Genomic DNA, 115,152 nt, shown 5'->3' with positions numbered 1-115,152 from the left:
GTCATTAATATCACCATCATTATCAATTAAAATTCAAGCACACAGCAGCCTCCCTGCTGGATGGATTTGTACCCAGACATAGTCAAAGCCGAAACATCTTGAATTCATTTTGATCATTATGATCCTCAGTCTCCCATTCCGATAACGGTCCTGAAACTTCTCCCCCTTTTCGCTGTCTCTTTTCGCTCTTTCCGCCTCTTTGAATTCTCCGTCCTAATTACGCCCGCTTACGTCAAATGACTCTTAAGTGGCCGTGGCACACGTCCTCCACCATTACCTGCCGTGTATTTACAAATCTCTTCTCGTATCCAGGGGCAACCAACATTGCCAACACGCTCACGTTCAAAAATACGGCATTCCAACTCACGGGGTCCTTCCCGACCGGCCAAGCTGGGACTCCAAATTCTGCCTAGCTTGATTAAATGTAAATGATATATTATGCAAATGTCCCGGAGAATGTTTATGAGTTCGATTTTGATCATTCTCTATACTGTGCTTCATTGTCTTCGAAATCCTCAAAATAGTCGCCTGAAATTTTGCTGTGAGAGGTATTTTTTTTCTAATTTATATATGACCGTATGACGTACACTGATACTGCGGAGAAGAAAAGAGGGGTAATAGATGACATTTCTAGCCTCCATTGTGAATGTGATATATAGAGGACCTACAGTGGTATGGATTGTTTTTCAAGTGATTTTAGACGAAGGGCGTACCTTTGATTCTATGACCAACTAATAAATTGATTCACATCGGAATTCGGCAAAGGGCTATACTGCCTGTTGGCTTTTGTGCATATTTTAGGCTGCCATTGACTCGTTCAGTCATCCATTCAGTCATTTATTTCTGTAAGATGTCGATTCAGGAGATATACATTTCTGGCCAGGATGGGGAGGGAGACCTTTGCCTGAGTAAAATGTTTGTCAAAGTATACCGTTGATAAAATTGGGAAATTAAAAAAAGAGAATCTTTTGCTGATTTTTCACGTTATATCAAACATGATGTCATGAGAAACGTTCTCCTTGTTCATCTCTTATAGAGTGTTGGTAAATAACGGCTACCCCTGGTGACATTTCCTCAGACAATAGTAGAATCATGAACAGCAAGCATACCCTTAAGTGTTCAGATTTAATGGTGTCAAAGCATTGTTCACGCATAAATTGACTCTTACAGGTGGTGAATAAAGATGAGACCATGTTTTCTAATGCGTGGAAGGTTAAAATCTCAAAAGGATGTGGATTGAGAGCCACCTGATCTCAAAATAACCATTGTGTGAATAACTGGAAATTCTAGTTCACGGTTCGGAACACTCAAATCGGAGTTGAAATCGGGCTCTGAGTAAGCGTGAAGGTATATCATTTCAATGGATGGCCTATTTTTTGATATGCCATCAGCACTCACAGTGAGAATCCACGAATAAGCAGGAAGGAGAGAAAGTATTATTTTCATCCCTAAGCTAAGGTCTTAGGGGAGAAAAAAGATACAATGATTAATGAAATGTATCATTTTTTTTTATCTCTTTCGCTTGGCAAGGATTCACGTGAATTAAAGCTATAATACGCATGTTATTTTTCTGCTATCTAAGGGACACCTTGATACTGAATATTAAGAACTCATATTTTCTTTTCCCTCGTCTCCTGAAATAATCACGATGTGGTATTTAGTTTATGCAATACGCAGAATTTATATAAAATTAAAACGGTGTTTTCTTTCCATTTTATAGTATTAGACATTACCATAAGGTAATTAAAATATCCGAAACTTATCTCCGATCTACAATAAAAGAAACACACACACACACACACACGCAAGCGCACACACACAATATCAAACAACAGTCGGGTTGGAATATGTATTTGTAATTCCTGGTAAAGGGGGAGGGGAGTTATATTTAAGAATGATAAAGAGAATTATTTTACCTATAGACAGGGCTCGACACTAACGGTGGCCCGGTGGCCCGGGGCCACCAAAATTGAAAGTCGGGCCACCAAATATAAAAAAAGGGCGAATTTGGTAGCCCGCCTCGGGCCACCAAATTTTTTTGAAAAGTACGTCAATTAATTCGAAACTTTTTGCGCCGGAAATTAGCAGTTATATTTGTTTAAAGGATGGATGAAAAGGACTGAATGAGTGCCTGAGAGTGAGTGTTGCGAGTTTGTTGAGGTTTATTTATGAGTAGATGTATGTCCAACTTCCAATTCTTACTATGACTAAAACGTAGATATTTGACTCATTAAAAAAAAAAAACAGGACTTTTAATGTTTTTTATTGGTTTTTTTTCGGGGCCACCAAATTTTTCTCTCGGGCCACCAAAAATTTGAAATTGAGGATTTCGGTGGCCCCATCGGGCCACCAAACAAAAAAGTTAGTGTCGAGCCCTGCTATAGAGAATGTGTCCTATACAGCCTATATTCCAGCTGGAAAATCATTGTTGTAACGGCGCCTATTGTATACCTAAGTATGGTAAATGGCTGTATATTTAGCAGTAATAATTACAACCGTAATCGTAGCAATGATGACGATCAGACACTCCGAAACACTACGAAAGACGGACAAACATCTACACAAACACTCACTAAAAACAACAACAACAACGGTCTAAGTGCCCCCTTTCTCTCGTGTCAAGTTTCTTCTTCTTTGCCCGAATTCCATTTACTTGTGATGCTGCACTTTGGCAAAGACTTAAAAAAAAATGGGTTTAAGCAGAAAGGGAGGGGGGAGATGGCGAGAGACTTACAAACTTGACAAAACAAACTTGCCCCTAGAAATGCTTTAATTTGATACCGTGCTCCCAGTCTAGCTTTCCGCGGAGTCCCCGCAATTACTGTTTGAAGTATTGCTATATTAGGTATTAGATTTCAGGACAGTGCTCTGATTTCCATGGAAACGCCCTGAACTCACAGGAATCACCCTTACTTTGCAATCATTTTAATTATTCTTTGGGATTGCCCGATAGAGGTCATGAAAACATAATTTCTTCGAATTTGTGACTTGTTAATCTGTGATGGGGACTCTGCTGAAGAACAAATAAGTATAAACAACATAAGATATAACCATTGTGATGTAATACCGTGTTATAATCCCTCTCTGATAATAATGTTCCTTCAAGCCAATATGTGTGATAAGACTTAACGCGCACAATCTGCGTAAATACTAAATGCTGGGAGCAGTCACGTTCTATTTACTTACGATCATGAACAGAATGTCAAAATATTTCCATGGAAACCCTCAGAAATTGTGTCAGACTGTATATAGTCTTATCCAAGCTTTATCTTTAATGCTCTACTCAAATTGTAAAAAAAAAAAAACCAGTGAAAGTGAGAGCAAGCATGATTCGTATATTGCAGAAATGAAAGAGATAATGATAAAATATAATACAACGTAATACAATACAATATAATATAATATAATATAATATAATATAATATAATATAATATAATATAATATAATATAATATAATGTAATATAACATAATATAATATAATATAATATCATATCATATCATATCATATCATATCATATCATATCATATCATATCATATCATATAACATAATAGATATAATATAATATAGTATAATAACTATAATAAGCCAGTTGTATGTATAGTATGTGTACGTATATAGGCCTATTGTTTGTTGGTTTATTGTCTTGGTTTCTGTGATATTGTTGTAACCTGACACAATATGTACTCTGTTCTATAGCGCCTTCAGTATCTTTTTTAGGTAGAAATGTGTGCTTTATAAGAGTCTCACTATTATTATTATTATATTATTATTAGCTCGTAATTAGCTCATGTACACGTTAGTACAGATGACCTTTCTTCTTTTCTCAGTTGGTTAGGCACTTTACTCGTTTTTAAAGCGACATAGTGCATAAGCTTGCCCGACATAACAATTTATGGAATTCATATTCACACAAAGAATGAATTTGCGTTTAGACCAGGTGACCAGAATGGCCAATTGACATTATTCAGGAGGCACCCATTTCATTGTTTTGTATTGAATGCATGGACAACATTTTCTTTTGATATTGCCAAATACTATGCAGGCTTGCTGCAAGGTGGATGTGCTGGCAAGCACCATCTAGTCTATATCAATATAAGGATATAGTTATGAATAATCATCACATCACAGATGCTTATCTCAGTGAATTAACAAACCAAAATGCCTGTTGTCACAAATGACCTTTTTCTGCTCATGCGCAAAATGGAACTACGAACTGGTCTATTGATGGAATGAAATAATTGAATATAATACAAAAAAAAAATATATAATTCAATAAGCATGTACTGCAATAGAGTAGAATACTTAAGACTTTATGTTTACTTTCTAGAAAGGCGTCAACCGCTCTACCACTGTTTAAATGAGTGTTTAGATACGAACAATTTACCATGATTACTACTTGTCCATCCCCCTAGAGTTTTCTAAAATAATGCTATTAATGCAGCTGCTCTGAACGAATCACCAGCTATTCAGAGCCACTTTCTTGATTATATTGCGATTCCTCATTTGCGGCTGTACGCATTTCCGTTTGTATTTACTGTCATGCCATTTGTCACTGTGCTTTTGTGTGTATTTTTTTTTTGTCTTGTCTGTCCTTTAATGTCTATATCTTGTTTTAAATTACTTTACATTTTACATTTGTAGCTAAGAGAGTCTAAGTTTTTACGTTGATTGCTTGAGTTGTCCACAATTAACAATCACTGCTTTATAGTGGACCCCTCATTTTTTTCTCTCTCAGAGGATGGATAATGCACTCAATTTGCTTTGAAACCATGCATGCGTGCTTTCATTTGTTAATTGCCATCAATTTTCACAATTGCAGGCGTCTTGAAGCCAACCAATGCATAATCAAGATCATTCGCAATATTCTATATTATGTCCTGTGGAATAAAAAAAAAAAACTGAGAGATGAAAATAAATTGAATTGGATTGAACTGAACTGAATTAAATAGAAATGGCATAGCTGGGGTCAAGTCACAATCAATCTTGCCGGTAAACGCAGAGATGATGAATTTCAAGCATTATAGTTTGCGGACATCTTCCTCTCTGTTTAATGTAGAGCTAACGGTGAGGCTTCATGACAGCTCGGGAGAGTCCGATATATGCATTCTGAAACAGATACCCCATATAAGGTGACCCAACTGGGACAGAGGGCAAACCGAACTTCCCCCCGAACGCGCGCGCACACGCACAGAAGTCCAAACTTGACCGCATATATGTCATTTGCTCTCTGCATATATGTGGTTATCTTATTGACAGTGCATGTCTTCATATTGCTGGCTAGTATTCATCACTCATGAGCTAATTTCCAAGAAAAAATATAATATAATATAATATATATATAGATATATTATATATATATATATATATATATACATATATATATATATATATATATATATATATATATATATATATATAATAATAATTATTATTATTATTATTATAGACATGTCGGGTTTCAAGACAGTGATATGTACAATATAAAAGTACTTATCAGGAAGTATGTGCCAGTAATATCAGACAAATATACATATACAATATATACGATCTCCTCAACGTATACAGGTGTAAGGAATATTCCATGAAATTTGCGGATTTCTATTTGAAAATGATTCTTTTTCAAACACAATCCTAAGATTTATGTTGTATAGATACAACAATATTGTAGCGTGCCAACGGAGAGAATCGCGTAAACATTTCCACAGGAAGAAAGTCACAATCATTGTAAGACGCCATTATCATTTAATTGCTATCTCAACAACAAGAAGATTTTGAGAATCACGGCGCAGGACCAAGCCCGTAAATATTGAACCCTAAGAACAGCAATGGATTCTAAACAAAACACTTCTATGAAGTGATAGATTAACAAAACAATATATTCTCATTTAGATGTTAATGTTAAATTGCACTCGACAGAGTTGAATATTTTTCTTAAATCGTAGTATCTCGGGACTTGGAATCATCGTAAACATCTCGCGAGCAACGTGCGATACTGCGTGCGATTTTTTAAGCGTCAATTTAGTTCACTTCAATTGACACTTTATTTCCATTTCCAGTTTCCAATTTCTAACGCTCCAATTTCCAATTCTAATACGTGCACAGACAACTGGATTACGTATACGTTTGTATCTCGTGACTGGTATTCGTACAAGCCCGAGTCGAGGATCATCATCGCATGATGCTCGTACGATTATCCTGCGATTTTGTTCCGATTGCAGATCGTGGTTTTCATTTTATACACACCTAAAATGCACGTCATTTTCATGTGTATTTTTCCAGTGTCTTTATTTTTTTCTTCTTTCCTTTTTTTTTTTACTCAGTGTCAGCTACACTATGTAATACTTAGACCTACATCACACAAACATCGCAGAAACAAAATAATCTAAAAGTCTATAAAAGTGCGTGTCACTGAAACTATCCAGTCATCATTAGGCTGACAGAATTGCTTTGTACATCTTTTGTTTAAATGTGTATTTTTTTTTATATCTTTTTTTTTTACGTGATCGACTATGTGCGTATGTATGTATACTGTTCCTTGACGCCATATTGTCCTGGTACACAAATCTCAATGAACGTTGACTGTGCCGAAATATTCACATCCTATTCTTATTTGACATTATTTATATTAATGGGTTGGTGTTTTTTTTTTTCTGTAGAATTCAAGTGCTGTTAACAATATGCTTTTATCATGACAGCTAACAAATACTGTTGCTGAACATAGATACAGTTTTGATAAAAATTTTATTTACATTGTGTTTATCGAGTGATTCACGTCTTGCAATCATTTTAGTGCATCGCTCTTTCCCATCGCTTTATTTGTTTCTTAATGTCATTCTTGCAAGGTTTGCACCATTTCTATTATATCATACATTATTTCCTTCCATCTATTTGTATACCATACTTTATAACTTATATATATGATTCTATACTTCTTTACTTGCATACTTTGCATTATGTATCGCCTTATGTGCGATGGAAATTTGTATTATGTATCGCCTTTTGTCCGATGGAAAAAGTAGTGGACTTGAATTGAAGGTGTGACGTTCTCTGATAATTTGTCGTTGGTGGAATGAATGACGTCATAATCGTCTCCTGAAACATTTCTCGGTGTTGCTGTTATATGTTACGGAGTCAAATAAACCCATGAGATCATAGCCTTAGGAGAAATGACGAGAGATGAACCACTTGGGACCGAGTACAACATAGCACTGAGCAAATTTATGGGTTAACCCAGAAACAAGGGTCTGAGGTTCTGAAATTTCACCATGAGCAATTGCCAACAAAGCACATTAGCAGTGTGTGTCAAATACTGTTTAACCTGGTACCCCGATTTCTGTAGTCATTAATGTCTTAAATGTGCATGGAGTATGGAGATGGGTAATTGCAGCCATGTTTTTGTTCTTGTTTTTGTACTAAAGTCGGAGAAAAGTAACGGGTCCGAGGGATTAAGTCGTTGCACCTTAGCTATGAGGTGACCCCCACAAAGTTATTGCATGAAAGAACGAAATAAATAAGGTTTCCGTACGCAGTGGGTTAAGATCTAAAGTAGATGACAAGAGTACCGCGCTTTGTTTCCATTAAAAGACAACAAATGCAAACGTTGCTCTGCTTCTAGAGCCCTTGATGCCGCGTAGAGGAAATGTTATAAGATGTCGAGAGAATGGAAAACTTCCACTTTCCTCCGGGATGTTTGTCAATCACTATCTGTGCGACACTGAGTGAACTACACTCAAGCTTCAACTAGCATATTCCCACGGGGGCTTTTCACTGCCTCTCAACGATCGCTCGGGTGCGCCCAGTAACTCAGATCCTCTGCTGTGAGGTCAAGCGCAGGGGTTACACGCCGATTACATCTAATGTCTTCATTTGCGTGAAATGCAATGTTTTCTGCCCGTCCTCACCCCCCGACGCCATCCGAACGAGTGCCGAATGCGAACCGATCGCTGCCACCTATATCGGCTACACTCCATCCGCCAGGAGGCAGTAATGATCGCCTGTATCGGAACATCTATGTTCCCGCGTTCTTGCTCAGAGTGCCAAGCATAATACGACTCATCCCGCTGTGTCCATGATAGATGGGGCTCCTCATCGCCGTGACACATCGAGGCTCGAAAGGGAGTAGCAGAAAGCCCCAGAGAATGGACGAAATCGAACAGCTGAAACAGAACACCGGTGAAAGGCGGAGAGAGGCTAACCACCCTGACAAAGAAAGTAAATGCGAGATGAAAATGATGACATGGGCGTAATCGTGGCCTAAAATGGGAAGATCGTTGGCCTCACAGTGAAAGTGATTCTTCGAAATCTACAAAGTCGCTGGAGAACTTTTTTTTTCTTCAGGGTATAAGGGGGGGGGGATTGTCTCATCACAGGAACTGAAAAGAAATACTTAGGGTGTACGGGCAAAAACAGAATGTGATGCAAAAACGGTAACACTCCGTTAACCACTATTCAGACGTGCGATAACATTGATCAAGTTTGTATAAACTAGTGAGAATGTGTCAGATCTCTTGATTGCATTTATCAAGTTTCTCTTTAAAGCTCCGCAATAATCCGCAATCAACTTTTACAGCTTAGCCTATAATGATAATAATAATGATAATGATAATAATGATAATGATAATAATAATGATAATAATAATTATAATGATAATAATAATAATAATAATAATAATAATAATAATAATAATAATAATAATAATAATAGGGGTTCTAAAAATGCCCTTTACCACTCAGTCTTAATGCTCAGACTGCTTGAAAAATCTCACACATAGCACAAAAGTAAGAGATAGAAGAAAGAAAGAAAGAATTCAGGAATTGAAGCCCAGGATGAAAATGAAAAAAAGAGAAATCTATTTCTCCGTAAGGCGTAAACCTTCCCAAAAGTGAAATATGTCTTCGCAGTATTACTGATGAGTTTCCACATAGTCGATCAGATCAACATTCATGATCTCTCTTCTTTTTGGAGATAGTTACTTGTCTCTTTCATCGTAGAAAAGACTCAATTCCACCTCGAACGTCCTGTTGACTCAGATATATGATTGACTCAGATATTCAAGTAAATCAATATTACTTTTGAGTATGATATCAGCTCACATTAAAGACAAGAAGGATGTTTTTCAACTACTAGTATCAGACACTGATCTCCACGGCTACTCTCATCAGCTCTCATTCTTGGTCGGCAGTGGTTGGGCAGGGCAATTCGATACCTCCACGATCTGTTAATTTCGTCATGGGTATGATAAGCGGGAGACTGACTCCGGCTTTCTGGAATCCGATCCCAATTCATCTTCCGTCAACTCGAAATCGGATATCCGCTACGAGCGAGGCCCGAACGCGATTAAATGTTTCAATAAGCGCGCGAGCAGCGACGATCACGTCGATATCAATTTGCGAATCAAAACAAGACTGTGAAGTCGGCTGCGCCGGGAGACACCAACGTGACACCCGAAATAGCGGAAACACTTTCCCGCGCGCCTTGCAGGCAGGAATCGATACCAACTGGTGCAGGAAAAAAAAAAATCTACCGAGGATAATGAGTATGATTGGCAAATAATTTGATGACTTGTCTATTTATGAAACATGGCAGCATACCAGATGTGTAATGTTCAAAAACATACGTAAGGCCCAAGTTTGGCAATGCTTTTCCATCTTCACCTTTTTTCTTTCTACATTCCCTTCACCATGTTCCGCACATGGCACGTCATTTTGATCTCCAATGAGAGGGAATGCTAAGACTTACTCTCCCAGTCCCATGTATCCTGAAGAATAGTTGGTGCAGTGCCTATGTTTGACCACGAAAAAAAAAAATGATTTAGAGCTTTTCCAAAAATTTGTGTGAAACTAGAAATTGTTTGGGGAATTTATTCCGCCGACTGAGAAAGCGGTGAGCAAACGACTATCATGGAGCGAAATTCAATCTAACCAAATCGGGATGCCTTTTGGTCAAGGGCAACATCGTTATTTGACTCTGCTGAGCTCTTGTCTTCAAATGCAGCAAAGAGAGCGTACCCCAAAATACCCGGGATAATTACAGATCAGCGACATGGTACAGCTCACCAAAATGTACCTCGAAGACTAGACCTGAAGAGTTACTGAAGTATATCGTTGATTAACAGGCTGGACTTGGAGGTCTTTGGAAATTGTTTCGTTCTAAGTGTTGTTTTGTTTTGCTGTTTCTCCCGATTACAAATTCAAACGTGTCAACAATTTGATTGCCATTTCAAGGTATTTTGCTTTGTAAGAATCAATTATTACTTTCCGGGCAATTTGATATGACACTGAATGATATGTTTATTTATTCGGATTTTAGTTCGATTTAGCTTCAGTTGAGATTGTAATTTTCTCCTAGTACAATTGTAATACAGACTGATGTGCTTGTGATAATCATCATGCTGTGACGAAATTTATGATCGTTCTCCTGAAAATGACAAAATATAGCGAAATAAGTCGCATCCTTTCTCCAGTATGTACACTGAACAATATTCGATAAGAAAATAAACCTATCTGGTTTAGAAAGAGGATAGAAAACGATTCCTTTCTTTAGGGGATAAAAAGTTGAGGTGTATAATATTTTTAATATTGTATAGCAATCTCTGTTTTCTAAAATGTACATGAATGTTTGCGACTCTGTGTTTGTATGTGTGTATTTATAAATTCAATGCTGAGTATACGTCATAAATGTGAATTTGGGGTAATGTGATATGATGTTACATGAAATGTGGTCCGTTGTGATGTTATGTGAAGGGATGTTTTTGAATATTTCAATTCCAGGAAAAGTTAAGATACCACGCGCTTATCGATATACCCTGTGGACAGAGCATTTTGTTCTATATTTTACTTTGATTCTCATTTAAGTTGCCGTTTTCGGTTAATTCCATTCCTTTTTCTTTGGGGAAATCACGGGGATGTATATCGTCGCCGGAGAGGATCGCGTGCGGAAGAATATCGTAACACAGACAATCGGCTCTCACGAGCAACCGATGTATCCTGTCAAGTGGAAGACGAAAATCTCTCCAAAACCTTCTCCAGAGTGACGCTTTTTGTTATTCTGCCCTCAGCCCTGAATGGATAATGCAAAAGAGTTTTATTTATACTCTCGCAATGTTAGTTCTATCTTTGTTTAATGTGAAGCTCGAACGGAACTTATTTCGCGCGATTGAGATTGTTTCTGCAATGTTCCACTGTGTTTTTAAAGGCCACTCCCAAATCCCTCCCGCACATTTTTTTCCCCTCAATTTTGAGCGTGGTGGGGCAAAGTCGATGATTCGGAAAATATAGTACACACTGAGAAGTTCAGTAATGTATTCAAGTTTCATTTCTTGGTTTTCTAAACAAGTAAAGCACAAGAATTTGAAAGCTACCCTGCGTTTTTGTCACGCTCTTTTCTCTCACAAAGACATAATCATCCAGCGATTTTCGCGTATTTTGAACTCGTTACATGTCTCGCCGGATTCAGGTGCATGGCGTCATATTGCCACTATTATGCACGCATGCGCATGTCTCAAATGCGTCTCAAGCTGTGGATATAATACGGACATGAGCAGACGTCTGGAATCATCTGATTGAAGCGTGAAAGAAGACTTGGGTATTCGCTTTACATTTTTTTTTTTTTTGATAAGGAAAATAACTCAGAACAAAGCCTGCGGCATCTTGCTTTCATTGCAAAATTAAAGGTGATGTGTACTTGTATTATGTTGTGTTTCAGTCATTTCGGGTGGGTTGTATGTAAGCAGCTGTTTGCCTGTGTGTGTTTGTGTGTGTGTGTGGGTGTGTGTGTGTGTGTGTTGTGTGTGTGTTGTGTGTGTGTGTGTGTGTGTGTAGGTGTGTGTGTGTGTGTGTGTGTGTGTGCGTGTAGGTGTAGGTGTGTGTAGGTGTAGGTGTTGTGTTTTCATTCGTTTTGGCCAGAATCGCATGTGAAAATATACTTTCTGACAAGAACAGCCAACAAGGTGTTCCATTTCATAGACACGCTTTAGCACCTAGGACGCTACTACATCAAAATGTGTGTTAAATAGTGATAAAGGGTCATAGAGGGCTGAGAGTTGAGAATACAGACGCCGCTGCTTAGCGATAGAAGAAGATTTCCCTTATGTAGCGGGCTGTCCTAAATCGATAACTCCAACATGTCCAAGGCGTTTGAAAGCTTCTAGTAAATTACCATCGACAACACTTCGCTCCATTTAGTGACACGATTCGCTTGATGACAAACGCGAAAAATCCGCTCTATAATCCGTTTTCGTAAACAAAAGAAACAGTATTCTCTCTCTCTCTCTCTCTACCTTCAGAGAAAATCGGAAATCAAAGTATATCTTATGTCTGCGCTCGAAAGTTTGTCGTAAATCTTTGCTCTGATTCTGTCGCGGCATACAAAATGCTCTCACATGTCTTCTTTTGTTTGTTTGAAAGAGAAAAACTGCATCCGTTCTTTAAAAGTAAGTTCCTTTTGAAAGTGATTCTAAGTGACATTCAAAAAGATTTTCCAAGCGATTACTGTATTATAATTTTATCCGAAAATATAGGTTCCCTGCGAAGTCATGCCTTTTTTAGTCAGAAATTCTACTTCAATAATGACTCTTTTTTTATAGGTCGGACTGTGTGTGAAGTGATGGTGACGGAAATTTGTGTTTTGTGTGCGTGCATGCATGCGTATGAATGATTACGAATGATTACACTGGTCGCGTATCTTGAAATACTATAGGACCTATCCAGTCATTTCTATGATCTGAAAACAAGACCGAATGTGATGATGCTGTGAGGTAAGATTCGTACAATAACCTAAACCATTCAAATTCTAGATGTTTTGTTGTTGTTGTTACAACTGACTGACAAATTGTCCTACACCGACGTAATTAAGCACTGAAATGATCAGTGTTTAAGTTGTAGCCATGATAAAATGAATCATGGGCGTACGTACTCGAGCTGGGGCCCGTTGCATAAAACTCCAACCGGATTTTTTTCCGGTTGGAATCACAAAATTCCGGTTGGAAGCTGCCAACCAGAGTTTTTATGCAACGGATTTTACATTCTTAGGTTAGCAACCTTAAAAAATTCAGGTTGGGCAAATCCCAACCTCAATTTTTTAAGGTTGCTAAAAAAAGTTTTATGCAACGGGACCCAGGATTCGAACCTACTATACCTCCTGATCTCCGGACAGGCGTCATCTCCACTAGAAAACCGAGCTTTCGCCCGACAGAAAGTGTTGGTTCTAATCCTTATGACATGCAGCGGGTACTGCATAATTCATTCAAATTCATGAAATTCTTCACCGAAATTTTGTTGTTGCAACTGATTGACAAATTACCCCACATCGACGTAATTAAGCACTGAATTGATCAGTGTTTCAGAGGTAGCCATGATAAAAGAAATCATGGGCGTATGTACTCGAGCAGGATTCGAACCTAGGTAAGGCAGGCAGGTTTGAAGGTAGATAGGATGACATGAATCTGGCGTGTATAGTAGGTCATGTTTCATAATTCATTTTTCACTTGTTTTCCTTGTAAACCAAGCAACAACAACAACAAAAAAAAACAAAACAAAAAAACAGGATCACCACTGGATACTGCAAGATTTCATTACTGCGTATCCATAACGAGAGACACGCAAACTTAATGTTGTTAACAAACACTACCTATAAATTGGAAAACTAATGAACTGTATGCTTATACATACATACATACATACATACAAACATACATACATACATACACACATACATACATACATACACACTTACACATACATACATACATACATACATGCATACATGAAGAGAGATCATCTACAATTTCGTAGATCCGAATTTGGATAAAGTATACACCTTTAAAATCAATCATCCTGCTGTATTTCGATTTTGTTCCCCTGCTGTTATCATGACTATCTGTAATAACCACGATAACACATGCCTTTGCAGCTCACTCTTTCCGTGTCGCTTCACTAAGGAAATGATAATCTTTAACACACGCACACACACATACACACACACACACACACACCCCCACACACACACACACACAAGCTCATTCTACCTAAAATCATCTTTCTGTTGAAGGAAATATAAAGAAGGAATATAAAGGGTATCTATGAATATTTATAGTACACGTGGTATCATATGGGTCTGTGTTCACAAGACAAAAGATATCTCTGGAACCTTTTTTGTCGCATGAAATTTCGCTTCCTGCTTTTCATTTTAGCAAAGATGAAAGAATGATTTCAAAACCCCGTGATGAATTGATATTTGCATCGAATTACAAGGGACCTCACCTCATCTTCCGGCAGTAAATGTGAAAAGAAAAAATCAGCCGGAGAACATTATACTTAGGTTGTTTTTTTTTTTGTTGTTTGTTTTTTTTTTTTGGTCTCTCGCAGCAAAAAAAAAAAAAAAAAAATCTTTTATTGTCACCATCAACTTCACCCTCCAGTATTTCCTCCAAGTTCTGCATGTGGAAGAGATTTTCTGCTAGAAAGCGAAAAGAGGCTTAATGCTTTGTTCCAGTCAAGCTAAGGAAGAGTCAAGCATGAGCCTTCACTGTTCATTTTCTTCTCTTTTTGGGGGGCCATAATCGCTTTAGACAAATCCGACTATACCATCTCGTTCGTAACAAATTCAGATTATATCGTCAAGGACCGTATTTTATGATTATTTCTCCCCCCCCCCCCTCTCTCTGTCAACGCTTTCTTGTCGAAGTATACAATATCATACAAGACGTCCACAACACGCGGAAATGTGCTGAGTCGAAATGATCGATTTTATTATGAATGAATTATCAAGGTTTTCAGCATTCACAAAGGGTGATGCTTTGTCACCGTTTCGCACATGTTTACCAACAGGGTTTGCATGCAAAAATGATCCAGACTTTCTTACGTGTATTTTATTTATTTATTTTTTAGATTATGAACTATGCTGAGTACTATGTGAGACTGAAATCAAACTATATCTTTGTCTTACTTCAGCCGCACTTTTTTTTTGTCGCCGCTTTCTCCATTATTTTACAATATTTTCATCATTTCTTCATTACCCCGTAATTCCATGTTGACAGTATTTTCAGACACTTGTTCATATTTTTCCTCCAGCATTGAATCAAAAGTTGGAATGAAATTTCCTGCGATAAGTCTCACTCGCGGTTTTTTTTTTTCCTGAAGGAGTGGACATCGATAAACGAACAAAAAAAAAAAAACCCCAACGTCCCCTACACTAAAAGGAGTTCCCTACAGGCGCACATTTGAATCCATTGCACCGATTTGCTTACTCAATAGCGCAAGATGCAAAACATTTTAAAAGACATCGGAAAACTTTATTTACATTAGAATTCCTGAAGTTCAGTGGCTATTGCTGTGGTGGTTGCTATGCAGCTAGAGCCCAATGTGGTGATCTCGTAGAAGTACGTACGTTGTTTCCTATTATGATGAAATATGACACGCGCGCTATAGACAAGAACATATTGTTGCGTAACAATGGTTGCTATATGTGTAGGCCCCTACTTAGAGTTTCCAGGCACTACATACAATGTGGTTATGATAAACAACAAAGATATCAGCCATGCGATACCACTTACAGTAATCGAACGTTTATCTTTGACATTTTTATATTCCTATACTTACTTTTGTGGGATTATTTTTGATTCCAATACCCAAGATGCACCATCAAAGTTCAGAAAGTGGTAAGTTTATTTTCCCCGTTCTCTTGTTTGTAACGCTTTTGAAACGTAAAGGATCAGCGTACTTATGCTGTATAAGTGCATGTGTGACGATTGTGTTGGGTACGTGATGGCAAAGCAGTACTTTGAAATGTTGTTCCTACGCGTGATTTTATTCATTTACGTCTATACAAGTAGCTCTCAAATCTATCAACTTTACTGTAGGTTTACGGCACAGAGCAATATTTCGCTATAATTATTGCAAACTATCAAATATCGCCTACTACCTACATTTATTGTTACCGAAATTCGGTTCCAGAGCTGTTGATATTGTGCTAGTATATTTAGAGTTTCCGCCTTCAACATGTGAGTGCTTGATGTTGATGTAAGTAGCTATCGGCGTTAGATGTGAAGTAAGTTACCACTATTCCATCTCAGCAACAGGCAATTGAGTGTGTGCACCTGTTGGAAAGCTATAGACACAGAAATCATAATATCATAAATAATCATAAATCATCATAAATCATAAATAAATAGATAAATAAATGAGTAAATAAATGAATGGATGAATAGATAGATAGATAAATAAATAAATAAATAAATAAACAAATCCGCACGGTCATTAGGACACAGTTGCAAGACCATGCGTCTCAACAGGGGAGTGCGATACGTACTTTACTTCAACTAACAATTTAGTAACTGTAGCTTGAGATAAACATGATTGTAATCGTTGTGTTAAGTCATTCAAGAGTTGGCTTGCGTGCGTAAAGTCCATTTACCTGTACCTCATTGAAAACAGTCCGTAAAGACATTGAGATACATGAATACAGCAACCGTGCGGGTTTATCTATTTGAGCAAACGATGCACCGGAAATCCGCTCTTGATTGGCCGTATCAAAAAGTTGCATATTTCATGTAAAGATCTCCAGGATTGTAACATTAAACTCATGATGGGCCAAACTTTACTGATTATCATGTGATCATGATACCAACAGGCTCTGAAAGAACATTTTCCAATCATATACAGTCCGGTCTCTCCTGTCCGGACATGTCGGGACCTGTGCTAATCCGGATAAGGGCTTTGGCCGGATATGGGGGACTCAATGTTTAATATGCACGCAGGTGCCGAAGAATGATCGCCTGTACCATTCCCTGATCTAATCATAAGTTTTCTGTTTATGTTCTTGCGGTGATTTTGGGGTAGTGAAAGCCTGAATGCATGTAGTTTATATGAAAACTAAATGTGAGAGCATGTTAATTGTTTTAAGAATGATATGTAATTCATGTGAGTTTCTGTAGAATTTGGTTTGGGTTTGAAATCTTCCTTTTCCCCTTAATTATTACACTGGAAAAAAAAAATAACGCCGAAATCGCATCCGGATAATAGAGAGATCCGGACAGGAGAGGTCGGACTGTACTGAAATTCATTGTCTGCATATAGTAAATTTGTATTGTACTTTATCATGTGATTCAAACAAACGTTCTATCCAGACCTTCATAAAATCATTCCTAATGTTTGTATAACGACCTTCATAGTCATTTGCCACAACCCACAAAGAATCTGGTCTATCACGTCATGTTGATGGAACATAGCAAACACAAAGTTTGATATTACCCTTGAAGTGACCTAATAAATGGGTTGATGAATTAGGCTTCAGTTGAGATTGGATAAACGGGTATTGTGGCCATACATCAGTGAAAATGAATTTGTTGAGTGCCTTGACGAGGACTGAGCGACTAATTGAGATTAACATTGTCATCTGCATGATCTCGGTCCTAGGGGCTTTGCTGTGTCAATTTGTACGCAGCGACAAGGCATACATACGCAGGAAAGGAAATGAGTAGTTTTAAAGTTGTTTGCATAACTCATAATATGACACAAAATGAAGGAATTGGTGCGTTAAAATCCTCGGAACGCGGAGAAAACTCGGTCAAAAGAAAATTGAAATTCAAGAGGTCATTGTTCCCTGGATATCAAAGAAGAAGAAGAAGAAGAAGAAGAAGAAGAAGAAGAAGCAAAGGTCTGTGTGGAACAGAGTCTACCGGTTACGGCGGCGGATCCAGGTATTCCGTAAGGGGGGGGGGGGGGTGGCGCAAAAAAAAAAAAAAATCTGTTGCCACTTCCGAATTTTAATCAGCTGACGAGCAAAAAAAAAAAAAAAAAAAAAAAAAGGCTCCCGTGCATTTTTTTCATTTGCCCCCTTTATTTTTTCTTTCTATTCCTTTTATCTTAAGAAAATTAAGGGGGGGGGGGGGGGGCAAGCGCCAGCCCCCCCCCCCCCCATCCGCCACTGGGTTATTTCTTGTAAGTAATGCTGTTGGCATGAGATTCTCACGTGGCAAGCTTGCAGCTGAAGCAAATCGTGACGCAAAAATCCACTGAGTATTAGGATCATGGAAGATGGGTTTTGCGAGAAAAGCTCTGCAATGAGAGAGGATGATATAGGCATAATCCTGATCACATACGAACACCCGACTTTTGACGGCGGTACTGACAGTGTTACCAGGAAGAATGAAGGCTGAGGTCATTCAACTGCCTTCACCACGATCAGTGACCCTCAATTTTCAAACTTTGATCTTGTTATTATCAGTGGGCCAGTCAAGAGAGAGTTGATCTTCGTCTTTGATATCTGGGCGACTTTTTCTGATTCCATACAATTTACAATCCCTTGTGGAGCAAGGGAGAATTTGTCTATGATCTTTTTTTGTCAATTCAGTGGAAAATTATCTTACCGATCTGATAAACCAAGACGTGTACACTAAATTCCTGGCAAAAATGTGAGTAACTTAATTTACGGTTTTGTTTATATTCAACAGTGTATGTTTTCAAGACGTTAAATTCTTGATCAGCGTGAAGCCAGGGGTGCATTTAATACGCAAAGGTAATCTGAGCAAAACTGTAGAATCGCGGATGGGATTGTGTTACTTGATGCCAAAATACTTTGACAAAAGGAATATTTCTGATACCATTGGAATACTTTAATAATAGTCTTTTTATAGACATAAATAGACACAAATCGGTATTTAGATACGAGTATCAATACGTGTATTTGCGCTTGTGTCTTTGTGTGTAAATTCTCGTTTGTCTATGCACATAAAGCATGGCTCCTCGTCACAGACATATATGCACACAAACATTTCTCGGAATAAATCTCCTTGAATCAATAATTTCTTGCTCTTTGACAACTTTGATATCTTGCGTATATTATTTCGCCTGTTATTGGATGATAGGATACGCTTTGTGTGGTCCAAGTTGGTCAAACAAAAACAGCATTAATACACCGAGGGAAATCACAGGGATTGCGGAGAAAATAGCAACTGGACACCTTTTTAATGCAGGAATAGTAATCCTAGTACGTCAATGAGAGCTATTTTAAGGGCAGTCGTTGTATCTGGATTCTGTATTGAGCTCCTATTTCACTTCCACGATGTTCCTGTTCACACACTGCATCTAAGACTTGTATGGATGAATTACGTCATGAATTGTTCGTGTCTCGCTAATTCTTCCTCACTTGTTCACGTCACACTCCAGGGCCAATCGTATTATACCGTTAATGTTCTTCTTTTTTTTTGTTCATATGATAACCTCTTTCACAATTTTTACCATGCCATCGAGGGAAGAGAAAAAATATAAAATCGCCACTTTATGTCGCTGCCTGTTACCGTCTTCTCATAATATGTTACTCCGCCAGGCACGCGACGCAATCCAAAAAGATGAAAGGTCGAACAATAATGGCTACGTCAAGGCGGCGGGAAGGAGGGATGGGGGGGGGGGGCACGGAATAAAGCTTTGAAATTCTATTCTAGTTTCTCTCACTTGCGTTAGTGACTATAGCTATCGCGAGGAAGCGCTGGTGTAAAAGACGTCGCAATTGAATTCGTCGATTGACAATGACAGAAGAGAGAGAGACAGACAGACAGACAGACAGACGGATGAAGAGGGAAGGGATCCGAAAGAGAGAAGGAGAGAGGGAGCGATAGACCAACACAAACAGAGAGAGAGAGAGAGAGAGAGAGAGAGAAAGAAAAAATCTGAGGTAAATGAAGCTACCTCAAGGGGATATGGAATCACGACAATTCTATTTATGTAGGTATAGGGCCGAGATCATCAGCTCTAACCTATGGGCAATTACTTTATCGTGTGGATACATTGCACATCTTTGGCGTTAAAAAAAAAAAGAAATAGAAAAAAAGGGGGAGCGACGGAGGAAAGTATAGAAGGAAATAAATGCGATACACTCTTGAACACTGTTGAATGGAAAAACCTTTATACGGCACGCTGAAAAACCAGTTGCTATTGATACTGGCTACGTATTAAACGCTTATTTTTCGTGCTTTTACCAACGCATCCGTGACGCCACTTACTGAGATATTTAGACAAGAACCGTTTATCATAGGAAGATGCCGAAATTAGTACTCAATTCAAAGTATTTTGTTTCATGTTTTGTCTACGCTTTTGGGAACATGTATATAGCTTTATAGCATCGGAAATGCAAGCCTAAGCAATTTCTAGAAACTGGACTCTATCCATTTCCATCGCCAGCGTGATTTCTCGATTACGCTTGAATTAGCACATTGTTAGGATTGTTCCTCACCATGTTTTGGATGCAGGATGCAAAATTTGCATGTAACCGAAGAGAAAATATCAGTGAATATTTTTACTGAAAACTAAAACGTTCCGGGTCTGTGTGCAAATGTGATGATCTTTAAACAAGCACTGAGAGGAAGAACAGTTACTGTTGAAGGACTTTGAGGGGCCAATGTACCTTCTCACTGACTGGTATTTGATAGTGACCATTTATGTAAAATGTGTGTTGGTATTAAAACACTATATTCATTCTTTAAAGAATATTGACAGTAAGTAGAATGACAAACGAAATATTATCTTTCAGACCTTGACGAGTCAATGTTTTTGTTACCACCTGACGATGTTTTATTCATCGTTTGTCTACTATTAACTATCCACTATTCGGGAACCGCGGAACGTTTATGGGGGGGGGGGGGGGGGAAACACTGTAAAAGTTGTGAAAATGCAAGATTATATTAAGAATATTGACGACAAAATTAGCAACTTTATGTAATGTAGGTGTCGAGCAGCTCCCCATTCGGTTTGTACACATTTTTTTCCCCTCCCGATGGGAAAAAAATTTTTCAAACTTATTCCTCGTAATATGACAAGAGTTTTTGCGTGTCCTCCTCAGCGCATATAAGGTTCTGTCTGTACCCACAGAGAAAAGTAAAAAATTGTGTACGAACCAAATTTAAAGCAGCTCAACAGCTAGATCGCACAGAGATGACAATCTATCCTACTCTCAGAAATTTTACAATTCATTACTTCTTTCATGTTCCCTATTTATTCCAAATTTTCAGGTTTACTTCTCTGATATTTTTTTTTTGTCTGTTTTCACGCAACGCAACATAACAATATCATCAGGATCTGCTTTCCATTTAACATTCTTGTTGATTCTTTGTCTGTGTGCACTCCGTAGTGAACAGATAATGAAATTATCCTGGAGTTTATCGATGCGTAGCTGCTGATGAGCAGGAGAGAGTGTATCATATTGTCCCTTTAAACATTACTTTTGTAAGAGCATACATAATTATATCACTTGGGGTAGAATTCGATCATTTGCTATCCCTATACTATATATTGTGTAAAGGGTATCATCCTATTTCAAATGATGTGAATTTAATCTGTATTATCATCACCAAATATTTATTTTGCACTTTGCACACAGCATTGGCATTGTTTTGATATTACGATGTAAGCTAATGGGATATCCTTGATGTGTTACTTTGTGTATGTCGAATTGTTGTACACTTTGTTATTCTGTTGTAGGGCCCCCTAGAATAACAGTGTATAAACCACTGATGGGGCTACCCTGGGTAAAGAATACCGAATAAATGAATAGATAGATAAATAAACAAATAAATATACTACTCTTTACAAACTGTTTCACTCTTTTACAGAAACTGGTAATGAATTAACTACGTATGTTTTGACGCATTGATCGCTCCGGGTAAAGCATTTGTTTGTTTGTTTTGTTTTTTTTTGCTTGCTTGCTTGTCAGCTGAACAACACCCCGAAAGTAGAATCAGAAAGTTGTGCTGAAGGACCTTTTTGTTTTGTTCTGTTTTGTTTTGTTTTTGTTTTTGTTTTTTGCTTGTTGGCTGATGAAACCCGGAAGTGGTACCAGAAATATAAACTGAACCCCCCCCCCCTCCGGATCCCCCACTTTTAAAAACGTGGCGCCGGTTGCGGCTAGTATTTAAACTGTCTGCTTATATCTAAAGATTTTGTATTTGTAGAATTTATGCACATTTTAGGTGATTTAGTAAGTCTCTGTCAAAAAGCCAGTTCTATAGAACACACATTCCGCAAGACGGGCAAAATTTCCTTCCTTCGGAGTTTGCTTAAACCGCCACCTGACGCTTGAAGTGCAAAGGAAAAGGAGGGTGAATCATTATATAACATTCTTTTTCCCCCATTTTTGAGGGGGGGTAGATACACTTTGGATGTTCTTAGAATAGTGTAGAATGAAGTTTGACATCACATCATCAACTTAATATGCCACTTGGTGACGGCACAATTAAGCTTGATGTTATTTAGCACTTGCACTTCTGGTGTATTAATAAATTGATAATACTGCGTAATTACAAAGGTGTTGATCACAGAGAATGTAGATTGCGATATATGTTTCTATCAGAATTACGGAGAAGGACTTGAGGTAAACAAATTACGTTGTGGCAGACCCTTGCTTAATCTTCCAAACGATTTATTTGATTATGTTTGAATTTCTCTCTAATTTACAATGTATACATATGTAAATAAACAATTTCATGTTATCTTTGTTGTTTGAAATATGAATAAATGTTATTTGAAAGAAAAATAGCACTTGTAACATCCATTCCCTCAACGCATTTGCACAGTTTTCCGATGCTGCCGTTTACAAGGCATATATACCTCCCAAGTATAAAACCTAAACCCCTAACGTATAGTTTAACAAGGAATTGTAACATTAATGAGACAATTATGATTCCGCCTTATGTAACAGATTTTTTCCTCTCCATACAGTCTTTAACTGTAGTTACCGTCGATAATTAACAACATTTTATGCCACCACGATGCTCGCATCCACGAATACAGACCGGCGCTGATATGCACGAATGCTTATAAATTTGCATATTTTTTCTGACACTACCACAGACGCAAACACCGAACGCTTTTTTTTTTTTTTTTGGTCAGGGTTCCATTGTCAATATCACTCATTTCAGCAGGCATATTACTTTGATTTACGACACTTATGCATAATTATTCCCCGCATCTTTCTCTGACACTTCTACGAAGAAAATGTCTCGACAGAATGTCAGGCAGGGATCAAGCCATTCGCGAGAAAATTGAGCACTCGATTGAGAGCTCTTTGATAAAATTAACTCTTTACAAGCTCTTTCCCACGACGTCGTGGATAATTCGGTCATTCAAAAATCATCGGAAGAGTGTTTCCTCTCATGTCGACACACATCCATTCGAATGGCATCCTGATTGATAGCCGTTTGTCAAGTCGCCTTCATATTGATTGATTAATACGCCACGTTCCTCGGCGCGAGATTACGCCATGTTGCTTTTAATTTCCGCTGTGATTTGGCAAGGTAGCATAAAGTCGCATAAAATGAAAAACCCGAACAACAAAAGCAATTTCCTGACAAAATTCCATTTTATTTCTATAATAATGTAGCAGTTGTAAGGCACGGAATTTCTACGAAGCCGAGGTGTGATGCCGTGTTATTCTGATTCAGCGCGTGAGAGGCTGGGTTTATTGAGTATGGCTGTCAAAATCACTTTATGCTTTACAACAAACGTTGACAAGCATTTCAGTATTATGCACCGATAACATAAAAGCCAGTAATGATCCTGTGCACATACATTCACGTGGCATGTAGAATTGTTCTGAATCTGTCCACTGTCGGTATGTTTGCTCTTTCGATGGATAAATCGCATTATGTAATCATGCCCGGTTCATTTAGCAATTCAATGCCAACAACCGACTTCACATCAGTTTATTACAATCACCTAATCCCATCAAACAACCTCGTCCATTCATATCAATAAGGTTCGTTAGGTGCAGTTATGGTGCAGACAATTCCATTATGGTAGTAAATGTTATACCTTTAGAAACCCTAAAATCTACTCGTTGCCAACAGATATGTAATCCAGACGAGGAAGAACTGCTCACAATCGTCCTAATGCAACGAAAAGTCTTAGGTTGCTTCTTTAGTTAGTAATATTTCGAAAGTCTTGTCAATTTAAAAAAAAAAAAAAAATCATCGTTTCGCATCAACCAGTTTCGTCTTATTCTTTCGCTCCATTTCTGTTGAAAATTCGGCCTGACCCAGCCTGGTATTTGCTGAGAGAACAAACCGACCCATGGAGAAGAAACTGTATATAACGTTCATGTTTTTCCCTCGGTCTCCTTTTCCGTTAATCTTCGACTACACTGTTTGAGGAGTAACGGAACACCCTACTGGGCCTAAAACATCCGAGATGGTCTGCTTGTATTTTATTCCTTGCGATGCTTTGCATTTCAGCGAGAGTCAAGTCTGTGTGGTATTGGCTTTGGTTCGAATTTCTGACATCTCTGTGATTACCTACAGATAACGGAAATTACTTCGGGAGAAATAACCCGTATATCAATCTCGGTCCTCATCAACAGACTGAGGACAACTCGGCCACCACTGTCCCCGTTCTCTCTCCACGATGTTAGACGACATACGAATGAAGCTGACCAAAGCATGTCCCCAAGGTATTGCCATAGGGGTGAAATGATCATGCCTCTCATACAGATCTACATATCATAAAGTCCTCTGCGGAATAGAGTAGACTTTGCCTGGATGGTGAATATTCAAAATAATTATTCTTTCTATTAGGGTGTCAGGAGACTGTGTAATCATTCCCATAACTCTTGAATGTAGCCATATCTACGCTATTATGTGCTTACCATTAATGCAGTAATCATTCGCAACTGTTGAATACTGTACAACCATATCTACGCTATTATGTGCTTGCCATTCTATTGATATTTTGTCCTTTTATTTTTCTTGTATCACGAGGAGGGAACCACGGGACTGGAAATCTCGGAATAGTGGAGGCGAAAGCGAGTGATGTGCCCACCCAATGATTATCTTGGAAGTCTGTTCAAACTATTCCGAGATGGACAAACAATGATTGACTTGTCAAAACTTCATCGATTAAAGCGGGCCATTCGTGTTTTACATATGTCACCGAGGGGAGAGAGAGAGAGAGAAAAAAAAAAGAAATCATTCCAGCCTTCTCTTTATTGTTTCTGCCTCGCTCTTATGATTGTCGGACAGGCATCTGTCCAAACACGCTGTAACGCTGGTCTGTCTCCGAGCTCGAGACGCGTCTCATTAAAGGCAGACCGCGATATCTCGACAGAAAAAGCGAACAAAACCGGCTGATTCCTTTTGATGTTTTTCATTCGTGCCATGTCGTTTCGTGCAATGTATCCCTCTATTTCTTCCACATAAACGCCTTGATACAGTGTAATGCACGCTTTTTTAGCATGGAAATGTATTTAAAGGGGAAAATCCACCCTGAAGGTTACTTCATGTGAATGGAAGTAGAAAAATTTGAGTAACGACAGCCGAACAAGACAAAGTTTGAGCAAATTCTGATGAGAACTAAGAAATTATTAGTTTTTTGAAGTTGTGAGCGATCTAACACAAATTTGAAATCTGTAATGTAACACGCGAGCTCACCACCTATTTTTTTTTTTCTGTGCAATAGAATAAAAAATGTTCATTTTCTCATTAAATAAAATGTCTAATCGTACATGCCTCCGTAAAACAATGATTGCAAATATGTTTCTATACAATCTCTGCATGCAAAAGATATATATTCTGTTATCAATAACGAAAAATGAGACATTTAATGAAGTTTTATGCATAGGATAAATTTCTTATTTTACATCACAAAATGAACAGGGGATGAGCTCACGTGTGACATTATTGACTTACCAATTTGTGCTTGATTGATCAAAACTTTATTTCTAAATTGTAGCTTCTTTTTAGTTTTCATCATAAGTTGCTCTAACTTTCACTGCCTTGTTTTTCTCATGTTATTGCTTCAGAGTGGACTTTCCTTCAAGGAATAGACAAACATGGTAAACAGAGTCGGCATGATGAAGCTAGATAATTCCCCTCAGTGTTCTCCTCGTTAGCTATATGGCCCACTGATGTGAAGAAAACGCATAATCTACATGCGTACAAATCTCTCCCTTATGAATATACCTTAACCCACTGTCTCCTATATACGGTAGTCTTGATAGGTTTGATACATTGACACGTCCTCCTTTAAGGGAATAACAGGTTAAGTATAAGTATAATCTGATCTTTCTGTATCAACGTTGTCCCCAAAGAGCTCTTAAGCAGTGGATATAGACGGCGACTTGAAGTCACGTGCTAACGTGCTTCTCCATGCCATTATCAACTTCATGGAATCTCTCTGAGTGATTCCGAAACTCTCCTTATTTGCTGACCTTTTAAAGTCCCTCAGGTGACATCGGATCCTGTTGCAAACAGAAAACAACATTAATGTCGCTCTGGCAGACGATACTATACCAATATCGCAGTTATCATCTGTTCCGTGAAATGAGTGAATGTTCTTGTGATATATTCTCACAATTTCTTTTGACAGGCATATAGCGAGTACAAAACCAAATAGCATATTATTCAACTTGTTCAAGACGAGTTTGAAGCGTTGAACACTGAACTTCGATAATCCAATGACGCAGACGCGTCTCACACTTTCAACAAGGTAAACGATAATAAAGAAAGTGTGGACTTCCCTGTGCAATGATTATGGTTTAGAATTACATTCGACTCTCTGTCAACACGAATATAATTATTGTCTGCATAACCATGGGCTTACATGGATACTTAATCGTTAAACGAGAAAACAACGATTCGAGTGAGGGAGATATATCGTTTCCTAAATGCAATGGTGTGAATGGGAGTATACGTCTACTTGTGCATGTGTGTTCCTTGTGCATTGTGTGTTCATGTGTATTCATAACATTGATTTATCAAGGGTAGATGTGGATTCCCCGTGCAAGAATCAAAAAGTGTATTTGACGACCGTGAACTATAACGAAGTCAGTGAATGTCATGTGGTACTAATTCGACCAGTCACAAGTTTTACTATAAATACAAAATGCACTTTACAGGCTAATATATATATATATATATATATATATATATATATATATGACCGTGCATCACAAAACGAACAACAAGTCGCACCCCTTGATTTTACGTGAGGACTCAAAAAAAGGTCAAATGGGTCAACCAAGTCAATCTTGAGTTTTTCATATTTTCTGAAAGGGCTATCATTCTTCTACACTATTCTTTAGTTTGGGATCATATCGTGAATGGGAAAATGTGTTTTCAGCAGTTTTTCTACAACCCTTTTTTGGGGGGAGAGCAGAATGACCAGATATGTCTTAGAGGCCACTTTCCATTTCTTGAAATCCTTTGCACACTCTTCACTTTCAAGTCTGATAACTTTTGAAAGGATAACGCTACTGCTTTGAAAGTTGACATTAATCATGAACAGAATGTCTTAATATAACATACTCAACTTCAGCTTAATCTGATAATCCCTTAATCTGATAATCTCTTTTGCTCCATTCATCGAGCAGCTAGCGCGGCTTGGTAAGGATTAAGCGCTTGAATAGACGCTGTACTGCAGAGCCTCTTTTCTCAGTTCACACTTTTCCAGAGTGTGTGCTTTCTTTCCATTATTTAGGTAGGTTACGGGAGTCCATTTGAATTGTCTCATACAGCATTTTAAAGCTTAGAATCTGCTCTGTCATAATCTGTCCTTAAATTAAAATCCATGTCTGGCGACTTTTTGTTGGTTTTGTGGTGCAGGGTCACATTTTGTATATATATATATATATATATATATATATATATATATATATATATATATATATATAATGTGACCCTGCACCACAAACCAACAAAAAGTCGCCATATATAATATATATATATATATATATATATATATATATATATATATATATATATATATATTATGAGATATATATATATATATATATATTTATAATATACATATAATGTGACTGTGAAAAAAAAGAAATACGCAAATATTTACGCACGCACACGTAGACCCTTTCGGAAAGGGCACTCGAGAATGTTATATTGAATTCGACATCTGTTATCGGATTGAACTTTTGGCTTATGACAGCGATATGAGCCAAGACTTCAAACCATGCGAGATCGCGACTGCTTTCATGTGCCGAATGGGAATGGGACAATGCCCGAGATTATTTTCACGGCGGTAAGACTGAATCGGATTCCACCGACACTCATCGCGTTGATTTATAGAGCCGGCCGCGTATGTGGCAAGCACGCTAGACAAAATTAAATTATAAAGATATCCTATAAATAAAGAGCGTAGGTGGTCATAAAACCTAACCGCGGTTAAAACTTTGATCTAAGACTTTAGTTTGATTTTACTTCTCCTGCAGGTTGTAAGTAATAAAGAAGGATTACAAACGTCACGTCAGAAATAAGAGATTGTTACATTATGTTTATTTGGTATTCTAAGAAGTATCAAACACGTATCGCAAACACACAAATTAGATGTTTATGACACAACCGAGACAGCAGACATTGGTGTTGATGTGTTTTATACAAAGCACCAAAAAAAAAAAAAAAAAAAAAAGAGAGAAAAATCATGAAGTTTTCTCGAAGTGTAATGCTGCATCATCACTGAATTGTCCCAATTCCTTATTGATCCAACGATGGTTTCAGCCTCGTGACATTTTGGCCTGATCAGAAGCTCTGCCCTAGATTCAATATACTTGATTATCATACATGACAATTTTAAGCCGACTCATACTTTTCTTTTTTTTTTCTTTGTTGCATGATTGGAAATTTTCCATGTAGACATAACAAGACCGCAAAAAATGATTTTTCTACAAGGTGAGGGGGGGGGGGGTACACTAACAGAATCTACGGGCACGACATTAACGGTAAAAATAGCAAGGAAAATCACAGACTTTACATCAACTTCAAATCCTTAGAGAAAAGAATAAATGTAATGTTAGATGCATGCGATATAATGAACAGGCGTGCAAGGAACTAAAATATAATTATGTGCTGCTGTTTAAAGACCCCAATGGACGAACTTTGCGAAACAACCATATTAGCCTTAAAAAAAAAAACACACACACACATACACACACACGCGTACGTACACAGACGAAGAAAGAAAAAAAGTTAATCATAAGAGGTAACCTCATGGCACTCATTAACACTAGGGACCAAGAAACAAAGCATGGATTGCTTTTAGAGTATCACGTGATTGTTACATTGAATATTGCAATGGAATCACGCTCTGGTGTATCCATTTGACGACTTCTTGTATACCATACATCCCACGCTAATGTCAGAGCTAATTATGGCGATGTTAAACGGGTCCCAGTCTTGTCATCGGACTTGGTGTGGGACGGAAGATATCCTCTTTCTGGAGTAGATGTTTCCATGGTTACAGTCTAGTAACTAGGGTAAAGTCGTCGTCCCTTCGCAGAGTCACAGGCACGCTCTATGCATGGCTGCGCCTCGCGATTCTGGCCTCTGCACGTGAGCGAGTGGCTGCCCGGTTGCGTCACGCATGATCTCCGCCGGTAGCGGCGCCCTTCCCCGCACGTCTGCGAGCAGTAAGACCAATGGGTCCAGAGGCCCCACGTGGGTTCTGCAATGGGGGAAAGATATAAGGATGATTCTTGAGTGAAGGTGATGTGATAGAATATGTATGGGCCCCAGGGGTGCAGCGATCTGAATCCTCTTTACACTAACAAAAACTATACGTAACAATATGGTTGTTATGAAGAACTTTTTTTTCTCTATCTCTCTTTAACTTGATGTAAGACTCTCCTATAAGCACTAAAATTTTCGCGCTTCGCCCGACGATGGTGTATATATGCAAAGCTCTATGAGGGTAAAACATGACTTCAATAAACTTGGAAGCGATAAAATTTCTGAACTGAAACAATTGAAGTGGCTGATATAGGCGTTTGTCGTTTTTCATTAAGAAACTTACATAAACAGCATTATTGCAATAGTGTGGCATGCGTTATTATATTGACCGCAAAAATGAACGACTGTTCGTTAAAAATAAAAGAAAAAAGTTGTCCTATAAGTTGGGCCAACTTTGGAGATTATCATATTGCACGATGTTACAACTTCATGTAAACATTCGTATTTCATGTCGACGATTTGAGTGAAGGATTATTGGCAATTTTTTTGTTTGTTTTTGTACACAGACATTTTTTTTTTCTGCAGAGAGATATCTCTAAGCCTCGAGACGTAATACCTTTTGACAGCATTGCCTACATTAGTGATCATCAACCAGTATAATAGCGGTGCTCAGATGTGTTTCCGTTCTGTGAGAGGTTCATCAAAACAACAACGCTAAGTATATGTATTGTGCCATACATGTTTTATTTTTAGGATTATGAATTTAAAGCCAGATTTACCCGATCACGTTTCGTGGATTTGCTGAAATCGCATATGCATTCGCACTTTTTCCTCTCTTTTTTTTTTCTCCTCCTGTTTATCTCTAGACAAGAATTATCGTGGACTTCAGAGTGATAAGTCTGATGGACTACGTATTAAATTTTTTGTGTTGCTTTTATTTTCATGGCAGAGAACGTCTGAAACGGTCACAGTATTTCCAGACCTATGGCCTCTTCAAAATAATGTTGTACTATCCCTTTAATCTGTGATATCAGTGGTTTGACAGATGAGGGGACATATTATCCATAGTTATGGCATGATTTTAGGTAATAAGGAATGATATGCCGTTAGAAAATTCATAATTTTATATACATTAAAAGAGATAACCCTCTTTCCCCCCCCCCCGAGAGTTTCCAAGACAAATCTTGAATTCTACCAGCCCAGTCTACGAAGCTGACTTGAATACAGATGATAAACCAACAGTCCCGCGTGCAGACTGTGTCTCGCCAAAGGTTACGACTCACGTGTTGATCACAATCACGCAAACCCTTATCTAAAATTCCATTTCGGTTAATCCACCTGCTCGCCGAAACGTAATTCGTACGAACCGCATTGGGATTATTAGTTCTATAAAGGTAATCCAGCTAGTGACGGCTGGGTGGGGCATTAAGTGATGGTGATGTGAGAATCGTGCCGTGTCATCTACGAAAGATATGAAAGTATCATACCCATTCTGATGCCGTTTCCATATGCGCGCAGCTCATATTCAGACATCCGGGACCTTCTGACCATGAGCTCTGCTGGACCTCGCATATTTACTCTATTCAACCTTTGCATAATGAAGCAATTATAAATGATTTATTGTTGATGTTGGATGGTGTTGTTGTTTTGATAGCTTGGGGGAATGGATGGTATTGCATTTCAATATTTCGTGCCTAAAAAGTTGAACTTTCACTGACCTTCCTCGGCATTACAGTTACTTTCTCCATAATGCCAGGAAAAAAAGAAATTTAGGTTAAAGGGATAGTACAGTATTGGTGGAGATGAGAATTGGGCTTTTATCTTTTTGCGAGATACCAAGAAAACACTAATGATATAGTACAGAGCATACCTTTTTAAGAGGAATTCAAAGTTTATTTGATGAAAATCGGGTTTGGAATGACTGAAACATCCAAAAACAAAGTAAAACAAAGCCATACTAATAAAGTGTGGGTCCCACACTGCATTAGAATCGCTCTTTTTGGGATATCTCACCATTTCAAAACCAATTTTCATCAAATAAATGTTGAATTCCTCATAGAATTACATGCTCTTTCATATTTCATAAGAGGTTTCTCATTATTTCACCAAAAAAATGTTAGAAACCTGAAATTAGGTCTCAACCAAAACTGTACGATCCCTTTAAGGTAGGCAATCCCGTTTTCAAAGAATGTCCCTTATTAGATTATGACCATGAATCATCAACAGGAACATGTATGTCATAAATTTCTCGCACCTTTGCTATACAGCCTGTTACATTGTGAGTACACTATATTTTGACATAATTATCTAGAATATGTATAATATGAAATTGCTGTATTTTATTAGCACGATTTTTTTTTATTACTTTTTGGAGGTTGAAAGTGAAAATGGAGAAACGGAATTGAATATGTTCCTTATGCTTGTGTGTGTATAGGTGCACGTATATCTGTACCAATTGGCAAGTGTATCAAAGACAGCAGGTGATAACGAAAGAAGTTTAAAAGATTATGTAACAACTGATATTTTCGACTACTTAACTGCAGTGTGCTCCGTGATTTAATAACAAATTTCCTTTTCATAGCTAGTTTGTCATCTTTATGCTTTCAGTGTTGATCTATTTTGACTTCCGGGCTTCTCCTCATGGATTCTATGCCTTGAAGTTTCACACAAACTGAAATAGCTTTACTGTAAGACTTGTTATTCGTTGGCTCATGTGCGATAACCTTCGTGACTTATTCTTCGTTTTATTTTCAGTGAGGCGTTTGTAACATGGAACGCATATACTGTGGATATCAGTATAAGTGGATGGGGTAGCAGAAGGCAACTGCACCCCTCTCCCCCTGCCCCCCCCCCCCCCAATCAAGAAAGGCGCGGAGGAAAAAAAAATACTAACAAGAAGTGGTAGCTTTTTCACTCGTTCTCTACTCGTCTGTAGAACCTCAGTAGCATGATGTTTTGTCTGAGGAGTTTTGCTTTCCGCGAAGAAAATTTCATTTCTAACAAGTCGCAAGCAAAGTAAATAAATAGATAAAAAATGACAATCACTTCGACGTAGGCGATATAAAGCACAAAACAGTCTCGTTTTGACTTTTTTTTTTCTTTAAAGTTGTTAACATATTGATGTCATCTTCTCCATTGGGCAAACTAAAAGAAATTAATTGCATCAACAGCAGCAACATGACTCCAGGATGTAAGTCATCAAATGTAGATTGTAAATCATGGATGTTTTTACACTGCACGTGTATCGGACATTGTTAATCGCTTTAGCCTGATCCCATAAGAGAATGTGTCACCTAGTAAAGAAAAAAAAAAGAACATAAAGACAACATTCCCCTCGTGTGTGTGTGTGTTGTGTTTGTGTGTGTTTGCGTGTTTGTTGCACTTCCAGGGAGATACCCACCATCCATGGGGATGTCTGTGATATATATCATATCTTCGAAATGCGCCGATGTCACACACATTTTGTGAAGCGATAATATAAAGATAGTGTTCAATTCACGTTCATAGCCACGTACACTGAAGGGAATGTGTTACCAAGGCAAACTCATTCCAATTATTCTCGCGCGCTCCGATTAATCAGCACTGAGTGCTGGTTATACAAAAGAGCGGATCGCACGAATAACACATGTAAGGTCATTCGAACACGCGTTGTGTCGAGGGAATATATCCCGCCGAGCTCTAATCGTGCTGTAGGCTGTTAAATTACCATAGATACCAACAGTATTCACACAGGTTGACAGTATTGACTGTAAAAAAAAAAAAATAAAAAATAAAAAATGGAGATTTGTTGGGGGTTTTTTTTCCTGGCACTTTCTCAAAAATACGGCAATTACATCATGTCAAACAATATCAAAAAAAGTGTTAATGGAGCCTACTTTGGTTTCTGTCTGCTGTGTTGTGTTTTTCGCACATTTCGTCTATTTTCTTTTCTTTTCTTTTTTTTAGAAGTCCCGGGCAAATTATGGCGCAGCATGACTCTCGAAATCGAACGCATTACGATCAAGTTACGTTCGTCATGACTTTCACCGGAGACATGCTATTTAACACAATTACACCGAAGTGTTTGCTGTGGTTTTTAGGGAGAAGCAGAATATCCATGTCCTATGCAAGAAACATATTTAATAGAACCTATACGTCGTACACACTGCTGTGCCACATTGGCATCTTATAATGCATGTAATCATCTTTTGTTTTAGTGGAAAGATGTGTGTGCTTTGTATCTTGAAACAGTTCTTTGATAAGTTTACCGGTTTGCTTTGTTGATGTCTTCTCACAATAACAATGAAACCGTCATCAACTTTAATTACGTGATTCAACTTGACTTTTAATAACAACAAGCTATTTTCGTGTTTTTCCCTTTCTCAATTCTTTACCTGCATTATTTGGTTTTATTGCTTTCTCTCTTATGATAAGATCAGGTAGACGATAGACGTGCCATCCCTGCTGGAAAGAGCACAATGTCCCACAGTGTGAAACCCAGCGTGAACACACCGTAAACACAGTGTGAAATCTATTCAACCTGTTAAATTCGAGCGTTTAACAATGTGAACACATTGTGAATCCTCGATTCACAGTGTGAAACAGAACATCACTATGTCAACTCTTTGTGAAAAACCGCACCACAGTATGAAATCATCTTTGCACTCTTGAATTCGAGCGTATTCACATAGTCCACTATGTGAACACATTCTGCACACACTGTGAGACACGGCGTTCTTTCCAGCGAGGATAACTCATGAAAATTTTTTTAAAGTCTTTGATAGAGCAGATCATAACACCATGGGGCATTCTATGTGTGCATATTTACACGTTACTTCGTGGTTTTGGACGTTAATAATGACTTAGAATGAGAAACTTTCTGCTGTTATCATGTAACATGAACGTTCCGCGGTCCCGAGGAAGGATACACGTTTTAATGCTCTCGCCTGCCACAAAAAAAAAAAAAAAAAAAAAAAAATGTTATCACAAACCATCACATTGAAACCGAAATGTAACGAATTGACATGACATTGACATTGTTTTGAACACTTTAGCTATGTGAGTTGAATGGGACAAGGGGGGGGGAGACAAAATGTTAACAGTAGAAAATACGAACACATCTACTTGGCAGTATAAAAGAGGGCAAAACACTGGCTACGGCATTACGGCAAAATTATAACATTGGGGGCGCTCTTCAGCTCATAGACTCAAAGCGGCAAAGCTTTGTGACTATTCGACTGTGAAATGACTATATTAGACTCACTTCCGACGGACAATCATTACCACCATGGCTTTAATCGTCCTCGGCGAATTCATGAGTGAGTGAAAAGGAAAATATTCCACAATATTATTCTTTAACGAAGTATTCGACTTTCGTTGCCCTTATTCGTCACTCCAGTTGACTTTTTCATAAAAGGATGTCAACTCTTGCTGGAATGGCAACTTCCCACATCAGCCAATCAGGAAGCTGGATTCTTATCGTTACCATGACAATTGTCATTCCAGCAAGAGTTGCCATCATATCAACATTTTATGAAATGGGGCCCAGGAGCACGCTAGTCAACCCCTACTAGTCAACCCCCGTTCACTCGTGTCGTCGTGAACCGTTATTATGGAAATTAACCAGTACGTTACACTGCTAACATGAAAGTAAGTTTCAATGTCAACCTACTGTTCGTTCCCACACAGATAACAAACGCTCTAAGCTTAATTGCAGCACGGTATGCATGTCACAACTAAGATAGGCAAAACTCCGAGATTATAAACCTGGGCCCCGTTTCATAAAAGATGTTAGGATGTCAACTCTTGCTGGAATGACAACTTCCCATAGCAACAGCCAAACAGGAAGCTGCATTCTTGATATTACTATGACAACTGCCATTCCAGCAAGAGTTGATATTATATCACTTTTTTTTTATGAAATGGGGCCCTAGATGTTCCATACGATGGTGAGCTACTGGCAATGCAAGGTCTATCATTCTGCTATGAAAACATTATCTAGGTAATGATATCATGTAGGATTTATAACAATGGCTACATACATAATAACATTAGATATGTGAGTGTTCGCGTGTGTGTATGTGTGCGTGTGTTCGTGTGTGTGTGTGTGTGTGTGTGTGTGTGTGTGTGTGAAATAAAAGCTAATTACTATTTCATATTGTTTTGTGCACAAATTCTCTTTTGCCATGGTTTAGCCGCCAATACCTATAATTGCGTCAGACGTTTGTGTGCAGTTTCCTGTAACGTGCATATGACACTTCTGTGACAGCAGGCTGTCGTAACATCACGCACCAAATGGTTACGAAAGAAACGTCTCACAATGTAAGAGAAACCTAGAATACACACTCTCGGCAAAAAATGTTGGCATTGTTAAGCAAATCAGGAAAAGGCAGTAGCTATGTATAGTAAAAGAAGGACAAAGGTGGATTTAATAGATCAAGTTCTTTGGGATTTTTGTTGTTAAAGGGGATGGCTAGTAACTGATCAGTGGGAATCAGTGGAAATGCTGGGGGATGATTGTTCCAATCCTTGTGGGATTCATTTAAGAGTACATTATTTATCTATTGTTGTGTGAAAATCATTTGCTTCAGAATGGTCTCATATTCAAGTAATGTGCAGTTTAATGTTTCCAGGTTAGCATGCATGGACAGTGACGTGGCGATCGTTAACGGGCTATTATCATCTTTAATCGTAATTAATTTGGCACCTCGAATTTCAATGCCTAAACGCATGTGTTCTATGTGACTAAAAAAGATTTTTATAGAACTGATAAAATTACTTAAATCTATACAAAGTCCGAAAGAAATATACCTAAAAAACAAATGCGCCAATTTGAGAGTGAAAAACATTTCTCAGAAAATTTATAAATTCAGGAATATGCTGGGTTTAAACAAATTTGGAAACAAATTAAATGATCAATATACTCTGATAGCAAAGGTCTCAAGTGAAAAGGACCTTTCAAGACCTTATCTTATAAACAATTACGATGAAAGTCTATATACTGTATACTTGGCTTCCTTGAAAAGCAGGTCTAATGAATATCGCACAGCAGAACTGTTAAGAGATGTTGTGTTAATAAATAAATAAATGAATGACAGAAATTATAATAACGAGATGCGACATTAAACGATAGAAATTAGGTTTCTGGGCCTCGCTATAGTTTAAATGACAGTGATCAAAGATGACTGCATTCAAATGTCGATTAAACCGGGGCGAATCTTTAACCATTTTATTCCTTGGGTGTCAAATGTGATTATTTTCACTCTGTGTCCTTCAAAAAAGGTCAGTTTGTTTGCGAGAAGTTTGAATATGACTTCGGCATTACTAGGATATATATATATATATATATATATATATATATATATATATATATATATATATAATTATATATATATATATATATATATATATATATATATATATATATATATATATATATATATAATTATATATATATATATATATAATATATATATATATATATATATATATATATATATATATATATATATATATATATATTATATTATAGAACCTTGAGCAAAATGTTTCCAAACCATGTTCTTTATTTCCATATAAAAATCATGTTTTTGCCGCCTATGTAATGTGAGTGTGTGTTTTCATATCCGTCGTCCGACGCCAAACATAATATATCTATTTTCTCCTTCTCAATCCCTAACACCGTCTTATTTCTTCCCTTGCTCACTTCCCCCGCCCAACTTGAGTTATAAAAAAAAAAGAAAGAAACGAAAAAAGGCAACATCGTAGCAGCAACTATAGTACAGAGTGCATATTGCGTGTGATTTCTTCTCTATTGAATATGACTATTATCATGATATTTCTTCATGTAAGTAATACCACTTTGCCGCTTTTGAGACTGGTTTTCTTTAACTGACTTGCTAATTTAGCCTTTACTTTGGCGTGTAACATTAGCTCTGGATGAAAGGGTGTCGTAATGGAATATGTTTCGAACCTGGCGTATCGATTCCCTCGAAAATAAAAGTGCTGCAAGAAGTGAATTTCTGGATGGAGTGAATGTTTATAGGCGAATATATGAGAAAAATAAAGAACGTTTAAGCGAATATTGCAAGACCGCATGCTGTGTTTGTACTCTGAGCGTAACATGTAGATCGCATTGCCTATACGCCAACCCTCTTGGCTCGTTTGCGTTCCATAATTCGGTCTGATATCATTTACAACCACCCGTCTACGTTTATTTAAAAGTCAGTCATTTTCGTATGCAGCTGCTTCCTTAGTGCCAAGGTTGATTTGCAGTCGAGCCCGGCGTTCATTTGAAGTGTGCCAAGTCGTATGAAACGTCAACTCCTCACTTGACACTTGGTACACACGCTCCGATGCGGTGACCGAGTTTCTTGAGGGGAGTTTTCGGCGAGAGACGACGTCATATAATCCCCCATCTTCAGAAAAATAGGGATTATAAGATCAAACATTAATAAATTGAAGTTAAATGGTAGCAGCATCCTTGCTTCCCCGATGATGCATAAAAATTCTCTGTTTTTGTTTCGATCATTTGTGATTTTGTCTGGCGTTTGTGCAATATAAGACTCGCCAATTTGTGGAACCACCTGAACGCACATTAAATATGTATGCAGATAGAAGCTGATTCTTTGATAGAAACATGTATTTCTTTATTAAGAAATGGTTCCAAAGAGCAGGAGTAGTGTTCATTTAATCAGAATAATGCATAATTTGTTTCATTGGTATTCTAGTTTAAGAAAATGTATACCTAGTTGATAAGATTCTATCTTTGGTCTAAGATGTGGGACTTTTAGCGAAATTCAGCAACAACGAAGTTCTTTAGGCACTGCGGGATAATGTAGAAAAAAAATATCCGTAACATCTTTGTTTTTCATTGTTTTTTATTCTTGTTCCATATTCCACATTTCGTGCAAGTTTCATGTTCCATTTGATTGAAAAAGAAATGCGTTTAACACAACAGTCAGTTTGAGATAAAAATTGCACAAATATATAAGGATGTATAAATGATGTGTTAATTTGATCACTGTTTTGTATATTTTTCATTTGCCTTTATGATGTATACTGTGATGTACAATGTAACTGCCTTTTTTATCAGATTTATGGAAATAAATTGAATTGAATTGAATTGAATTGAAATGTGTAATATGGTCGAGGAACCTACTAAAAAGCAAAGCTTGTATGATGTAGGTTCAAAAGTTAAAATATATGCGTTTGAAGGTTAACGCTCGTAAGGCCCATGACTTTACACTTTGAGGGACCCCCCCCCCCCCCAAAAAAAAAAAAAAAAAAAAGGTCCATTAATACACCTCATTATAGGCCCTACTAACCAATACAGTGGACCGATCACTCGCCACCGGCACATTGAAACAAGATATAAAGGGGGTTTCACACCAAGCTTTACGTAGAGTTACGTAGTGTTACGTAGTGTTGCGTAGTGACTACGCAACACTACGCCACTATACGCAGTGAGAACGCAACTCTACGTAAGAGGACGCCGAGGGACGCAAAATAGGTACGCAAGATGTACGCAAAAAATTAAACATGTTTAATTTTTTCGCGTACCCTCCGCGTAGAGCTCTGATACGCAGGTTTTACGCAAGTCTACGCAACACTACGCAACTGTGCGCCATCTATACGCAACAGTACGCCACCGAACCCCTTTCACACCAGAGCACTTTTTGTGCTCGCGTATGACATGGCGTAGTGTTGCGTACTGTTACGTAGACATTTGCGTAGACTTGCGTTGACTTGGCGTACATTTTCGTAGACTTGCGTAGGCCTGGCATACATTTGCGTAGTGTTGCTTACAGTTGCGTAGCCTATTATTATAGGTGCAGATTTGGCATTCAAATGCCTGACCCACGTTAGAAAACTGCTTAATATCATTCATTCCATTGGACTCTGAATTGCTGGTGAATGTATAGCCTACTTACCTGTGCTCTTCAAGACTAGTACTTAACTATTTTCTTCTGTAGGCGTAATAATTGTAAAATGCCGAAAAGGAAGAACAAATGGTGTGGTAGGAACAAGAATTCTCCTGCTCGTTATACATGCCTCTAGTGATCAAAATGCAGACAATTCGCCAGCACTAGTAGACCCAAACGCATTTTCTTCAACCCGTCTGGTTCGTGAAAGCCTATACTTGTAGACTTGCTGCTGGCGAGTCATGCCACAAAATGACAGAGGCTTCATCAGCCAAGTCCTCAGCGCAAGAGCATCATCTCCCACAAGGAAGTAGTCAAATGGCTGCATGGTCATCATGGGGTAGAGAGTCTGCTGCAGGGAGGTTCAGTTTGATGGCTTAATGGCTGTCTTGAAAGGGCTCTGGTTGAACACGGGACGATCGTTAACGGCCCGTTAACGAATGCCCCGTGACTGTCCAGGCATGCTAACCTGGAAATATCAAACTGCACGTTACTTGAATATGAGACCATTCTGAAGCAAATAATTTTCACACAACAACAGATATAATGTTCTCTTTAACGAATCCCACAAGGATTTGAACAATCATCCCCCAGCATTCCCACTGATTCCCACTGATCAGTTACTAGCCGTCCCTTTTAATCGAGAAGAAACCTTTGAAGTTATAAAACAAATTTTAGGTCTTTGCAGGTTTCTTGATGACAACATGTTTATAAGCAAATCGAAATCCATATTGTAGGGTCTTGTAGGTATTGTAAACCTTAAAGTGACGGCAGGTTTCAGGTTCCAAAGATTCCAGAAGTTGGCATCTTGTTTTGTAATTCTCAGTGCAATTCGTGAAAGGAGTTAACTGAATACCTGTGGCGCCATCCGCATAAATTTGATTATCTTAATGAAGAAAAATCTTCGGCATGAAGTTCTTTCATCAGTTGTTCATATTGCCGATGTATAGATCAACGCCGGATCCAAGGTTTGATCCACACTCTCCTTCTCATTGTTGCAACAGCTCGTTTTCTTCTCTTTTTCCGTTCTTGAAAACGTTCGCATTCTGCGATGCGAATCTGTAGGCGGTCCAAAATGCTAAGGAATTAAAGCTAGTAGCAAAGGATATAACCTCCCTCATGATATTTTGCTACGTATTCGAACAGCATGCAAGAGTGAACTAAAAAGCAGAAGGCTAAATGTGGTGAAGTAGCTCCGCAGTTTCATTAATTTGTTAATAAATCGCTTCTTAATTACAGTTGTTATAATCGCTTCTAAATTACAATTGTTATTGTAATCCCTGCAGCACAGATATGCGTACTGTATATTATATCATTAATTTCCTATCATATCGTTGTTAATGCAAGTCAAACGACTGTGTTGTAAATTGACTTATGTATGTTGATTTGCAAAAAATAAAGTATCTATCAAACAAAATCAAACAAATAAATCGGCGGTACGCAACTCTACGCACCTGCAAGCAACTCTACGCGGTATGTACGCCCGGCCTACGTATATATACGCAACTGTACGCCCGCTATACGCAAAATAGGCTACGCGGATACGTGCTTCCTACGCAACCATACGTAACTCTACGCCTGGACTACGCCGGGACTACGCCAGTCCTACGCGTAGAGTCATGATTATTTTTCATGAGTACGCAGGTAATTTCGGCGTAGACGCTACGCAACTCTACGCAACTGTACGCAAAGCCCGGTGTGAAACCCCCTTTAGATGCATGCGTGAACATTACGCCGTCAATTATGCCGAGTTCCTGATCACTCTCTCCCCCCCCCCCCCCCTCTCTCTCTCTCTCTCTCTCTCTCTCTCTCTCAGCAATGCTCAGTGTAGAATGCGAGATAATATGACTCAGTTAAGCGTCTGATAATGTAGCTCATGGCAACATGGTCGAGAAAATAATGTGTCGTCATTGGTTATTTTCCGTTGCGCGTGTTTGATCGCCACGGGGCACTTGTCTTATACCCTAAGTAGAGCCTCAATATGGCGTGTTGTTTATATTTAGGAACACGCAAAGTACTCAAGCACATAAAAGACGATGTAGCCGTTTTCTAGGAAATCCCGCTTTCCCATTCTCGCAAACACAACTAGTTACGGTTGACCGAGTGGTTCACCCCCGCTGTGCGTCTCACGAAGAAACCCGATATCGGACGCATGTTGGCCCTCCACGCACTTGGACGAGCACACATCCAACCGTTGATATGGTTAGCCGGCTGCACTGTGACGTCAACATTTCGTCAGAGAGGCGAATATTAAAGGAAAATGCAACTGTATTACGCAAAATCACTCGGGTATTTCACACACGTGAATCTCCTGAAATTCGGATCGCGATCTTACGAGTTCGGTTACTCGTGCCTGGACCGAGAAGAACGCAAGACAAATGCGGGGGTTTAAGTCACGATCCTTTAAGGTTTAAAGGGGAATATTCTGGACAGATTAAAAGTTATCTGAAAAGAAGGAGCAAAATAATACATACACCACAGTGAAAGTTTGATGAAAATGGATTAAAGGTAAAGGAAGTTTGACATTTTCATTTTTGTACAGCAACTCTCGAGCAGTTGATATGAATATGCAAATGAGTGAGGTGATTATGTCATCGCTGCTTCATATTCAATTGATCGTGTGCAAAAACATAACGAAAATTATTTTCCTTGCTAGAGAAGTTTAAAACATGATTTATTCTTGGATGAATAACTGCGAAATAATGATCAGTCAGATATGATTTGAGACTGGGATAATATTGCGCCTGTATTAAAAAATAGATTCATTGGCCCGAATTCACGAAGGTCGAAGGTGGTACAAATGAAACCATGTTTTAAACCATGGACAAAAGCTATGGAGCGCCAAGTGTCGCACGGAATATTTCGTTACGAAATTGGTCATTTCGTCGACAAACATAACTTATGACCGTTTGGTTAACAAAATTGTCATTTCGTGGACGAAATGTTCATTTAATTACAAAATGTTGTAATTTCGTTACAAAATAATTATTTCATCGACGAAATGACTGATTTCGTAACGAAATATTCCATGCGTCACTTGTACCACCTTCGTGAATTCGGGCCATTATGTACAAATTGTGTCGCCTGGTGTAAGGCGATGACATCGTCAACTCACTGCATATCTATATTGATTTCGAAGAACTGTTGCTTGAAAATTAATGAAACCTCACAATTTTACAACTTGCTTAATTTTTGTCCGAGTTTGATCAAAACTTTTCCTTTTGTGTTAGTACAATTATCACTCTTTCTTTTTAAACGAACTTTTAATTGGTCCGGAATTCTTAGTGTAGGGTGCGGCAACGCGGAAGCGGCAAATCCTTGGACATGTTAGAGAGAGTAAAACAGCCAAAATAACTTTGATATATATAATGGGAAGCTTGGGAGTTGAAGGCGACGAGGAAGGCAGATAACACTATAATGAATTTCATTACGTAACAAACATTAAGGATGATAGAGATATTGCCCTACGTCTCATCAAAGGTAAAACGTAATCCCAATATGACTGCATAGACTGACGATTTTTGCCCTAAAATGGAGATACATAAATATAAAAGAAAAAAAAATATGTGTGAAATAACGCTGTGATGACACGAATCAGGTTGGGTAACGGCGAAAATATGGAATATCACCCAGAAAAATACGCCGGAATCAGTGCAGTCTCGGAGCATACCCGATCGCGGTTGCTACGTGATGTTGTATATATCGATAACATCGATTACATATATCGGGTATCAGTTTCCATCGCGCAAGAGTGAATCGCATGCAGCAACTTGTTAGCTGCATGCGATTCAATACTATTGCTAGGCACGATGCGATTACCATGTACTTAATGGGGAAGGCGCTGTGGGAATAAAAATTATGTATTTCGAGCATAATTAGTTTACACTTTTAATCTCAAAATACTCTAAAACAACTCATAGCCCTGGTAAATCGCGTCAGCCAGACAAATTTCTTGGTAGAGCTAGACTTTCGATATAATTATTGTAAGCACATTCCGAATGCTAGAGGACGAATTGAGCCCTTCTGTGAACTATGTTTTACCTTTAACCATTGCACTGCTAGGGGTATAGTTGGCGTACAGCTGTTGAAGTGAACTGAACTAAACTGAACTGGAGCCACAGCATTTCTAACGAATATAATCTATTGCACGATCTGGGCTAATGTCTGATTAGGAACGCGTTTTCTATAATTGCCCTCTTTTCATTCCATTGGTAATGAATTGATATTATGATAAAATGTGTCGTTTTAGGAGCACTTGTACAGCATTACTGTATCTCATCACTGACAGATGAGTTTATAATGCACATTATCTGTATATTTGTGCGTGGAAAAAAAAAAGTTTCATTTTGTTCCACAAAAACGTTTTTGTTTTCTCTTGAAATCCTGGTTTTTGCACTTTGTACAAAGCTCAACGTAGTTTTGGCAAGTGTGTGGATTATATTCGACGCGATTGTTTGCTATACAGGTTACTGTAATCGTAACAGGAAAATTATATTTGATTTAGATCATGGCGAGAGAGAGAAAAAAAAATCAAGAGTGAATTGTACAGAATTGTGTTTCACCCACGTTCAGTGCTATTTCCGCGGAAACTACCCAAAATCACAGAACATCAAGCCTCAACTTTTTTTGTGTCTTAAAAGCATTAAAATAAAAGTAAGTCCAAAGAAGATAATGACATGAATTTACGTCCACCTGATACGACTTGAAACGTGGACATCTTCAAGGGGACAATGTGGTTACCAAAATAGAACACAAGCAGACTGCACTACTGCTGTTCATTTCATTACGTCATCACGACCGAAATACTCGAACCTCTTGTAACACGTCAGCACACTGAGGATACTTTTTTTCCTGCCAGAATGCAAATAGTATGTTTGATGTGCAAATACGAACGAAGGAAAGGGGTCGTCAAATATGAAAGGGGATGTGCAATGTTTTAACTGGACACTTTAAATGCCAAGTGTAAAACTGTCGAAAGTTTATTTCACCCCGCTCTAAAGCGTTTCGGAGCGGACTGTGTCGAAGTCGCTACCAGAGGTATAGATAGATAGGCCTATATGTCATTTAATACTCACAGCTCACAGTGATGGAGGAGGGGTGGGCACTGTCAAAGTTTGCCTTTTCCGATTCTTTTTTCCTATTTGGTTTAATATTGAAACAGCGACAAGTAGCTCTCTGGAATGGTGAATTTATTTCTCTTTTCTTTTTTTTTTTTTTTTTGGTCTTCTTTTGTCTTTTTTTTCGCAAAAGTTTATTCCATTTGTCTAACCAACATTTTTTTTTAGATATTATTCTGAATAACAATCATAATCTAAGATGATGTCGTCGGTGTTTTGCAATCATCACGACACTCGCATCTTATACAGAGCCAACTAAGCAGTGCGTCTTACCTTGATTGCACATTTCGGGGTTGCGCACGAGGAAACAAGCCCGGCTCTGCTTCTCCTCCCCTTCACACAGACCCTCGGCAGCGCCAAGCCTCAGAGGATCACACTGTCTCCATCGGCTCTGGGTTCCGTTACAGGCAAGCGAGCACTCCGACCACTCCTCCCACGCGGCCCACACACCTGGCCCTAGAGAGAACACAGGCGACGCAAAATAACACCATTACTTCAAAAAAGAAAAAAAAAAGAGCGCGATTCCCACTTTTCTCTTGGGGTTATACAAGAAAGTTTTAGAGTGTATCACAAGACCATCATGCACAAATATTCTTTAGGATACCGTTCTTTTCCTTTTCTACTACTACTACTACTATACTACTACTACTACTGCATGTACCTCCTGCTTTCTTTCGTCAACAAGTCTATGAAATAGCATTTTCGATTATATTATATCCCCATAGTCTCTAATCGCCCTTCCCCTCCTTTTTGTTGTTGTTGTTTTTTCTGGACGAAATATTGCTATTGCTTACATTACACTCAGAATAACGACTATTCTTCGGGAGCAAAGATGCAAACTGAGATGCTCTCAACATTATATTATTACGCAAGTTACGAATCATCATTTCATTATTTTCCGGTATTCCATTTTTCCTTCTTTTCGAAGATACTCATTCTTTTAATCATGGCGCATCATCCAAGTGGGAATAGCTGTGCAAATGAGTTGGTTTAATTTATTACATTCCATCCTTACGTTTATAAAGACAAGAAAAATGAAATATTAACATAAGCAAAGGATAACATTGCAATGACTTATATTAGACATTCCCGTGCAGACTTTCAAATGTACTATTGAATACCAGATGCAGAAGGTACACCTAGAAAACCCTAGGTTGCTTATATACATACATGCAGTGTGTATAAGCTCAATTTATCAATCTATCCGTTGAAATGAATTATGTTTAGTAGTGTATTTATAACACGTTAGATTAGTTGAACATTCTTCACGTGATCACGTGATTGTTGTATTAGCGCAAAGTCGCGCACTATGACTGAACACACCTATACTTCCTTAGTTGCCTGCCTTAGCCATCAAATATTATAAGTATCTCTTTGCGTAATTTACATATCACCTTGACCTTTAATCTCTGTACACATACATCTGTACCGAGAACAATATTATGCAGTCACCGTGCATACTAAAATATATAGCATCGGGTTAAGTGAGAATATGCAGTAGCAATAATACATGCGTAACCTTCATGTGTATTGTTATACTGTCATAATAGAAACACCGAGACACGCAACCTGGACATGTCAGATCTCCGCACACAGCCACGATGTACATGTCCCCCTCGCAGAATCGTCCCCCGAAAGTGGGCGTGGGGTGATCGCACACTCGAACTCGTTCTCGACGTCCGTCGCAGGTCGACGTGCAGTGAGTCCATGGCGACCAGGCTGACCACCCACCGTCAACTGTGCGGAAAGCAGGACAAGGCTGTATAGAGTCAGTTTGTATATAGTTCAGACTTTCGGTCACGCCCTTATCTTTATTGTAAATGTATTACAATTGGCCATCAGAGCGATGTATCATGTAAACTGGTTTTTACATCAGTAGCAAGCCATTGTCCATTGAATCTGATTTAAATGACATGGACAGACGGTGCACTGCATCCATTCTAGTTTGTAAGAATTATCGCTGTTTATAGTCAACGATAGTTATTATAGTTAAGTGATAACCGTCACTGATCTAAGGACCCTTTTTTTGGTCCCTGTCAACTGTCAATTATTCAGTTTTCAAAATATAAGGGATATAAGGGGGTTATGAAGAGATTACACTGCATAATGGAATCCATCTCATTCAACATGTTCACAAATATTTGTATCATACTCAACACAAGTGTAAAAACTTTCAGGGTTTATTTCTGGCGTACGTTTTACTTGGTGTGTGGCAAAGCAACCATTCACAACATTTTGGCGCTATTTGGTTAGACAAGAATACATTGTTATCTTGAATTGGAAACGTAAGTTTGATCTATGGAAACTCGCATGAAGTGTTTTGGCTCACTCAGCCAAATATAGCTGTAATGTTACAGAGAAACTCCTCGGGTGTTTTGCGAAAAAAGATAGATAGGATTATTGCAGTTCGCTCCTTTGCTCTAAATCCAAACCACACACGAGGTCAGTCAATACGGACGCCATCTATATGCATATACCGGCATGGTTGAATATGGTTCTGGATTGACTCTAGATTTTGGATGTCCATTTTCAGGTACGATCAACTCTAAATGGACTCCGTGATTTATGGTTTCCGTCCGGCAGGCTTAGTCAATGCGAGGCCGAAAAGTGCAAAGCTACCGTTTACGGTGCAAGACCGTTTTCCTCGTAGTGCGCAGGCGTATTAACGCTTTCTGCAGATATCTCACCGTCTAGTATTTCATTTTTTTTTCAGAAAATAAGACTGATAAATGAATTAAGACGATATGCGTCATATTATGTTCTGTCTCAATAGATTTTATATTAAAGGTATAATAAAAAGTTCCCATATGCATGCAGAAACCATCGATTTTCGCTCTTAAATGGAGACCAAAGCTAAAGAAATGTGTAAAATATAGCTATGATAATACGATTTCAGTTCGCAAACAATGAAAATGCGAAATTCCCCCCCCCCCAAAAAAAGGAAAGGTACGCCTGAAGTATTGCAATCTCGGGGTTTTTCCGATCGTGGTTGGTACGTGATGTTCTATAATCGATTAAATCGATTACAATATATCGGACCATGATTGTGGGCAGCAGCATCCATCGCGCGGGAGTGAATCGCTTTCTCAGCCTATTAGCTGCCACGCGATTCAGTGAGACAGCTACGGACACATTTCGATTACTTAGTACACTGTATCACGTCCAAGTGGCGTTCGTCCTGCCCATTACTGATCGGGGAGGGCGCTTCAGGAATAAAAGTAGAGTACCCCGACTTGTAGTCTTTAACACATTATGGTGATCAGCGTCGCGTCAGCCAGACAAGTTTCTTTGTAGAGCCTTTCGATATATTGCAGGCAAATTCCAAATGGTGGAAGATGATTTTTTAGCCCTCTTTAAATTACGTTTTAACTTCGAATTCAATCATTAAACTGTGGGGTCACCGACGAGGAAGCATCAACAACATCCCCCCCCCCCCCAAACCAAAGGTAAAGAGGAAAATTTGTGTAAGGGATCAAGCATTCCTCAAGAATAGGTAATTTGCATTGTCGATCTTACATCTCTTTTAAATTGTGTCACTTATTCTTAAGAACTGCTATCTTGAAGAGGAATTGAGTTTACTTTTCAGGTTAACTCACATCAAAATGCTTGGAAAACTGATGAATTATTACTGAATGGAAAATAAAACTTCTTTACTTCAGAGTTACTTTCGCACTACGTGTTCGTGAAAGGATAGAGACCGGAAGACAAGGAATTCAAAGATGAAGACGGATTCCCTGGTATCTACATAGAGCGGCCTGAAAGTGATCCTTAAACCTCCTAAATATAAAAAGGAAAACAAACAAATTGAATCCACTAGTTGCAAGATTTGTTTGGAATCTACAGAACAATTAACATTGATTAGCTATAAAGTACACCAACTCGCAACAATAACTCATAATTTCATCTTCCGAGACACTTCAATAGAGAGTGAACATGACTCCCCACATACCAAAGACCAGCTGGAATTACGATGATATTCGATGGCGTAAAGACAGGAGTTTGCAGGAAAGAGTTGGCTATTACATTAAGCACGTCGGATCATATATAGTATCGGTCCTGTCGGAAGCTGGTGAGAGAGCATTTGGATACTTGAGAAGCAGACAAAACGAGCTAGGCTCGTCGTGGACAAAGATAGTAACCATGACATTCCGTAATGAGTTGATTGTTCATTATCGCGCACATAATCCGATTCTGCGGAGACCTTAACAACTCTCTTTGTTTCATTTAACCAGACGACATTACCAGTCGGCGGGAGAAGGGCTGATGATTGTGGGAGCCTGTCGGAGGAGGAAGGCCATGCATTGAGAGTGTGTCTGCGCATGATCTGCAATGAGCAATAGAGAAGGGGAGAGGAGAGATGGAGAAGAGATTGAAGGGGGAGATGTATTTCCATGGAAACAGGAGAGAAGGGAGAAGAAGAAAGAGAGGGCGAGATAATCAAAGAGATGATGGGGGAGAGATGGAAAGAGAGATGGAGCTCCAAATAGCAGAAAACAAAATGCGTCCTGTCTGTCTGTTGTGTAAGTTGCTTCAGAAGGTTTCTTTTTTTTTTCTTCTTCTTCTTTTCGAATCTTCGCTCTCTCCGACTATTCCTGGGTGGTGCCCAATGTTGCAGCATACGGATGCTTCACTCTTCCCTCTGTCAATAACAGAACGTCTTTTGGGATTCTTCGCGGAATAAACAGACACCAAGCCGCCTTCTTAAATTCACTCCTACTATTATTTTTTCTCCGAAATGCGACAATCGGGTCAATTCTGACCCTAAATTGATCATGATTAATCTAACTTTCGAAACGGAGCAATATTTAGTGGGCCATTTCAATTCCATTAGACGTCCGTGGGTCACAAAAATCCATAATGTACTTCTTTTCTTTGCTCTGCGGCTTCACCTTACTCTGCGAATTTCGTTTTGCTTTTTTTTAACCTTTACACATTGTTACATGCTCTCATTCGCTTTCTGTTTTTGTTTTTCCTTTTGGCTTTTTCTCTAGCGCATTCTTCTGTGCCGCCATAACTTACAAATTTGTAAGAAAAAACAAACAAACGCGGAGCTTAGTTTGCAAGACAATGTTTGCTTCAAGCCCTTTTTCAATATTGCTATATAAACTAAATTGTATGTATGTCACTCCTTTTCTCTCTCTCGTTCTTGACTTATTTACCCAGTCTATTTCAATGTTTATCTATCAAATTTACAGCATTCATGTCCCCCGTTTACTCAATTCCTCTTCTCTCTTTTTTCAGTCTGCAATTTCGGGGGGGGGGGGGGGGCTCTACATTGCAACTTTAATCGTCTAGCAATGACCAAGTAAAGAAGTTAATGTGAAGGAATCGAGGGGAAATAGTCCAAATGATCAATTTTGCATGTCATCCCTCTACCAACTTAAGTATCACTCCTTGTTTGAAATCAGCAATGACTTGAACTTTTCGTTTTGTTTATAACAAACGTTTGTGACGATGAATGACAACTCATATTCCACTAAGCAGAGCGCTCAGCAGTATTTTTTTCGTATGTACACACAGAAGGCGAGATGATGAAAAGACTGGAACAATTTTATCTCAAGTATACAATCATTATAACCCTAATCCTTTCTCAGTCACGATTGTCGTACTTGAGCTGGAGTACGAAACATAATCTAACGATTCTCGAAAAGGGGAGAAGAGTTTATAGACGTTATATAAAAAAAAGAGAGAAGGAAAGATAAAAACTCATAGTGATATTCATCATCCCGTAAATACTTTGATCTGATATTTACGTATGCTTGTTTTACATGTTGCGAATAAAACGATAATCGGAACATTATTCGTCGCTGCTTTGAAAGGCTATGGCTGCTGGAAAATAATTCATATATACTCTAATAATCAAGACGTTCAAGTTTACATGACGTTCCACAAACTTTCTTCTCTTCAAACCTACTGGGTTTTTTTTGGTTTTTTTTTTTGGTTTTTTTTTTACTGTGGCTTGCAGAAGTATGCTAATTTCGCTATGTTGGAATTGTGATTTAGAACAACAGGTTGATCGTTGATGAAACGATGCAATATTGTCCTCTGAATCAATTTGCAACGTGATGCATATCGCATTAGTGCCAGTATCCCTTAGCTTTGGTGAGTCAATCATGCTTTACCGTTTATAGTTAGTAATGTCATAGATTGATCGGATCAATGATCAATTCAATTCGGCAGCAATTTGAAAATCTCCTTTCACATCACTCAGCTTTGGTCTATCGCGACATGAGTAAAAGATAGATTGATATATAATGATGGAGCATTCATCTCTCAAATAAAGTTTGTTTGTGTGTCCCTTTTGCAAACCTGAAAACTCGATTCCTTTCATAAACTGGTATGTTGTATATAGAGTTAGGCAATCTTAGACCTTTTCAACAGAATAATGAAACTGGAAACGTCTTAATGATATATAGACACTTGATAGAGGCGGGAACAATACTATACATTCCAGTAAGAATCCTGCAAAAAAAAAAAAAAAAATCAAGCCGTTATTTTCGGCACAAAAAGGGGAGTACATTCTCGAGTGACATGTGGTGTGTTTTCCATTTCTTTTGCAAAAACCCCGAGATGTATTACCGAAAGATTTCACACACGATGTTGGGAGACATTATTTTCTTCAAACGAGTAAAATTTCGTGACGTTTGCAAAAGGGACATACGACCTTTAAGCTGCCAAGAACATGACGGCATGATCGCATGTCCTGAGGAAATCTCAGTATGTGACGTTGATGGATACGTGGGACGACTGGAAGTGAAAGATGCGGCACCTACTCGATTAGACTTCGGGCAATGAACTTTAAATCGTTTAGCCAGATGTGAATGACTTGATGAACGTGACGTCACGAGTCATGGTTCCACAGACTCTGCAGGAGTATACGAACATGAAGTGTTGATAGGCGTGAAAAAAAAAATAGGCTGTATGCCAGTAATTATCATTATCGGCACGGCCCGTGACGTCATAATGGGGCAACTGTATAAGAGCAAACTATCACCTTACCTGCCGCAAAATCATTCTTGGTTGCTGACAGACTATGAGAGCAAAGGATGTTATTTTGAAGACGTTTCATGATAGTTCTCACAGCTGTGCTTGGACATCATACTCATTAAAGGCATTCATATTATGGACGTACGGAGAGGAATAGAGTAATAATCCCCAACCCCACCCCCACCCCCACCCCAATCGTCATGATCATGATGGCGCGTTTAATTTCTGTATCATGGGTATGGTCCTTCACTTGACACGGTAACACTGGGGAAAGGGTCCAACTTATTCTGGCAAGACGATCGATTGAGCCTATTATCAAGGTGTCAATTACAAGATGTTGGAGCATTTGCGATCAGAAACCACATTAAGTGACCTAAAAATGATCTTGGTAATATTTCAGCATCGCTGCCGGCTGCTGCAATCTGCTAGATGATAAAACAAGACCAAAACTGGGACGCACAAGATACTAAATATGTGAACTTTCATTCCATAGAAATTTGCTACGAAAAGCACCTGTGACAGCGCTCCGATGGCAAGATTATTACAAGAGGAATTTAAACGTGAACTGTTCGCGATATTTATCATCATGAAAGGACATCACAGAATGATAAGAAATGTGCCTATGGTTGATTTTCATGTATGTTCTCGATGTAGATGAACAAAACTTGATATATTTGGTATGCAACTTCTAAACGATTTCCCTCAGAATAAATGTACTTGCAATACATTCACAATATTCACAGCATCGTCACATGGGGTTATTCCTGCTGCTTGTTGTCCCACCACCCCACTTTAATTCTTTCTCCTTCCAACTATATTTGATATCTGCATCACTCTTACTTACTCCCACCAGCTCACTCACTCTTTCACGACCAATTTATACAAAGATTTGTTTTTTGCCATAAATATATTATATATCTGCTTTCGAAATAAAGGACAAGCGCCCATAAGACGAATGGTCTCTTTAACATCTCTGCGAAGACGACGTCACGAATCCGGCGGCTTGATCCCTGCCATGCCTGCTAGCTTGGACATCGGAAACAAGTCATGACAACCAGGCCACTTTGTCCGGAGAACGGAAGAAAAGGGAAAAGGCAGAAATATAGAAAGTAAACAAATCTGTCCGTGGATGAAGTTAGCCGGTCGAAGGCCTAAAGGGGAAAGTTGTGTGGGGTGCGTTCGACTTGAGATTGTTGTACATCAGGGCGTCACTGCTAAGTCATTTTCTCTGTTCAAAGACAATGATGACGTAATACTCATCACCTCGTATCAAGACAAATGACTGTGTATTTCATTTTCAAATGTGGCAAGGAACACTTCCAGTTTACTGTGTTTGGTTTCGTCTTATGTGGTTCATTTTACCTAAATTCACCGGTCCATCGTGGCACCACGATAATTGCGGCGAAGAATTCTCAGACAAGCAGAAATGCATTGATTCCACGGACCTGTAAATACTCTCACATTGTGACCATGTTAATAGCTATAGCGCTGTCGATCCGTTTTTGGAGACAAGCATCACCAACCATGGAACTATACGTAGTTCCATAGAATCACTGCCATTGCGCAGACAGAAACTGCAGGCACGCGGGAGCACATTTTTTATTCCCATCAGAACACTCTCCCTGCAGACGGTATAGAATCATATTTTGTATATACAAACACGCCCACACCTACGATCTCAAAGACATTTTTTTTTGCTATCTTTTATAGAAGTCACTAATGCTCCAACAATTATCGCTTGAGCCGTGCCCAAAATCGCACTGAATCCAATTAGCACGTGCAGGAGAGGAGACTGTCTTGAGAAAGCCAATTTTCACACGTGACAAAGCCTTGATAATGCTCCCGTTGTATATATTGGCTCATGCATGCGCCAAGGAGGAGCATACTTTTTGGAAGAAAGTCTTTCAAAATATGATATACTCTGTCTCGGTGGATTTCAGGAGTGAATAGGGAGAGGTGGATAAAAAAAAAAAAAAATGTGAATATGGATCGCAGCTGAAGTGTGATCAATAGGTGCCATCAACACAGCGCAGGCGATAAACGCGAGAGGGGGAGACGGCGGGAGATCGCTTGATTGCAGAAATGTGTTGGAAAATGTTAGTCAAAATCTGACAAATCGCGCTGGCAGTTTTTTTTTTTCTTTGGGATCCAAACATCTACGACAGGCAGTGACTAAAGTGAAGTTTACAAAAGAAATGTGACAACGCTTGCTGGAAAGATTTGCTTTGAATACTTTGAAAGCTTTGGCGAGATTGCAAGACCACTCTGTCTGGAAAGTATAATCTGAATGTTTAATTAGTGTGCTGCAGCATTTTCAATTCTTATCCCTTCTCGCTTAAATTTGGACAAGTTTATTAGTAGAGCAGTTAAGCCCTCAAAATCATGAGAATTGTGCAAAATTTGACTAAAGCATGAAACTTTCACCAGTGTTAGTACATACCATAAGATTCATCTTAAGATCGGGAGGTAAGTCTGATTTGACCTCTGATGACCTCCAGAGGTCAATGAACTTTAAATATCAAAATATTGATGTTTGGAGGCATTTGTGAATGATAGGCCTAGATCTTGGGTACACTGCACTAAAATGCATTTGTACTACAAATCTTCCGTTTCCACAGGGCATTGACAGGTTTCTACCTTTGACCTCTGATGACCTTTAAAGGTCAATGACCTCAAAATACCATAATATTGATCTGTGATGTTATTAGTTAATGATAAACATGGTTAAGATGTGCAAAACAAGCATGTCTGTTTTACACTGAAATTGTCTTCATATTCCAAAGAGCAAAGACAGGTTTCTACCTCTGACCTCTGGTGACCTTTAGAAGTTTTTATGACCTCAAAATATCATAATATTGATCTGTGGTGTCATTAGTTAATGATAAACATGGTTAAGATGTACAAAACAAGCATATCTGTTTTACAATGAAATTGTCTGCATATTCCAAAGAGCACAGACAGGGCTCTACCTTTGACCTCTGGTGATCTTTAGAGTATGTACAAAACAAACATATCTGTTTTACAATTGTAGCCCAGATGGCTACTAGCACATAAAATAAAGAATAAAATAGAATAGAATAGAATAGGATAGAGAGTAAAAGAAAACAGAACACTGCATTCGTTTTCCTACAATGTAGTCACCCTGTGACGTCAATATGCTCAGTATTTTCCCCTTCTTGGAGTTTATGAAACCGTTTATCTTCCTTCCAGCTATTTTTTTTTCTTGTCGAAACCCCCTCTCCCAAGAAAAGTCTATGGTCATAGAGATTACAAATTAGACATTGGCTACTTTCCCCGCTAGTGGTCAGTTCCAATGGCTCTCCATCCCCAAAGTCCCGCACCAAATTACGGGGAATGACATGATGGCGTGTTTTTACCATCTGATCCCTCAACATAAAATGATCTTCTGAGCTGGAAGGTCGCCCTCCTGCCAGAATTTATCCCTCTAAAGGGCTTTTTACACTAGCAAATTTTTGCTTGGTCCCGTACCGACGGTGGGGCTCAGGGGAGGGGGGGGGGGGGGTCTTAGCCCCACCAATAAGGAATTCATTTCTAGTGAACACCACACCCCAATATAAGATTGAGCCAATGAAATGCTTTAGGGTGAGGAAGTTTGTTAGCAAATTACTTATTAAAAAAAAAAAACATGTTTGAGCCGAGAAATCAGTTAGAGTGGCAAGCTGTAAATTTGATGACAAATCCAATATCTATGTATCTGTACAATAAGAGGGTCGCCGGCTTGGAGAAGGTCGTAAGGAGCTTTTGAGAACTTACACAATAATGACGTTGTCTTCATATATGTATATATATATATATATATATATATATATATATATATACATATGTATATATACACATATATATAAGAGAGAAATCGTTCAAGAGGAATGACTTTAATTTACGTTTGAAGACATTTCAAGAGATGTAGTCTGATTTGTTAAGGGGCAAATCATTCTACTGTTTTCTTTTGAACATGTATTGTGTTGAAAAGTTCTTCGCAAAATTCCAGGGAAAATGTGTACATGAAAATTCCGATATTCAAAGCATGTAATGGGAAATGCAAACAGTATGTGCGAATGCTTCTATGTTTCCTGTTAAACTTAGTTGTGAGTGGGTAAAAAAAAGTCTCGCTCTACCATGTCTACACCACAAGACCTACGGATATCTAAGCTGGAGGTGGGTTGGAATGTCTTGTTTAGAGCATCAACCTAAGTACAGATTATTGGCACGCTATCTTTTGAAGAGAAACAACACTTTGTTTCACATTGTTAGTGGGGAAAAGAAAAGAAAAGGAAAGAAAAGAAAAGAGAAGAGAAGTCTCGCTTCATGAGAGATGTTCAGATCCCGCTCTACACCACAACGCCTCGGAATACGGATGTCAAGGCTGGAGGAGGGTTGGAATAGAGCACCAACAATAATTGCAGATTAATGAAGAGGAACAATACTTTGTTTCACACACAGAAAGACAGTTGATAATTATCCGCTCGCGTGAAATCAAGCAGAAATTTTTCAAAACATTTCAAGAGGCATCTTGGTGAATTACAGTCTGTTAAACATGTCAACATAATGTGAAAAACAAATTGAAGGTCACCTGCAATAGGCCACCTGCAATACAGCCTTGCATTTTCCGACATCACAACTTCACATGAAATAATCAACACGTTCCATATTATACTCGTGATGGAGAGGGAAAATAATAAACAACATTGCAAGATTGATGAAGACAACAGACGGGAACTGATTTCACGTAAAATACATAAACATATACATACTACAGTATATGTATTTTGATTTCTCCATGCATTTTCCCATATCATTACACACAATCATTGCACATGTATACTTGATATGGTGTTCAGCTCACTGTGTGCAGACTGAGCACGATCCGATAATTCAGAACCTTTGCCTGAGAAAGGATTGTAGCCTATCCCGCGAGTCAAAAAGAAGCTTTCTTATCATCTCGTGCATCCTGTACTCTATGCGCAATGCACCCATCATAGAGACAAGTTTGCCTTCACCCAAACTGTTTAGATATTGCCAATGGAAGACTCTGATGATCGCATACAGTGGCTGTGCACCTGGAAGAACGCTGGTCTGACCTCAGGATAGTTAGTGGTGGAGATCTGTGTGCCTATCCGTGCAATGTAAGCTCAATCGCGTGCTTCACTGAAGACGTAGATGCTGCCCTGTCTTGAAAGAAATCGAGGGTATACATCTAGACCAATTTCAGCAGGAGGTTACACTGAATCATCACTTGCTGGTAGAGAGTTTTAACTGGATGATATTACCCGCTGCCATATTACCCTGATTCACACATTGGATGCAAACCGGATGGCGGCCATATTGGAAACAAGCAACATTAGGGCATGGGGGCACAACTCTTGGCCAGGCCCAATTGTTGAGGAGTATCGAGTATAAATAACACAATAAGAGCAAATAGTAGTTCCACACCTATTTGGAAGTGAGGTACCTAAAGATATCATTTAAAAAAAAAATGCCCCAAGTTGCCTGACTTAATGACCTAAACTTAACTGGATGACAATAGCAAGACACAGGATTACTTCATGTGGAATGCATGTTAGGCCTCACAGTATGTCGTTTTCCAGATGGTCCATGACGTCACTGTATGTTTCAGGACCATGAGTGGGAGTCAGTCATCGGAACCATACAGCCCACGAGCTCGAAATTAGGTAGCATTGCCCATTGCCCATGAGCTTGACACTAAGTTGAGGCAAACCAGGCCCATAAGTGTCCGACACGTGGGGGGGGGGGGGGTCCACGAGACCAATACACTGAATAGATTAAGCTCTCTGAAATACATATATTAATCTCGTACCGTATGCCAAGTTCTCCTCGAGTGTCGAGCTCGCGGACCGCACAACTTGTGGGCCTATCATATTTGATGTCGAGCTCATGGCCCTTGTTCATCTAGGCCCGAATTCTCAAAGCTGGAATAACTATTCCGCGGAATAGTTATTCCGGGGAATAAGTTATTCCACCTTTTAGAATAGATTCCGGGGAATAAATCGCGTCATTTTACGTCACGAGGGCCTGATTTGCATAAGAGGCGTAATAAATCGGCGGAATAAGCGGTGTAATAAAGTTATTCCACCTTTGAGAATTCGGGCCTTAGTGTTTAGGTCACAGGATGTATGACTCGTGAGCTGCGTAACTCATGGGCTGTACGACTCTTGAGTTGTTTGACTTGTGATGTACACCTGATGAGATGGGCCTGTTGTTTTCTGGTTAGCATCTTTCACCCTTTCATCCAGTTCAAGGGACTTTGCCATATGCCTGTTCACATACCATTAAGCATCAACCCAAAACATGGTACTCCTCTCCCCACTTTCCATGTTTAAGCGTACAAATTTTGTCCAGTGCAAATTTGATAATGTTGCACATGATTTCATGCAACCTAGGCTGCACAACTAACCCAAACATAAATATTATACAGTATGTCCCCCCAAAAAATATAAAATCAGATTTTCGCATTGATAACACACAATGTGATTTTCTGAATGCTACTCCAGGGTCTTAAAATATAAAATTTTAGCTCTATTTTGCAGTAAACTCCATTCGATTTGGTTAAGCGGTCACAGAGAAATGTGGATTGTTTTAAAGCATGTCATGAGTTTGATTCTTCCAAGTTTAGCACTTCGATGATCTTGTGTGTGAATACAATAGACAGAACTTGGAGGGAAGAGATTCCTGACATCTTCTACAAAAATCCTCATTTCTCTTTGACCACTGAAGCAAATCGAATGGGGTTTCCTGTAAGATGTGGGCAATGAGGCACAGTTTCATACCCTGAATTTGTATTTAGATTGATTCAATATTTTTAAAGATATCATTGCGGAGGGTCCCGTTGTGTATGATTTTTTTTTTTTTTTGGGGGGGGGGGGGACATACGGTATTTGATGTCACTGTCATTACTGAAGACACGTAAGCTTCATTTCTGAAGTAATTGACCGCTCACATTCCTGAAACATTTTACTATGAACCAATGCTCTGTGGAATATGCATACATGCTTTGATTATAACGTCAAGGCGTGATTTGTAAAAATGATTAAACTTTTTGGATTAAACCAATGAAGCCAAACATAAATAATTGTAATCCTACACAAATTTTGATATTCTAAAGTCTGACCTCACATTGACCTTAGATGTCAAAGTTGGCTATATACAGGGTAATGACCAATGTTCTGTGGAATGAGGAGACACTTCTATTGTAGCATAAATGCTAATAGCATAATGCGTGATTGCCCACCAGGTATACAGTTAACCATTGAATATACGTCAAATATCAATATTCTGATATTTTGAGGTCATTGACCTGTCACAGTCCTCGGAGGTCAAAGGCAGAGACATGTAAATAATTTCCCTTGATCTGAGGAATAGGAAAGCGATTCAGTTGTAACACAAATGAATTTTTAAGACATCGTTATCATGTTTATCATCAACCAATTGCACAAAATATCAAAATTCTGATAATTTGAGGTCATTGACCTCTGGTGGTCATCAGAGGTCAAAGGTAGAAACCTGTCAAGGATCGGTGGAACATTGAGGCAATTCCACTGTAAAAAAAAAACAAACAAACAAACATGGTTTAAGTACATCATTGCCGTGTTTATCATTAATCAATGACAAAATATCAATATTCTGATATTTTGAGGTCATTGACCTCTGGAGGTCATCAGAGGTCAAAGGTAGAAAACTGTCAGGGTTCTATGGAACATGAAGACAATTCCATTGTAACAAAAAATAGTTTTTAGTACATCATTACCATTTTAACATTCATCAATGACGCAAAATATCTATTTTTATCAAATTTTGAGGTCATTGACCTTTGGAGGTCTTTAGAGGTCAATTCAGACTTACCTCCCGATCTTAAAATGAATCTTATAACATGTACTAACACTGGTGAAAGTTTCATGCTTTAGTCAAAATTTGCACAATTTTTCGGCTTATCTGCTCTACTATATCGAAAGAATAAAAACAGAAGAGTTACCGCGTCACGATGCTGAAATGGCTCCTCAGTCATCGATGGATTGTCTATACTAATGTTTTAATTTTCTTCCTTTAAAAGCATCCCTCATCCCTCCCTCTATACTGTATATCAATGTAAATCATTGCCACCCCACCCTAAGCTTTCAGTCTCCTTAAACACTGTTAAAGAAGAGAATATCTTTCGAAGGGGGAGATAGTTTGGTGAAGTATATTTGCTTATCGATGAAAAAAAAAAATATAAACACAAGAAGGGAACCAAAAAATATGTAAGCCTAGGTCCTTTTGAGCAATGCACAAGATGACTTTAATGAAATCAAGCGAACTTACGATATCATGATTGAAAATAATCACGGAAGACTTAGATATTTGTTACGTGTCCTTCAAACAAACAAAAAATCTCGACATTATTTGGTCAACGATTATTACGTGAATCACAATGTAATGAATTCAGAATTTATAAAATAAAATTGTAGTTTCGGGCAAAAAAAAAACGCTATACCATGACGGCTTTTTTTTTTTTCGAGAAACCTGCGGACACAGCGGTATATCTGATTTATATGTTTGACGACAATGAAACAACGATTTGCTACGATGTCGTCAACTACTTTTCATCTATTGCATTGCAATGCTCTATGTTCCTTAAAAAATCAGTCATTCCATAGATATCCCACTTGCTGAGCCAATGAGTTCCACTAACCTTTTATCTTCTACGAACGATATTAGCTCAGAACACATTTATTTACACCGGCCAAAATTAATGCCATTCCCTGATCTCTTCCCACGTCCCTGCTGAGTTATATGAAAATTGTTCCTTCTATAAATTATATTCATTTAAAAGGAGATCGAGGTTTTCTCTTTTAAGCTCTAATTATTCCACAGAATCGATTTTTAGCCTATAGGTGTATTTTGTATAACTCACTCGCAGAATCTGCATTACCACCTACATTATCACCACTATTGCCCGAATACAGTTAGGAAACGGATTAGAGTTTCTTCAAGTCATATCCGCAATCATTCTCTACTTTCCTTTTCCTTTTCGCGAGTCAAAATATCATTTTTCTACGTACTTCGAAGGTCGCTGTCCATATTGTATTTTGTTGCCTTGTTGTCATGTTAGTCTTGTCTAATTTTGTCTTGTCATGTCAGTCTTGTCTGCAATATTCTTGTTTGTTGTCTAAGTCTCATTTCATTTCTTTTTTAAATGTCTAAACTTTCCTCTCCAGAGGGACCCTAATACTGCAAGCATCGTCTTTTCAGTGGGCCGTCCTTTCAGTTTTTCGTACATTGCACATTGTTCACTTCACATTGTCTTATTTACATTATTTTCTGCAACAAGAAAAAAAAATGGAAAAAGCGGAAATGAAAATAAATTCGAATTGAGTTGAATAATACTGAAATGAATTGAATTGCACTTCCTCTAGAAATATTTCTTTTGTGTGAGGTGATCCTCCTTCAGTTCTACTTTATTAATTAAGGACACCCCCAACAAAACAACGACGACAACAACAAAGAAAAACATATATCAGGTTACTAACATCGATTTCTTCATCTTTTTTAAAGCAGTCCATCACTTGTTTCAATCAAACTTTTCATACTAGTTTGTCCATGCTCAGCCGCCATGCGTTATAAGAACTCCATATGCAATGCACTTTTAATTTGATGACTGTCTGGAGACGGCTACTAGACCAAATCGGCCATCAGTTATTTTTTTTTTTCAGTATCTGTCATTTCAATGTCATATTCTAAAAATGAATCTAAATGAGAAGAAACATTCTCGCAAAAAAAAAAAAAAAAAAAAAAGATCTCCCTGAGCTTGGAATGATTTCTTCCAATTTGTGTACAAAAGAACCTTGGTTTCGCACGCTAACCTTTTTGGGACAAAATGAACTCCTACTTAATAAAAGAGTACTTTCTCTTCTGCTAATTACAAATTCTCTATTCACTATGTGCTTTTTGAACGCACTCAAACCAAATCCTATTAATTAAAGTAGTATGTGGTCTATTCTGTTTTATTTGTCTTTTATCGCATTTACAACAACAGCAGTGCAAAGAGAAAGATACATGGGTAAACCAATGTCAGCCTATAGATTAAAAATTTATAAATCTATTCAGATTGGAGCTTCATGAATGCGTGAGTACAGTGATTGACTGGGAATCCTATTTCTACATGTACGTGTAATACAATCGTGAGGCCACTAATACACTTAAGTGTCAACAATTAATATTCATACGCTGTCTACAAAAGTGACCACCATGGTAAACTAAGTTTTTGCCAAATGGTAAAAACTAAAAGATATCCACGTCCTCGGACAAGACACGTACTCAAAAGAGAAAAGAGCAAAGCTTTCTGGTACTCTTACGTCATGGGAGAAAAATACACACTTCTACATTTCTATACACTTCTTGTGCGGTGTGTGTGTAGATGTTGTTGTGTGTATGCTTATTTATGTGTGTGTGTTGGTGTGTGTGTGTGTTTGGGTGTGTGTGCATGTGTGTTGCGTGAATATGTGTGTGTGTGCGTGTGTGTGATAGTGAGAAAGAATTATAGAAAGGAGAGAAAGAGGGGTTGGGGTGGGGAATTAAGGGAAATCTGCGCTAAAAGCACAAGCAATATTGACGAGCCACGAGAGACAAGGGAGGGACTGATCCAAGCGTGAGTCCCTCGTCCGATTGAAAGTGACATCATTTCTGCAGATGTCGGGAAAGCAGAGCGAAACGGTAAATCTTCTGGGAGAAAAAAAAAAGAAGAAAAAGAAATATCTCTTTATTTCTGTCTTCGTCTGCATCTACACCACAGGTAAAATGATGCAACAAATACAAAACGTGAATATTTCCAGTAGGTCATACAGCCTAAAATTCGATGCTGTTATGGAGGTCCTGGAGAAAATATTGTTAAGGACAAGGTATCAACAAAGGAGGAAAATGATAATGATATCTCGTTAATGATATGCAACAAATACAAAACGTAAATATTCCAGGAGGTCATATTGCCTAAAATTCGATGCTGTTATAGAGGACCTAGAGAAGGTATTGTTAAGGACAAATTTCCAACAAAAGAGGAAATGATATCTCATTAAAATGATAAGCAAAGAAGTAATAGAAGTGGTGATGCAATAATGTTTGTTCGATCATAATGATGACACGGGAGCCAGAGAGTCTACCACCCTTGAAAGGGATGGTATAGTATTGGTTGAGGTGAAAAATTCAGCTTTAAACTTTTTGTAAGATACAAAGTGAAACAAAGAGATCCTAATAAAAAAAGGATTGCTTTATTACTTTGTTTTTGGATGTCTCAGCCATTTTAAAACCAATTTTCATCAAATAAACTTTGAATTCCTCTGAGAATTACATGCAATTTCTTGTTTTATCAAGGTTTTTCAAAACTGTACCACCCCTTTAAGAGGGCTTCGGACAAGTCTGTGACTTCCTTACCTTTGAGTATAGGTCTATAGAGAAAACTCACTTCTCCCTTGTTGTCGTTTGTTTTTAAACTTGACCACGTACAAACGAACACATGCTTATATATAGTAAGTACATATGCTTTTCAATACCGCTCCCTTCTTACTGAACATCGATTCTCTTGCTGTGGTTTATGATGTTGACATGATTGTATGATATTCTTGACATAAAAAACAGTAAGGTATTCTCTATTATACACCTGTACCGATCATGCCGATACCATGATGTCTTCTGGCTTTTCCTATTTCAATGCCATGAAAAAAGATAATCTGTCATTTAGATTGTCTGAACCATTAAATTCTCATTTTGATTCTTAATTTCGCTTATTTTAGCAGTTGTGTGAGAAAAGGGTTGTCGTTAACAAGACCAGATCAGGCAACGAACAGTACCCTCTGGAGATGGCTATATTTTGCACATTTCTCCATTGTATAACAACGGTCATGTCCATTAGTGGACCCTAGACTGCATGAGCGATGGTCATCTAGGTGCGACGCACCCCTCGCCTTTCATGGGCTTTCTTCCGGGTGACGGTGCGATCGATTGCTTGGTCATGGACGTCTCCGATATTGTCTCAATGTCTGCGTTTTGACGCCTGCATCTGTCATCCCACTCAATCGATAATCTAATTTTAATGCTCCCTCTATCTCTTCACTGTCACTCTCATCCTCCTATAGCTCCCTCCGTCCTTTTTTCTCCTGCACTCTCAGAGATGTCTCCAAGTTTGGAGAAAGACACATCACAAACGCTAATTGATCATGAACTTGAGAAATACTATAACAGTAGTGGGCCAGGGGTTGTCAATATGTCAGGGTCATATCGACCAATAAAGTCAACTCCGTGAGTGAGTATGCATGCAGAGTGTAATCAGAAGTCGTTGAAATTATGGTCATAAAGCTGTTTGATTGCCCCCCCCCCCCGACCCCCTGAGCCTTGATTTTGCGTGCTTTAGCCGGAAACACGTCATAATGGTCCAAGGTAGACGTGCGTGCTTGCATACTGAAGAGACTGTATTGATTTGCAGGTGTTGCACGTAGCACTTGGATAAAAAAAAAAAAAGAAGATAAGTAAGAAAGGGGGAAGAGTGTGTGTGTGTGTGTGTGTGTGTGTGTGTGTGTGTATCTCATATTCTGTGGACCGTTTCGACGACCTCTAATCTTAAACCCTTGTATATTGTAAACGCTTTGTGACGTACATGTAAGTCAAAGTCATACCCTTATGACATTAACCTTAACACTATTGATTTGATTAATTACGATCCATCTATAAAACTTTTTATTTGAAAACATAGTTATGTTCAATGCCTAAAAATATCAAAACAACTCAAACATAACGTTTCACGCAGCTCATCAGCGGTAAAACACAATGTGTGTGTGTAAGAGAGAGAGAGAGTCGCACCTCATGCACGAAAAAGATCCCGCTCCATTCATTCATTGCCCTGAGCAGGGTGCATAATCCGGTGACGTGGTCCCGCCTCACATCCAACGGGACCCCTGCAGGGAAGACCAGCTCGTGCAGCTGAATATGGTCTATATCTAGCCATTTTCTCAGATGGAAAATGAAACAGACAAACAAACAAACAAACAAACAAACAAACCTATCAAGGACACCTGAAGAGGAAACCGAATGCACCAGACATAATGTTGCAAGACATTATGGTGAAAAAATGTAAAGAGCAAAGATTTTGTTGAATGAATCAGAAGTCCGTTCTACTCATCCCTAGGCACCAAGGATATTATCATGTTTTCCATTCTGTCAAAACTCTGCAGTCTAGATTGTGCAAAGTCTTTTCCAATTTCAACATATTTAGTACCGTACAATCTTATAGACATACAGACATAAATAAAAAAAAAAAAAAACAACTCAATCTATAGTTTCGTGACTCGATATCCGCGCTCTACTTTCGGAGATCTTTTGTGCCTGTCAAGTCATGGAACGCATGGAAAAATTTTCCCGCTCGAATATCGAGAGCTGTTCGTGATGAGAGCTCTAAGATCTCAATTACACGGAAGAGTGTTCATCAGAGACGAGAAAGGGTTTGGGTTCCCGTTTGTCACGCAACCATGGGTAGAGGAGCGAGAGAAAGTTATATCATCAGGAGCATGAATGATAAAGAAATGAGAGAGTGAGAGAAACATACTACATCTATATACTATCATGGATTTGGGGGTCTAAAATATCTTCATTCTAATCAACTGACCTTTCCGAACAAGATAACGACCATGAGATCATTCTACAAATATGTTTTGCTTTGTCATCCTATTCTACTAAAAAGAGAACGGGGAGGGGTAAAAGGGTGAGGTGGGGAGGTGGGGAGGGGATTGACGAGAGAGAAGGGGGTTGAATGATGTCTGGAAGGAGAGGAAGAGGAGGAAAAGGAGTGATAAATCCATATATTAATACTCATGATAGCAATCGTATTGATTCCTTTAAAAAAATAGGTTGACGAGCTGGGAAACCATCACTCTATTCATACCTATCGACGCTTTTCAGTGTTTTCTTTCGCGTTTATTCTCGGTGGTACGGGGAGAGCTTGATGGATGAATACTTTGGTGAGAACATGACGAGGTGTCTATAAACACATTACCGTGAGATAGATGCGTGGCTGACAGACAGGTTGCCTGATGTCAAGAAGGATGACTGAATGTGCCGTATTGTGATGAACAGTCTCGATTTTTCATGCGGAAAGGACGGGATCAAAGAAAAAATAAAGTCTGGTGTTCTGTTTTCTTTTTGCTTTTTTTTCAATTTCTTCAAAAATGGGCAGAATCATGAAAAGACATGACAACTGTTACATGTAAACATAATGTCGTAAATCACATGATGGCGGCAAACATTATGCTTGGCGGTAGTAGAAGAAAATGCTTCATCATAAAATTACTAAGGAGTATCAATAAGGAGGGGGGTCAGTAAAGCATGGTCGACATTGATCATCTCAGGATATTGGCATCTGATTGGTAAGGTTCGCTCACTGCGTAAACCCGCCGTAAATGATGGCATGATTCGAACTCATTACTGTAAGATTGATTCAAATATGGCGGGAAGAATGACAAAGCGGGATCAGATGAACATCTGTCATTTCTAATGCTACGTCAGAAGTGACGTTCTGTCAACAAACACATCAAATATCATGCACTTCCTGCTACGTCATTAGCCCCTCTATATATTTTTCAGAACTCACTTCCGAATTCGCAACGTCTTCTCAACTTTGAGAGCCAAAGAAAAGCCTTCTCTAAGTCCTATCACTTTGCACGTCCACTGTAGAGGGTCTGTGAGCCATACTTTCACCAACATCACAAACTTCCCTATGACCGAATTGAATTACAACTCCTTAACAAGCTAGGCCAACATAATGTGTAATTGCCCTTGACGTCACCGTCAAGACAATAGCCTTTGAGTCACGTCATACTGTATAGTGGAAGAGGGGCAGGGTGGGGGCGTTCCAATAATGAGATTTAATCTTATATCATAGCTTAGAATGTCGGATCTGTAAGGTTGATCGGAAAGAAAATGTAAAAGTTAATCTAATATCTCTCCTTCCTATTGCAAGTTGCAGACGTCTTAAGTAGCACAAGTAAATACACGAGGAAATAAGGTATTTTTTCACCACTTTTATTTTTTCTTTTTTTATGAAAATACACCTTATCTCGACTTGTATACTGACAAGGGCAATATAATTCACCCTGCTTTGAAAGATGTAAGCCAAGAGCTCATTCATTATGCTAGAAAAATTAAAACATGATGAATTCTCTTTAAAGTACTTATTTAACTCCTTGTCCTGCAGTAAGTTCTAGACTATAGTCTTCGTATCCACCGATGGCGGCACAGAAACTTAAAAAAAAAAAAAACTTACAACTTTTCAACGGATTGTCCGATTTTCTTTAAACTTCTCTGATCTGTTCTTCTGATATTGCTGCATTTTCTCAATCCACATATTGAGTATCACTCCTCTTAAAGCAATTAAATGTCAAGTCCTTGAACCGTAATGTGGTAAGATACACCTCCATTTGCAACAAGTGATATAATACCATCCCAAGTACAAATCAGTTTACAGCCTGGTGGGACTCTTTCCCCGATCAAGATTGATTTTGTTAATTTGCGGAGAGGTTTTTCTGACAACTGCCAAGGGCGGGTCAGAATTCGCTGAGAGTTGTACTATTATCTCTCCCTTTATTCTCTCCTGAAAACGGAGCAGGTCTCTTGCCAGGAGCCCCACAGATCACTTTCCAGACAGCCGTTTGGTTTAGTTGTGTCCATCGCTCGGAGACAGGTTGTTGGTGGCTTGTATACCCGCTAGAGTATCTCGTCGACACGCCTTCCCTCAACCCCATCAGTCCGGAGCAACTTAGTACTTGTATATTAGAAGGGTTGCATGTTTATACGATTACCAAGATTACGGCAAGGTCGTGATGCGACACCGATGGCGACAGTCGCCCCTGACAAGCCTGATGATGATATGAGATGTCATGCTCACTTTCGTCATGCCTCAAATACCTTATCTACTTCCGATATGACCTGGAGGTGTTTCACGAAAAATCTCAGTCGATTCTAAGAATGAAGATTAACTTAGAATTACGGTACGCTGATGAGTGTGTCTTCAATGATATTCTAACGTTAACTCCTGTGTTCTACATGAAAATGAACATTTGCTGATATATAACATAAAATAGGTCACGAAAAATTTTCTGTAAATTTTGATAACAATTTGATATGGATTCTGATGAAAGTCGGATGAAACTGAACAGGGAAGCAAGTGCCACACCATTATATTAAGTCAATCTTAGCTTATAAGATTGACTTAGAATCTCCGTGAAGCACCTCCTAAAAACTGGCCCACTAATGCAAAACTTTACACACATTTTTGTTCCCTCCAACACGTCCAATTCCAAAGTTTCTTCGTCGGTACGATTCAACTCGAAATATGCCGCAATGGGTTCCGCTAAAAAACTTGTTCACTATTCGACAATTTACAACGTTGTATTCTCGCTTTTAATTTCAGACTGTACTTCAAGGTTTCTGATATCTAAAGGTTGCCCTTCATGTTAGTTAAGGCAGCAACTGATGAAGGCAAAAAGGTTTGACACTTATGAAGATGGACGTTAAAAAGGGAACAAAACCGCTTTGTATAAATACCTCCTCAATGAAAAAAATAGGAATGAAGGCAACTAGAACAAACCTTTGATTTAAGATAAAAAGTCAACGGATTTACTGTGCTGCTGTAATGACAGACGATCCATAAACATTGATGAATGTGATTGCAGCATCGTACCAGTCTGTCGTGTCTGTAGCAGAGATTTTTCCTCAGAGCCTCAACACTATCCAACCTTGAAGACAAAACAGTACCTCAACCTGTGAAGGTGACGATTTTCGACTTGCTCCAGAAATTACCGCCCTAGATATCTTCACACTCGAGTCATGATCGTTCTTTTACAGCTCATTAAAGAAACGCCGGCGTTCTAATTTGCACGCAGAGGTTTTAACAGGCGCCCGATTCCGCACCCTAATTCGTGTCTCGGAGGGCCCGTAGGCGCACGTTGCACCTGGCGTAAATACCTTGTTCTCGTTCTTGCATTCTTAACTCTGAGGCAACCTTTACGCTCCCTCCCTTTCTCCTCGTTCTCTTTATCCGTCTCTCCCTCTCTGACCCCCCCCCCCCCTTTACTTTTCGCATCTCTCTATCCCGTCCCTCACTCCCTCCCTCCCTTTTGCAGCCACCGGTGTTTGTTTGGCTTACCTGGGCAGGGCGGGTTCCCCCGGCAGCTTTCCGCCTGGGAGGACGGCCCGTAGCAAATCATGCCGCTCTCGGGGTGAGTGCACTCTCGACTGCGGATTCGCTCGGAGTCGCCGCAGGACTGGCGACACGCCGACCAACTTGACCACAAGGTCCACTCGCTAATGGCTAGAAAACAGAGGTGAGAGGAAGGGTGAGAAGTGTCTCTATCATAAACTTCGCAGGGTACACAAGCAAACGATTTCGTTTATCGATATTTCGGGTAGGATGCTTGGGATTGATTACCCCCCTTTGAAATGAGCATGAACTTTAACAATATTCGTAAGAGAGCATAATTATGTAAAGCTTATCTGTATCTTGTAAACCTAAAGAGCCTGCACTGAAGTCGCATAACTTAACTAAACTGTCGCACATTAACAGACGCTTAAGATAATAAACTTTAATATTGGTAGCCTGAAGCAATGAGTAATGTCAGTTTTCCGCCATTTATAAATATCATTTTACCATGGTTATCATTATACGTGTTCAAAACGGGTGTCACATCTATCTCACGAATCTTTCTTTCAGCAATACACGGACGGCGAGGTTGCACACCCACGCTTTTCAAGTGACATGAATATTATGACGTCATAGTAAGGACATCGCATAGAAATGGGTTATTATGCATATATGGAAAACAGAAATATGTACAGTCAGCTAGCAACCGACTCACTTTCAGATCGTTATCATTGCATTCAACTTTTATAACCCATTATTAGTAATAACACCCACTTCTCGGCAAACACTTTGAAATGGTCCGGAATACATGTAGTCAATGCATAATGTCAAATGAACAGATGAAAATCCACAGACAAGACAAAGGCAAAAGCAAGTTTAAACCTGGCATCTGACATTACCATAATGTAGTTCACTATATCTATATCAGTAATTCATTGACATTTCCATGTATCTGCAGGAAAGCTTAAGGATTTCTAGGGGTTTGGATTTAAGAAAAATAAGCCAATAGATGCGCTTTATCCCTTCAATGCGGTATGCCAAGTTTGAGAGACGAGAAAGAATATTTTCGACAGAAAATTAACTTCCCTATTCTTGGAATCAATCCCTATACATGCACCTCAAAACGAAGATATGAAATATGGGGGGGGGGGTGGAATATTTGTTCAATAAGTATTCATGACTGAAAGACAGGAAAATCTATGAAACAAAATGAAAATGGGTGCACATCACAGTATATAAAATCAAATAATATTTGTATGCGCCATCATGCGTCCCGACAAATTCTCCACTGTAACGACAAGATCGCAGGGACTTAAGGGAAGGTTAGAGATGCACTTTGGCGCCAAAAAGATGTCATTTTACGCGGAGGATTATCACCTGCCAAAGTCAGCTTTTTTCCCTTTTTTTCCCTTTTTTTTTCATTCCTCACTCCAAACTTCGGCCCTTTGAGGATCCAATTTCTAACCGACACAGTTCGTCCAACTGGGAATCATGTTGGCGCTCAATTTCTTGATTACATTACGAAAGGCATTGTCAATTCATTTGGAGAAACTTCAAAAGGGAAAAAACTAAAGATCTCACACGTGGGAGATCAACATCGAAAGAAAGAAAACAACTGTCACGTGCACGTCAAGTCAGAAAGAAAAAAAAAATGCGCAGAATAGAGCAAAATGCTACGAGTATCCCAGGTGGGATTTTATGTAAAATTATCGCAAGAAAGGCGTGAAAGACGTTAGGGAGAAAGTGGTGCAGACTCGACGAAAGGGGGTAAGTATGCAATGCTGATTCTTTGGATGATATTTGTTTCCTTTTGCCTCGATACAGTGAAAGCTACCCTACGTGCCACTGCAGTTGCTATGCGTGACGTCAAGCAGAGTTTGAAAAGGTGTGAAATGTTCATTGCAGTCACGCTGAACAAGAGCATTCATTTGCATCGTACTTATTTTGATTTATCTCTACTTGAGAATTATAAAATAAACTGAAATATATACAGACAAACAGTAAAACCAACAGATGGTCGGAATAAATGATAGATGAATGATAACAAAGATACATAGATCTACAGAATGGAGTCAAAAGGGGCCTGAGCTTTCGATTCTACAAAGCAGAATCTTTGTCAGAGGCAAAATGACAAACATGCAGGGTAAGAAGACACGTCATGTGGGCTACAAACAACATGCACAGGCTGTGAGAGGCTGGGGACACAGAATAAAGAAAAGAAAAGGGTTACATAAGGTGTCAAAGGCAGGGAGTCAAATACATCTACAGAAAACCCATATATAGGTAGATAAGAAGACAAACATTGATATAGGAAGGAAAACAAACAAAAAGAAAGGGGGATAGATGGAAAGTTTCAAGGGATGGTATATTTTTGGTTGAGATTGGGCTTCAGGTTTCAAACTTTCTTTATAAGATAATGAGAAACCCCTTATGAAATATAAACGAGGATGTGATTCTAAGAGTGATTCAAAGTTTAATTGATAAGAATTAGTTTTGAAATAGCCGTGATATCCAAAACAAAAGGATCAAAATAAAAGGCAGGACTCACCTTTTATTAGGATCGCATTGTTCTACTTTGTTTTTGGATATCTCAGCCATTTCAAGATCGATTTTCATCAAATAAACTTTGATTTTCTCTTAGAGTTGTATGCTCTGTACCATTTCATAAGTGGTTTCTTGATATCTCGCGAAAAGTTAAAAGCTCAGTCCTTATCTCAACCAATACTATAACCATCCCTTTAACGGTTGTTTAAGGGACAGATCCGTAGGCTTGATCATAACTGGGCGAAAAGTTGAAAAGATTGACATTTGTGTAGGCAGACAGAATGAGAGGGAGAGAAGGGGAGATAAATAGATATATGGATATCGGAATGGCTGCAGGTCTCAGACAGATAGTCATTCTCTGATATGCTTTTGACATTCCGTTTGATGGAGCTTTTGTTTGCAAATCGTCAGAGGGGGTCCTTGTAAAGAAAACTATCTCTCCCTCTCTCTCTCTCTCTCTCTTTCTCTTTCTTCTAAATCCCCACAGGTGTGTGTAGGCCGCCTTGAATGGCCGAGCAAACGGATATTAGAAATCAGACGAGAATCTCTTTTTCTTCTTTATTCGTTAAGTTTTAAGATGAGGTCAGTTTTTATGCAAAATTGCAGCGGCCCTTTGCGACTATGCCCTTTTATAAATTCAGCTGAAGTCTACATTGGGAAACTTAAACGTTCAACATGTTAAACATTTCTACACGTGGTGCCCGCAAAAGTTCTTTTGAAATAAAACTCTTTTAAAAGAAAATTCAAAACAAATTTTGAATAGTATTTTGAAGACGTGCAAACATATGGACGCCTACTGAAAAGTGTTACCGTGGGTTCATGAAAATGTGTGGAGTGTCGCATTATTGCAGAAGGGAGTTTATCGATCCCAATCTCTCGATGTATCGATCACATTTCCCGCTTCAATCACCGGCATTAGAGTCCAAATTAGCGGCTAGCATCTTGGGCTCGAGACCAACTCACCTGTACAATCGAAACCGTCGCCGATATACCCGTCTGCGCATGAGCAAGAGAAGGATCCGTGAGAGTTTATACAGAGCCCTGATGGATGACACGGGTTCTCCACGGCGCACTCGTCAACATCTGAAAGATAATCCGAAAACTCTTTACCGGACACCAGTCCAAACACCTGTGCGTGTGTGCACGTCCTTAAAACTGTGGCGGTATCCATAGAAACGCGAGAAATGAGTAAATAGTAATAACCAGCCAAAAATGGTGACGCTAATGTGGGCGAGGGGTGACAATGAAGATGTTTACGACATGACTTGACATGACATGATAATCTGAGATGCTGTAGATCTCAAGCAGGAGAACTCAAAAAAGGGGGAGGGAAAGAAAATAAATGATCGACCTAAGAGTAAAGATACAAAATGGTGATGACCAAGATGATAATTATTGTGACAATAATTAGAATAAACGAAATCAAACTTGTAAAATCGTGACTTTGGTTAACAAAGAGTAGGAAAAGAAGGAGTACTGGAGAAACACAAACAAACAAACAAACAAAACAAAACAAACAAACAAACAAACAAAACAAACAAACAAACAAACATAAAGTAGACGTAGAAAGATAAATGACCACGACGATACCGCAAAATCTCAACTTTTCTTCAGTGCATTAACACAACGGCCTGTCACAAAACGATAAAGTGCTTCAAAGTTGGAAGAAAAAAAATCAAACCTTTGGGTAGTAAGGTCAACAACTTTTTGGAAAATCAGATCAGCCTTAAAAAAAAAAAAAAAAAAAAAGTTGCTCAACCTGTCACTGCCATTTGGACGTGCAGAAATTTCCTTGGAGTATTAAAGCAGATCTAGGAAGGCAAAAAAACTACGGTAGATGTGAAATCACTGTAGAGTTCAACGGCCTCGAGATCCCCCAACGCCCTTTTCAGCCTTTATCCCATAAACCCTTGCTTGAGTAAACATAGGATTCGTCCCCCCCCCCTTCTAAGCACTAAATCCACTATCCTCCGTCAGCAGACATGTCTTCTTCATCATCACCATCTTATTCCTCCCTCCTTTTTTTTTCTTGCACTTGTTCTGCTTTATCCTCTTTATCATATTTCTTTTGTTGTTGTTCTTGTCAGTCTTTGCATTGCACACGGTACTTTAGGTGTGTTGTTGATGGCAGTGTGGCATGACGTGCGATCAATTTGGGCTGCTGCAAACCCATTTTACCTCTCTGCCATGGCAGAGACAGTGAAGTATAGACAAGAACCCTTGTCTGCTTCTGTTGTTGTTGTTGTTCTTTATGATACTTTCTATCGTTTTTACAGACAAGTCAAACCCATGGCGTCAACGCTATGACGCTTAGCCTACATATCATCACACTTCGCACAATTATTTGCAACATAATATAGTTCCCGCCCCCTTCATCCATCCTGCCTGAGCCACATCAACCGATGACAGACAAATTTGATTGGACATATTATTGTCAGGGCGAGGTCTGGATATTTTTAATTCTTTTTTCACCATTTTTATCTTCACTTCTTTCCCTCAAGGCACAAGAGTGCGTACTCATATCAAGCGAACCCCGTGAGTGCAGATTCAATTCCGTTTCATTTTTCATTGAGAAGAGAAGCCATGTGAATTTGCATATCGTTGTATCATGACTGTAAAGATAGAGCTCAATGGTATCTCGCCCCACTATTCTAAATAGGCTGCCATTCTGTCACTTGAAATTCGATCTCCCAAAGTTTTCGATAGCTCCGCCAAATTAGAACTCCTTCGTCTGCTCTCTGACATACTAGTGATATGATGCTGTGGTTGTTTTGATATCTAGCCCTCAGAAATTGATTCCAATCTACCCGTTTATTTCATTCCTCTCTTCTTCTTCTTCTTCTTCTTCTTCTTCTTCTTCTTCTTCTTCTTTCTGCGTTTCTTTGGGTTAGGGGGCGTCCAAATTGTTTGAGAGTTCACCGAAGTATCAATCACCGCTGCATATCATATTCCTCTCTCTCTCTCTCTCTCTCCTCTCTCTCTTTCTCTCTCTCCCTCTCTCTCTCTCTCTCTCCCTCTCTCTCTCTCTCTCTCTCTCTCTCTCTCTCTCTCTTGGTATGTCCCTGTCTGTCTATCTGTCTTATTTTTTTTCTTTCTTGTGTTATGTATTGTATTTATATCTTTAGGCACATTTTCTGTTGTCTTCCTATCAATGTATTTAAGCCCTTGCAATTATACATATCTTAAGTGATGTGGAATCTATAATCATGTAGCAGGAAGTTCTACAATAATAGAAATGATGAGAATAAAGCCCGCTTTAGATTGTTGGAAATTATCCAATCTCTTCCACTACGCATAAAAAAAACACACACATGTACGCACACACATACGGCTTTCGTGGATGCGAATAGGACAAAATCAACTCTTCACAAAAAGACGCTCAGAACACAATGTAAAATAATCGTTGGTTTGTATGTTTGTTTGTGTGTGCGTGTGTGTTCATTTTATATATCGACTCCGTTGTGATAAACAGATTTGATGAGACATATCTCTCTTTTAAATAGTGTCTTTGAGTGAAATCCGGGCACACGAGACACTGTATCTAATGGAGAAAAAATGTAATTTACATGCGATGGTTTGGGTTGTTGTTCTGCTCTCTGAGATGAAGGTAGACACGATTTTATTTGTAATGATAAATCGGTTAGGTTAAAACCGTACACTCTGATTTCAAGGTTAGTTCACGTACGTGACCACAAAGTTGAATTAATACCCGGTCTGACATGTGGGGGCGGGAGGACCCCCTTAATTGATCGTGCCCATTGTCCACTTTCCCTTATCAACATCTTCGGGTGGGGGGGGGGGAGGGTGGTGGAGGATGGTGAAAAAGGAGTACATGGAGAAGGCGGAGAAGATTGTGAGGAGAACAAGGAAATATGTCTTGACGCCAGGGTATCAATTCTTAGTTTGGGACGTCAAATATTTGTACATCCGCTATACATACATATAAAATGACGTGCCTTTGGTGATTACTTGCAACGCTGTAATCCCGAGAAAGGGAATGGGGGGATGGAAACGGATGCGGTCTGTGATAAATGAGTCATTTTAGATGTTTCTCATAACTCGCTCTCACCCGCACAGGCGGTGATGCCATCTCCGGCGAAGCCCCGCGAACACTCGCAGCGGAAGGAACCCTCCGTGTTGACGCAGACCGCCTCGGGTGCACACATAGTACTGGTCAAAAGACACTCGTTGATGTCTGCGCAAATGGAGAAGTTAATAGTCAAAAATGATTATCTGTGCTGATGATTATTTGTTGTTGTGCACAACAGCTGAAAGCAATGATAGCTACAGACACTAATAACCTCGAGAAGTATGTAAAAAAAAGAAGTCCAACAATAAGCAACGGCTCGCCTGCTGCGATCCGCATTACGACAACCTGAACATGCCAAAAGGCTTTCCATAGCAAAACACATCCAAAGGGACATTCCATTACCTACGCCAGAGTACTTCTGCCTATTATATCGTAGGGTCTTAAGTCATTATGCGATCAAAGTAACTAGACGGTGTTGTTGCTTTTCGGGTGCCTTTTTTCACTTCATCCAGTGTTATTAAGAATAATTTCCATATTCAGCTAATGTTGATGTTTCGATAAAAGTCTAGAATATGTTCATACAAACGGACATGTTTGATGACACAAAAGAATGCATTGATCATACATCGGGTGTCATGGTTGCGTGGCTGCTCACAATGATTTGTTTTCGCAGTATTACAGTTAGCTTTCCAACGGCCAAAAAATATTAAAGAAAATTTAGGCCTACAATAAGCAAGCGACAAAACAAAAACAGCATTGTGAAATTATAAGCATTCTTCTCATACCCTCTGTAGTTATTTACTTGTTACATGTGAAACAAATTATTTTCTGAATAAGTCATATACCTTCAGTTACTGATTAATACCGACAATATTGATTGTACGATATCATCGATACTATACTGCTGTTATAACTATATAAAACTATGTACATCCTATATGTAGTAGTCCCAAGAATGTGAAACCCATCTTCAAACTATACATTTCATTCTCGATGAAATCAGAAATTACATTTCTACGCTATACACGTACTATGTACATCTGTTGAAATGAAAGCTCAAGAAATACCTAATGAATAAAGCGTATCACGTTTCCTAGTTTTCTTCATACAGTAGTAACCATGTCCATGATTTTGGCACACTGTATAGGCCAAGATGGTTTAATGTTGCTCACGTTGAAATACCTTGATGTTTGCTCCAAAGCATTTGCTTTTATTGAGTTTGCAATGCAATAAGTGCGTCTTACGTAATAATCTGCCATGCCACATTAGCTAAATACCATGTCGTCAAGTGTATACAGCTCTTAATGAATACAAATCATTGAGCTGGGGGGGGGGGGGTGATTTCTCAGTTTCTTCCAATAGGTATGTTAACAAGTAGATGAAAAGTATGCCGAAACAGATATAAAATAAAATAAAATTGCTTACACATTTGAAAGTTTAAAACACTTTGCTATTAGAGGGCACTATATTCCAAAAGGCGATTAGCCTAACTGGCGATGGTGATTTCTTGTTCATGTGTGTGAGCAGGTAATAAAATTGTTTGGCTGTAGGGTTGTGAATTATAACCTTAAATTGATAGTTACTGGTATATGGCATTGCCGTCTTCATATTGATTAACAACAGCGCCCACGTTGTTCGGAGATTCATAACTTTGCTGTCTATTGGCGTCGTCAAAATCTCTTCCATATTGATTGATCGCACAGCTACATTACCAACAACTTTAATGGGACTCTTGGTCTACAGAGCAGAAATTTAACGAACTCTGTGATCAATCACATTAACCGCAATCACAATGCATATCTAACCGCCTGCTGGTCTTGCATTATAGTCGGTTGGGCATGGGTTGATTTTAATTAACGCTGATACTGATCATTTTGACTTCTCGATTGTACTTTCCAGGTAAGTTACATCCAGTAAGCTATGTTATCCCCTGGTTTCCGTTACCCCATTTTCCCTTTTATGTGTTTCATAGCAATCATCTTTAGTGCTTCTCAATGCCACTGCTATTGCAGATTCCTTAGCCCCTCCCACCCACCCCCATCAAGGCCCCACCCCCATCAAGGTCATTTGACGCTCTGCCATTGTACTGTATATATATACCAATAGTTTTATCATTATTTTGTCGCCGCCAAGTGGCAAGGATTTGCTGGTAAATGCGGAATCGCATAATATGTTCATGTATTCCAGTATAAATCAACGTGGAACTTGGGATGAGATGATTTGATGTCCTAATCATTTAAAAAAATATATACAAAATAGGCCAAGGTAACACCGATGATTTTTTTTTTCCTTGCTGGATATTCGAGGTCTATGTGCAAGTGTGTTATAAGACGTGAATGAATACAGAATAGATGAAAACTTGTCCACTTGTAAAGAGCAAATCTGGTGACCTTATGCCCTTCTTCGTGCATCACTATTCAATTGACTTGTATTAACAAAAAAAAAGAAATGAAAGAGTTTGTAGGAATTCCAGACCAGTTACTACTAATTCTAAGAAGAAAGAGTAAATTGATGCAGCACAACAGTGACACTTTCTGCAAAATCGGATTTTACGTAAGGAAGCTACAGAATTTTAGAGATTCGCTAATTTTTATAAAACGGTTCTCGAACAGTAGATATGAATATGCACATGAGTGAGCTGATGTCATCACCTCACAATTTTCCACTGATCGTGTCAAAAAATGCAATGGCAAAATCAAATTTTCGAGTGTAAAAACGTTACGTTTTTCCTGGCTGAATAACTTCAAATTAATGGCGAGTCAGATACATTAGCGTTTGAAACTGTGGCATAATCGCGCTGGAACGAAAAAGCAGAAAATGTCAAGATCTTATTTTCAAAATACATGGCGAGTTGTAAGGCAATGATATCCATAAACTCACTATTTTCAGATTATGTTTAAGAATAATTGTTTCGTGAAAACAAGCGAAACTTCGCAAAATTTTACCCATTTTGATCAAATCTTCACTGTTGTGTTTGCAAAATTGTACTCTTTCTGGTCAGACCGACCAGACTTTCCTTTATTAAAATCACACAAACAATGGGAGATACAGTCCATGTCATGGCGAGTCGTAGATGGGGTACTTCTTCTTCAGACCCTGTGGAAGTATGGTTTGAATTCTGTGAACGTCAGAAAAGGTACCGACCACATTTTTAACAATTCGGACGTATTACCGAGAATTCAGGATTTTCAAACAGCTATATCTGCTGGGTATAATAAAGACATAGGTAGGTCTATATTGTGACAATTCAGCTTACCAATGCAGCCTGTTCCATCCTGCACGTATCCAGACCGACACTTGCATACTCGTGCGGCAAAGGGCCCGCTGCAAACTTGGTTTTTTCCTATAAAAAGACCAAGGTTATTTTGTTGCAAAAACAGATAAATAGATAGATAGATACGTGTAGATAGATAGATAGATAGATAGATAGATAGATAGATAGATAGATAAATAAATAAATGAATAAATAGATGAATAAACACTTAAATGAATAGGTAAACAGTAAGTGAAAAAAATAAATAAATAAAGTAATATTCAACAAATAAAAATCAAAGGAGTGAAGCAGAGGCTTCACAATCATGCCAAGATGGTCAACACTACACGTATGTGGTTTGATAACGTGTAAACATGCTTCTGATCACCACCATTGGAACGTCTTCAAAAGTGGGGGCCTACTTCCGGGTTTCATGAGCTAACAAGCAAGCAAGCAAGCAAGCAAGCAAGCAAAAAAAAAAAAAGTCTTCAGCGCAAAAAAAAACATAACCTTACCGCGCTCACACTTCAAGGTTTCTATCTATTTCTTGCTAGTGCCACTTACGCACTTCCGGGTAAAAAAAAGGGGGCTGAAAGTAGTGACACCTTATGCATTCCTTTGTATGGTGCAAAAATGGGGGGGGGGGGGGGGGGCTCCTCCGGTTCCGCCGGCCATGATGATGTTTGCTGATGTGTCAATCCTGCCAAAATCAAAGTAGCTCTTTTACTACTTTCACTAAACGACCAAGTGGCATCCCTTACATAAACGTCTCATCTTATGGTTTGTAGGTTGGGTTACAGTTCGTTATTCCGAAGGTTTGTTGTTCGGAAGGTTCGTAAATCCGAAAATGAAAAGGGGTTAATTATTTCGAATGTTCATTTATCCGGAAATTGTATTAGGTTCGTAATTCCGAAGGTTCTTTTGTACATGCCTTCTTTTCATACTAGTATTCGGATTTACGAACCTTCCGAATAACGAATTGCAACTCAATGATGCGGAATAACGTACCTTCGAAATGACGCCACAAATGTTCGGATTAACGAACCTCTAAGTATAGGGAATTTGTGTGTTTTTTGGAATATCGAACATTCGGAATAACGAACCTTCTAACTGACGAATGTTATTTCATTTACGGATTAACGAACCTTTGGAATAATGCATATCACCCAGTAAATTGCCTGGAAAAATATCCATATTGTTACATGGAAACTTTCAAGCAGCACGCAACATACATTAAAGGAGAGCTCCTGACGGTTTTCTCCCTTTTACATTTGAACAACTGTAAATTTGCTATACTGGGTACAGAGTTACAGATTATATAGTGATTATAGGATGAGGAATAAGTATGTTTTCAAAATGTATAACAAATCACTATGAACAAAAATGATTTCATGGCAGCTTCACCATAGGAATGCATGAGTGGGGGCTCAAGGAAGCAGAACAAAAGAAAAGAAAAGAAAAGAAAGCCTGCAAAAACTCTACACAGTTGAACTTGTTAGCATATTTAAGCAAGCGGTATTGATTGTGATAGGAATTACATTGCTACATTTCTGAAATATATGAGCCTTATGTTATCATCCTTGTTCAGGGTAATCCATTTTGGGGTTTTCATAGTGTTGGTTTCTCTGCTTTATTGGACCACAATAAATAATTCCACAAATCTACACATGGAGCTGTCGATTTATACTACATTATGTAAAATTATGAAAATCGTCCCGACTTTCCCTTTAACAAGTGAAATGTCCTTTACATGTTTTGTGACCTTTCACTGATTCACTTCAGACAATTTTGACATTCTTTGGAGTAATTTTCAGCTCCTCGTTCAATAAAACGGAATACAGTGCTTTGAACACAGCATTTCCAACTTTATCTACAAACTATGCCCTCTTTGGAATGTAACTCGACGAACCTACGGCACACATTCCCATTAGTTCTTCATTACACCTTCACGTCATTACGGAGTTCAAACATCGAACAGGTACAATCCCCCCCCCCCCCCCATTTTTCCGGCATTTTTCTAACCTTCTTGAATTTTAAATCGGCAGGAGGCAACCAGGACCCTGCCAGGAACTCGCCCGTTCCTCCCGTAAGCCATCCCCCTAATCGCACCATCTAGCTGCTCCTCCCGCAGACGATTCAGGTTCAACTTGGAGTCATGCTCCTCCAACAGAGTGTGATCTTGTCGACCAAGAATATCGATAGCGCCCTCACTTGCCCATCTGAAGTGAAGTGGTCCGGATTGGTCTGAACTGATGTATCGATTTAAATCCAGCATCGCCACATTACCAGTAAAATGAGGTGCAATTTCTGTTGAATCGTAAAAAAAAAGAGGAAAATGTTCTACTGATGTCTATATTATTATAATTATTATCATAAATGATAATCACAACTACAACGTAAATGAAAGTAAGAGCATAAAATTATTGATGCAGAGTGAAGTGCTATGATAGAATCTTCATTGAAAATGTACCCCTCCGTACAAATGTATTTGTAAGATGGCAAATGGTGATTTACATTTTAGCAAACACGTCGGAGAAAGGAACCCTTGGGAATCGAACCTGCCATCTATCTCGCTCTCTGGGTATAGCAACCCCGACAGCGACACCACAACCAGCAGGCTCTCCCCGGTTGCCGGAGGTGACACGATGAACTTAGAACATTACCCATGCAGGCTCCGAACTTGCGACATTGAATATTGTAAAAAAAATAATAATAATAATGCAGAAGGGTGAAAATGTACTTTAACACAGTTTTATCAAATGTGATTGTAACATCTCATCTGCTGACTCACAGGAGTAGATGACAGGCTACAACTGACAGGCACGATATATCACTGGCTCTTTCTTCCGACATGTTTATATTATATGATTTTTACTTGCGACTCTTTCTTCTAATAATTACAACAGTCGAAGTCCAACACGTGGAAAATTCCAAGATGAACATACATGCATACATACATACATATCAACAGTTGCAATCTCACAAATACATTTGCACATTAGAGGGTGGCAATCGATATGATTTGAGTTATAGTACCATCAAAATGACGATAATAATGATAATGCGATGGGTGATTCTTTTTCAATTTCATCATTTTAATGACATATGCATAATTTAAGAAAACGTGCTATCAAGATGCACTTACCAACTGGTATGGATTCGATAACGAAGTAAACTCTGGTTATAGATGGACTCCGCCATTCGGTCTGGGTGAGATCAAACACTGCGATTGGATCTCCGTCACGGGCGGAAGCTTGTTGAGAATAACCATTGCCGTAATCATCGACGACGTGGATTTCGGCTATGTATCGGTTTGGGTAGAAACTGTCTTCGCCGAGGCTTGTTATGGTATTGACTTCCCTGTTGGACTGTTCGTCTGAATAGTTAAATGCGGGGCTGTCGAGGATTTCTCGAAAGCTGATTGCACCAAAACAAGAAAGTTAAACATAACTACATCACTCTGGAGCAAAGAGTGCAAAGATCATTTTGGTTGCATTATGGGAAAACAACAACAGTGAATGTAAGACGATAGCCTTTATGGCCCGACTCTACTGAAGAATTGTGTTCTCTCTTATGCCTACAAACCAAGACAATGAAATATTTACAATTTATGGATGTTTCTTTTCCTACAACCTATAGTAACGAAGTATACCATTCACCCGTTCCCTCCCATTAAGTTTCATAGGCAGGAATTCACTTAGTTGTTGTTAGGTATATAGAGCAAGCCCCCGGCAAGCTTTGTGGTCGTTAAGGGCAACTTTTGTGAACAAAGAATGCATAAAATCTGAATACATCACAGAACTGGTCTATTGGCCTGTGAAGCTTAAGTCCAGAAACTTGGTGCTCCTTGTCTTGCAGGATTTTGGATGAATTACGATATCCCAACGCAATCTTTTCAACCAAGCAACTGGAGAGTCTCCATTTCACTACAAGATTTTTAGAGGCTTTTCTGTTTCTTTGTTTACATGTATGCTTGTTGGTAATGCATGAAGTATAGACTTCACAGGCTATAAATTTTACTGTCGGTATACGTAGACAGTCTGTTGCCCTTTTTTCTACAACCATCTAAACGGGAAGAAGATAAAAAAAAAAAACTCACTTAGAATTGCCAATCAATGATGGATATAACAAAGAGATTTCTACAAAATCTCTTTGGGACACACACACAGACACGGAACACATTTTGTTAAGACTTAGGTGTGTGTGTGCGTGTGTTTGTCTGTCTCTGTCTGTGTATAACATACTAGTATTTACAGTGATAAGAAAATACACCTGCTCACCTGTGAAATACTGGCAACAGCCCGCTGTAAAAGCGATACCACTCAATCCTCCAACGGACATCGGTGAGGGCGCCGTGAGCCTGAACATGCAGACGGACCGATTGTCCAATCTCTGACTCCAAGAAACACGTGTTGGGATGCGTTTGGTTGCAAGGCATGTCCGGTGAAACGACAAGATACACAGGCGGGGCTGAAAGATTGTAAAAACAATTGAAGGGGTCGGTGCAATATAGTGCTAACCCACACTTTTGTCAAAATTGAGTTACATGCATTTTCATAATCCTTATCCTTCACTCTAACCTCCGTGAAAATATCATATTTGAATTCAACCAATAAGATGGTAAAAAATGCATCCATTCATGTTTTATTAATGTACAATGTATGGACTTTCCAAAGATTCAACAGCGATAATCTCAAAATGACTATTGTGTGGGTTAGCACTATATTGCACCGACCCCTTCAATTCAATAGGAGAAGATCAGTCACGGTGAATCTTATATTTAGGTCATAGCGAATTTCAGATGAAATCCTTTGATTTATCATGTTTTCACTAAAGGAGACCTCCGGGTGATTTTCAGACTTACATTTGAACAACTATATTAGTTGGCAAACGAGGAGGAGGAATAGCTGTGTTGTTTAAAAGTCATTTAGATATCAGAATTGTAGATTCCCCAAAAATGTTACAACATTTGAAATGATTCAGATGACTCTGAATTATATGCAGAAAACGTTGCATTTCATCAATGTATATCGTCCACCCAGTTCAGTACAGTTTCAGATTTTCTTGGATGAGTTTTCTAATGTTCTCGATAGACAGCTTCTCTGCTCGTCTGACTTGTTGATTGCAGGTGATTTCAATATACCTGTGGACTCATCAACTTCGAATTCGAAGTTGTTCTCTGAATTATTGTCAGCCTTTAATATGATTCAACATATTAATGAGCCAACTCATAATCGAGGCCATGTATTAGATCTGCTTATAACTCATAAAGGTAACACTGTACAACTTTGTAATACCGGTGTTGTGGAAGGTATATCAGATCATTTAGCAATAATGTGTGAATTGAACCTTCCTAAACGTTGTATCAAAAAAACATTTGTTGTGACACGGAATTTGAAATCTGTAAACCCACAAGAGTTTGTTGCTGATACTCATGTTAAGTCTCTTTTATCAGCTGAACCTCAAGTTAATAATGTTGATGATGAAGTGAATTTGTATAACACCTTACTCGCTGCCACCCTTGATAAGTTGGCACCTGAGAAACGAATCAAGGTCACAATACACCCCAATACGGAATGGTATACCCCAGAAATAGCTCAAGCAAAACTGCTTCGTAGACAGTTAGAAAGGAAGTCAAGGTCCACAAAACTGGAGATTCACAAGCAGATGTATCATGCACAAAGGCGATGTGTAAATGCCTTGATTAAAGATGCTAAGTTACAATATCATTCAAAAAAGGATACGGGTTGTGGGAAAGATACAAAGAAGTTGTACAAAGTTGCTAATGCTTTACTTTACCGAAAACAGCGATCTCCTTTACCAGAACACCTCACTCATGGTGATCAGGTTGAGTTAGCCAATTGTTTTAATCAATATTTCATTGATAAAATTGTGGCAATCCAACGGAGTTTCCCAACTCGTTGTGAACAGCCAAATGACATTGTATGTGAAGTCAAGTCAGAATTGAGTGAGTTTCAGTCTGTCACTGTTAATGAGATAGAAAAGCTTATTAAGAACTCACCTAACAAATCATGTGAACTTGATCCAATCCCAACAGATTTGGTTAAGAAGTGTGGCAGAGTTTTAGCACCCGTTATCACAAGAATCATAAATGCTAGCCTGAGATTAGGTGTAGTTCCACAGGTGTGTAAAAAAGCAGTTATTCATCCAACTTTGAAAAAAGCAGGCTTAGATCAGGAGTGTTTGAAAAATTACCGTCCAATTTCAAATTTACCTTATTTAAGTAAATTGCTCGAAAAGGTTGTTTTCTCACAACTGACAATGTATCTGCAAGATAATGAATTGGTTGATTCATTTCAATCTGCGTACAAGCCTGGTCATAGTGTAGAAACACTGTTAGTCAACTTATCAGATATTGTGTTCAGAGAATTAGATAGTGGTAACATCACTGCTCTTATCATGCTTGATATGAGCTCAGCTTTTGACACAGTCGACCATGCTATTCTGATTCAACGATTGAGATATTTGGGCATCAAAGGAACTGTTCTTGATTGGTTTATATTCTACTTATGTGATCGATCTCATTATGTCAGAATTGGTGATTCTACCTCTTGTAAAACTATGACAAAGTTTGGTGTACCTCAAGGTTCTGTTGGAGGCCCGCTGCTTTTTTCTCTGTATATGCAACCAATTAATGAAGTATTTCGCAAGCATTGTATTAGTTATCATTGTTATGCGGATGATATACAACTTTATTTGTCTTTTAAACCCACTGTGTCTTCATTGTCATCCGCCATTGTAAAACTCGAAGCATGTTTGCAAGACCTGAAAATTTGGCTTACATCCAATGGCCTTAAACTAAATGATGATAAATCTGAGTTTCTGTTATTGGGATCAAAGCATATGTTAAGCAAAGTTGATTATCAGTCATGTCATGTCAACATCGGTAGCACTTGCATTACTCCGTCGAAAACAGCCCGTAATTTAGGTGTCATATTTGATCAGGAAATGTCATTTCGAAGTCATGTAACTCATATTCAACGGAATGTTCGATATCAGTTGCGTAATTTAAGTTTCATAAGGAAATATTTGTCTAAATCTGCAGCTGAGATACTTATTCATGCTTTGATTTCTTCTCGGTTGGATTTTTCGAATTCATTGTTGTGTAATCTTTCAAAAAAAGATGTCACAAAACTTCAACGGTTGCAAAATTCTGCTGCCCGATTGTTAACTTTTACTAATAAGTTTGATTCCATGTCACCAGTTCTCCGTTCCTTACATTGGTTACCTGTAGAAAAAAGGATTATTTTCAAGATTCTGTTATTAGTACATCATTCAGTTCATTCTTTTTCCCCAATATACATAAGTAATTCTGTTCAAAAATACAATCCGACACGAAGGCTACGTTCATCATCAGAAGCATTCTTACTCCAAACACCCAGAGTAAAACATGGGTATGGTGATCGTGCTTTTTCCGTTATGGGACCAAAATTGTGGAATCAGTTACCTCTTCAGTTAAGGGAACTGTCATCTACAGAGTCATTCAAATCCAAACTTAAAACTTATCTGTTCCTTTCATACTGAGGACTGTAATTGCTGTATGTCATTAATATTGGATTAATATTGTATTTTTAATTGATATATGTTGTATTCTTTATTTGGTATATATTTGCTTTTGTTTACCATTTTTTTTTCTTTGTTGAAATGTTTGAATATGTATATGCATGTAAATATATGATATTTTTTCATTTTTGAAGCGCCATGAGCACTGAAAAGTGGACCTGTGCGCTATACAAGTAGCCACTATATTGAGTACAGAGTTTCAGAATTTATAGTGCTCTGGATGAAGAATAAGAATGTTTTCAAATTTCATAATAAATTGCAATGAACAAGGATGATGGCATGGCAGCCTCACCGTAGGATACATGAGTTGGGGCTCAAGGAAGCAGAACAAAAGAAGTCATGCATAGATTACACTCAGGTGAACTTCCTTGCATGCAAGCGGTGTTGTAATGGAATTACACTGCTAGAAACATTTCAGAAATATGTGAGCCTCCGATGTCATCATCATTGCTCAGTGTAATTTGTAAGGTTTTTCAAAGTATTGGTTTCTCTGCTCAAGGACCACAATAAATTCCACAAATCTATACATGGAGCTGTCGATTTATGTACTACATGAGATGTGAAATTATATGAAAATTGTTTGGAATGCCCCTTTAACCACTGGTAGTGGTATTCGGACTCGGCTTTTGATAACGCCTAGGGTTTCTCAAACAGGGTCCTGTGGCATGAAAGAGTCGAGATCAAACAAAGGCAAAAAGTCAAATATAAGTTTCTGTTTCTGAATTGATTTGCTAATTCCTGACTAATGTTTGATTTTCTGATTTATGTTGGACACATATTGGATTGCATCTTTTTATGCAACAGAGCCCTGGAGAGATTATGTTCTCTACAACATTCATCAGTGACAAGTTATGGTGATTATTACGGCAATACAATCTAGCCTGTTTCAGGACTTGTACGTGTTTCCATAGTATTTGTTAAAATAATTATGTTTAAACCAGTTGTTTTCGAATTCTCCGTTTCCAAAGGTCTCTGATCTGCATGACGGTCATGACAGTGCGGATTCTTGCCTCAGGTATCACCCTTCTGATACAGTATCCACATTATGATCCATGAGAAACATATATTTCTTCAAAGATGTAAAAACAAAATAAATGCAGGAAAAGCAAAAACAAAAAACAAAGCAAAAAACAAACAAACGAAGCAAACAGCTTCAAAGATCTAAACGGACAAAACAAACACATACACACACACACACACACACACACACACACACACACACAGTACACCGGTCCCCATATCGTCGGTTGAGAATGATAAGGGCGTTAAGTTGTCACAAAACCCATAGTGTTCAAGATGACTTAACGCCCTTCTCATTCTCAACAGACGATATTGTACCCTCGGTGCAAACACACGCACACACACACACACACACACACACACGGGAAAATAAAACATCAGCAGAGAGGGCTCACGTTCACAACTCGTAATTCCGTCTCCGACCCATCCTCCGATACACTGGCAGTGGAATTCCCGGGGACTGAAATCATCGGGAACGCATGCTGCCCCCTCGCAGCAAGACTTGTCCCGGCACTGGCCAAGGTATGGATCTAGAAGAAGTAAATTGTATGACTGTGCGACATTTGTTCTTTCTTCAAAATGCATACATCAGATAATGTTGTTTTGAATTTTCATAATGCATTGAAATTTTTAGTTTATATTCATGAAATAAACAATGCTTCATTTCGAGGGTGAAAAGTCATTCAGTGACCTACAAAATCATTGTTTAATAATTACTACACTCAACGAAACGATGGAGAGGTAAGTAGGGTTGGACCTACTACTAATCGACCGCCTAATGTTTATTTGCTTGATAAGAATATTTAACACTGAAATTCACGTAAAAAAACTTGACCTACGTGATTGAGAAAATCCAGCTCTATCAAATGCCGTTGTTCCCTTTTCGATTCGAAGTTTCAGTGCAAAAATATCGCCGACGAACTTGCGTGGCCTCGTTTCAGCTCCCCGCGGTAAATCGCGTTTTTAGGATCGACCGCTGATTTTGCATTGACAATGCACGTAAACCGAGTTGTATTGAACACCGTGTTGTACGAAGCTTTTTAGAAGCCTTTTAGAAACTTCCATAGACATTACATTGTGCTGACATTACGATTCGGTGAAAATATTCATTCGAAATTTTGTCCTTGATTAAAACCATTAATGAAGAGTGAATTATCGCGTTTTCCCACACCATCCTCATCTACATTCAAAGCCAATCCATTTTTATGTGCTTTGCGCGCAGAGAAGTGCGTATTAAGTGTTCAGTGCGCGAATTATACGCGGTCGGTTTCAATAAGGGTGGTCGATATGTAGTAGGGCTACCATACAGAGTCATAGACAGACTAGAGTCTATGCATGAAATGTCTTTCAAATAAAGCTTTAGTATAGACTATTTATTATGCAAGATTTTGAACACTTTGTCTTGGCTATATTTTATTTCATTTATAGTCATGTGTAAACAAAATGACTTTCAGAAATTAAATCAATTTAGACCACCCTTTAAAGCCGTGGCAGATTAAGAAATAAAGGAGTTGAGCTATATAAACAAAAGACGAGGCGTCGTGACTGCGCAGCAAATCCTAACTTTAGAAAAAAATGTACCATACCGTCCTGCATTTCTTTCAATGCGGGCCGACAATGCCAATAGACTCTACAGGCAAGTTTCTTCTTCTTAAGTGCCGTCTTCAGTCCGAAGGTTGGCGACTATGGACCTCCACTCTGTTCTGTTCATGGCCGCCTTACTATGATTATAAGATGCAAAATCAGAATGTAGCCATCTCGGGACTTAAAATATCGTTCATAAGGAAGTGAAATATCATAAACTTACCATTTATTTCCACGCGTGAATCCTGGCTGCCGTTAAAGTGGATGATTGTTACAAGAAGCAGGTAGGAAATTGACCTCATGATTAGCAAAATAAGACATTTTGAGCCCACACAATCAGGTTCTAGGCTGAGGCATCCCTGACTTTGTCAACAAACACCACGTATGCTATGTGTGTCATCATAGCAACGAGTCTCGTGGCCAGAACATTGCGCGAAGGCGCGCGCACATTGCACACGCAGTCATATCAGCGCGCATCCCTACAACCACCGAAGTAGGGGCTCTAGTTAGCTCTGCTTTAGTTCAGTGGTTTTAATAGTCACCCTACTAATTATGCAATTTCAATCTGTAATGCTTAATAAAGGGAATAATAATTCATGCAGTTGATACGTTAATTTTATCGGAAATCCAGCAAATTAAAGCGACATTAGATGACAAATTGCGTGGACAATTAAAGATGGTGATTTTACTCAATATGAAAGTGTTCCTAGCTCCCTGAGCAAGAGAGGTCCAGCTGTGCGTATTGCGCGCACCAACAAGGCAAGGGACAACAACGCGTTCACTAAGCTGACGTGTAAAGAGCAATGCAGGCAACATTTACAACGAGCAATTTGCAAACGCCAATAGACTATGGCCCCAATATCAGCAATCATCATCTTTGTCTGATATTTGCAGAGGGGAAGAAATGTTTAAATCGACTTCGATATGGCTGATCGCGTTGTTTTTAGCCTGGTCAAGCACACAAGGTAAGAGATGTTGGTTTTGGTGTGTTAGAATTTAGTTTTCTAACGTTAGTGTTTGTTTTCAAACTCCAACATGCAATGATTCAGGTGTGTTTTCTTCTCGAGATTAAAACAACATACTGTAGTTTTGATGATGTAGGCCTTGTTCTGTTAGACCTAATCTCTTTAAACTCTGATCCCCTCCTTCATGGGGACACCTCATCATCCTTTTCGTCTGTGTAGAAAAAAAAAGTTAATAATTATCTAGATCTAATAAATACAGCTTGTTCCTTTTTGATGAGTCGCACTGCTTCTTCTCTCTTAGGTGGAAGCTCCCGAATAGCCTGTCATATTCATATCATACATTCTGCGCTTTCTGTTAGTGTTTCATTACGTTCAGTCTCCGGTATAATGACGGTATTATTAAACCGAATTATTAAACAAAAACAAACAACAACAAATTCCAACACAGAAATCGCAGATCAAATCCTTCCTGCTGACTTGAATTATAACGATCATATTCATTTCTTTCCGGAATGACAACAGTTAAATAAGATGGACAGACATTTCCTCATTTCCTCATATTATATAATCCAATCCCAACAGATTTGGTTAAGAAGTGTAGCAAAGTTTTAGCACCGGTTATCACAAGAATCATAGATGCTAGCCTGAGGTTAGATGTAGTGCCACAGGTGTGTAAAAAAGCAGGTTTGGATCAGCAGTGTCTCAAAAATTACCGCCCAATTTCAAATTTACCCTATCTGCTTGAGAAGGTTGTTTTCTCACAATTGACAACATATCTGGGGTCAAGATGATAAATTGTTTGATTCATTTCAGTCTGCTTACAAGCCTGGTCATAGTGTAGAAACACCTGTTAGTCACCTTAACAGATAATGTGTTCAGAGAATTAGATAGTGGTAAAATCACTGCTCTTATCATGCTTGATATGAGCTTAGCTTTTGCCACAGTCAATCATGCTATTCTGATTCAAAGGTTAAGATATTTGGGCATCAAGGAACCGTCCTTGATTGGTTTACTTAATGGGCCATTCTCCGAAAAAGTGTGCAATTACAGTTGTACAGATGACAAAAATTCAGCATCAAAGATTTCATTCATGTTTTATCAATTCAGAAAGTTTGATCCCTTAGGAATACAAAACAATCAATGGGTGATTTTTGAAAGCTCATATTTTTTTTTAGAAACATTTCCAAACGCAGAGTCCTTTTTTTCATGTTAATACCATTTATCAGCTACGTTACATCTTATAAAATCGTTGATTGTCTGCTTATTTCTCGCTTTAAAATGGCAATGCTTATGTAAAACTACAAGCTTAAACATAAACAAACATCATGGAACATTTTGGAGTCAGTCGTGATCTAATGTGTAATAAAAATGATCCTGATTTATAAATTGAAGGCTAAATAAAAAGCAAGAAAATAAATATTTTCGACTTAAAATATGTTCCCCTAATTTAACTGTATCCCTGCATTTACAATCTCATTGATTATGTATGAAACATCATGAATAAGTATTACACTTCTCATAAATAGTAAATGCCAGGTAACATCTCTGCCAGATTAAAAACGGTGTGTGATAACGTATCTCACGCATCAGACGTCCCGTTAGTAAACAATTTTAAACCCAACACCAATCATGCCAATATATTCATTTTAACTTCTAAGAACATCACATTATGATTATTTAAAAAACCGCACTTCTAAACGTAAAGAATGTTCTCGTCATAGATATAAGATTAGATAACTCTTCAATAAAACTTTGAGATGTACGTGAAATACGAGAGCCATGAAGCGGGCACAAATCCACAATACTTCTTTTCTGATATAGTTCCGAAATTTTGTCATTATGATACACGGAAGACGATAAGAATGAAATTGGAAAAGATTTATGCAAATGATACACATGAATTCAATTTCCTTTGTTCCTGTCTGTAATAGATTAGGTCTCAAGAACCAATAATAGATGGTAACGTATCTGACAAAGTATTTATTTTCATTCATACAATAAACTACCGATTTACATCAAACAAACCCCGATCACTCAAACATGTGATTCAAAAACCTGATCCAAAACGTTAGACATCAAATCCTTTTGTCATTTTCAGAACATAAAAGGATTTGATGTCTAACATTTTAGATCAGGTTTTTGGATCATCTTTTTTTATTTTGATGAAACTGTAGCTGATTGGAACTTTTTAAGTATGTATCTGTATATATTGTAAATTATCTTATATAATATTTGTATCTCAGGAACTTGATGAAAATCAGTACATTTGCTGATCATGTAATCCTGAATAAAGATCTTTAATAAATAAATAAATAAATAAATAAATAAACCTGCAACGAAGGAAGTGCTTTTGACTTTAACCATAATACTAAGCCCATTTTATGTAGATAAGATGCAAAAATTATAATAAACAAAGGTAGACCGTTGATGTAGTTGCGTTTGCTCTTTAAATGTGTACGATCTCATTATGTCAGAATTGGTGATTCTACCTAGCTTGTAAAACTATCACAAAGTTTGTTGTACCCCAGGGTTCTGTTGGAGTTCCGTTGTTTTTTCTTTTCTTTATGCAACCAATCAGTAATGTATTTCGCAAGCATTGTATTATGTGGATGATATACAATTGTACAATTATTTGTCTTTTAAACCCACTGTGTCTTCATTGTCATCCGCCATTGCAAAACTTGCAGCATGTTTGCAAGACCTGAAAATCTGGCTTACATCCAACGGCCTTAAACTGAATGATGATAAATCTGAATTTTTGTTATTAGGTTCAAAGCATATGTTAAGTAAAGTTGATTACCAGTCATGTCATGTCAACATCGGTAGCGGTTGTATTGCTCCGTCAAAAACAGCCCGTAATTTATGTCTTATAATATTTGATCAGGAAATGTCATTTCGAAGTCATGTAACTCAAATTCACTGGAATGTTAGATATCAGTTGCGTAATATAAGTTTCATAAGGAAATATTTGCCTAAAAGGAATCTGCAGCTGAGATACTTATTCACGCTTTGATTTCTTCTCGGTTGCAAAATTCTGCTGCCCGGATGTTAACTTTTACTAATAAGTTTGATTCCATATTACCAATTCTCCGTTCCTTAAATTGGTTACCTGTAGAAAAACAGAATTATTTTTTATAAGATTCTATTGTTAGTACGTCATTCAGTTCATTCTTTTTCCCCGTATACCTATAATAATAACTCTGTTAAGAGATCACAATCCGACACGAAGTCTACGTTCATCGTCAGATGCATTGTTACTCCAAACACCCAGAGTAAAACATACATGAGGCGATCGTGCTTTCTCCGTTATGGGACCAAAATTGTGGAATCAGTTACCTATTCAGTTAAGGCAGTTGTCATCTACAGAGACATTCAAATCCAAGTTTGAAACATTTCTGTTCCTCTCACACTGAAGACTGTAATTGCTGTTCAGATTCATGAAATTCTTCCGTCGACATGCTTTCATTGCAACTGATTGACAAATTGCCCTACATCGATGTAAATAAGCACTTAATTGGTCAGGGTTTTAGTAGTAGCCATGATAAAAAAATCATGGGCGTACATACTCGAGCGGGATTCGAACCCACGACCTCCTGATCACCGAACAGGCGTCATCTTACACTAGACCACCGAGCTTTCGCCCGACAGCAAGTGTTGGTTCTAATCCTTATAGCATGCAGCGGGTACTGCGTAATTATTCAAATTCATGAAATTCTTCCGTCGAGATGCTTTTATTGCAACTGATTGACAAATTGCCCTGCATCGATGTAAATAAGCACTGAATTTATCAGTGTTCTACCGGTGATCAGGGGGGTGTTTCATCAACGCTTGTCAGCGCCGACAACTGTCGACGCTAACCAATTTCAGCAAAATCCTTGGTTTTGATTGGCTGAGATGCTCTGGTCACTGACTGTTACTATGGTGATTCAAGTTGTCAGAGCGCCGACAAACGTTGATGAACCCCCCCCCCCCCAGGAGGCCGTGGGGTTCGAATCCCCCTCGAGTATGTACGCCCATGATTTTTTTTTTTTATCATGGCTACTACTAATACACTGATCAATTCAGTGCTTATTTACGTCAATGCAGGGCAATTTGTCAATATTGCATCTTTTATTTGGTATATGTTGTGTTCTTTATTTGGTATATATCTGGGGGGTTTTTTTGCCATCTTTTTTTTTTCTTAGTTGACATGTTTGAACATGTATTATGCATAATATATCTATCTTTTCATTTTTGAATCGCCATGAGCACTGAAATTTGGACCTGTGCGCTAAACAAGTAGCCACTATTATTATACAAATGATGCACAGGAGTGTGTTAGTGAAGGTGCGGCGCGCTCGAGAGTATTGACAATGGTGCGACATGCACGAGGCGCAGCCGAGTGCATGTTTGCAACCGTTGTCAATACTCGAGAGTGCGCCGCACCTTCACTAACGCCACGAAATAATCCTGTGCATCATTTGTTTTATAAAATGGGTCGAAAACTAACAGCATTATCCACGTACCTTTGTGGGTCAATACCAGTCAGCTACATGTAGCACTCGCTCCCGAAGTTCGTCCCAAACATTTACGCACGTCGCACTCGGAAATCCCGCACATAAGTACTGTACGTACGTATAAGAGTATACGTACGCCACGTACTGTTATGCACATGAAAGGCCGCCGGCTGTTGTGGCAGCCCGCGGCCCGAACTAGAAGTTGTTTACAGGATTGACAGCGCGTATATTAGCGCGTGAGGCACTTGTAACAACTGATTGAGTGCGCACTGCTAGTATAAACATTGTGACGTACGTCAGGCCAGGGAGGTGGAAGAGAGACTCTTCTTAGTGCATACCTGAAGAAATTAATGCACGCACACGTGACTCATTTCAGCGCTTCCAATTGGCTACATACTTGAACCCATTTTATAATAATTATTAATGAGTTCCAAAGGTCGCGGAAGGAAATACCCACAAGCCAATTAAAAAAAAAGGAATCGAAACTATAGAGACTCTCGGCCTACCTAAAATGCAACTTTGGTACATCATTTTTTGTGTTTATTGATTTGTTGAAGTTTCTTAATTTTTTAATCAAAGTACATAACTGCAATGGCATTTTGCTTTTGCCTTATAACCTCTACTCTAAATAGTGAGCCTCGTCTACTCAGTGTATGGAGCTGGGGAGTGGACGGAGTGGATGCCTTGTCAACAGGAGGAGGGTCAGCACGAGGAGGAGGAGGAGTTGCTGCTTCGCTACATACTTTGCGACGATAACCACGGTTCGGGGCGTCATCATCGCTCTGCCAACAAAGCGCGACGGACATCCAACATGTCCAACGACTGTCCTGCGACACTGATGGAAGTGGCGTCACAAGGTTGTCGCGACTGTCCGACAAAGATTGTCCAGCGGGTACTTGCGGAGCAGGACAGCTGGGTGGCAGCGCACGGAGAAGATTCGGAAAGTATCAACTTTTGCTTTGGAGCTCTTGCCAAGCAGATACGAGACGGGAATCCACCGACACCATCGCCAGCGCCAGCACCACCACCAGACGCGTCATCCGAGAAGAATGATACGGAAACGAGTGGTAATTGGACGATGATTTATAGGAATTTCGTCAGAGGTGTCGTTTCTTTGGCCCAGAATATCAGCAAATTGAACACTTCCCGCGTCTTTGACGAAGAAACGATGGATGACGTCGAAGAATTTTTGTTATTGATGATCCGATTACGCAACCGGCAGAGTGAACGAAAGCTTAGCAAACGCATCAAGGAGACGATATTGAACATACTCGACGCGGCTGACGGCTACGCTCGAAAGCATTCGAAGACTTCTTCATTGGACAGAGCGGATAAGGCTGATGTTTCAGAGGGGGGCTACCCCGACGATGAGGATGAAAACTCCCCCAACGATCAGGAGACAATGGATTACCCGCCATCTCCATTACCGACATACTCCTCATCATCATCATCTCCTCCATTATCCATCATGCGGTCCCTTGCCCCTTCGTTACAAGCTGACGATGACGAGGAATCAATCGAACAGCGTCTAATAAACCCGCGACTCTTGAGCGGCAATTGGACTGTGATTTATAGGAATTTCGTCAGAGGTGTCGTTTCTTTGGCCCAGAATATCAGCGAGTTGACCACTTTCCGCGTCTTTGACGAAGAAACGATGGATGACGTCGAAGAATTTTTGTTATTGATGCTCCGATTACGCAACCGGCAGAGTGAACGAAAGCTTAGCAAACGCATCAGGGAGACGATATTGAACATACTCGACGCGGCTGACGGCTACGCTCCGAAGCATTTGAAGAATTCTTCATTGGACAGAGCGGGTAAGGCTGATGTTTCAGAGGGGGGCTACCCCGGCGATGAGGAGAAAAACTCCCCCAACGATCAGGAGACAATGGATTACCCGCCATCTCCATTACCGACATCCTCCTCCTCCTCATCATCATCTCCTCTGTTATCCATCATACGGTCCCTTGCCCCTTCGTTACAAAATGACGATGACGAGGAATCCATCGAACAGAGTCTAATAAACCCGCGACTCTTGGGCGGCAATTGGACTATGATTTATAGGAATTTTGTCAGAGATGTCGTTTCACTGGCCCAGAATATCAGCGAGTTGAACACTTCCGACATGTTTGACGAAGAAACAGTGGATGACCTCGAAGAATTTTTGTCATCGATGCTCCTATTACGCAACCGGCAGAGTGAACGAAAGCTTAGCAAACGCATCAGGGAGACGATATTGAACATACTCGACGCGGCTGACGGCTACGCTCCGAAGCATTTGAAGAATTCTTCATTGGACAGAGCGGGTAAGGCTGATGTTTCAGAGGGGGGCTACCCCGGCGATGAGGAGAAAAACTCCCCCAACGATCAGGAGACAATGGATTACCCGCCATCTCCATTACCGACATCATCCTCCTCCTCATCATCATCTCCTCTGTTATCCATCATACGGTCCCTTGCCCCTTCGTTACAAAATGACGATGACGAGGAATCCATCGAACAGAGTCTAATAAACCCGCGACTCTTGGGCGGCAATTGGACTATGATTTATAGGAATTTTGTCAGAGATGTCGTTTCACTGGCCCAGAATATCAGCGAGTTGAACACTTCCGACATGTTTGACGAAGAAACGATGGATGACGTCGAAGAATTTTTGTCATCGATGCTCCGATTACGCAACCGGCAGAGTGAACGAAAGCTTAGCAAACGCATCAAGGAGACGATATTGAACATACTCGACGCGGCTGACGGCCACGTTCCAAAGAACTCGAAGACTTCTTCCCTGGACAGAACGGTTGAGGCTGATGTTTCAGAGGGGTACTCCTCCAACGATGAGGAAGAAAACTCCAACGATCAGGAGACACTGGATTACCCGCCATCTCCATTACCGACATCGTCATCCTCCTCCTCATCATCATCATCTCCTACATTATCCATCATGAGGTCCCTTGCCCCTTCGTTACAAGCTGACGATGACGAGGAATCAATCGAACAGAGTCTAATAAACCCGCCACTCTTGGGCGGCAATTGGACTACTTTGATTTATAGGAATTTCGTCAGAGGTGTCGTTTCACTAGCCCAGAATATCAGTGAGTTGAATACTCCCCACAACTTTGACGAAGAAACGATGGATGACGTCGAAGAATTTTTGTCATCGATGCTCCGATTACGCAACCGGCAGAGTGAACGAAAGCTTAGCAAACGCATCAAGGAGACGATATTAAACATACTCGACGCGGCTGATGGCCACGCTCGAAAGCATTCGAAGACTTCTTCCCTGGACAGAGCGGTTGAAGCTGATGTTTCAGAGGGGAACTACTCCAACGATCAGGAGGAAAACTCCAACGATCAGGAGACACTGGATTACCCGCTATTTCCCTTACCGACATCTTCATCCCCCTCCTCATCATTAACTCCTCCATTATCCACCACGCGGTACCTTGCCCCTTCGTTACAAGCTGACGATGACGAGGAATCCATCGAACAGAGTCTAATCAACCGGCGACTCTTGGGCGGCAATTGGACGATGATTTATAGAAGTTTCGTCAGAGGTGTCGTTTCACTGGCCCAAAATATCAGCGAGTTGAACACTTCCAACATGTTTGACGAAGAAACGATGGATGACGTCGAAGAATTTTTGTCATCGATGCTCCGATTACGCAACCGGCAGAGTGAACGAAAGCTTAGCAAACGCATCAGGGAGACGATATTGAACATACTCGACGCGGCTGATGGCCACGCTCGAAAGCATTCGAAGACTTCTTCCCTGGACAGAGCGGTTGAGGCTGATGTTTCAGAGGGGAACTTCTCCAACGATAAGGAGGAAAACTCCAACGATCAGGAGACACTGGATTACCCGCCATTTCCATTACCGACATCCTCATCCCACTCCTCATCATCATCTCCTCCATTATCCATCATGAGGTCCCTTGCCCCTTCGTTACAAGCTGACGATGACGAGGAATCCATCAAACAGAGTCTAATCAACCCGCGATTCTTGGGCGGCAATTGGACGATGATTTATAGAAGTTTCGTCAGAGGTGTCGTTTCACTGGCCCAGAATATCAGCGAGTTGAACACTTCCGACATGTTTGACGAAGAAACAGTGGATGACCTCGAAGAATTTTTGTCATCGATGCTCCTATTACGCAACCGGCAGAGTGAACGAAAGCTTAGCAAACGCATCAGGGAGACGATATTGAACATACTCGACGCGGCTGATGGCCACGCTCGAAAGCATTCGAAGACTTCTTCCCTGGACAGAGCGGTTGAGGCTGATGTTTCAGAGGGGAACTTCTCCAACGATCAGGAGGAAAACTCCAACGATCAGGAGACACTGGATTACCCGCCATCTCCATTACCGATATCCTCATCCTCCTCCTCATCATCACCATCATCTCCTCCATTATCCATTATGCCGTCCCTTGCCCCTTCGTTACAAGCTGACGATGACGAGGAATCCATCGAACAGAGTCTAATCAACCCGCGATTCTTGGGCGGCAATTGGACGATGATTTATAGAAGTTTCGTCAGAGGTGTCGTTTCACTGGCCCAGAATATCAGCGAGTTGAACACTTCCGACATGTTTGACGAAGAAACAGTGGATGACCTCGAAGAATTTTTGTCATCGATGCTCCGATTACGCAACCGGCAGAGTGAACGAAAGCTTAGCAAACGCATCAGGGAGACGATATTGAACATACTCGACGCGGCTAATGGCCACGCTCGAAAGCATTCGAAGACTTCTTCCCTGGACAGAGCGGTTGAGGCTGATGTTTCAGAGGGGAACTTCTCCAACGATCAGGAGGAAAACTCCAACGATCAGGAGACACTGGATTACCCACCATCTCCATTACCGACATCCTCATCCTCCTCATCATCATCATCTCCTCCATTATCCATCATGCAGTCCCTTGCCCCTTCGTTACAAACTGACGATGACGAGGAATCAATCGAACAGTTTCTCATAAACCTGCGACTCTTCTTTAAGTCGGAGTACGAGAAGGAGGAGGAGGAGGACCCGGGAAATGCGGCCCAGACGGGGTCCGGCGACATTTCTTCTGATTCGCAGCATCATCGCCACAAGCGGGACGAGACGTGTGACACTGCAATCGTGAGTTTCTGATCGTAGACTGATGTTGTACCATGTTAACAAAACCACTAAGGATGATATTTAAAATCTGTTCTATGAAGAGATCAAACAATATGCGCTTTCTGATACAACACATGTTTCAAAATTTAAAACCACTATTTATCATTATTTTGCAAATGACAACCCCCCCCCCCCCCAAAAAAAAAAGCACAACCACACACAGCCTTAGTGCTTCGAATAGTTTTAAAATGTGAACTATCCCGTAGGAATAGAAGCGACCAACGTCAAAATTTCAATCAGTTTAGTCAATGTGAAGTATTGTCAAATATACAAAATGTCAACAAATAGTTGTATTAAATTCGCTTTTAGAATAAACCGTATACGATCATGGTTTATTGAGAAAATTTGTGATATCCCCTTGTATTTGCGGCTTTATTGCCAAATTTTCATATGGTAGGATGTTTTGTGATACAACTGAGGTATTATATGTACATATATATATATATATATATATATATGTGCATCAAATTGTGATATTTCGAACATATTTTCTCAATCAATATACTCTCAATGGTAAACAATGGGTGATTTCAAGTTCGGTGCTAGTTCTAGTGCTAGCCCCCAAATAACAGCATTAAATCGAGCTCCAACACCGGCGATCAGATTAACGAAGCGATACCGATCAAAATTATCGATCCCAACACGGAGGTGCTAGCATAGCACCACCGCGCAGTCCGCGAGAATTGTGCGACGAAAAAAATTATCGCGCGTGATTACAGTCAAATATTAAAAGATGCAGCCATGACTGTTAGTTTTGGACATTTAATGAGGAAGACTGATTAAAATACAACAAATTTCATCTCTTCTTGAAATCACAATTACCTTAATTTTGCTCCCAGGCTCAGATTTGTAGAGCCACGTCTCGAGTGTTCGTGGACGTTTACGTGGGAGACCATTGCATTAGCATAGACTTTGCATGTAAAATGTGCATCTGCTTATAAACGTAAATATGGGTCTCCCACGGCAACGCTAACACCAGCACCGAACTTGAAATGAGGAAAATGATAATCCCTAGGGGCTAGTGTGAGTCAATGGGGAAAAGCACGTAAATCGCTAACACAAACGGCGGAGCTCGGTTCAGCAGACGACATTCAACACCGAGCCCAGCACCAACTACCGGAAATACGTCATAATTTTGAGGTCAACTCCCAACACCGACGTGATTTCAAGTTCGGTTTGAAACTTGAAATCCCCCAATGACTTTGAAATTGAATAATACATCCCACCTCTTGACTAATACTTAAACACAGTAGCAAATGCTTTGCATGTGTTGACTGTTGATGTCTCTTATTGCTGTTTTGTCCAGTCTACGTCCTTGTTTCCTCTTTCGTTTGTTTGCATGCGTGTTTGTTTGTCTATCATGTGTGTGTGGGGTTTTTTGTGTGTGGGTGCTCCTGTATACTCCCATTACTGTACCTTTTTCTTTTGAACTTCCAGTTAAAGGTGCATAGTCCCGATAGTGTAGAGGGCGCTGTTGATGATTACTGCCGATCACCGTTAGCATTGATACGAAGATTGCCGAAGTTGAGCTGTCATCAAGAGTAAAGCGCGTCTACAGGTGCTGCTAAGTAACGTTGCCTTCGTTGTCTTCTTTGCGCATCACGCAGTCTGTAGTAATGCCAGGGTGCGTGCATATGTGCTTTTTATTAGCATCTGTGATCGGACCACTGACTACAGTGGATCGGACTTCTTCGGACTCGGGGAAGTGGGCCACAGCGTAAGCGCCAAAGAGGAGTCGATACCATAGGTATCTATAGGAAACTTGCGCCGTGCGACCGCGTACACATTTTACTAAAACACCGGGACCATGCCCCTTTAATCACAGTGAGTGATAGTTCTAGTTATGTTTTTGAGAATTTGTGATATTTGAATATGAAATTTGATTAAAATTTAATAAGAAATGCATGATTTGCTAGACGATGTTTTGAGCTAATTCACTCTGTGTTATCAATCTTCTTGATGCACGAGGTTGAATAGACTACCGGAGAACTCGCAAGTTCGCTGAAGGAAGCGTTGAATACAAACTTTACGGAACAACTTGAAAACATTGCACACAGTGTTCATCGGCTTTTCTCGGGAGCCTGGACATTTTTGAAGAGCGCCCTCACCGACTGCAGGAAACGTTTTGGACATGTATACCATGCTGTCAAAGACAGGGTGACTGCTCTATGGGTATGGTATCAGATTTGACTTATTTTTATTTTTTGTTGAAATCCTGTTAAAGGGAAATCTAGTCCAAATATACATGTAAGTTAGTCTGATTAAAAAAAAAAATTGACTGAAATCGGATGGAAAATAAGGAAGTTATGACATTTTGAAATTTTGGTAGTTTCTGCGAAAAAAAAAAGTTCTTGTACATTGGATATGAATATGCAAATGAGTGAGCTAACCATGTCATAACCTCGCAATTTTCCATTGATCGTGTACGAAAAAAAAAATACGAAAATTGAATGTTTCTGTCATTGAAGTCTGAGACATGATGTTATTCCTGATTGAATAACTTCAGAATAGTGATCAGTTAGATATACGAGGATTTGAGCTTCGGGCATAATTGCGATTGAATGAAAAACTGGGAATTTCAAAATTATATGTACAACCTATATGGTAAGTTGGGAAGAAATGACATGCTCACTTTTCCATCTGCATATTCATATTGACCGTTCAAGAACTCTTTCCCGAAAAAATAACGAAACTTCAAAATGTCATGACTTCCTTATTTGTCATCCGATTTCAATCAAAATTATACAGTTGAACTCGTAATATTTTACTCTTTCTTATCAGACTGATTTATATTTAGACTGGATTTCCACTATTCTAATGTGCAATGTTCAACATAATGTACAGTAAATGGATATGAAGGTTTGTACTACTACTGGTGTTGATTGTGTTCTAAACACAAGCAACAGCGAACATCCAAAACTTGAAATCCAGCGGTTCCAGCAGGATGACCTCGAAAGTATGCCCTGGGATTTATCATTAGCAACAACAACAACAACAACAACAAAATGTTCACTTGCCAGTTTGTTAATGGAGTTAGCGTTTTTATGCGTTTGAGTCCATGGGTAGACCTAAACGCCGTCGCGATTTACATCAGGCTCGTGCATAGCCTGCGCTGATTATTGCAACCTGCGCCAGTGGAACGTTCGCCTATACACCACAGTATGTAGACACGGCCGCATTAATATGTGCCTGCAAGCAAAATCTGGATCTTATATTTTGGGAGCAGCTCACAAGTCTTTGTCATTTCATTACCTCTTTTTCATTTGACTGTTAGAGCAAAACATTGAGGCTTCAATCTTGTTTTAGTTGGCATCAATCAGAAGCATTTTTTTTTTGCCCGTTCATAGTGAACTGTCAGCGCGCTATCCCGCGGATATCGCGATGGTGTAAAAATATTACTATGTTTTGGGGATTGATAGTAATGATCGGTGTCGCCAGCTTATTCCTTGGATGCTTCTTTGTGTTGGAGCTCGATTTGACGCAGTTGTTTGGGAGAAAACTCAAGCAGGAGCACTAGCATCGAACTTGAAATCCCTTGTTGTTCATGTTGCTCTCAAAGATTATCAATATTTTAGATTACTTTACAATAATTGCAATATATAGCTTGTAGTACGATAATGGAACAGCAGCGAGGCAATATTGAAATTTTGCTTTGGTAGGCGTCACGATTTAAGAAGTAAAAAAAAATGACTACTACTTTTTTGCATCCATTTGCGTATCTATCAACAGTAATAGTAATGCGAACATATCATTCACACAAATTTAAAGTATGTGCGTATATGTACATGTATGTAAAATAATTGTATACTAGGCGTGTACATAAATTATATAATGAATCATATGGTATATGCCTACTATGATAGATAATAGCAATATAAAATACTACATAGCCATTTCCGAAAAGCTAGGTCTCAAAAGGCTGATCATGCTATGCATAAGTATTTTCAATACTTTAAAATCATAAATGATGTGAATTGACTATGATTTTGATTGCAGGAAAATAAGGGCGCATCTCATAGTGCCGTACATGCAGAAGGACTCAACTCCACTTCTGTTGCACCTGTTCATCGTCTTCCTGAGTCCACGTCGGAATCCGTGGATCGCCCTTCGGTAAACGCTGGTGCAGATTTAAATTTATCGTCCCGCAGGAACGAAACGCGAATTATCTACGATGTTTCACCTCGAGATGTGACGGAAGCGAATGCACAAACGGACAGTTTCATGGCTAAAGTATCGTACATTCGAAAGAAAAGGGAAGGTGACCTTTTGCAAAGAGCTGATGAGGAGATGATTCCCAATATCACGAAGGACAGCGAAAATGAAGAACTTAATTTCCGTCGATTGCTTACGGCAAAGAATGATTCAACTGTCAGAACCTCAAATGATACAATAGATGGAGCGGTGCGCAAATCCAGAAAAGAGAGGCACAGGCAGGCACGAGCACACGGAGAGACGGACAACACCTTTGTGGATTTGATGGAAACTGCAGCTTTCAACAGCTCGTCACTGAGTGCCAACTCAGCGTTGAGAAAACTGCATTGGATCGCGTCACATGTTCACTGGACAAACGGTTCCTGGCAACTTGATTCTTCAACTCCAAGTAATTACTTTAGAGTTCAAGATTTCGTCGATCTAATGCAGTCACTGTCAAGTCGCCACGCTCATAACGGAGGCGGAAATTTGGTCGAGTTTTTGAGAAGGAATTCAATCAATGGCACGACGAGCTCTCAAATGCTGTCGCTGGTAGATGTTCTGACCGACACTTTCAAGACACTCCCGCCCGAGAATGTTGAGAACTTACTGAACAGTGTTATGGAATTCACTTCCTCGGGGGCCACTGATGGTATGAGAGCACTGTCCTTTTTGATGAAAAATTACCAGAGTGAATTGAATGACACCGATCTCAACAACGTGGCAAGGTTGCTTAGCAGCATCAAAGAGTCGGACGAATATTCCCGAAACTTTTTTGTCTTCCATCAGTTAGTGGAAAGTGACCGAGGAAGAAGTCGAACAAACGTACATCAAGCGTCTCCTCTTCTGGACTTCTTCGGAAGTGACGGCGTGGATACGCACCAATTTACACAGCACCAGATGACAAAGTTGCAAAAGTTCCACGGTGATTTAAAGCTTGCCGATCTCTTTACTGAATCCAATACATCTGCCATTGGTAGGCTTCTACAGGTCATGGGATCCATGCAGCCAGACCAAATGTCCTCCAAAGTGACGAAAGAACTCTTGCGATTAGCAATTGAAACGGAAAATGATGAAGCACGTCTACCAAAACGCAATCACTCAAGACAAGACATCCTCACATTTTTGGCTTTGTTACGGAATGAAGACACAGGACGCATTCAAGCGCGATTGCGAGAACTTGACAGATTGATTAAACTGCTCGTTCCATCACTCGAGAAGTATTCTGTCGACGCCATTATGAATGAGCTCGGAGACCTTTTAACGAATGACGTGACAGGCGATACAGCGCTCGACTTTATCAATTTCTTTAATTCTCTGCCTCCTGATACTCTAGCGACGTTATGGCAGAGAGTTAAGCCAATCTTCGCCGCAGATATTTTACACGGTAATGACTTCAATGTTTCTTCCGTGGTTGCCGACATGGAGAGCCTATTCGCCTCCCAGGGGAAACTGGAGCAATCTCAGTATGACACTTTCGCGAACGTTTTGCGAGAACTGTTGAAATCAACATCTTCACAAGATATACAAGCAACGAGAAAGGGTTTTAAGTCATTAATGAATACAATACTTGATGAAGGAAGACAAGGGAATGTAAGCGGCAATCATATTGCGTCCATGCTAGACGAACTGCAGCAGATGTTCATCCCCCGGATTTCTAATGCTGATCTGGAATCATTGCTTACTACGTTACAGCGCATCGACAAAACTGATTTACACTCATATGATGAGGGGACCATGGACATTGCGAAAAAGATTTGGAATTCAAGCAACAGCGAATCGAGTGTTCTTAAATTTCCGGGAAATGGCATTTCCTTTTTCGATGATCTGCAGCAACTATTGGGTCTTCAACAAGATGAGGAACCACGGTATTTGATGGAGAATTTCTTAGAGAACCTAGGACAATCAAAGCATGTGAACTTAACCCGTGACCGGCAGATGTTTTCAAACTTTTTAGATGCCTTGTGGAAGCAAAGGGATTTCATCGAAGAAATTCGGAATGTGCAAAATACAAGTTTGTATATGAAAGAAGTGCAACAACTTCTCAGTCCTACGCCAAGACGTAAGCCAAAGTTCGGCATTATCAACTTCATTACCAGTTCATTACCATTGTTACGTGATACGAACATTACCGATACGCTTGACTTGTACGCAAGACTTTTGAACTCACAGAAGAAATCCCAACATGATACGAACTCCTCCTTGATACTAAGCGATCTACAAAAATTGTGGACACCTTTCGAAGACGCAAAACCAGTCGATGATATCGATGACTTTCTGATCGCGCTGTCGAAATCACGTCCGTTCAATCTCACCGGTGACCGTTATTTGTTAAACAAATTTCTTCAAGCTCTTCAGAGTTACCATGCGGACAATTACGCAAAGAAGCACGAGATGAATGCTTCGTTAATTCTGGATGAATTAGGTCAAGTGATTAACGCTGCTGGAAGCAAGAATGAACTTTCCCCCTTTGAGAACTTTATGAAGGAATTGGGTCAAATCAGTCACCCTAATTTGACTGATAGCAAGCAAGAATTCAACAAGTTATGGAGTTTTCAAAGGTCTGGTTTTGGGAGTCTTGGTAATTCAAAAGAGCCACAGTCAAATGCCACGACCATTCTTAACGCAATTGAGGGATTGCTTATCTCAAATATGGATAGTAAGGATACCTCACATAATGAGGACTTGTTAGAAATTGTCAAGCAGCTCAGTGATCTGAATCATATCCATGACCGGCAAGTGTTTGTGAAGTACCTGAACGCTTTGAATAAGGCAAACCACTTTCCTTTTCACTTGCGAAAGCCCGATTGGAATGTGACATCAATTCTTAATAATCTCCAAAGAATACTCCACCTTGAGTTGAGCAACGAAGAATCCACTCCGTTCTCTGACTTTCTGGGAGATCTTACGGGCCTCAAGTCCATTAATACAACGCTAAACAGGCACCTGTTCATGAATTTACTAAACATATGGCAAAGTGGACATGAAAATGATCAGAAAAGGGATGACTTCAATTTGACATCGACATTGAATGCCATCCAGCAGATAATCGACTTCGAGGCCCGCAAAGGACCTGCATTCTCTTTCGCAGACTTCCTAGACCAGTTAGCACAATCCACTCGAACAAACTTCACCAGTAATCGTCAGCTGTTTATCAGCTTTATACATGCCTTAAGAAGTAAAGGAAATGCAGCGCCCGCCACGGCGGAAGTCGAGTCGAATGCGACATCGATTTTGGATGAGATACGACATATCTTTGGCACAATCGAGGACGATAAAATGCAAGGTCTAGTCGAAACAACAGAAAGTTCGCCGACAACTACGCCATATTCTGACAACAAAAGTACAGAGACAGGTTTCGTTCAAAACCTAGGTAACTTGCTGTCTGCTGTTGAAGATAATCTGCAAGCGAACAAATCTCAAGCGGAGAGGATATTCTCAGCTTTTGAAAGAAGGATAAATGATTCGCTGGGAAAGAGTCAATACACCAAGTATCTACAAAATGTCCTTGACGTACTTACCCGTCACCGGCAATCCAGCAAAGAACCGTCAGTTTCCGAGTCGGCATTACTCGATATGATCGGCGATCTCAACGAGTTGACAAACCTGACGCTTCTTCACATTTTAGCCGTTGCCTACCAGGGTCTAGTTGCAGATGATGGAAGACATCCTTGGCGTTTCCTGGATTACCTTCATGAGCTTTATCAAGGTATTAGAAATCAACAGTATTTAATGCTTTATCCAATGTAATTTTAAGCCAAAACTACATGACAAAATTTCGCCTTGGAAAATACATGGAAACATGTACATTTTAGTGTTACCCTAAAAATATATATTTGTTATTGATCGATTATGTGTCCCTGATAAGCGGTAGAATTGACATCCGGTGATGAACGTCACACCATATACGACTACTAATGATAGTAGTTTGACATGAACATCGCAACGAATAACATAATAGTAGAGGGTTTTCGTTTGAAAGAATGAAATGTCATTACAAAATTTAAGGAGAGTATGCCAACGTTTTGTAGTGTCTCTTTTTTTTCCTCAAGTGGTAAAATCGGAACTCTTTTCTTCAATTTCAGATTCACAGCAAACCTCCCACACACCTGCCGATGGCGACGCCGTCCTACAATTCTTCCAAAAATTGCCCCACTCGAAGGTGCAATTGTCACATCTTCTGGACGTTGTTGCAAATGTGGCGAGTCCGAACAATCAGACAACTGCGGTTCTCTTGAGTGATTTTGAAAAGCTGCTTCGCGAGTCTCATGAAGTAGAGGATGACGAAACACAACTGACAGCAATACAGCACTTGCTGCAATTACTCTCTAACATTCAAACCAACACATCGAGAGATAATGAACTTTTCTGGAGCATTATATCGCGTGCAAATATGACATCGCCTTGGAATATGACAAGAGAACAGTTTTCTGAACTCTTGCAATCTCTCGAAGGGTTTACTGTGAACCCAGTGGATGAGGATCGATCAAAGCAGATGCAACCCGAAGGACGTGCATTACTTCATCTCATTAGTAACTTAACCGATATCCCGTTCGATACATATCAACTGTTTCGTCGGGTCTTCAACAATTTCGATTTTCATCTAGATCCTTCAGTTGTTGGTTGGCTTCATAATATTACATCGTTACTTCAAAGGCACTACGACCGTAACAGTGAGCGTGATGAATTTCTGAACTTCTTATTCAATGCGATTGACACACTCGAATCCTTTGCAAATCAGATGAATGTATCTCGTCTTCGCAGTGAATTTCAAAAGATGGAAGGAACTGATGCGCTTAGTACCAATGATACCGTAACAAACATCCTAGATGAACTGTCGGCTGTCTTCAAAAGTGATAAAAACACAGTGCTCCCTGATAGCATCGTTTCCTTAACCCGCTTTCTTTCCCAAATAAGACGTGACTACGGAGATAGAGTTGGGAATGATAAAATGTTTAGGGAGATAATGAGCCGTCTGCAAAAATTGGAAGGTGCTGCTGCGCTTAGTACTAACGATACTATTTCAAAAATCCTAGATGAACTGTCGGCTGTCTTTGAAGATGATAAGAACACGGTGCTCCCTGAAAGCATCGTTTCCTTAACCCACTTTCTTTCCCAAATAAGAAGTGACTACGGAGATAAAGTTGGGAATGATAAAATGTTTAGGGAGATAATGAGCCGTCTGCAAAAATTGGAAGGTGCTGCTGCATTTAGTACGAATGATACTATTTCAAAAATCCTACATGAACTGTCGGCTGTCTTTGAATATGATAAGAACACAATGCTCCCTGAAAGCATCATTTCCTTAACCCGCTTTCTTTCCCATATAAGAAGTGACCACGGAGATAAAGTTGGGAATAATGAAATGTTTAGAAAGATAATGAGCCGTCTACAAAAGATGGAAGGTGCTGCTGCACTTAGTACTAATGATACTATTACAAAAATCCTAGACGAACTGTCGACTGTCTTCGAAGATGATAAAAACAAAGTGCTCCCTGAAAGCATCGTTTCCTTAATCAGCTTTCTTTCCCATATCAGAAATGACTACCGAAATAGGATTGGGAATAATGAAATGTTTAGGGAGATAATGAACCGTTTGCAAAAGATGGAAATAGTTGCTACATTTAGTACCAATGATACTATTTCAAAAATCCTAGACGAACTCTCGACTGTCTTCGAAGATGATAAAAACAAAGATCTCCCTGAAAGCATTGTTTCCTTAATCAGCTCTCTTTCCCATATAAGAAGCGAGAACAGAGAGAGAGTTGGGAATATTGAAATGTTTAGGGATATAATGAGCCGTCTACAAAAGATGGAAGGAGCTGCTGCATTTAGTACCAATGATACTATTACAAACATCCTAGATGAACTGTCGACTGTCTTCGAAAATGATAAAAACAAAGTGCTCCCTGAAAGCATCATTTCGTTGATCCGCTTTCTTTCCCATATAAGTGACTTCGGATATAGAGTTGGGAATAAAGAGATGTTTAGGGAGATAACGAGCCGTCTGCAGAACATCACATCCCACAGTGACGTCATTTTGAAAGACAATCCAAACCTCGCTAAGTATCTGCCAAAGATGTCATCCCTCTTTGATCAGGACCCGTCGCTGGTACAAACAGATTCTCTTCTGCTTAATTTGCTTAAAAACGTAAAGATTATGACATCATTCGAGGAAGATCGAGAGCAGTGGAATGACCTGATAGGTTTGATTTCAAACTCATCGAACGAGGACGTCCATCGCAGACTGTTAGGCACAATCCTTTCCTTGTATGGTGTCTCCGAACTGCACAATGTCAAACCACTGTCTGATTCGGCTCGGATATTAGATTTTCTGGCGTTTGTATCAACGCGTCCATTCCTTCATGACGACATAACATGGCGTAGTTTCTTTGATACTTTCTTGAACGAGTCGACAAAATCGGACATCAGAACATTGTCATCACTGCTTGAGCAAGTGTTTCCGGAGGACAATCATATCGATAACCTGAGAACGAAGGAACTTTTTTCGTTTATTTCGACCCTTAGGAATGACAGCAGAGAATTCATATTAGAAAATACACCCACTTGGATACAAATCATTAAAACTGTGAACACGTCTTCCAGCAATTTGAGAAGTGCTTTGCGTCCGTTGTTGGAAATGCTTGCCTCTAAGTGGGATACGTCACAGTTACAAGCTCCTATTGTTCCTGAATCGTCACAATCAGATGACTCCAAACAAGTGTTAGAATCAATTTGGGCAATGCTAAATCGAAGTGCGGGTGTGACTACCGCTGGAAGAACACTTACGGACGTGGCTGCGGACATTTATAAGGAGCTCTGGGGCAGCGAAGCATCTGACGCATTCACGGTAAAAGGAAACAGAAGACTCCTTCTCCAGCTTGGCGGTCTCTATAACCCAGAGGAATTTGAGAAACAAAAACGTGAACGTCTGTTGCTGAAGTTCCTGCTGAAGCTCCCCCGGTTTCTTAATGCATCGGAACTTGACAGTGGTGACCTCCAGGCCATTCAGATGGTCAACGATTTCGATTACCTTGATTACAGTTTCTTCGAAGAGACTCCACACAGTGAGGAAGGCGATCCCGTGGGCCATTTGGAAGGTGTCTTGGAAAAGTTTGCGGACATTCATCTAAGGAAATGGAATGACTCGTTTCGCGAGTTTGTCGGTGAAACTGCAAGTACTCATGGACTATCGATTGAGGACCTGCGACAAATGTATTTGTTATTCGCGAAAGGGGTGAGATTGATGTCAAAGGCATTCCATGGGATGTTAAAAGTCGTGCAAAATGAATCCCTCGCAGGCGATGATTTCATGATTCCTACCACTACCCCATCTGCGCCCGTGAGAAGCAACTTCGACAGCCTCTGGAGCTTTTTCAACTTGACAAATCGCTTTCAGGAAAATTATGCTAATCGAGGAGATTCACAAAGCAACGTGGATCTTTTTGCTACTCTGTTTGGAGACTCTCTCGCGCGCAGGAGAGGCAGGCTGCGAACGCCACCGAATGTTGTACAAACGCTCTCCACTACACCAACACCCGAGCTGAGTTCTAACCTGGCACCAGGTGCTACACCGACAGACGACCTGTGGCGCTGGTGGAATGAACTTCGAAGTAGCACCGTGAGCCAGGAAACTGTCAGAGGTTCATCTACATCTCCTCCTCCTCCATCCACTCCCTCACCCTTGGATTCCAACCAAGGTGAGAATAAATGGTGAATAAAAACTAGCTTAGCAACGGTAAATGAATATTTACGGTTAAACATTAGAAAGACACTATTATTGTTACATTGCCTTTGGTGTGGAACGGTAACACAATGACAGCTGACAGCTTGTGGCTGTGTGAAACGAGTACAAGTGAAATGAGAAAGCTTTGAAACTGATTCAACAGTCCCAAACTCCCTATCGGTTACCACGTATAATTGGTATGACACACAAAAATACTCCTTATTTTATTTTTTATATTTTATGTCATGTCTTCGCGAGTACGCTTTTAGAGTCGAGGAGAATGAGGACACTTCTTTTTATGTTCAAGAAGCCATATGGAAAGCCTTTTGTCATTTTCCTCCTTTATAGAGTTGATACAGCAGTGGTCAGAATGGTCGTCATGGAACTCGTGTTCGGTCTCGTGCGGTTTCGGCGTACAGACTCGACATCGACAGTGCATCATCACCATCGAAGGACTTCTGATCATTTCCGATAGCTGCTCGGGGCCCGCTGAAGACACGATGTCGTGCGTGTGGGACGTTTGTCATGGTATGTGTGCATAATATTATGACAACAAAAACCTCCGCTTATGTGACGAAAATGTGTTTAACTTAACGGTCTAAGCATCAGCAAAAAGACTAAATCCATCCCTACTATTTAAGTGTATGCGCTCCTTTCGTCTTATATTCTGTGTGGTTGTTATTTGTGGTTTTCTTTGTCACACTATCACTTTTTGTCGACCTCTTTTGAGGTGCGCTTGTATCGCTCAAGATATCTGGTACTCGATAATGTACGTGATCGTATTTTTATTTTTTATTTTTTGTCTTTGCTCTTGTTTGTTTGGGGTTAAGAAGCATGTTTTAAATTAGTTCATTGACATCATCACTGCGTTTTTTCTTTCTTTTTTTTTTAAAAGAGCATATACAGCCATCCTGCAAAGTGGTAAACATTGATGCATGAAAATGCATATTATGATACACATCATTTGTAAGATCGTAAAGCCGAGAGCGGGGGTGGGAGGCAAAGTCATTTGACTTAAAAATGGAATGCATTTTCTTCACGTAGAGAGCGCCCTGCGTGGTTGCCTCTTTTCTGTGCTCTGAGTTGTTTATGATTTTTGTGTTGTTCTGTGATATTATTTTTGTGTCACTGTGCCAGCTGTATTGTACGTGCTTTGTGAATCTCCTGGACCATTTTTGTGTTAAGTAATTCGAGGATTTGGCTGAAAATCGGCAAACTGGATTTGGGGTTTGATATCATTTGCACGGGAGCCCCACCACAGCCTTCATATTCAGGTAGGGTATGTGTTTATGCGCTCATGCGAGCCTAGGGCTGTTAAGCGCGTAGAAGTCATACGCGCTATGTAATGTGTTCATGCGCTCAACTGTTGTATACTTGAATGAGCTGTAGCTTTTTTAAATTTTTTTTAAATTTGTATGTACGTTTTGCACAATGCAGTGATGATAATGATCAGTATAATGGAACGAATGAGGAATATGTTTGTTGTGAGTCTAATACTGACTCTTTTGCCATGTATGTATTGTTGTACAGCCACATGCGCTTTTAGTAGGTCTATACTACCAACTGTGAAGAATGATAAGAACATGTCTAGTACCGGTATCAGAGTAAAAGGCTACTCAAAAGCATGCATTTTGTATTATAAGAATGCAAGCTCTACTTTTCACATGTCACTGCTTACCAGTGGAGATGTTGAAATCAACCCAGGTCCGTCATTTAGTGTGTCAGCTACTAAAGATCATGCTGTTGATAACAATACAAGACGTGCATATAGTATTTCGGACCTTTTACAGCTGAACCCTTACAATGTTTACTCCACTCAACCTTCTTGTGAGTGCCTTAGGATTAATGAAGTGACATGGCAACGAATAACAGCACTACAGATTAACAGAGTGAAAAAGACTCACAGAGGTAAAAGAGTAGTAAGACAAAATAGGGATCAAACTGTGAAGTTGTTACACGAAAGAAAATTTGTGAATTCTGATATTTCATGTATGAATATGAAATTTGCTATGTTAAATGCCAGATCGCTGAAGAACAAAACCGCTGAGTTTGTAGATTATATTCTTGATCATGAATTAGACATTGTTGCTATTTGTGAAACATGGCTTACGCCTAATGATGCTGCTCCGATTGGTCAATTGACACCACATGGCTTCACATTTAAGCACATTCCCAGAGTTGGCAAACGAGGAGGAGGAATAGCTGTGTTGTTTAAAAGTCATTTAGATATCAGAATTGTAGATTCCCCAAATGTTACAACATTTGAAATGATTCAGATGACTCTGAATTATATGCAGAGATCGTTGCATTTCATCAATGTATATCGTCCACCCAGTTCAGTACAGTTTCAGATTTTCTTGGATGAGTTTTCTAATGTTCTCGATAGACAGCTTCTCTGCTCGTCTGACTTGTTGATTGCAGGTGATTTCAATATACCTGTGGACTCATCAACTTCGAATTCGAAGTTGTTCTCTGAATTATTGTCAGCCTTTAATATGATTCAACATATTAATGAGCCAACTCATAATCGAGGCCATGTATTAGATCTGCTTATAACTCATAAAGGTAACACTGTACAACTTTGTAATACCGGTGTTGTGGAAGGTATATCAGATCATTCAGCAATAATGTGTGAATTGAACCTTCCTAAACGTTGTATCAAAAAAACATTTGTTGTGACACGGAATTTGAAATCTGTAAACCCACAAGAGTTTGTTGCTGATACTCATGTTAAGTCTCTTTTATCAGCTGAACCTCAAGTTAATAATGTTGATGATGAAGTGAATTTGTATAACACCTTACTCACTGCCACCCTTGATAAGTTGGCACCTGAGAAACGAATCAAGGTCACAATACACCCCAATACGAAATGGTATACCCCAGAAATAGCTCAAGCAAAACTGCTTCGTAGACAGTTAGAAAGGAAGTCAAGGTCCACAAAACTGGAGATTCACAAGCAGATGTATCATGCACAAAGGCGATGTGTAAATGCCTTGATTAAAGATGCTAAGTTACAATATCATTCAAAAAAGGTTACGGATTGTGGGAAAGATACAAAGAAGTTGTACAAAGTTGCTAATGCTTTACTTTACCGAAAACAGCGATCTCCTTTACCGGAACACCTCACTCATGGTGATCAGGTTGAGTTAGCCAATTGTTTTAATCAATATTTCATTGATAAAATTGTGGCAATCCAACGGAGTTTCCCAACTCGTTGTGAACAGCCAAATGACATTGTATGTGAAGTCAAGTCAGAATTGAGTGAGTTTCAGTCTGTCACTGTTAATGAGATAGAAAAGCTTATTAAGAACTCACCTAACAAATCATGTGAACTTGATCCAATCCCAACAGATTTGGTTAAGAAGTGTGGCAGAGTTTTAGCACCCGTTATCACAAGAATCATAAATGCTAACCTGAGATTAGGTGTAGTTCCACAGGTGTGTAAAAAAGCAGTTATTCATCCAACTTTGAAAAAAGCAGGCTTAGATCAGGAGTGTTTAAAAAATTACCGTCCAATTTCAAATTTACCTTATTTAAGTAAATTGCTCGAAAAGGTTGTTTTCTCACAACTGACAATGTATCTGCAAGATAATGAATTGCTTGATTCATTTCAATCTGCGTACAAGCCTGGTCATAGTGTAGAAACACTGTTAGTCAACTTATCAGATATTGTGTTCAGAGAATTAGATAGTGGTAACATCACTGCTCTTATCATGCTTGATATGAGCTCAGCTTTTGACACAGTCGACCATGCTATTCTGATTCAACGATTGAGATATTGTTGGGCATCAAAGGAACTGTTCTTGATTGGTTTATATCCTACTTATGTGATCGATCTCATTATGTCAGAATTGGTGATTCTATCTCTTGTAAAACTATGACAAAGTTTGGTGTACCTCAAGGTTCTGTTGGAGGCCCGCTGCTTTTTTTCTCTGTATATGCAACCAATTAGTGAAGTATTTCGCAAG

At 39.3% G+C, this 115,152-nt stretch overlaps 2 protein-coding genes across 2 annotated transcripts in view; one reads left to right on the top strand and one right to left on the bottom strand.

The window, feature by feature from the left end:
* Positions 1-28,240: 28,240 nt before the first annotated feature.
* Positions 28,241-89,007, bottom strand: LOC140238880 (uncharacterized). The gene is made up of 12 exons (XM_072318777.1): positions 88,878-89,007; positions 87,466-87,600; positions 82,747-82,936; positions 81,612-81,883; positions 80,489-80,773; positions 78,470-78,556; positions 75,253-75,378; positions 72,147-72,266; positions 68,646-68,810; positions 46,031-46,198; positions 44,735-44,917; positions 28,241-29,437 (listed from the first exon to the last, which is right to left on the bottom strand). The coding sequence occupies exons 1-12, from the start codon at positions 88,954-88,956 to the stop codon at positions 29,238-29,240; spliced, it is 2,010 nt and encodes a 669-aa protein (XP_072174878.1). The 5' UTR covers positions 88,957-89,007; the 3' UTR covers positions 28,241-29,237.
* Positions 89,008-109,631: 20,624 nt separating this feature from the next.
* Positions 109,632-115,152, top strand: part of LOC140238915 (uncharacterized) — a 10,365-nt gene continuing 4,844 nt past the window's right edge. Inside the window, exons 1-2 of the mRNA XM_072318813.1 lie at positions 109,632-111,158; positions 111,533-111,712. Coding sequence (XP_072174914.1) covers positions 110,099-111,158; positions 111,533-111,712 — 1,240 coding nt within the window. The 5' untranslated portion in view covers positions 109,632-110,098. The remainder of the gene's footprint in view (positions 111,159-111,532; positions 111,713-115,152) is intronic.

Source organism: Diadema setosum, chromosome 15 (assembly GCF_964275005.1).
Source record: "Diadema setosum chromosome 15, eeDiaSeto1, whole genome shotgun sequence".
Classification (NCBI taxonomy): Eukaryota; Metazoa; Echinodermata; class Echinoidea; order Diadematoida; family Diadematidae; genus Diadema; species Diadema setosum.
Note: the sequence above shows the minus strand (reverse complement) of the source record. Positions and strands in the feature narration are given on the sequence as shown.

Excerpts from the sequence above, each read along its gene's own strand:
- LOC140238880 (XM_072318777.1), bottom strand. The coding sequence starts at position 88,956 with ATGAGGTCAATTTCCTACCTGCTTCTTGTAACAATCATCCACTTTAAC. Across the intron at positions 68,811-72,146 it reads CGACGGTTTCGATTGTACAG|CCATTAGCGAGTGGACCTTG; the intron begins GTGAGTTGGTCT and ends TCTGTTTTCTAG. Across the intron at positions 44,918-46,030 it reads CGGAGATCTGACATGTCCAG|GGCCAGGTGTGTGGGCCGCG; the intron begins GTTGCGTGTCTC and ends TGTTCTCTCTAG.